This window comes from Callionymus lyra, chromosome 3, assembly GCF_982586985.1.
Source record: "Callionymus lyra chromosome 3, fCalLyr1.hap1.1, whole genome shotgun sequence".
NCBI classification, from domain to species: Eukaryota; Metazoa; Chordata; class Actinopteri; order Syngnathiformes; family Callionymidae; genus Callionymus; species Callionymus lyra.
The window spans coordinates 9,104,251-9,242,392 of NC_141820.1; the positions used below are offsets into that span (position 1 = coordinate 9,104,251).

Sequence of the window (138,142 nt, forward strand, 5' to 3'; positions counted from 1 at the left end):
GCCCACACTCACGAGAGACAAAACAATCTTTGGATCGTGCCAGCGAGTCTCTGCTCAAGGACAGACATCTGCGTAAATCAACTGCTGAACAGATTGTGTGTCCTTCTTTACCACCATCAAATATCGAGACTGGGGAGGGGTCCGTTTATCGGAACAAAAAGTATTTTGATTACGCATTTATTATGTAAGGATGAATGGGCCACCGGCCACTCCAAATTGCTTAAAGGGCCAGATATGGCCTGCGGGCCTCTAAGTAAACGTTTCTACACATCCTCATGTCGACTAAGGGTTGGGATTATTTTCAGAGTAATCTTTACCTTTTTAGAGTTTTGGACAAAAATGTTTACTCATTTTAATGTAGCGTCTGGAGCTCAGTGGTCTTCGTCTTCGTCTACTTCCAAAAAGACTTAAAAACATCCAAATACCTCCATACTGCTCGTCTGTAACGTCCATCTTGAATTAAACCCTCGATTAAAATATTTCCAAAAAAATAAGTCTATATTATAAGATTGTTTGTAGAGAAAGATACTAGTTTCTCACCTTTAGCTCCAATTGTCGTGGAACGTTTCTCATCCTTATGATGGATAATAACGGGGGAAATTAGTTTTAAGGGCACAGTATCGCAACAACCATCTGATAGTTACTAGGTCGCTCAGGAGCTCGTTGTGAATGAAACAATACACCAGTGACAGAATATAGAACGTTTTTAAATATGTATTAAATTGCAAATAGAGCTCAACACATAAAATAAATTGAAAATACATTTTAAGAGCACAAGATTTACTTTGAAATCCTGGGATCTTCCGCTAAAATAGCGTAAAATATTGAACTGAAACTTTTTTTGCAACAATTTCTCATGTTATTTCTTGAATACAATAATGAAGTTACGGACGAGCAGTATGGAGGTATTTTGATGTTTTAAGTGTCTTTTTGGACTAAGGAGTGGAGGCTCTTCTTACGACTCTTCCTAAACCACTGATGCCTTGCTGCCTTTTTATTCCATAGCTCAGATCATGACACACTTAAATACAAACAGTTTGTTCTTTTTCTTGCTGGACGCAGCCATGCATGGGAGATAAGCTTTTTATGAGCTGCAGTAATCATGTTTATTGTTAAAGAATTTATGTTGCTTATAGTTTTATCACAATAAACATGTAGTCATGCTTACTGCGACTCACAATGAGCTGAAAGGGATGGGCCGGGTTAGAGTTTCCCGAGAAATGACAGTTTGTGCATTAAGACAGTGACCTTCAGCAAGATTAGGGAGCTGAACACAGCATGCAAGAGATGACAATGAGCAACAGATGAACAGACTGTTTGTACTCAAGTGTGTCGTCATCTGAAGTATGGAATAAAAAGTCAGCGCGGAGAAAGGTTCATCAGTGGTTTGGGACGAGCCGTACCAAGCGCCTCTCCACTCCTTGTTGGTGGTAAAAACTGGATTCTGACTCTGTTTTGTTATTCTAATGCTTGTCTCTGTTCTCGTTCCGATTGTCCGGGAGAAATTCCCTGACATTTATATGTTTATTGTGATAAGACTATGAAAGCAACATAAATTCTTTAACAGAAGACAACTGATCTTTAGTTGCTACATTAAAATGAACAAACATTTTTGGCTATAATCTACCTTAAATTGAGTTATCCTGATCCAGGATTAGATATATAAGTAAGTAAGTAAGTAAGTAATTTGTATTTATATAGCGCTTTCCCAGACCAGGGTCACAAAGCACTTAAACAATCAAAACAATACTCACTAAAATATATACTTTTAAGGTCAAGATAAAACTGAGAACACAACAGGAGTTCCAGAAAATCAAGCAAAAGCCTGAACAAATAAAAATATTTTGAGATAACTTAAAGAAAAATATAGGTTGACACTTCCTTGTCCGTCATGTTGTTTCTTTACCTTGTTTTTCTTTCTCCACAGGTGCAAACACACACATCGTGAAAATATCTCCCTCTGCTTCTAATGACGGGTAATAGATGATGACGCAGAGATAAATGTCGAACTCCCATCTGGATATCTGTTGGTAGACGAGCATATCATTATAGGCTTGGCAGAACCGCTGGCAAGGTAACTGCTAGTTACTCCGGTGGTCAGGACCGGTATTATCTGTGTGTGTGTGTGTGTGTGTGTGTGAGTGGAGAGTCGGAGGGCGTGTCAGCACTTTGGATGTACAGGTGGCCCGTGTCCGTGATTACAGAGCTGCACTGATCCCCCGACATTAGAAACACTTTCTCTTCTTGCAGAACACGCAAGTGGGGTTTAGTGTTCGTGACATTCTCTGCACGGACGCTCATGATGTCAAACTTTAAAAGCATCATTAAAGTGGATTTTTCTCAAGCTTCGAATGATCATCATTCGATCGTTTTTTTCGTTCCATCCTCGTGACCTACTTCACCATCTTTCCGCCCCACGTGTCTCATCGATGCCTCTCCTCTGCTAAATGTCACGACGGGGCCGAGCGACGACCACTAATGGCGGCCCATATATTCCCATGAGCAAGACTTTTCCTTCCCACAGCTGACACTTGGACCGGTCATGTTTATTGAACCAGACTGGAATGATGAGTGGTTAGTGAGTTAGTGTTTGCTCATGCTCTGATGATTAATGAGATTTTTATGAGATTACTGAATTTTTTTATTTTCCTGGTTGCATCGGCTGAATCGGTTTTCACAAGAAGAAACCAGATATTTGTCGTTAGTCAGTCAATCCAGGAAGTCTCCACCTCCCGAGCAAAGTACACACATGCAGAGCAAAGTACACGCATATGCAGAGAAAAGTAAACGCATTTACAGAGCAAAGTACACGCATATACAGAGAAAAGTACTTGCATATACAGAGCAAAGTACACACATATACAGAGCAAAGTACACACATATACAGAGCAAAATACACTTATATACAGAGCAAAGTACACGCATATACAGAGCAAAGTACACGCATATACAGAGCAAAGCACACGCATATACAGAGCAAAGTACACACTTATACAGAGCAAAGTACACGCATATACAGAGCAAAGCACACACATATACAGAACAAAGTACACACATATAAAAAGCAAAGTACACATATACCGAGCAAAGTACACAAATATACAGAGCAAAGTACACGCATATACAGAGCAAAGCACACGCATATACAGAGCAAAGTACACACTTATACAGAGCAAAGTACACGCATATACAGAGCAAAGCACACACATATACAGAACAAAGTACACACATATAAAAAGCAAAGTACACATATACCGAGCAAAGTACACAAATATACAGAGCAAAGTACACACATATACAGAGCAAAGTACACACATATACCGAGAAAAGTACACAAATATATAGAGCAAGGTACACACATATACAGAGCAAAGTACACACATATACAGAGCAAAGTACACCCATATACAGAGCAAAGTACACAAATATACAGAGCAAAGTACACGCATATACAGAGCAAAGTACATGCATATACAGAGCAAAGTTCACACATATACAGAACAAAGTACACACATATACAGAGCAAAGTACACAAATATACAGAGCAAAGTAAGTAAGTAAGTAAGTAAGTAATATTTATTTATATAGCGCTTTTCGAGACCAGGGTCACAAAGCGCTTAGACAATCAAAACAATACTCAAAAAAGTACATACTTTAAAGATCAAGATAACACTGAGAACAACACAGTACATGCATATACAGAGCAAAGTACACATATACATGTTTAAAATAAAAAAAATCCAATGTTTTAAATATTTTATTGACCCTTTAACATGCTTGCATCGACTTAAAATTTGAAAACACTTTGTTGTTGATGAAATCTTGTTGAACATAACCACACCCACTCTGATGTGATTGGTCAAGCATGGAGGTTTGTCACCGCATGTCATCAAACCAGAAAATCACCACCTTCTAGGGACTTGTTGTATAAACCAAGTGGGGCGTGGTTACAGCTGGCTGGAGGAGGAGTGAAGAAATTATTACGTCATAATGGGCTCTCGTAACCTCTCGTTCGCCCAGATTTCAGCTTTATAAAGTAATAAGTTCAAAACATGGTCATGATGAGGAACTTACTGCGTCTTGGAGAGGAAGACTTCAACATTTGAAACATGTGAGTCAGCTCTACGTCGGATGAGTAGTTGATCTCAGGTGAGAAAATGGAGAATGTCATTCAGAACGTTTAAAAATAGACAATAAGAGAATAACTGATGGGATTAATGGGGTTCATTCCTTCCAGGTGGTGGGGTGACGACACGGCGCTGATTAAAGAGCAACAGTGGGTCCATTGAAAGTCTTTATTTATTCATTCAAATGTTCAACATGTGTGGATTAGTGTGTGGTAACAAACAAGTCTTGTCAGCTGCAGTGAGGTCATGCTGCTTTATATACTATAATTTACCGCGGCCACAGACGCGCTAACTAGCCGAGGTGCCGCGAGAGGAATGCGTATTGTTCGGGAAACAAACTCCGAGAAGGATCTTTTCCAACATCGGTCCACTCCCTGTGCTTCAGACCTACGAGCAGATTTAGCTCTCGAGAAAAAAAATTATAACGTGAATTCCTCGCAGTCAGTAATTTTAGACGCAGGGCGTTTCTGGAAAACGCTCAGCGACTCAACCAGCAGCCGTCGTTCGCCTGCTACGAGCGAAACGCAGCAGGACGAGCATCGAGATTCTTCGGAAACCCTTTAATAGGCCGTTAAAAAGTGTTATGAAGGACGTAAATCCCGTGAGGTGAAATCCCAGACAAGCAGTAGCGATCTTTAGCACCTCTTTAACTCTCAAAACACCTGTCAAACGGACTTTACGAGCATTAGGTCAGTTCCTCTCGAAGGATGTACACAGAAGGTGGATATTCTTGTTACAGAACACGAGCATCTTGAACTACTACAATAAGTACATCAGATTTTGGGCAAACATGAGGTGAACCTCGTGTATTCTGCCTGATGAACGTTACTGTGAACGCGTCCATTCTGGTGACAGCGAAGGTTCAACTTCGTCCAATAGGACGCCAGATTTCTCCAGATCCTTACAGGTAAAAAACTGTCTAAACATCACTCTATAAAGGTCTAAATGTAAAGAGGAAATACACTCAATATAGGAAGGTTTTTACACATCAGGAACATCTGCAGGACCGTGAACGCATCACTGCTACTGTGGACTGAAAATACGATGTAAACCCATTTTCATTAGGGTTTAAATTTGACGTCCGGATCATGAACAATTGAGATTTAACAATCATTTTATTTCAATTTTATTTATCTCAATGTATTAACAACACTTACAATTCTAGTATTGTTTTTACAATACTTGAAATAAATCCGACTCTGATTTGATGAAGAAAAGTTCATGTAAGTAACTGCTGTCTGTGGTTAAATATGGGCTGTGTAAATAAACTTTGAAAAATACTAGCTTGTGGAAAAATATAGAATCAAAGAACTGCGAAATATTTTTGGAGCGATGAACTTTTTAACATTTTTTGAGATATGAACTATGAACTAGTTCATTTAAAAATTTCTGAAATTAACTCTGAATTGGTTCACGTAGAAAGTGAAATTATCCAACACTGCGTCTTACATCAATGAATCGACACTCATCGCCACCCGTAGTTCCCTCTTTCTCTGCTGCTTTGAGGGAGGAAGAGTCAGTAATGGTCGCCAACGTCTCCGTGGATCTTTACTCACGACCTGTTGATCATCAGTGCAAGTCATTGCTGGAGGAATGTGTTCCAAGGGCCAGAAGACTCAAGGACTGTTTGGTCCTTCTAGGATAGATAAGGACTTTAAATAGGACATGTGTAAGAACTATTTGTTTTCTTGTTAGGACCCAAAATATATTGGTAATAATGTATTATTTAATTTCTTTATTTTCCATGTTTATGATTCAAATGTTTATTTAATTCAAATGTTATTCAAAGTTGAATTGACATCATCAAGCATTTATGTTTTATTGAACCTGGACGTTCCATCCGTTCCTACTTGGAACAAAGAACAGAGTTTGGACAAATAAAGTTGCCAGAAAAGTCTGGTCTTTGAAAGAAAGCAACATTTTAAAGGTAGTAAATAGAGAAAGTTGTTTGTGTTTTGACGTCCGTGTTTTCTTCTCTGTTTCCAGGTTCACTGTTCTTTATATTCTTTTATTTTGGTTAATCCCCAGTTACTGAACTCTGTTTTTTTCCTCTGTTTTGGACTCTTATTGTTGTATTTATTGGACTTTCTTTTATATAATGACATTTTTTTCTTTCCTTCTCACTTTGTCATCTGCTGGTTTCTAGAACACTGCACTTTGGTTCTGCCTTAATCCCATCGTGAAACTACTAACAACTCAAGTGTAATTGCTTTTTTTCGTTTGGTCTCGTAAAAAACACAATGCACTGTTTTCACTGTTGAATTGATAATCAAGTCAAGACTCGTATCCTATTGTATCATAATAATGTATTTTTTATGTAAACATACTTTTCTAATATTTGTTTTCGGTTGCGTTTACTGATATTTGTAGATACATAATAAAATGAAGTGTTTAATCTTGCTTGTCTGGCTGCCACTTGTATTTCTTTCACACATAGTGATAAAATAAATATGTATTAAAACTAAATAATTGTTCTCATTTCATGTAAATATCCCAAGATAGAAAGCAAGTGAATGTTTTTTGTGTATTATTTTATTTTATTTTCCTTTTTCTAGGCAGGTAAATGACAACCAGCTGCAATAAAATCTAAAACTGGTTCCACTGCAGCTTCTACATGAGCTCCCTTGTTCCAGTCCGTGGTGTCAGATCGTAGATCGAAACCATTAACTTTTTTTATATTGATGACTCTAACAATCAATCTACTTTAATCATTATAAAGCTGAAAACAGAAATATAGGGTAAATAAAAAAGACACATATATTTTTGAACATTTCTGCTCTTACTTTATAGTTTGATTTTTTTGTTGTTGCTGTTCTTTTGAAATTACTACGATAACTTTGCACAAATGTAATTGTAAGTTAAGTTAAGTGTCTGTAAGGATGAGTGTGTGAGGTTTATAAAGTCACAGGCAAGACAAAATGTAGAAGTATGAGTTTTATGAGTATATTGTGTTATAATTCTTTCTGATCTTTGTGTTTGTCTTTTACCAAACAAGTTCCTTTATTTCAACATTAATTCTTATGTTTTCTTGTCCATCATCTCTCTTCTCTGTTTATTCATTTTACATCTTTTGTAATATTAAAAAGAACTTCCACCTCATAACAGAATATTTTTTTAATCTATGTGTTTTTTTTTAAAGTGTGTGTTTGAAGCAAAGAGCAGTTTCCATGCTCAGAAGAACGAAACTTTCACAGCCAGTAAAAATATAAAAACCACAGACTTGAAAAGTAAAAACACATTCTTGGTTACACACCTGTTTAATCTACGTCATGAATGAAAGTATTTTGTACGGACAGAGTCAGAACGTTCAACCTTCACCAAACGGAAAAAAAAAAAACTCGCCCCAACCCGAAACAAACGGTCTGTTGAGCGGGAGGTCAAAGGTCAGGTCTCCTCTGGCTCAAAGCGATACAAACGAAACAGTCAGCGAGGAGACGGTCGTCGCAGGTCGGAAAGTATTTGAGCAGGAAGATTATTTTTGGGTGGACGTTCCGGGGCGCGAACGGCTGCGCTCATTATGACCAGACTTAAAACAAACCATCTCGTCTTCGTTCAAACGTGTATTTATTGTCGTAGAAACGACTTCCTTCCTTCGCCGCGGCCGCAACTGTCCGCGGCGGCTCCAGGCTCCGCCCCCTCGACCACGGCTGCAGCTCCGCTCTCACGAACCATGTCACGGGTTCTGGCCCGAAAATACTTGAGTTATGACCTGATCTCACTTCTAATCCTGCCTACTTCCTCCGGGTGATATTTAATCTTCATCTTCTTCTAACATCTGGATCCAACTGACTGGCAGGTTCTTCACAACCTTCCCAGTCCTGAACCTGGACTTTAAATCTTTCCCAGAAGTGGAAACGTTGGACTGAGCTGCTGCACTTCCATGATATTCCCTTAAATCATGAGGATAATTCTACTTTATGAGGACTTGCTGCGAACAAAAGAGGGAATTTTCTGTTAAACTCTTCATGAAGGTCTTGTGTAATATACTTTAGACGGCCTTAATATCATATATAAAGCTTTAGAGACGAAGTTATGAACGTTTATTATCACATTTAAAAGATGTCAAACAAGTCTTATTAAGTTTTATAATTGGGTGGAAGTTCAAAGCTTTAAGTCAAGAGTCTTGTAATAACATTGTAATTACAAATAATATAATATTACTTCATGGGAAGATGTTCAATTCTACCAAATGCATTGAATTTAATATACATGTTTAAAATCGTCACACTTTAACACACTTTGACTGACTTCAGTTAAGTCCAGCACGCACAAGACCCCCTGCAGTTTGCCTACCGGCCCGTTATTGGTGTAGAAGATGCCATGCTTCATTTCCTGCATCGGACCTTCTCCCACCTGGATGTGGCTCAGTGAGGATCCTCTTCCTGGACTTTTTCTAACCTTTAACACCATCCAGTCCACTCTGCTTGCGGGACAAGCTGGTCTCCTGGATCTCGGTCTACCTCACTGATAGACCACAGTACGTCAGGCTGAAGGACATCACGTCTGACACTGTGGTGTGCAGTACAGGAGCACCTCAGGGGACAGTACTGGCCCCTCTCCTCTTCACCATCTACACTTCAGACTTCTGCTACAACTCAGAGCTGAGCTGAGAAGTTGCTGACGACACTGCCATTGTTGGATGCATCAGGGACAACAGTGAAGACCAAGGTCTTTGGGAGGTCTAGGACAAACTCCATCCATGCCATCCATCCATCCATCCATCCATCCATCCATCCATCCATCCATCCATCCATCCATCCATCCATCCATCCATCCATCCATCCATCCATCCATCCATCCATCCGTCCATCCATCCGTCTGTCCATCCATCCGTCTATCGATCCATCCACCCATCCATCCATCCATCCATCCGTTCATCCGTCCATCCATACGTCCATACATCCATCCATACATCCATCCGTCCATACATCCATCCATACATCCACCCCTTCATATTCGATTCATCCATCCATCCATCCATCCATCCATCCATCCATCCATCCATCCATCCATCCATCCATCCATCCATCCATCCATCCATCCATCCATCCATCCATCCATCCATCCATCCATCCATCCATCCGTCCATCCATCCGTCCATACATCCGTCCATCCATCCATCCATCCATCCATCCATCCGTCCATACATCCATCCATACATCCATACATCTTATACTTCATGTTTTCCGCACATAAATCTATATATATATTTTTATTATTATTATTATTTTATTTTAAGACCAGAAACATTGTCTTTACATTTCTGTACCTAATCACAGATCACACAGTAGCGTCCACTGGTTTGTGTTTTGGAACTTCTACACGTGTCAGTTTATCACACCTCGCAAAATAACCTTCTTTCATCCTCTATCTTCCTTTAATCTCTTGTTCAAGTCGGTTCACGTGAACGCCACGCTCCCACGATCATCAGTGACTCCTTTGACGTCTATGTTCAAATATAAATGATTATGTTTCAAACAAACACCTGGATGTATCAATTTCTTAGACGGTGCGTTCAAGTGCGCTGGGCTGGAAGGATTTGTCACGACGGGTTTGAACTGAAATCCATCACACAACCTTCACATTTTCACTCTGGGTTTTATTTGAAAGGGGAGCGAGACCCGTGGCTCGGTCCCGAGCGGAGTAGAGGTGGCGGGAGCCTCAGGTTTAATGGTCCGCAGAAGAGCCGTCGTCAGGCTAATATGGAAAACATGTGCTCGAAGCCGACTTCAGATTAATAAAGCGAGACTCGGAGGGACGACGTTGCGTAAGCGTGAGGCAAAGTAGCAGAAGTTAGGTCAGCTTTGCCTGTGTGACCTTACATTTCAAATTTTGAATATATGAGCGCTTGTGCTTGTGTTGGCAGCTCTCCTGTCGCCACCCGGGAGAAGTAATAAATCACCTTTTTTTTTCCCTTTTAACTTCCCTTTTTCATCCAGCGAGAGGTATGTACGAGCTCAGCACGTGACACTGGACGACCCGACCATGTTTAAATCCTTAAATCACATTTAAAATTATGATCATCAAAGAGTTGTCATACAAGGAGAGCCTGAGAAAGGAACTTATTCAACCTCAGGATCCATTAAAACCGAAGGGTTAATGTTCAGGAATATATATCATTTTATAGGGAAATTACTGTCAACATCTTTGTGACCCTGGTCTAGAAAGGCGCTATATAAATAGAGATTATTATTATTATTATTATTATTATTTGTTTGTAGTCATAAGTGGCTCAAGAGTTACATTTTTACTTTAACACTACTATAAAACCCAAAGTGCAGCCGCTTGGCTTGGAAACCACCTGTGGACACTCATTTTGTTATGTACACGATGCGATCATTGTGGCACCACAGGAGGGAACATGCTGAGAGGTAGTGGGGGATGGGGTGGCTGTTGATTTAAGGCCAAAATTATTCCAATCTTTTGAGAAACCATTTAACACGTTGAATTAAAGAAGGCTCTTGTATTTTCGTTCACTCTATCATGAGGTGAGTGACTTTATTGATTCTCATTGTTTTTTGTTTAACCCTAAAGGCTAAATCACTTGAGATTATAAATCGTGTACTCGTGTAGAGAATATCAGGCCGAAAATGCGGCCACTTAGCTTAGCTGTCTTTCGCAACCCTCTCTTCCTGAGGAAGTGTATAAATAACAAAAAAATTGTAGCAACATCTAGCAACCCTGTCGGTACACCATCTGGGCTTGTCTCTTTTTGTCACCAAAAATACTGATTTTACATTTCAGGAAGTTTGCACTTTTGGCTTACGGATGCAGAAACTTTAGAGCGTACTGGTGTATTTCATAGCAAATGCCAAAAGACTTTATATTACCTTGGAGTATCATGCAGTTTGTAGATGCTCATATGTTGCTACAACATTGCCGCGCCGTCGGCATAGGTTTCCAAAAGGTTTCGGAGACGTCCCCGCAACATCTTCCTGTGTTTATATACCTTTAAAAGTGAAGAGGTTTCCGCGGTCAAGGACAAAGTAGGTCTCGGCAAACGTCTCCGCACCAGAATTGAAACGTTGCCCAGACCTAGGGATTGGAAACGTCGTCAACTAGTCTCTGAAAAAAATCAAAACATGTTTGAATTCTCTCGACTTGTATCAAGTCGACGCAAGGTTGTGGACTCGCCTGCAGGCCGGTGAGATCGGAAGATTAAATACTCAGCTTTTGTCCGAAAGGAGCGGCCATAGAAACATCGCAAATCGCAACAAGCGATTACGCCAATGTGTGCATGCGTCTACTGATTGTACAAACCTGCTAGTCGAACAACATTTGCAACAGTATAGTTGTTTTTTTTTACTTTCATAGTTTTAAATCCAAAATGAAAAGGCGACAAGGAAGTTGATATGAATCTCTCTGCCAAAGTCTGCACAACTGTATCAGACCCTGACGGCAGGATAACCTAATTCTAGCAATTAGCATGACGCCAGGCGCACAACGTTTGCAACAGTAAAGTCAGAAAACACACCATGATGCAGATGAAATCCCTGATATCAACTTTGTTTCTGGCGCGATGAGGCACCTGCCAAATATAGTGTATTATCACTTTTATTCTTGTGGTATCAGTTATTTAAATATCCAATGAATACAACTATAGTTTGGCTCTTATACTAGAATACAAATACAGAATACTGCCATTGCAGTAAATCGTTTTGTGTGTGACTTATTGTTGTAGTTTAAATGAAAAAACAAACTGCTACTTTCACACGTCGTGAGTCTGAACGCTAACGTTAGCATCTCATGAGACATGTTTGTTCCCACATTTGCTTTAGTACAAAAAATGGACCGACAACATGTAACCATTCATTCTGATGTATAATCACTTTTAATGTAAATAAAAAACGATTTCTGACCTGTTGAAACTTTTGAAACTCCAATTTCTTAATGCATCATCCAGTCCTTCTCTTTGTGTAGGTGTTTGATGAACGTAGTTACACAACTATGTACGTATATCAGTGACATAACGATATTGAATGGTTGAATTTCGCATTTAAAATGTTCATTGTGTTTTTAATTTTAATTCGTAGCATTTTAAATTCAATATAAAACTGTTGGTATAATCCGTCTCGATGTAGTGACGCACAAGTTCTTTTACGTTGTCACGTGATCGCCTGCGTGTCGCGTGATTGGCTGAAAGTTGCATCAAGTACCTCGATACTCTTTCGGAATTGTCCGGAATTGTCACTATTATTAAACCAGCAATTTTTGTATTGAATTTAAAAGAGTAAAAACTACAAAGATTGAATTTAAACTTTTCTTTTGTTCATTATTGAAATTACAAAAACAAACCCAAAAAAAAACATAAAATATTCATTATTTTTCCAAATTCAAAATCTAAAAAACTTCAATTATTGAATTGAAATATTATTTGAAAACAACTTCAACCTTTTAAATATAGACCTTTAGAAATGAATTATAAAAAATAAATCCAATGCTTAAAAAATAAAAAAAAAGTTTTGCTAAAGAAATACACAACAGAAGTTGTCTATTTATAAGTTGGTTCACAAACCAAGTTCCATTTACTTCTATCTATTTACTGGCACTGGTCGTTTGCATGATTCAACAGCTGGAAATAGAACATTTTGAAATGTGTAAACGTGTAAATGTGTCGCGATGATTGATGGCCCGTGTGCGGAAACCATGGGTGGCAGCGTTTCTGGGAACTAATAATGACACGGGTGTCATCAGAGGGAACTACACAACTTCTGCTCAGCGACGACAACGTTCCGTACAAACCGACGATGATTCTACAGATGAATAGTTTGACCGTAGATTCGTTTATGAACCTGTCGTTCTCTCGTTATGTTTTCTGGCTTGTTTTTTTTTTTTCATAAAGTCAACACGTCTGATGTTATCTCAACCACAAAGACACCCTCTTCCTGGTTTCATGACAGGAAGTGACCTCGTATAGAGAGAGACACAGCGCCACAGACGCCACATTTCAACTCGAGACCAGGTCCAGACGACAGGTGAAACTTTGAGCCGCCATTGATGTCTCCACAGCGTCAGTGCACGCCTCGAGTCCTGCAGGTACGTGTGCACCTTCACCGCTCTTGCAGCCGTGTCTTCTCCTTTTTTTTTGGGGGGGGGGGGGTCATTTCGGGGCGACAGCGATGTCTTAAGTGTCATGAGTCAGTGGAAAGTTTTTCGGGCCACAGCTTCCCTATTTTTTCGCTGGTCAGCCGTAGAGGAAGTTGAAGCTTGTGCACATTTTCACATGATAAGTCGGTGGAGTTTTGTTCTCGATCGTTGCTCGTCCTTGACTCCAGGCTGCAGTCGGGTCCATCAGGAGGATGGGGAACCTCATGCGAGGGGTCAGCACCAAAGCCGGCGAGGGAACGCTCCAGAGGTCGTCCGTAGGTAAGAAAACACTCGTCATTTTTTTTTAATGCAATAATTCAACTGGATTTTAAACGAGGATCAGACGAGTGATGACATGAAATGTTGTAGCGTCAACTTCTGCAACAACAAAAACAGGATCATTGTTAAATATTGAGAAGAAAATAGAAGAAGAATATTCTACGTTTCAGAAGAACTACAGAGAAAATGAGTCAGAAAATGATTCCGCGGTAAGATAATGATCGGACGAATAGAAAAAACTTGATTAACCCTTGTGTTGTCTCTGGGTCAAGGTGACCCTTAGGCCCGAAAACAAATGAGTTTGCGGTATCACTTGTGTTGTCCGTGGGTCAAGATGACCCTTAGGCCCGAAAACAAATGAGTTTGCGGTATCACTTGTGTTGTCCCTGGGTCAAGATGACCCTTAGGTCCGAAAACAAATGAGTTTGCGGTATCACTTGTGTTGTCCCTGGGTCAAGATGACCCTTAGGCCCGAAATCAAATGAGTTTGCGGTATCACTTGTGTTGTCCGTGGGTCAAGATGACCCGTAGGCCCGAAAAACATTGTGTTTGTGGTATCCATTGTGTTGTCTCTGGGTCAAGGGGACCCCGAAGGCCTGAAAACAAATGAGTTTGTAGTATCCCTTGTGTTGTCTCAGGGTCAAGGTGACTAGAAGACTTGAAAACAAATGAGTTTGTGGTATCCCTTGGTTTGTCTCAGGGTCAAGATTGACCCCAAGGCCAGGGAACAAATGTGTTTATTGGTAAATGTGTTTCATTTTAATTACTGGCGTGTTTTTCGGGCAAGATATGGACATTAATCTACTTTGAGTTTAAACAAAACATCGGACGAAAAAGAAAAATTTAAATATGGGAATTTTCCACGTACAAATTTTGTGTTAATCTAAGGAACCGAAATGTGACGATGCCTACAGCTGCAGGTTCTTCTATAGAGAGCGTTCACAGGCCTTTATTTGGTTCTGGAGACGAACGTTTAGAATTAAACCTTAAAGCAACTTATTTTCTTTTGATGCCATGTTTCAATGTCGGTGTTGAGTGTTGCGATGAACACGAGACAGCAGCGCGACAAGAAGACACAACAAGTGATAACAACACACTCGTTATTCTATAGACGACGACGGAACAAAGAGGAGATTTTGAGGAACACATGCAACGACTTTAAACCCGTGTATGGAAGTAGATCAGTGGCACAATGAATTTTACATTTTAATATATTTAAATATTTGCGGCTTTTTTTTAGCATTTTATTAATTTTGCGTTTGACCTGCTTTTTAATTTTAATTTATAAAATAAATGGTATTAAAAATTCAAATTTATTTAATTTCAAAACAATTGAAGATAAAACATTTAAAATGGAAAAGATCATTTTTATTTTCACAGTAAAATATAATTGCAAAGTTTGATATTCGAATTTGAATAATTGATGGGAAAGAAAATTCTAAATATATAATATTTTTTTAATAGTTACCCTTAATAATATAATATGAAAATATTGGTATACGAGTGCCACTTGACAATTCATGTATCAGGTATTTGTGTTATTTCCTTTGATGTATGTTCTTTATGTCTGCACTTTGTCATCCTTTGCCCTTTGTTCTTTTTATTTGCACTTTGTTCTTGTTCTTGTTTTTATGAATGAATGGATTCATAAAGTTTAATCTGATGTATTTGTATTTGTTGTTGCAGATTTGGACGGCGACGTGATGGTGGTTCTTCGGGACCACCCGTCGCCTGAGGTCAGCACACCCATCTACAGGGTGGGAGAGAAGCTCACCCTCATCAACGAGTGAGACCCTGTTTTTAAATGAATGTTTTCCAAAGTCTGGGGGAAACAAAAAAGTAAGAACAACTTTCTTGTTTTGATTCGTCTAAAAGGAAGTCGTGCTGGTTCAGGGTCAGCTCGACCCGCACGGGAAAAGAGAACTTCATCCCCAAAAGTCACGTGGCCAAAGTTTACCATGGGTACGTTTGATCTCTTCCATTGCAATATCACATGAAAACACAATTAATTAGAATTATTTAACATGTTTAATGATCTCAATATTTTTCCATATTCATGAAATGTATTTACTTCTAGTGAAATGTTCTTCTTATTTAACATTTTATTCATATCCAATCTGACATTTTTGCTTTTTTCCAAGATATTTTATTTTATCTGTACAAAATGTACATGTTCATCTCACTTATATTTATTTTTTTCATTACATTTACATTTTTCCTTTTTTATTACATTTTAAAATTTTAGAAAATCTACTTTTTCAAGTTTCATGTTTAAGTTTTTTCAGCAACAAACTTCTTTTTTTTGTCACTTTTGACACATTTGATGTGTAGATATGCATTTGTGTTATTCATACGATCTCAAAAGATAATCATTGTGTTGCATTTCCTATTTTATAACTTTATTATTTATGACATTTTTTAACATCCATCAGAATATAAGATTCACATACAAATGTGAAAATGAAAAGCTTAAAAAAAACGCAAAAATAAATAAATTAAATAAATTAAAACAGAACCAGACACACACTAAAAAAAAACTAAAAAAAACAATGTATTATATTGTTTATATTCATGACATTTTCTAACAAACGTGGACATCAAAATATGATATTTACATACGAATGTGAAGATGAAAAATTTGATACACAAACAAAACCCCAAATAAATAAATAAAATTAATTAAAACAAAACCAGACACACACTAAAAAAAAACTAAAAACTAAAAAAAACAATGTATTATATTTTTTATATTCATGACATTTTTTAACAAACGTGGACATCAAAATATGATATTTACATACGAATGTGAAGATGAAAAATTTGATACACAAAAAAAACCCCAAATAAATAAATACAATTAATTAAAACAGAACCAGACACACACTAAAAAATGTAAAAATTAAAAACAACTTCATGTGTGTTATGTTGTTTATATTCATGACATTTTCCCCAGTATTTCTCTAAATAACAATATATTTACATGAAGCCACTTCTAATAATTGTATCATAAAAGTATCAAAGTACATTTTACACGAGGGCCCATATTTATATTATTTTATTATATTATTAGTTTGTCTGAATAAAACCAAAATCATAAGGCTAACGATTAACGTCTTGGATTTAAAAACGACACGTGATTCTACTTCATGATGCGAGGCCCTCCACATCCGTAGAACCTTGGTTACGTTAGGTAACCCGGGGTCTCTCTTCGGTTTCTCCAGGTGGTTGTACGAGGGCGTGGAGAGGAGAAAAGCCGAAGAGCTGCTGATGCTTCCCGGGAACAGAGTCGGGTCCTTCCTGGTGCGAGAAGGCCTGATGGAGCGAGGTGAGAATGTCGTGCACGTGTTCATAACATGCATGAAACATCAGATTAACCATGAAAGGGATTGAGCTACAAACTATTTTTAAATATATTTTATATGTCAATAAATAGAAGTATATGAGACAAACATAAACATGTGTTTATAGGAATTTTACTGATGAGAATAAGCACAATTATTGCTCAATACTTCAGCAAAAACTTGCTGGAGGTGACGTGAGTTCAAAATGTTGTTCTCGAATCATCAGATTAACAACTTTCCACACCGATAACCAAGAGTTTGCACGGATACCTCGATCCCTCAGTGGCTGATAACACAGAAAAAAAACACAAAATGTTGAGGTTTTCTTTCTTGTGTGTGTCAGGCGTGTACGTTCTGTCCGTGAGGCACAGGACGGTCAAGCACTATCGCATCTATCGACTGGACAACAACTGGTACTACATCTCTCCTCGCCTCACCTTCCAGTGTCTGGAAGATCTGATCGGCCACTACTCTGGTGAGTCGAACACAAAACCCACAACCACATCAGGGCCGGCTAAAAATAGACACAAAAGGAAGCAGACACACACACGATGGTGTCGAGAGATACGACGTATCACACGATAGCCACGGCTTCTGCAGAAACATGTTTCGTGAGTAGAGGAGGTTGTTGGTTTGAGTCTCACCACGAGCAGCAGTTTTTAGTTTCCACTGCAATGTCACGTTAAACTGCAATTTTTATCTAAAATATTATATTTTTAACTACTTCCTTTTATATATTTACAATGTTTATGTCTTTTAACTGAAGTTTAAATTATTATTCATATTAATTCTGACATTTTTTAAAGATGTTTTTATCTGTGGTAATATTTCCTCAGTTGTTGTTCCTCCTATTTACGATATATTATCATGTTTAAGATTTACACTATTTTTGTACATTTCTGTGTGTACATTTTATACATTTTTGGGGGTTTTATGTTAGAATAACGTTGTTTTTTGCCATTTATTTTTGTTTTTTAAATTGAAAAACATTCAATGTGTAAATATTTATATAATTTTTAAAAAAGTATAATTATTTATACAAGTTATACGTAAAACCTTATGAAGTATACCAGTACGATCAGAATATTATTTAGTTGAAAGTAACATTTTTTAATCTTCAAACTTTACATTTTTGTGTTGAAATCTATTTTTTTTTTTACATAGTTTAATCAAATAATTTTTGGAATAGTTGAATTTCTTTAGTTTAGTAGATATATTGTATTAATGTAATAGGTATTTTAAACTCTATTTACATTTTAGAAATATCCTTTAATTTAGAAAATGTTTGATTTTTTTATGTATACAATACATTTTTTTTTACCTTATAATATAAAAAGTATTGAATTTGTTTGACCAAGTTTTTTTAGTCCATTTGAAACTTTAATTCAACCATTCGATGTTCTGCTGACACACATCTACGTCCACATTTCACCTCAAATTTCATTTTACTGCACAACCAGGTACTTTTCTGAAACACTTAATGGCACAAGGGTTTCGTGGCCCGGGGGCCAAATCCGGCCCACCAAGTCATTTTATGTGGCCCACAGGATGGTTGTCAAAATCAAAGTAGACCAATGTTTATGTTGATATAGCGTTTCTATTAAGATAAGATCAGGTACGAATTATTAGTGTCAAAAATAGTGCAGAGATGTCCAGGTATGAGTCATACTTTCAGTTACAGAACGGTTAGATGTTATCATTTTCGGATAGAGTATATATGTGTAGTATTGTCGAGTTCTTGACTCTGGTGTTGTAGTATTTACAGACCACATGACTCTTGATGAAGTCTTAATTGCTTTCGTTTGTTTTCAAACCAAAATATGTCCAAACATCAGCTTTTTAAAAGCTGCTGGAGTCGACTGTATCCTCTCGTCCTCAGTCATCACCGAATCCTGCGAGATTTAATTTTTTTCCTTTACAGAAAAATTAACAAACGCATTAAAATAGTTGGATGTTAATCGTATTTTATTTGACACACACCTTATGGAAATGAAAGCAAAACTTATTTTAAAACAAAAGATGATTTTTAAGAAATATACATAGATTTATTAATCTATATATACTTTAGGTTAGGTAGAACTTTATTGAAATTGTTTTTTTTCCAATTAGACACAGCAATACAGTAATTATGCATAAAAATAAAAATAAGAACAAGAAATAAAAATAAAAATAAAAATAAAAATAAAAATAAAAATAAAAATAAAAATAAAAATAAAAATAAAAATAAAAATAAAAATAAAAATAAAAAATAAATAAAATAGGAAGATTTTCTCTCGCAAGATCTCATTGTTTAGCCGCGGAGGGCGTAACGACTGCTGCCATCTAGCGGCCATAAGTTTAACTGCAACACATAAATGAACTAACCGCCGTACTTACAAGTATTTGCAAGTCAGTTGTAATAAAAAAATATATACACTTTAGTGAGAAATAAACCATGAAACCAATATGATAAAAGTGATACAGATACAGTTGTTACAGATACAGTTCTATTGATAATCGAATAATAAATAAATATTTCTATCTCATTGTTTTTTCTCAGACTCCGCCGACGGCCTGTGCTGCGTCCTGACGTCACCTTGTCTCTCCGCCGAGTCTCCAGACCTCGGACCCGAAACTTCTCCCGTCGTCATGAGACGCCGCTTCGACTGGCAGAAGATCGACAGGTACAGGAGTTCGATTCCCGCGTACGAAGGTCGCGTCGCTAACGTCGCTAACGGTGTTTCTGTGACCCCGAGCAGAGGTCAGCTGCTCAGGAACGACAACTGTGACGTGGTGAGCTACGGCGTCAGGAACAGCATCGCGTCCTACATGTCTCTGTCCGGCGCCGAAGAACGGTCCAGAGAGAGCCGGAGGAAGAGGAGCAAGAGTGTGTACGGGGTTCCTCAGAAGGACCTCTGCGACGTGGACTTCGAGGACTTTTGAATCCTGAAACCTGTTCGCGCTCAAGACGCCGACTTTTTCCACTGCCGCCTTTTGAATGTGACTTCTGGCTGTATTTATCGAGCTATCGTGCACTTCCTGTTTCACGCCTCACTTCCTGTTATCAACCGCCACAATGACCAGCAGCTTAAGAGTGTGGTCTTCGAGTGACAGAAGTGGAGGGTTGTGTTACCAAGGCAACGCCATGCGATAAAGATCGACCAGATCACAGTCGAACATTAAGTGCGGAAACAACCAGTTGCATCAGACTCTGGTACGAACCGTTGAAGAGCAGCTGTTGTGAGAACCTTCTTCTTGGACTCCTTGTTTTCTTACAACATATTGGACTCCCTGTTATCTTACAAGCTATTGGACTCCTTGTTATCTTACAAGATACTGGACTCCTTGTTAACTTACAAGATATTGGACTCCTTGTTAACTTACAAGATACTGGACTCCTTGTTTTCTTACAAGATACTGGACTCCTTGTTATCTTACAAGATATTGGACTCCTTGTTAACTTACAAGATACTGGACTCCTTGTTTTCTTACAAGATACTGGACACCTCGTTATCTTACAAGATATTGTACTCCTTGTTTTCTTACAAGATATTTAACTCCTTGTTATCTTACAAGACATTGGACTCCTTGTTATCTTACAAGATATTGGGACCCCTTGTTATCTTACAAGCTCCTGGACTAGTTATTTTACAAGATAATAGAGTCCTTGTTATCTTACAAGACATTGGACTCCTTGTTATCTTACAAGATATTGGACTCCTTGTTATCTTACAAGATATTGGGACCCCTTGTTATCTTACAAGATACTGGACTAGTTATTTTACAAGATAATAGACTCCTTGTTATCTTACAAGATATTGGGACCCCTTGTTATCTTACAAGATATTGGACTAGTTATTTTACAAGATAATAGACTTCTTCTTATCTTACAAGACATTGGACTCCTTGTTATCTTACAAGATATTGGACTCCTTGTTATATTACACGATACTGGACTCCTTGTTATCTTACAAGATATTGGACTCTTGTGTATGTGATTGTGGACTCTTGCTCCTCAAGAGTTTCTGCAGTGCAATACATGGAGGTGTCTCCTGATGAAGGTCTTGATGGAGTTCATCAAAGTCAACGTGAGAACTTTGTGTTCAATCATTTGTGAATGTAAGAATAAATCAATTCATGTAATTAAGTTTGAAAATATGTCTCTCTGCCCTTCAACCCATCCATCCATCTATACTTCCATCCATCCATTTATTAATACTTCTTACGATCAATTAAGCTATACTATTATCCATCCGTCATCCTTTTATCTATACTTCCATCCATCCATTTATCTATGCTTCCTCCCATCCATCATCTATATTACTATCCATCCATCCATCCATCCATCCATCCATCCATCCATCCATCCATCCATCCATCCATCCATCCATCCATCCATCCATCCATCCATCCATCCATCCATCCATCCATCCATCCATCCATCCATCCATCCATCCATCCATCCATCCATCCATCCATCCATCCATCCATCCATCCATCCATCCATCCATCCATCCATCCATCCATCCATCCATCCATCCATCCTTCCATCCTTCCATCCATCTATACTTCCATCCATCCACACATTTATCTATACTTCCATCCATCTATCCATCTATCTATACTTCCATCCATCCACACATTTATCTATACTTCCAACCATCTATCCATCTTTCTATACTTCCATCCATCCACACATTTATCTATACTTCCATCCATCCACACATTTATCTATACTTCCATCCATCCACACATTTATCTATACTTCCAACCATCTATCCATCTATCTATACTTCCATCCATCCATCCATCCATCCATCCATCCATCCATCCATCCATCCATCCATCCATCCATCCATCCATCCATCCATCCATCCATCCATCCATCCATCCATCCATCCATCCATCCATCCATCCATCCATCCATCCATCCATCCATCCATCCATCCATCCATCTATCTATACTTCCATCCATCCACACATTTATCTATACTTCCATCCATCTATCCATCTTTCTATACTTCCATCCATCCACACATTTATCTATACTTCCATCCATCTATCCATCGATCTATACTTCCATCCATCCATCCATCCATCCATCCATCCATCCATCCATCCATCCATCCATCCATCCATCCATCCATCCATCCATCCATCCATCCATCCATCCATCCATCCATCCATCCATCCATCCATCCATCCATCCATCCATCCATCCATCCATCCATCCATCCATCCATCCATCCATCCATCCATCCATCTATCTATACTTCCATCCATCCACACATTTATCTATACTTCCATCCATCTATCATCTTTCTATACTTCCATCCATCCACACATTTATCTATACTTCCATCCATCTATCCATCTTTCTATACTTCCATCCATCTATCCATCTATCTATACTTCCATCCATCCACACATTTATCTATACTTCCATCCATCCACACATTTATCTATACTTCCATCCATCTACCCATCTGTCTATACTTACATCCATCCACACATTTATCTATACTTCCATCCATCTATCCATCTATCTATACTTCCATCCATCCATCCATCCATCCATCTATCTATACTTCGATCCATCCACACATTTATCTATACTTCCATCCATCCATCCATCCATCCATCCATCCATCCATCCATCCATCCATCCATCCATCCATCCATCCATCCATCCATACATCCATACATCTTATACTTCATGTTTTCCGCACATAAATCTATATATATATTTTTATTATTATTATTATTTTATTTTAAGACCAGAAACATTGTCTTTACATTTCTGTACCTAATCACAGATCACATCTGTCTGGCTATGATCCATCCTTGATTTTCTGGAACTCCTGTTTTATCTTGATCTTTAAAGTATATACTTTATTGAATATTTTTTTGATTGTTTCAGCTCTTTGTGACCCTGGTCTGGAAAAGCGCTCTATAAATAAAAAATACTTACTTACTTACTTACTTATATTACATTATCCATCAGTACATGAATATAAAATTCATCCATCCAACCATCCATCCCTTCAATCGATATATCTATACATCATCCAACTCTTTTTTTTTAGTTATTTAGAATCCATCTTGTGAAATGTTCAAGGACGTGTCAGCGATCATCCGTTGATAAGACACGTGTTTTCAGGAAGTTGATTCAAACGCTTGAGTTGTTACGACGTAAGAATCTGTTAGAAGTGTTTCCATCGGCTGCATGTGACTCACGCGCCTGCTCAGCACTTTTGCATCGTTTAAAGAGCAACATCAAATACAGCCACGTTTTAAGGTCTCGTTAAATACCTGGAAGTTCCTGATTGGACGACTTGTGGAGAGTTTTTTCGCGGAAGAGTCAGCGATGCAGAAACACACATGTGGTGGAGCAGCTTCACGCCGGGCCTGCTGCTGACTCAGCACAGTTCCTCCGTCAGGTTCCTCTGGCGAGAAGGTGAGCTCGTGAAGGAAGCTTTGTGTTTGTTCGGCTCATCACGACAACGTCAACATGAGCTCATCTGTCAGATTCATGCCTGTCAATCAAATTTGTCTTTGACCCGGATTTCAAATGTTGGTGTTTTTAACCTGAGATACTGTTGGATCAAGACTTGATGTTGGTCACCTGACCTTGTTTTCTGTTCATCTCTTGAACAACTTCCTCAGTGTCATCCATCCATCCATCCATCCATCCATCCATCCATCCATCCATCCATCCATCCATCCATCCATCCATCCATCCATCCATCCATCCATCCATCCATCCATCCATCCATCCATCCATCCATCCATCCATCCATCCATCCATCCATCCATCCATCCGTCCATCCGTCCATCCGTCCATCCGTCCGTCCGTCCATCCATCCCTCCGTCCAAGCGTCCATCCGTCCATCCGTCCGTCCGTCCGTCCGTCCATCCATCCATCCATCCATCCATCCATCCATCCATCCATCCATCAGTCCGTCCGTCCGTCCGTCCGTCAGTCCGTCCGTCCGTCCATCCATCCATCCATCCATCCATCCATCCATCCATCCATCCATCCATCCATCCATCCATCCATCCATCCATCCATCCATCTACCATCAATCCAACTGTCCATCCATCCATCCATCCATCCATCCATCCATCCATCCATCCATCCATCCATCCATCCATCCATCCATCCATCCATCCATCCATCCATCCATCCATCCATCCATCCATCCATCCATCCATCCATCCATCTATCCATCTACCATCAATCCAACTGTCCATCCATCCATCTAGCCATCCATCCATCCATCCATCCATCCATCCATCCATCCATCCATCCATCCATCCATCCATCCATCCATCCATCCATCCATCCATCCATCCATCCATCTATCCATCTACCATCAATCCAACTGTCCATCCATCCATCTAGCCATCCATCCATCCATCCATCCATCCATCCATCCATCCATCCATCCATCCATCCATCCATCCATCCATCCATCCATCCATCCATCCATCCATCCATCCATCCATCCATCCATCCATCCATCCATCCATCCATCCATCCATCCATCCATCCATCCATCCATCCATCCATCCATCCATCCATCCATCCATCCATCCATCCATCCATCCATCTGCCCATACCTTCATCTGCCAGTCCGCCCGTCCCTCGATCCATCCATCCATCCCTCATCCCTCTGTTTGCCCGTCCATCCATACATCTGTCTATTCATTCATCCATCTTGCTATCATATATACATTTATTCATTTATCCATCTAACTATCTATACATCCATCCATACATCCATTCAATCATCCTTTCATCCATCCAGCAATCCAACCAACCATTTATCCATGCATTGCTTGATCCATCCATCCATCCATCCATCCATGTATCAATCAACCATCTATCCAATCATCCATCCTTCCTTCCATCAATCCAACCAAACATCCATCTTTATATCCATTAATCCTTTCAAACAAAGTTGAACAGCTTTTTCTTGAACTAGAAGAAAAGAGACTTTTCTCTGAGCGCGAACATGGATCGAAAAGAGGGAAGGAGCGACGTGAAGGAAACTGAGAAGATCCTCCTCTGGTTTTCTTTCTGTATTCGTTTGTTGTAAAGCTCACTCCATCCTTCCAGCTGTCCAAACCTCTGACTTCACCACTTCAGGCCTGGACACACACAAGGAGGCTGAAATAAAACACCGCACAGTGTTTGCTTTGCTTCATAACAGCCTAGAAGTCCCTCGTTGGAAGTGATGTTTCCCATCCTTCTTTTTTAACATAAACTAGTAACGTAGCACCATAAGTGTTTCAACTCCTTCTCATAAGCTAGGGGGCGCATTCGAGTAGATGCTTCTAAAATCACTTATTTTATTTTGCTTTTAGTTTAACATTCAATGATAATTGGCTTTTATTTTACCATAATATTTTTATTCTGCTTTTATTTTAACATTTCATTATACTTGGCTTTTAATTTAACATTTAATGATACTTGGCTTTTATTATATAATAATATTTTTATTCTGCTTTTATTTTAACATTGAATTATACTTGGCTTTTAATTTAACATTTAATGATACTTGGCTTTTATTATATAATAATATTTTTATTCTGCTTTTATTTTAACACTGTATTATACTTGGCTTTTACTTTAACATTTAATGATACTTGGCTTTTATTTTAACATTGAATTATACTTGGCTTTTAATTTAACATTTAATGATACTTGGCTTTTATTATACCATAATATTTTTATTCTGCCTTTATTTTAACATGGAATTATACTTGGCTTTTAATTTAACATTTAATGATACTTTGCTTTTATTTTAACATTGAATTATACTTGGCTTTTAATTTAACATTTAATGATACTTGGCTTTTATTTTACCATAATATTTTTATGGTACTTTTATTTAAACTCTTATTTTTTTTTTTTTTTAACATTACATTTTCATTTGCTTTATTTTAACATTTAATTAAATTTTGCTTTTATTTTAACATTTAATTTATTGATCAAAAGTTGCAGCTCTTAATTAAAGCAGTTTTTTTTGGTCCGTCACTCTCAAAAAAATGTACCGACAAAGTCCCAAGAATTAATATTTGATCACGACTTCATCCTTGATGGGTTGTCATGGCAACAGTGGAGGAAACAATCTTTCTGCACCAGATGATCCACATATCTATTTACATATCTGTCAAAATCCCCTTTTCCACATGTGTGTGTAATAAAAACAAATCACTGATACACCACAGTTATTATCTCCTTTGATCACATGTGGGTTTTTAAAAATATTTTTGTCACAAATCTCTCGTGCCAAGAGGAATCAAAATCAAAGCAGCGCCTCGTCGTCATGGCTGGAATAACAAAACACAAGGGGCGCATGTGAAGGAAGTTGAGGGACAAGAATAAAAGATTGCTCATTAACCATTTTATTTTGTGTTTAATTTTAATATTTAATAAACAAACAAAAACACCATCACATGTCTTTTTGTTCGTTTTAGGACTTCTTTATCTTTACTCCATCTTTTTATCTGTCCTTTTTGTGGTTATTTTCTTTTCCTCAAAAATGATTTAGACCTAAATCAAACAAAACAAAACATGGCCTTTATTATAATTTATTATTTATTTTATATTATATTATATATCGCAACTTATTTAGCTGCATTATAAAATATACATATTATTATATATAATACATGTTGTATTATACAGTATTTTATATAGAATTGTATTATTTTTTAAGGTTTATTTGTATCGGCTTAATGCTGTTTAATTTAATTCATTATATTTTTAAGGAGGAAATACTAGAGTACCTGGAGAAAACCAATGCAAGCAAAGATATATGTGGAATAAAATCCACATATAAAGGAACAGAGCAAACTCCAAAGCAAGTTGCCTTAATAAGCTGGATTTCAACCCACAACTCCAGAAATAGCTATTGAGTTGCAAAAAGTTTAGTTTGAGAGCAGACATGTCAGAATTGAAGATGATTTATGTTCACATTTCTGACAGACAGATGCCCTCGCGGCGTCTGGAGAGCTGCCAGAAACAAAATTTAAAAAAAGATCTGACGTGATTTATTACCTCACTTGACCTTTCACACTTGATCAATCAGATGAGTGTCAGTGAAACCTGACACTCATATTATACGGAAAAAAACTATATTTTTAGATTATTTAAAATAGCATATGGAGAAGATTCACAGAAATCTGGTGGTGCTTTTTTAATCAAAATGTTGTTTTTAATTTGCTTTGTTTTGTTTGAGTTCTCCAGCTCTGAGGCGCCTCTGGCCTGAGAGAGCAGCATCTGTGGAAGAAGCAGCTGACGTGGAACTGTGGCTGCTCTCTTGACAGCTGCAGACACGACACAGTGAGAGGACGTCAGGAGAAACTTCAACACCAGAACCCGCCAAGAATTTTTCTGCACTGGAATGAATTCCGCAGCATCCACCAGAGAACATTTTATAATTGTGAGGGATTTTGTGTCATATTTTGATGAATCCTGTCAAACCACGAGGGCAGAAGTCATGGAAACATTCATTAAAAACGCATAAGTAGAACTTTCCAGCTCCTGGTAATTGATGAGTACGTTCAGGGGAAAATCGCTTTGTCTTCTCTTGTGCCATCCAGAACTTTCCCTTTTTTTTTTGTAATGTGAGTATGATGATGTCATTCTAGATTTTGTCTTGTGGAAGCAACAAACAAGAATCATATTTGATTTATTTAGAAAAACATGCATGGAATGTGATTGTGTGAAATCCAGAGAGACAAACATTCTGTTATCCATATTTCCATCTACTCTTCACAATCCTTTCTGGTCATAAAATAATAATAATAATAATAATAATACAAATGTCTTAATGGTCCATAACCTATAGTTTGTGCTTATTTGCGATTATAAGGGAATAATACCAGAAATACATTTTACATTATTTGAAAAAAAAAGATTTTATTTAGATGAAAATCTTTCAAAACACGATTAAACGTGTGCAGATACTTAACAAGTTACACATATGATGTATAAAAGTACTCGATTTGCTTGTTTATTAGAGGGAAAATAAGTATTAACGTCAATTCTTGCATCAAACTGTACAGAATGATTGTAGTCTGACCTCTAGAGGTTAAACACAGGATTGCCTCTGGAATCTAAGAATCTAAATGTAGTAATATAAATAAAATTGATGTATTTATTTACTATGAACAACACGACATTTAAAGTGTAAAATACATATATTAATTTAATAATAACTTAAAAATAAATCAAACATTCATACTAATCAAAGTAGAACATTAATACATAAAATATATTAGTTATTATTGAAGCTATTATAAATGAAAAGAATGTGTGTTTTTATATCGATGTACTCAGAATTTATATTTTAATTAAATGTATTTTTAGGTCGACTAGCGGAACGACAGAAACCGGAACTTAGACATATTTTCCGTTGCACCGACTGCGTAACAGAAATTACCTTCCGTCAGGCTGCATGGTTCATTCCAGTCAGTTTTTTTTGTAAACAAACGTATTTCTAAAGAAATAAACGTTGGAGATGATTTGATGGACGACGTGGAGAAACGAGATTCGGAACCGCCTTCAGTCATTGACAGATATTACACGAGATGGTACCGAGCCGGTAAATAGAAGTAGCTCGTTTGGTTAGCTTAGCATTAGAGCGGAACCACTTTCTGCGGTGAAGATGTGGATCTATGGGTCAATGTGTCACATTTATTCAGCGTTTAATCTTGTTTATTTTTCTGTTCTTTAGATTTAAAGGGGAATGCGTGTGAAGACTACTGCGTCCTGCAGCATTCAAACAGGTAACACCGAGCATGAATATTTGCTTCTTCACCTGTTGATGATTTACATGATTCTTAAGAAGATATTCGATATATATCGAATATTTGGAATATATGACGCAGAATTATCTTTTCATCTTCCCTTTAAAAACCTTTCTTTAAACCTTAATATTACTCACAGTGGGAGGTGTGTTTTGTGAGAATATATCAATACAGTGGTATATATAAAATATTTATCACAATAACGTATCAATAGTCAACGGCACTGTTTATTATTTTGTCTGTTTTTTTAATTTACAATCAACAAGCAAATTTTCGCTGCGTTTTTTATTTAATTAAATTTTTGTGTTACAATTGAACTTTCATCACCAAGTCCTCCGCTGTTAGTGGGACAATTAAATCTTGTGAGATCCCGGCAAGACTGAGGACAAGAGGATACAGTGGACTCCAGCAGTTTTTTCAAGTTGATGTTTGGACATATTTTAATTGGAAAACGAATGAAAGCAGTTATGACTTCGTCAAGAGTCATGTGGTCTGTAAATTATGGGTATGACTGAGGACGAGAGGATACAGTGACTCCAGCAGCTTTTAAAGCTGATGTTTGGACATATTTTGGTTTGGAAACTAATGAAAGCAGTTACGACTTCGTCAAGAGTCATGTGGTCTGTAAATTCTGCAACACCAGAGTCAAGTAATCGACAATACTACACATATATACTTGTAACTACAGTATCACAATATATGGTATCGTTGAAACTGTTGACGTCCATTATCTCCTTTTGTCATCTTGAACCCTGACATCTTTATATGTCACTATATCAACATGAATCCACCTTGATTTTGAGTTTGAAACACAAAAACACGAAACACCACCTGATGGCGCTTGTGTTTGTTTCTCCTCCTAGAATATGCGTCCTGACTCTCGCAGAGACTCATCCTGTCCTTCAGAACGGACGATCCATCAAGTCCATCAACTACCAGATCAGCAACGGCTGCAGTCGCCTCAATAACAAAGTGTCGGGGAAATCCAAACGGGTGAGTTATTGTTTTTAAACTTTATTTCTACTAGTTCTACTGTTCTGTAAATGAAGGTTTTACTGCCAAATCAAAACTCCCTCAGAGCCACAAACTCTGATGGATAAACTAAAGCAAACACTAGTGAGGTGTTGATTCATGAAACGGCTGATGAGGTTTCACGAGACAGTAGCTGTGTCTCAAATCACATACTTGCGTACTTAAACTTAGTATTTTTAGTGCATAAGTGCGTCTCAATTCTTAGTATGTGAAATGTAGTGCTCCATACACACTAAATTGTCACTAAAACGCCCACAAAACTGAGTATGGATCGATGGACACTTTCTACCCTAAACAGCTCCATCTTAGTGACGTTGACGTTGTAAACGGAAGTTATGTCATATATATATATATACATATATATATATGTGTAACAGGTGCGTTTTCAGCAGCAGTAGGAGGATGACGCGTCTTCTGTGCCGATACCGGCGTAAATATCTTGCGAATATTTTGTTTCTCATATTTCTTGATCCAACAAAAACGTGCTGCCAGCAGGTGTCGCTAGTGTTCCTACTGCTGGTTGAAATCATCGTTAAATAGTAGTAGAAGAAGAAGCTTTCGCGTCATTTCCTGTTAGTGCGTAGCAGCAGAGTTTGATCTGTGGAGAATTAGTTACTAGTTAGTATGTACACTATCCTGATGAATACTAACCAGTGCACTAAGAGAAGGATGTGATTTGAGACACAGCAAGTGTAGAAAGACCATTGGTGTAAAAATGGTGCCTTTTCATTGAATTAGTAGATCAGAGAATTTTTTTTATATCAAAACACCTAATTGAAGAGAGAAAAAAATATATACATTTACACTTTGAATTAGTATTTGGCTAAAATAAGTGTAAACCTTTGCTCTGTTGATATATTACAGTTTTTTTTTCCAATTACTTGAGCACGATTTCCGATGAAGTGCCCGGTTTTTCAAAACACTACACACAATTGGCAGAGCACCTCACATCCTTTGCAAAAATGAAACACTCTTGTAAAAACTATACACTACTTTATAAAAATGATTTTGTTAGCATATTAAAAAAAACATGTTTTAACCTAAAACAAGTTTAGCAATTCTACTGCTCAGTTCTTTGAATAATGTAAGTAAAGTACACAGAGAAATTGCAAATGTACTAAAAAAAATCACCAAATTACACATTTGTTTTTGGGCCTTTGGGTCACCTTGACCCTTAGACCATACAAGGGATACCACAAACACGTATGTTTTCAGGCCTCCGGGTCACCTTGACCCTGAGGCCATACAAGGGATACCACAAACGCTTGTTTTTGGGCCTTCGGGTCACCTTGATCCTGAGGCCATACAAGGGATACCACAAACACGTATGTTTTCAGGCCTCCGGGTCACCTTGACCCTGAGATAACACACCTGGAGCTATGAGTTGCAGACTTCTTCTTCTTCTTCTTCTTCTTCTTCTTCTTCTTCTTCTTCTTCTTCTTCGTCTAAATAGTTTTGTTTTCAGGGCGGACAGTTTCTCACAGACTTCGCTCCGGTGTGCAGAATAACGTGCACGGATGACTCGGAGTACACCGTCTACAGGTGAGAGAAGCTAATGGATATTTTTTTTAATCATTTTCTCATCTTTGTTTGATCAATTGAATGAGTTAATAAAGTTGTGATGTGCAGCTTTAGTTAATATTATCTTTAGGGCTGTGAGAAAATATCTATACACTGATATATTTCTTCCACACGATACTTCACCTTTAAAGCTTCCACTTATGAGGAGATTAATTGTTGTATGAAGTTCTACTCAAATATGTCGCGTCATTCTACTAACACCCAAAAACCTGCACTTCAAATATAACCAACAACATGATAAAATAACATCAAGTCACATTCTATACTTTATTATAGTTCTTTAATGGTTTATATTTCAGTGTATGTTCAAGTGTTTATAACAGTACAAAAATGTGTTTGTTTTATTCACCCCTATATTGTTAATTTGTGTTGCAATTAAACTCCTGGCCGCTAGATGGCAGCAGTCATTAAGTCCTCCACAGCTAAAGGAACTATGAAATCCCAGCTTTGACTGAGGACGAGAGGATACAGTCAACTCCAGCGGCTTTTAAACCAGATATTTGGACATATTTTGGTTTGAAAAAGAATGAAAGCAGTTACGAGTTCAAGTGTCATGTGGTCTGTAAATTCTGGGTATGACTGAGGACAAGAGGATACAGTCGACCCCAGCGGCTTTTAACGCTCATGTTTGGACATATTTTGGTTTGAAAACGAATGAAAGCAGTTACGACTTCGTCAAGAGTCATGTGGTCTGTAAATTCTGGGTATGACTGAGGACAAGAGGATACAGATATTATAGTTATGTTTTTAATGATTAAATCGCTCATTAAAACCCTTAAAACAAAGTTGAGTAACTAGTTTCCGTTCCAGCTGCATCAGAGGTCGTCTCCTGGAGGTCAACGAGAACATCATGGAGCGTCCGGCTCTCTTGCTGGAGAAGGTTCGACCCTTGACCTCGTTTGATGGACGCATGGGTTCTGACTCTCTCTCTCTCTCTCTCTCTCTCCGGTCTCGCCAGCCGTCCACCGAAGGATACATCGCCGTCATCCTGCCCAAGTTCGAGGAGAGCAAGAGCATCACGGAGAACCTGCTGAGCAGAGAGGACTTCGAGAAGGTCGTGGCCAAGAGAAGCCAGAGCGAAGAACCTCCGGCGTCCTGACCAAACCTCCCCAGAGACTTTTACCACAATCCAAGTGTAAATATGATGAGTTGACTTTATTTTAGGAAGTTTTTTCCGTAGGCGAGCGGTTTAAGAAAAAATAGTTTATTTTTGTCACTTTCGTTCAATCATCCCAGAATAAATGGTCCAAAACTATAGCTATGATTTCTTCACGTGACATACAATCACCAGAACTCTCACTTCCTCCCGTCGTCGCTTCACGTACCGTCGCTCGTACTTTACTAGACCCTGGAAACATGTTACAGTTGAAAGGATACGATGCTATCGTTCTGGAAACATGTTACAGTTCAAAGGATACGATGCTATCGTTCTGGAAACATGTTACAGTTCAAAAGATACGATGCTATCGTTCTGGAAACATGTTACAGTTCAAAAGATACGATGCTATCGTTCTGGAAACATGTTACAGTTCAAAGGATACGATGCTATCGTTCTGGAAACATGTTACAGTTCAAAGGATACGATGCTATCGTTCTGGAAACATGTTACAGTTCAAAGGATACGATGCTATCGTTCTGGAAACATGTTACAGTTCAAAAGATACGATGCTGTCGTTCTGGAAACATGTTACAGTTTAAAAGATACGATGCTATCGTTCTGGAAACATGTTACAGTTCAAAGGATACGATGCTGTCGTTCTGGAAACATGTTACAGTTTAAAAGATACGATGCTATCGTTCTGGAAACATGTTACAGTTCAAAAGATACGATGCTGTCGTTCTGGAAACATGTTACAGTTCAAAAGATACGATGCTGTCGTTCATCAGTGATTCTTCATCCACACAACCATCTCCTCATCCTAGTGTTTGAATACAGGGTCACAGAGAACTGCTTTAATGTCGGCTTTATATTCATAGACCCAACTTTCAGATAAAAATAAGTCGTATATAGTTTTTGTTTGACTCATTTCCACTAGTTTACAGGATTATCTTTTGAGTAAACTTAACAAAAACGAGCATCTTTTTTTTTTTTTACCATTGATTCCAGAAAGTTTGGCTTTTGTTTTAAGGAATAGAAGTGTGGATGGAGATCTGATGCAATGTAGTACTGATGTGTTGATGAGGCCTCTTCAACTGTTTCATGAAGTCTCGTCAACTGTTTCATGATACATCGACTGTTTCATGATACATCGACTGTTTCATGATACCTCATCAACTGTGTCATGAGGTCTCATCGACTGTTTCATGATAACTAGCAACCGTTTCATGACGTCTTGTCAACTGTATCATGATACCTCATCGACTGTTTCATGAGGTCTCATCAACTGTTTCATGATACTTCGACTGTTTCATGAGGTCTCATCAACTGTTCCATGAGGTTTCATCAACTGTTTCATGAGGTTTCATCAACTGTTTCATGAGGTCTCATCAACTGTTTCATGATACCTCATCAACTGTATCATGATATATACCTCGACTGTTTCATGATACCTCATCAACTGTTTCATGATACCTAGCAACTGTTTCATGACGTCTTGTCAACTGTATCATGATACCTCATCGACTGTTTCAGGAGGCCTCAACTGTTTCATGATACATCATTTGGCCTCATCAACTGTTTCACAAGGCCTCATTGACACATCGGTACAATCTAGTTCATACTGATAGCAGACTAAGGGTCACAGCGCCCCCTCGAGGTGGATATAATTTGGCATTCTCTGGACAACATGACAAGAGAGGAACATGCCGACAGCGACCATAGAAGCAGACGACAACATGTGGAGAAGATCACGGACACGAAGCAGCGAGAATACAGTGTTGACTAGAGCCGGTGACGACCATGCACGGTGAGATCTTATTGTGTGTCGCTACATTGTGTCACACGCACACACGGCAACACAATCGGAAACACAGAGCTGACGGCGCGCGTATGGCTGTGGTGCGACTTCATAGCGAGGTGCTGCCCCCTGCTGGCGGGGATGCGGTTTGTCCGGCGGAGTCCCGTGACATCAAGAAGCGATGATGTCACCGCTGGACTAGTTGCTCTCCAGGATGTTCAGAGTCGTCACGTGCTGCTCCAGAGACTTGACCCCGAACTCGTCGCCATTTTTGTTGTTGTCTTTGACCGGCGTGGACGAGTCCTGCTGCTCCTTCCAGTCCTGCGGCGAGCCCAGACTGCTCCTCCCCGACTGGTACTGAACACACAACATATATTTCAAGATGAACATGATAATATTTGAACATAAACTTATTTATTTTCTACCTTTTATTAACGTCATTCCTATACTTTATTTCACATCGTGTGCGAAATGCTGCCCTCTTGTGTTCAGTTGAGTTACTAACAACATCCTTGTTCAATCAGTTCTCAAAGTTCCTCTTGTTCAGTTGACATTTTAGGACTAAAAAATACATTTTGGTCAAGATTTTTCTCATGATGACGTTTTTATGGAAGTACATCAGTGCCATCGGAATATTAATTTATATAATTAACCACATTTAGATTTTCTTATTGAAATATTTTTGTTTTAAGTTTTATTTATTTTTTTGAATCATTGAAAACAATTTCTATATTAAAAGGTTGAAATTTATTTTTGTGAAAAATCTAATTTAAATTTAAATATTTTCAAAATGAATGACTTTGTTTAACATTTCAATTCCAATGATTCAAAATATTTTTTAATTCATAGCCTTTTAAAATGTAATATGACATTTAATATTGAATTTAAAAGACCCTGAATTAAAAAGTATTGAAATAAGAAAATGTATTCTTAAGGTATTTTAATTGTAATAAAACCATTTATTTTGAAAAGTATTTAATATATATATTAAAAAAAAAATCAATCTTACAATGTAGATACAAATGTATGAAATTATTATTATTTTTTAAACAATATCAATTAAAAAAAAAATCAATCATTTCAATTAATGTTCAATTAAAATTGTATTAAAAAAACATTTACAATTTCCTGAAATAAATGAAATTGGATTTTAATTAAAATAAATAAATAGAGTTTGTAAATTCAACAACATAAGGATTAACAACGGCTGTTACAGACAAATAAATCCATCTCACGATATCCCAGTGTTCACGAGTAACCATGGCAACACAAGTGGACATGTTGGTGTCAAATAAACGTCGAAATAACGATAAGTGACCTTGTTCATCCATTTATGTTCCATTTTCAAATGAGCTTCATTCTTGAACTTTAATTATGGAGCAAACACTGACCTTTGCGTTGAGCTTGTTGCAGACGGGAAGCAGCGAGAGAACGGTCGTGAGGATGGCTCTGGTCTTCTGGATCGACGAGTCCACCTGAATACAGAAGATAAAACTGGCGTCAGTCTGCGTCCGCAACATTTGGAGGTAAAAATAAAATTAAATATACAAGATAAAAACACTGGCAGGTGTTTAAAAATGTATATACAGTTTTATTTTGAAGGTAAAAGGAATCAAATTCAGTTAATTCATTTATTTGTATTTTTTTTAAATTTAATTATTAAATAAAATTGTATTATGAATGAAAATTAAAAAACTAAATAAAAATGTATATTATAAGTAAGTAAGTAAGTAATTTTTATTTGTATACGGTTTTTCCAGACCAGGGTCACAAAGCACTTAAACAATCAAAACAATATTCAATAAAGTATATACTTTAAAGATCAAGATAAAACTGATAACACAACAGGAGTTCCAGAAAATCAAGGAAAAGCCTGAACAAATAAAAACGTCTTAAGTGTGATTTATTATCATTAAATATTATATTATTATTTAATTAAATTATAAATTTAAATTAAATAATTGAATAAAATTGTATTATACATTTAATTTAAAAAAACTAAATCAAAATGTATATTATAAGTGAATTATTATTATCAAATATTATATTATTAAATTAAATTAAATTATAAATGAAAATTAAATAATTAAATAAAATTCTATTATAAATGGAAATTAAATAAATAAAATTCTATTATAAATGGAAATTAAATAAATAAATGTAATTAAATTATAAATGAGATAATAAAAATATGAATTATTAAATGGGTTGTTTGGTCCAGAGAACAATCTTATATATTTATATATTTTATAAACTAGTTCATGAGGTTGTGTTTTTTAAATGTAAGAAATCATGTCAAGTTTATTTTTTTTTCACAGTTAAGACTTTATGATTTAGAAGAATCCGTTTGTAATCCTTGGTGTAATGGTTGCAGTACCTGTACCTTCTGAAAGGTGGCAGTCTTGCCCTGAACAGGACTTTTGGCTCCTGCCTGCAGTTGTTGGCACAAAGTCATCAGTTTGTCCACTTCCGTCATCACGACTGTCTTCTCCTCGTCCACCAGCTGGAGCAGAGACACACGAGGACTCAGAGACAACAGTTCATCTTCAGAAATAAACTTCACCATCAAACATCATGTTTTCTGCTCGAGATTCTTCATCTAAATCATTACGAATCACCTGCAGTTACACACTCGCACCTGCAGGGGCAGCGCAGACAAATGTCATCAATTAATCATGTCTAATTTCATTAGAGAGTCTGGTGTCGGAGGAAAAGGGCGAGTGTTGGTTTTATCTGACGAGAAGACGGTCGAGGAGGTTTCATTTCCTGTTCCTCGCCGGCTGATTTATCAGGTGTGAGTGCGGCGACAAGTGAGTAATGGTGAGTTCACAGAAATACACAGTTTTTTTTTATTTTCTCGGAGCAAAGTATCAAATAGTTTGCATTCTGACTTTTCCTGTAAGTTGTTTGAGGTCAGCAGTGGTCAGTACCTGTATGTTGATGAACATAATAATAATACTAATGTTGTCTATTTATTAATGACATTAAAGACAACAAATCTATAAGTTCATTGAATCTAACATGTAAACTTTTCCATCTAATTGCATTAAAATATTTATATTATTTAAACTAACCTTATACTATTTATGAAAAAAGTTTACATGTTAATTTATTTTGCAATTATATTGTTGTTTTTTATCCATTACTATTCAGAAAGTTCTGTTTAAATTAAAATGGAATTATAAAACTATATAATTGTTAATCCAATCTATATATACTGTATATAAAGGATAAACTGTAAGGATTCAATCTCTTATACTTTGCGGAAATACTGAAACCAAACAAGAATAATAGAGTTTTTAATACTATATTAAAGCAGCAGTAAGTACTGTTAAAAATATTGTTTCTGGCTCCCCCGGAGTCAGGAAAGTGTTACTGCAAGATCCTTTATTCCAAGCAATGCAACCAAAACTGCGTGAACATTTGTTTACAAAAAGAGATACATAGATAAAGAGATAGATATAGATAAAGAGAGAGAAAGATGGATGGATGGATGTACTTCATATCTTCAATTCCTAGAGTATGTTCTACTACATCAGCCCTGATGGTAAAAATATCAATACAGAATAAAATGTTTATAAAATATAAATATGACATATTTCTGCTTTACCAGGAGAAAATATACTCTAAAATATTTTTTTTAATTAAATGGATTAGTTGTTAAAATCTGGATTATCCAAATATTTTTTAAATGTTTTTCATATTCTTTTAAAGTTGCAAATAAAATGCAGGTAAAACACAAATGATTTAGAAAACTTTCAGTAAGAATTTTACTTTAGACTGTATTTCGATTTTTTTGGTGAATACAGGCGCATGAGTTTTTAAAAAAAAAAATTGATTTCCCTTTAATAAAACAAGAACTATTTTGAATTCTACTCACAGGCAAGTTTTGCACGAGTAAAAACTTCAACGACTGATGATACAGAGTTTTTCTTCCATGTCTCTAAAGGAACGATGATAAATTCATCCTTCAAAAACTCCTGCTGCATTAATAGCAAAAAGGAAAAAAAACTTTTTTTCTATTTACCTGCGTTGAGAAAGTTTGGACGGACGAGCACAGCTGGAGTCCTTCCTCCGACAGAACCTGCAGGCGAGAAGGGAAAACCTAAATTAATGATCCATCGGAAAAAAAAAAATCCAAAAACTGTTTTCCCTGCATCATCATCTCACCGACGCACGGCCACAGAATAAATCACATTTTTCTACCCGACAAAACTGCAGGTTCAATATATACAGTGTTTTTTTACACGAAGGAAGGGGGAAGACATTAGCGGACGGACGTACCTCGGCCTGATGGAACAGGTCCAGCGTGGTCTTCAGAAGCCCCTCCCCCCTGTGGAGTCGATACAGACGTGAGGAAAAGATGGATGGACGCCCGACAAACATCCATAACGTCCACCGACTGTCTGACCGGCAACGATTTTATTGTGTCGGACGATGACTGAGAGATTAATGAATCCAACGCTGCAGCAGAGATTCAAGGTCGTATGAGAATATTCTTTGATTTGTTCTTGTTGTGGTTTTTAAAAATGTCTTCTAATACATTTAAATGTATGGAGGGTCATCAGTGCCACCATGGGATTGAATGAATCTAACATATCAATGTTGAAACTGTTCATTTTTATTTCTTTCAGCATTAAAATGTGCTTTGTTTGTTTTTTTGATTATTTTTACACAAAAAGTTTGATGTACTGACTTAGGATTGTTTTTAGTGACACATCGAGTTTTAAATTCAGACAAGATTAGTTTTCAAACACTAATACGTCCAAACATAGCTTTTAAAGCCGCTGGAGTCGCTGTATCCTCTCGTCCTCAGTCATACCCAGAATTTACAGACCACATGACTCTTGACAAAGTCGTAACTGCTTTCATTTGTTTTCGAACCAAAATATGTCCAAACATCAGCTTTTAAAAGCTGATGGAGTCGCTGTATCCTCTCGTCCTCAGTCATACCAAGAATTTACCACATGACTCTTGCCGAAGTCGTAACTGCTTTCATTCGTTTTCAAACCAAAATATGTCCAAAACAAAGGAAAGTAGTTACGACTTCGTCAAGAGTCATGTGGTCGGTAAATTCTGGGTATGACTGAGGACAAGAGGATACAGTGACGACCAGCAGCTTTTTAAGTTGATGTTTGGACATATTTTGGTTTGAAAAACTATGAAAGCAGTTACGACTTCATCAAAAGTCATGTGGTCTGTCAATTCTGCAACACTACACAATACTACACATATATCCTTGTACTATATCGGATCCTTTATTGCACAGTATAAATTTTTCTTTGGCTTTCAAATCATACTTAATTTTTATTATTGATCTTTTTTGGTTTATTTATATTCAATTAAGTGTCTGTAAAATAAAGTAATTGTTTCGGTTTTTAACTTAGACTTAACATTAAAATATACAGTGTGTTTGTTCATTAGATGGCAGCAGTCTCAATGATGACTGAGGACGAGAGGATACAGTGACTCCAGCAGCTTTTAAAGCTGATGTTTGGACATATTTTGGTTTGAAAACAAATTAAAGCGACTTCGTCAAGAGTCATGTGGTCTGTAAATACTACAACACCAGAGTCAAGTACTCGACAATACTACACAAATATCCTTGTTACTACAGTATCACTATATTGGACCCTTTATTGCACAGTATACTTTTGTACCTGGTGAACAGGTACATATTGTAGGCCATGCTGGCCAGACTCTGGCTCTGCCGGACGATCTCCACCTCCTGGTCCTCCCACTTCTCCACCTCGGCGTCCACGTCCGACGACAGCAGCCGGAGCTCCAGACCCAGCTTGGCCATGCTGGTCTGCTCCTGAACACACACCAGAACCACATGAGCGGATGAAACGTTTTTCCTTCAAAGAAGATGTTCCGGTTTGTTAAGAGGAGTTTCAGAATCAGCATAATCCGGCGCCTGTTGCTGGAGCCGCTCCTGGAAAAGCGCCGACATCAGCACACACTGGCTGATTAGCATACGAGCGACATCCATTCTCTCCGACACGGAGTTTGTTGGAGATGAATAAACTGCTGTCACGAGATGTGATGAATGGTCGGAGTGGACGGCGTACGATATATACCTCGGCATCCAACTTGACAGCTTTGCCGCTCTTCATGTTCGCCGAGTGTTTCTGTGGAGCAGAGAAGCGTCAGCAGACGCTGGTGTGAGACTGTGGAGCAGTGGCAGCAGAATATTGACTGGTTTTAAATGATGAATATTTTAACAATTATTTTTCTTAGGCATTTAATTGTTTTAAAATAATTGTATTTAATGATTTCTATTTTGAAAGGTTGAATTTCTTTTTATTTTCATTGTTGTCTGGTGGAACTTTTATACCATTTATATTTGTTAATTGAATTTAAAAGGCAACTTGTTTAAAAATGATTGAATTAATTGTATATATTTTTTAAATATTGGAATTAAAATATCAAACGCTACGTGTAAAATATTCCAAAATTAAAAATGTAGTTGTTAAAAAAACAAACTTGATCTTTCTATGTAGAAATGATTGAAAACAATTATTTTAAAAAATGCTTAAAAGAAAAATTAAAACTCAAAATCTGATGGCACTAAATCGTTTTTATGGAATACAATCATTTTTTAAACATTGACTTGTTTAACTTGTTTTTATTTTATATTGTCTCGTGGAACTTTTATACCAATATTTTGAAATTGGATTTAAAAAGGCTAAGAATTAAAATATTTAATTATCTTTTTTTAAATATTGAAAGTAAAGTATCAATAGCTACGTGTATTCAAAAAAAAAAAAAAGTATTAAAAATAAATTCAACTTTTCAATATAGAAATCAATGAAAACCTTCTTTAACCCTTGTGTTGTCTCTGGGTCAAGATGACCCCAAAGGCCCGAAAACAAATGTGTTTGTGGTATCCCTTGGTTTCTCTGGGTCAACTACCTCCACCACTGCATATGCATTTATGGAAGCCAGGAAGGTCATGACCTTGACCCAGAGACAATAGAAGGGATACCACAAACATATTTTCTTGTGGGCCTTCGGGTGACCTTGACCCAGAGACAACACAAGGGTTAAAAGAAGTTTAAATATTTGAAATGTTAGATCAATATTCTGATGCCACTGATGTACTTGTTGAGTGTTATTGTCTGACGATGCGTCGACACTCACCCCGGGTCTGGGCAGAGACAGGTAAGGTCGTTTGTCGCCTGGAAAAAAAAGAGGTTTCATCATTAATTCAAGGTAAAAAAAAAAAAAGAAACTCAATAACTTAAAAAAAAAAGGCTCTTGGTCTAGACCAGGGGTGTGACCAGGGGGCCGGACTGAATCAGGGGCCGAAATCTTTGAACAGTTACGAGTCACTAGACGAACCAATTATATATTTAACAAACTGTCTGTGAAAGAAAAGAAAGAAAGAACAATAAATATACATTTCTTTACAATACTGTATCCATATTAAGTATTTTTTTTAGGTTGATTTCACCCTTTTTATCAAAGTTCTTTTAGATTTTATATTTTAATAAAATGTGTTTAAATAAAAGTATTCTTTTTTATTTAATTAACATGCAAATATGTACAGCATTTTAGTGTTTCAATTAAACATCCGGCCTCTAGATGGCAGCAGTCAATAAGTCCTCTGCAGTTAAAGGAACCATGAAATCCCACAATATCCTGGTGATGACTGAGGACGAGAGGATACAGTGGACTCCTGCAGCTTTTAAAGCTGAGGTTTAGAAATATTATGGTTTCAAAACGGGATCTTCTACTAAAAACTAAAATACAGACTTATAATTAAAATACTTAAGTTTCTCTCTGATTTCAATCCAAGATGGACGTTACAGACGAGGAGTGTATGGAGGTATTTGGGTGTTTTTTAAGGCTGAGGACGAGAGGATACAGTGGAAACTTTAGCAGCTTTTAAAGCTGATATTTGGACATATTTTGGTTTGAAAACAGGATCTTCCACTAAAAACAATCCTAAAAAAAACAGACTTACGAAGATGAAGACGAAGACAAGTGAGATCCAGTTGCTACATTAAAATGAACAAACACTTTTGTCTATAACTCCAAAGCTCCTAAAGTCAAGCTCATAGCAGCAACAAAGTTGTGTCTGTTGAGTCTCCAGGGCCATGTTTAGATGAAGTTCTCTCCCTCCTGCTCCTTTAAAAGCCTCTATTCAAAGAAGACCTTCACAAAGACTCTCTCTGTGTCTTAAATATGTTCCACTGAAGGATCGATGCGAGCACACACTCGTCGGCCAGATCCACAGAACACACACACACACACACACACACACACACACACACACACACACACACACACACACACACCTTGCTTGCCTTCAAAGACGTCATTGATTTCTCGGAGCAGCAGAGCCATGTCGCACAGCTGCGACTCCCAGGCCTCGCAGAAGACCTCGAGGTTCTCCTTCGCGATCTTGCTGGACGGATGCAGAGCCAGAGTCTGAGCTGCAGAGATGATCTGAGGAGCAGAGAGAGGACGAGGATTTAAATGGTTCATCATTCAAAAACATATATAGAGTAATACTATAAGAATCATGAGGTAATACTATAAGTCCTCCCGGAGAAATAGTATGAGAATCATGAGGTTATCCTATAAACCCTTGCAGAGTAATACTATAAGAATCATGAGGTAATACTATAAGTCCTCCAGGAGAAATAGTATGAGAATCATGAGGTTATCCTATAAACCCTTGCAGAGTAATACTATAAGAATCATGAGGTAATACTATAAGTCCTCCCGGAGAAATACTATGAGAATCATGAGGTTATCCTATAAACCCTTGCAGAGTAATACTATAAGAATCATGAGGTAATAATAAAACCCCCCACAGAGTAATAGTACGAGAATCATGAGGTAATACTTTAAACCCTAGCGGAGTAATACTATGAGAATAATGAGGTAATACTTTAAACCCTAGCGGAGTAATACTATGAGAATAATGAGGTAATACTTTAAACCCTCGCGGAGTAATACTATGAGAATAATGAGGTAATACTTTAAACCCCCACAGAGTAATAGTATGAGAATCATGAGGTAATACTTTAAACCCTAGTGGAGTAATACTATGAGAATAATGAGGTAATACTTTAAACCCTCGCGGAGTAATACTATGAGAATCATGAGGTAATAATAAAAAACCCCACAGAGTAATAGTACGAGAATCATGAGGTAATACTTTAAACCCTAGCGAAGTAATAACATGAGAATCATGAGGTAATACTATAAACCCTCGCGAAGTAATAATATGAGAATCATGAGGTAATACTATAAACCCTTGCAGAATAATACAATGAGAATCATGAGGTAATACTAAAAAAACCCACAGAGTAATACTATGAGAATCATGAGGTAATACTTTAAACCCTCGCGGAGTAATACTATGAGAATCATGAGGTAATACTTTAAACCCTTGCAGAGTAATACTATGAGAATCATGAGGTAATACTATAAACCCTGGCAGAGTAATACTGCCAGAATCCTTTAGTAATGCTATACACCCTTGGGGAGTAATACTATGAACCCTGGCGGAGTAATACTATGAGAATCATGAGGTAGTACTGCAAACCCTCGTGGAGTAATAGTATGAGAACTATGAGGTAATACTATAAACCCTCGTGGAGTAATACTATGAGAATCATGAGGTAATACTATAAACCCTCATGGAGTAATACTATGAACCCTCGCGGAGTAATACTATGAGAATCATAAGGTAATACTATAAACCTTTGTGGAGAAATACTATGAGAACATTTTGGTAATACTATAAACCCTCATGGAGTAATACTATGAACCCTCGTGGAGTAATACTATGAAAATCATGTGGTAATACTATAAACCTTTGTGGAGAAATACTATGAGAATCTTTTGGTAATATTATAAACCCTCATGGAGTAATACTATGGACCCTCGCGGAGTAATACTATGAGAATCTTTTGTTAATATTATAAACCCTCATAGACTAATTTTATGAGAATCATGAGGTAATACTGTAAACTAATATTATGAACTTTGATTAATGTCCACATATACGACACTTTTTCTAAGAGACATCCAGAGAAGACTCTCCTCACTCATGACTCAGATCTCACAGCAGGAGATTGTCATCATCACTCATGGGAGAGCAAGAAAGCAGGAGTACTACATCCACTACTACATCCACTACTACATCCATATTCTTCCGTTTCCTGCTCAGATATTCACTTAAACATCGGCCGAGGGCGAACACTCAATTACTGTAGACGGACAGAGACGGATATCATCACCGCGACCTGGAATTGCCAAGAAATTGATCGTCTGACCTTTGCCCTTTGGAAAGTGGTCATTACTGCCGAGTCAGGTGGGGTCGGAACATTATCGCCGGAGGACAGGAAGGTTCTACATGGCAGGATAATTACTATCATGGACGCCGTCCAAGAAGCCGATGGGATTAATTGAAGGAAGGGCGGCACCGAGGATCACGAGGACGATCTTGATCGAAGGGAATCGTACCGCGATGAGACGTGAAGTACTGGTTTTCAAACTGACCTGTGGTCCGATCACGTGGAACGTCTCCTCGGCGTGGATACATGTGATCTCCAGCGGCTCCGACCCCGACACGTGGCACAGAAGACGACAGTTCTGAGGAAGGAAAACACATTTCAGAACCTGAAAAACCTGAATAACTGGTGAAAACGTTTCGCTGTAGCTGTATAACACCAACTAGATTTTTGGATCATGAAGATTTCTATGGAAATATATGCAAATTTGATTCAAATTGTAATGTTTTTTGTTCTGAAAATGGGCGGGACCATGTGAGATGTGAACATGGGAAGTTTCCAGCGCCCTCTCATTGACTTCCGCAGTAAATACAAGAGAAAATAAAGGGACATCATAGTGAGCTATTTTTTACTTTTGTATAAGTTAAATTTCACTCATTTTCTTCTCACTCTCATGTCGACTAAGTGTTGGGATTATTTTCAGAATAATCTTTTCCTTTTTAAAATGTTTGTTCATTTTTATGTAGCGACTGGAGCTCAGTTGTCTTCGTCTTCATCCAAAAAGACACTTTAAAACATTCAAATATCTCCATATACTGCTCGACTGTACATCCCTCTTGGATTGAAAATATTAAAAACAAAAACTTGAATACGTCCGTATTTTAGGCTTGTTTTTATTGGAAGATCCTGTTTTGAAACCAAAATAAGTCCAAACATCAGCTTTAAAAGCTGTTGGAGTCGACTGTATCCTCTCATCCTCAGTCATCACCAGGATCTCATGGGATTTTATTGTTCCTTTAACTGCAGAGGGGCTTATGAATAACAAAAATGCTGTTAATATTTGCATGTCAATTAAATAAAAAATAATAATTTTATTTAAACACATTTTATTAAAATATAAACTCTAAAAGAACTGTGGTAAAAAGGGTGAATGCAACCTAAAAATTTCCATTTAATATCGATACATTATTGAAAATTTGGATTAATAGATCAACTTTATTGATCCCTCTGGAGAAATGTTTATGGTTTGGTAAATATACAATTTGTTCGGCCCTTGTAACGTGAGGAGATGTTCCGAAGATACTTTAACAAGTCTATATTTTAACCTTGTTTTAGTGGAAGTTTAAAAAAGAACTATTAAACTTGGTTAAATTTTCCAAGAACAATTCTTCTCATGTCGAGGCTTCAATACAGGAGGGACGTTACAGACGAGTGGTATGGAGGTATTTGAATGTTATTACGGCTGAGGACGAGAGGATACAGTGACTCCAGCGGCTTTTAAAGCTGATGTTTGGACTCATTTAGGCTTCAAAACGGGATCTTCCAGTAAAAACAATCCTAAAATACAGACGTATTCAAGTTTTTTTCTGTTTTCAATACAAGATGGATGTTAAAGATGAGCAGTTTGGAGGTATTTGAATGTTTTTAAGTCTCTTTTTGGACGAAGACAACGGAGCTCCAGTCGCACCATTAAAATGAACAAACATTTTTACCAAGATAAAAAAATCCCTACTCTTAGTCGTGAGGGTGAGTAGAAAATTAGCTTACATTTCTTTCTGTCTTTAAAGATGATGAAACAAATCCTGATAATGATCATCATGTTCGACTACAAAATTAGTTTTGCGACGCTCATAATCTATTGTTATGGAATACTAAGTACACACTCAGGAGGCGAGAACACATTTAGATCTGTTTTAATACAACAGAGAGAAGTTTAGTCATCGTTAGTGCTGCTGCAAAATATGTTTGTTTGTTTCTGCTCCAACTCTTAGTAAGACTTTCTATCTTTCTTTTAGATTCAACTTCTACATTTTCTTCTATATCACATGCCTTACATCTCCTTTGTGCAGCGTACTAGGTTTTAGTGAACTTTTATACGTATATAAGTGTGTCTGATGGTTATTTTAGTTGCTTTTAATCGATGTATTTGCTAATGACGCAACAGAATACAGCTGTATTTTCATTTAAATTCATATTTACAGTACTTTATACGTCATGTTTGGTTCAGGGAATGTGTAAAAAAACAGCGGATGAATATTATTTAGGGAGACCTGCAGAGCTCCACCATACTTTCCATTCAAAAAGCATTTCATTCGTATATACATTCGTAGATACACATTTCCAATTTCATTTCCACTCGCCTCCACCAGTTGTTCTTTTTGCTCAGTGACGGTACGTGAATATTCAGCCACAGCCTCCAGGTTTCCTTCGGCTCCAGCCGTCTTCAGCGCCCGCAGAGGCGACTGCTCTCCGTGGACCTTCAGTAAATCAGATGTTCGTCCGACTGCCACCTTGTGTAGCTGCACAATTTAGAAAAGGATTTAAAAAAAAACACTCAATAAATAACATTAAGTGAAAAAAAACAATAAGTGTAGTGTATCTGCATCACACCTGATTAATCGGAATGATTGCAAGTTTTTAATTATATTACGTGACATTTGGGTCCTTGGGAATTATATTAATCAAAAAGTTTTCAGTCAACTTTTCTTACTCTTGACTAAAGAGTGCACCTGTATAAAATAAAACAAAATTAAAAAAAATAATGTTTAAAAATGAGCTAGAAGCCGTAGTATACAATAAACATGTAAATGGCAACAGCCATCAAGTCCTCCACAGTTAAAGGAACTAGGAATCCTGGCGATGACTGAGGATGAGAGGATACAGTCGACTCCAGCAGCTTTTAAAGCTGATGTTTGGACATATTTTGGTTTGGAAACAAATGAAAGTAGTTACAACTTCGCCAAGAGTCATGTGGTCTGTAAAATCTTGGTATGACTGAGGACGAGAGGATACAGTGACTCCAGCAGCTTTTAAAGCTGATGTTTGGACATATTTTGGTTTGGAAACAAATGAAAGCAGTTACAACTTCGCCAAGAGTCATGTGGTCGGTAAAATCTTGGTATGACTGAGGACGAGAGGATACAGTCGACTCCAGGAGCTTTTAAAGCTGATATTTGGACATATTATGGTTTAAAAACAAATGAAAGCAGCTACGACTTCGTCAAGAGTCATGTGGTCTGTAAATTCTGGGCATGACTGAGGACAAGAGGATACAGTGACTCCAGCAGCTTTTAAAGCTGATGTTTGGACATATTTTGGTTTGAAAACAAATGAAAGCAGTTACGACTTTGTCAAGAGTCATGTGGTCTGTAAATTCTGCAACACCAGAGTCAAGTACTCGACAAAAATACAAAAATAAACTTGTTACTACGATATATTGTATTGTTGCCCTTATGTCGTAATACACAATATTAGACTCTAGGATAGTTAAGCATCTGCTGACCTCGCGGCGAAGGTCGTCCACACTTTGGCATGTCTTCAGGATGGACAACTCCATCTCCTCTGTGGCCTCTTTGGCTTGACTTGACTGCTGCTCCACAGACACAAACAAAAGTTATTAGAAAAGGCAGCACTTGCTGGAAACATCATACTCTTAATATCCGTACATTTGGAAAAGAAAAGTGGATTATGACAAGAAAGTACCAATATATGACGTAAAAATGACACATAAATTATAGTATTTCATTGATGTTGGTCTTGTTTTTTACCACCAATTCTTTTCATGTAGTTTGGATTGAGTTCCTGGCAATTCATTCATTAGTGTCTTGCGTTTCCAATTTTTGCTGAGTTTATCTTGTTATAAATCTTCCTTTTCCTTTTGGCAGTTTGGTCGTGAGTCTGGCTCGTCACTGCCTGTTTCCTTCTGGACTCTCTGGACCGAGATTTGGATTTATTTTATTCGAACTTGTCCTCCTTCTTCTCATGGACGCTTTTTTGCAAAACACCCTTTATTTTCATAAAACAAATAAATTACTTGTTTATTGACTTTTTGTATTTTATTATATAATGCTCTTCAGTCACCTCGTACTCACGCCCCTAAAAATGTTGTTCCGAACAAAGTGCTTACATTTATTTGCAACATTCGTTTCTTATATATAGTTATCAGATGTAAAGAACCAATAGATATTACTTTTATGACCCTTGAACTTTGGACTGAAATATTGTCCCATAGTATTTCATTTTATTATATTTATGCACCGCAAAATATTGCAATATTACTATTACACAAGCTCAACGTGGTCAATAATTTTAATTAATTAATTAATTTTAGTTTGAATTACATTAAAAAAAATGTAGTATTACATTAGTAACAAAGTATTAGCAACAGATAAATGATCAAAGTATGTCATTTAAAAACTATTAAAATGATTGATTATATTAATCTGTCCGGATCAGAAACAATTTATTTGTTTTAATTTTAATTTAATTATTTTATTTAGCATCTGGTATGAACTAGTCACTGTTTTCATTTAATATTTCTTGTACTTAATTCATTTTATTACATGCATTTGTATTTATTTCATTTATTCTATTCTGTCGAAACTAAAAAAATATTACTGCAATGTTTTAAAAAACACAGGCAATAAACATATTTTGATTCTGAAAACTGTAGCATAACATTTTGGATGCTATAGTTTTTATTTGATTCTGTAAAATGCGATGGTTTCTAATCACAATGACTCTCGTGTCATGACTGTGATTCTTCTTCTAGTGCTCTTGACACTGAAGACCATCTTCTCCATCTGCTGGAATCTGAACCTTCCTCACTCTTTAACGAAACCTTTTCCGTCTCGTGGCAAACGTACCGCCTCGGTCCAGGCGTGCACCAGCTGCTGGGAGTCCTGGTGAGCCCGCTGGCACAGACCCAGGATGGCCTGGCGCTGCTCGTGGCTGGTGTACGCCGAGTCGGTGAAGTCCTCTGTTCGCTCCACCAGCGCCTCCAGCTGGCCGCCCACGCTCTGCGGCGACTGGGAGTGAAGGTTCTCCCTCAGGGACTCGACGCTCGACTGGGGGGGGAAAGGAGACGAACAAGTGTCCCTTTGAGACTCGTTTCACATTTACATGAACCACATTATACATTATCTATTCAATCACGGGTACAATCTCACCCTGCAAGGTACTTATTAAATGTAGAGGCGAAATCATGTACTACCGCTGCTGACTCAATACCGATAAAGTGGTTAAGCGCGATCGTCTCACAGCAAAATGGTTGCCGGTTCGCTTCCAGCACAGGAGGGAGGCAGCTTATTTATTATTAATTGCTGTATTGCTGTGGCTAATTGGAAAAAACAAACAATTTTTCAATCAATAAAGTTCTACCTAACCTGACCTAACTTGTGACCTTTCTGTGTGTAGTTTGTATGTTCCCCCCGTGTTGTGTGGGTTTACTCCGGGCACTCTAGTTTCCTCCCACAGTCCAAAAAACATACAGAGGTTTATCGGGAAATTGACTGTAAGTAAGACATACTGGCGTCCTGTCCAGGGTGTCCCCTGTCTCTCACCCAATGAAACTGGAATAGGCTGTGACCCCCATAAGGAAATGAGCGGTAAAGATAATTCATTATTAATTAACTTATTTTATTTCTTATCACTGCTTTAATAGGATATGAATGTAGTGGTATTTCATTTTACCAGCTCTCTGACGGAGTAAATGCCCCCCCCCCCCAACCTTGAGGATAATAACTCGTTCATTTGTGTTTGTTGGAAACCTTTGGAGTAAGATAGTTAACGGCTTCTGAAACGGGGACGGGAAGATATAAACAGCTCTGCGCTTCATAAAGGATTCAGAGACGACATGTAAACTCTGTTCTTCTCTCTCCTTGCAAGTAAAAATGTTTGACTTTAAACCAGATCAAGTTAAAAGTAAAAAAGCGTCAAGTCAGATTCCAAACCTGACATTTTATGTCATGTGATCTACTCAAACTACTACTGGTAGATCGTGATGGATGTACTGAGCATCCCTGTATAGAACATAAAGTTGTATTTTTTTAAGAAGAAGAAAACAAAAACATCAAACCTTTTTTCTATGATCAATTTTATCTTGTAGATTTTCATTTCAACCCATCATTTCAAATTCATGCAGACTTTTTACATCCATTTTATTTGAGAGCTAAGATGTCTTGTGTTTTCCAAGTTTAGTTTCTGATAAATATCTCATTCTCCACAACTTCTTTACATTCTAGGAAAGTAACTGTAAGTACTCGATGCTTTACCTTGAAGTCCCTGATGCCGTTGTAGATGCTGGCGGAGAGGATCTTGTTCTCGCCGGAGCTCCGAGCATCCGTCACGATCTCGATGACCTGCTCCAGGGCACAGCGCATTCGGTGGAACACGGCGTCTTTGTTGATCCGCGCCGACTCGCAGTCGGGATGCCTCAGGCAAGTCTGGGGAAAAGAGAGAATCTTATGTGAAAAGCAAAAAAAAAACCTTTAAGTGTGAAACCCTTCAACTGACGTCTTTAGTCTCAAATGATTCATTATATTCCGACGGGCTTGTGAATTCTTGTGATGCAAGACATCGGTGAGAGCTTTTTTATAATGAGCCGAGAGGAAACGACGGGTTTACCTTCGAGGCTGTGAGGAGCATCATGGTGCACTTCTCCAGAACCGCTCTCGCCGCCGCCATCCTGGCTTTCTTCTTCTCGTCCTTCAAGTCCTGGAAAGACAGCGTTTAGTAAACATTTAGCAGTCGACTCAGCAACTTTTAGAGTCCATGTTTAAACATATTTTTGGTTTGAAAACAAATGAAAGCAGTTACGACTTCGTCAAGAGTCATGTGGTCTGTAAATACTACAACACCAGAGTCAAGTACTCGACAATACTACCCATATATACTTGTTACTACAGTATCACTATATATTGTAGTTGACCTTGTATCATGATAGGCATTGTATCACCAGATTCTTGCCAATAAACATCGTCATATCTATACAACAACAAATTAACTGATATCCTGGCGACGACTGAGGACGAGAGGATACAGTGGACTCCAGCAGCTTTTAAAGCTAAATGCTAAAAAATATTTTTGTTTGAAAACAAATGAAAGCAACTTTGTCAAGAGTCATGTGGTCTTTAAATTCTGCAACACTAAAGTCAAGTACTCGACAATACTTCAAATATATCCTTGTTACTACAGTATCAGTATATATAGTATCGTTGACCTCGTATCATAAAACGTATTGTATCACCAGATTCTTGCAAATAAACATCGTCGTATCTATACAACAACAAATTAACTGAGATCCTGGCGACGACTGAGGACGAGAGGATACAGTGACTCCAGTAGCTTTTAAAGCAAAATGCAAAAACTATTTTGGTTTGAAGACAAATGAAAGAAGTTACGACTTCGTCAAGAGTCATGTGGTCTGTAAATTCTACAACACCAGAGTCCTCGACAATACTACACATATATACTTGTTACTACAGTATCATAATACGTATATATATGTATCCTATCGCCAGACTCTTGCCAACACACAGCCATATAAATATAAATCAAAAGCGTTAAGATGATATAAATTGATTGATATGGTAAAAACTGTTAAACTGTGTAACTGCCACAATCTCGTCCTGATTAATTTACTTCCTCTCTTTGTAGAGTTTACTGACCATCTTGAAGACGCCCTGCTTTCAGCAATTTTGCAATCTTCACGGCCCTATTTTACGCTGGATTTTATGCAGACTACATGTCAGCTCGTTTGTCAGCTTGACACCACCTGACACCTCCTTGTACCTCCCCTGCTTGACTGCAGTTTGTTCCTGGACTTTTGTGATTTACATCAGTGTTTTAGTCATTATGTCTTGGGTTAATTTTTGATTGACTTTGTTCTTTTTGTGTTTTTCCCTCAGTGGACCAATGCTTCTTGCCGACACTCCATCTGGAATTCCCATTTTGTGTTTGTTGGATTTAAAAAAGAGACCCTGGGTTTTATATATTTCATTGTGATGTCTTTGGACATTTCATCGTCTTGTGGAAGTTTTTGCAGAACTGTTTCTATGTTGAGCATTTTGTATTAAAATCGTATCTTTTGTAAACTTCTCTGCACTGCATTGTTATTTTCTTCCGCTCCGGGGTGTCCTTGTTCAGTTATTCATGACAGTAAGTCTTTGTTTATTTCACTTTTTTTAAACAGTTTTCAATTTACCAAGCTGAAATAGGGTTTCAAACAAAAGTACCCAGAACTATAAGAAACAATGGAGCACACGTGTGAAACACAATCTCACAAATATTTTAGCAGTACTGGTTTCCAGTTGTTAACCATGTTCATCCAAGTCTAATTTGATTCTCATGGAGGATCGATGCGTCTTATTGATCTCTGTGGTTCTCCTCCTTTACCTCTCCTTTTTAAACCTATGAGCAACATTTACAACATCCGTAACCTCTGTTCCTTATCTTATCTTAAACACCGACAACCATTTGAGGATTAATCTACTTTAATTTTCAAGACAATAAAATATCATATCCTTCTAATAACTTCAATATACTTCCATAATATTAATACTAATTATATTAATAATAATACTATTCTTGTTCTTATTTTATTTAGATTTATTTTTTATGAAAAATTGCTGTATTTTCTGTGGCTATTGGAAAGAAACCAATTTCCCGAAGGAGAATTCCTGAGGGATCAATAAAGTTTTACCTTACCTTAAACTTCCATATACTTCCTTATACTTCCATATACTTCTATAAACCTCCATAAACCTGCTTATACTTCCATATACTTCTATAAACTTCCACATACTTTCATAAACTTCCATATACTTCCACATACTTCAATAAACTTCCATATATTTCAATAAACCTCCAAAAACTTCCATATACTTCCACATACTTCCATATACTTACACATATTTCAATAAACTTCCATATATTTCTATAAACCTCCATAAACTTCCATATACTTCCATATGCTTCTATAAACCTCCATAAACTTATATAGGCCTCAATAAACTTCCATAAACTTCCATATACTTCCACATACTTCCATAAACTTCCATATACTTCCATAAACTTCCATATACTTCCATAAACTTCCATATCGTTCCATATACTTCCATATACTTCCATAAACTTCCATATACTTCCATATACTTCTATAAACCTCCATATACTTCCATAAACTTCCATATACTTCCATATACTACTATAAACCTACATAAACTTCCATAAACTTCCATATACTTCCATAAACTTCCACCTTCTTCCATAAACTTCCATATACTTCCATATACTTCTATAAACCTCCATATACTTCCATAAACTTCCATATACTACTATAAACCTACATAAACTTCCATAAACCTCCATATACTTCCATATACTTCCATATATTTCCATAAACACAGTCTTACGTTGAGGTTGTTGTGGAGGAAAATAATCTCCATCAACTTCTCTCCTGGTGCCATAAATTACAGCAGTGATTATCTGACACTGTTATCTCGCGGCGGAAGCTTCGTTCCTGCAGATAACGACGGACCAGCCCCGGCGAGTGCGTGAGGAACATGCAGAGGACGACGTGACGGAACAAAAAGGCCGTGATTGTGCGACACGGACGTGCAGAAACACAAGTGTAGATTAATTGGTGGAGAAATGCTGTGGATCCTTCTGTGGAGATCTCACAGCTGCTGCACTTCAGCTGCGTCTGCAGGCGACGAGCTTCAACCGCGGAGGCAGAATGTGGGCATCAAAGTGGGATTAGACGACTTTGACGGAACAAACTTAAAAGCTGCAAGTTTGGTCGATCTTTTTTCAAAGCTTTTTTCAAAAGTTTGATTATTTTTGCCATATTTTTAAGTCTTAAAATGTTCCATAAACAAATCTGCTGCATCCCTCTCTCTGTCTGCTGGAAAAATAAGAGTTAAAAACACCATGTTTTTTGAAAATGCAGCTGGAATTATTGATCTTGTTCTTATGCATATTTAGAGCGGAGAGAGTTCAACGACCCCACGGCGCCACCTGCCTGCTCATTCATGTTTGTCGGGAGATTATATCTGCATGAATACACAGAGTTAGCAAAGTGTGGCGGAAATGGAGCTTCGAAATGAACGGATGTATCCCTGGATATAATATTTTACCAACGCGTCCTTTTAATGTTTGTGTGCGTCGCAGTGACATGAAACTAATTACATTTCATTTTATATTTATTACCATAACAAGTCCGTGTTATCAAGCTCTTGGTCGGCAGCTACATAATCAATTTAACTTGATGATGAGTTAGGTCTCGTCATAACTCAGTTTGTAGCACAGCTACGCTGATGAAATGATTCAAATGTAACTAGTTTGTCTCCTGAGTTCCACGACGTTGAATTTTAATACACAAAGTATTGAGTTAATTCCTCCATCAGTAAAGACATCTTAGAATTCATAGTGTTGTTGATCATGTGTAGCAACACTAGAGGTAAACTGTGAGCTGTGGAGATGAAAAAGAACAACCTGAAAGTCAAAGTGGAATAATGTTCATGTTGACATAGTGAACTCAAAAGATGCGTAAATTGAAGATAGACTTTGCTCTGTATATGTGTGTACTTTGCTCTGTATATGTGCTTACTTTGCTCTGTATATGTGTGTACTTTGCTCTGTATATGTGCTTACTTTGCTCTGTATATGTGCTTACTTTGCTCTGTATATGTGTGTACTTTGCTCTGTATATGTGTGTATTTTCTTCTGTATATGTGTGTACTTTGCTCTGTATATGTGCTTACTTTGCTCTGTATATGTGCTTACTTTGCTCCGTATATGTGTGTACTTTGCTCTGTATATGTGCTTACTTTGCTCTGTATATGTGCTTACTTTGCTCCGTATATGTGTGTACTTTGCTCTGTATATGTGTGTATTTTGCTCTGTATATGTGTGTACTTTGCTCTGTATATGTGCTTACTTTGCTCCGTATATGTGTGTACTTTGCTCTGTATATGTGTGTATTTTGCTCTGTATATGTGTGTACTTTGCTCCGTATATGTGCTTACTTTGCTCTGTTTATGTAAGGTAAGGTAAAACTTTATATGTGCTTACTTTGCTCTGTATATGTGTGTACTTTGCTCTGTATATGTGAGCACTTTGCTCCGTATATGTGTGTACTTTGCTCTGTATACGAGTGTACTTTTCTCTGTATATGTGTGTATTTTCCTCTGTATATGTGTGTCCTTTGCTCCGTAAAGTAATGTGCTTACTTTGCTCTGTATATGTGTGTACTTTGCTCTGTATATGTGTGTATTTTCTTCTGTATATGTGTGTCCTTTGCTCTGTATATGTGCTTTCTTTGCTCTGTATATGTGTGTACTTTGCTCTGTATATGTGTGTACTTTGCTCTGTATATGTGTGTACTTTGCTCTGTATATGTGAGCACTTTGCTCTGTATATGTGTGTATTTTACTCTGTATATGTTTGTCCTTTGCTCCGTATATGTGTGTACTTTGCTCTGTATACGAGTGTACTTTTTTCTGTATATGTGTGTATTTTCCTCTGTATATGTGTGTACTTTGCTCTGTATATGCCTGTACTTTGCTCTGCATATGTGTGTACTTTGCTCTGTATATGCGTGTACTTTGCTCTGCATATGTGTGTACTTTGCTCTGTATATGCGTGTACTTTGCTCTGTATATGTGTGTACTTTGCTCTGTATATGCGTGTTCTTTTCTCTGTATAAGTGTGTTCTTTGCTCTGTATATGTGTGTTCTTTGCTCTGTATATGTGTGTACTTTGCTCTGTAAATGTGTGTACTTTGCTCTGCATGTGTGTGTACTTTGCTCTGTATATGTGTTCTTTGCTCTGTATACTTGTGTTCTTTGTTCTGTATATGTGTGTACTTTACTCTGTATATGTGTGTACATTGCTCTGTATACTTGTGTTCTTTGCTCTGTATATGAGTGTACTTTGCTCTGTATACTTGTGTTCTTTGTTCTGTATATGTGTGTACTTTGCTCTGTATACTTGTGTTCTTTGTTCTGTATATGTGTGTACTTTACTCTGTATATGTGTGTACATTGCTCTGTATACTTGTGTTCTTTGCTCTGTATATGAGTGTACTTTGCTCTGTATAAGTGTACTTTGCTCTCTATATGTGTGTACTTTGCTCTGTATATCATAAGTTAGACGAGTGTGTTTTAAAGGTAGTGATTTACTAGTGTAACTAGTGTGTAACTAGTGATACATCGAGAGTTCGACTCTGTTCTACTCACATTCTGTCTGTCTCCAGTGAGGTGGGCGAACTCCACCATCTCGTTGCCAAACTGGCTGAAAATCTGAACAAACTCTTGGAAGGTGCTGACTCTCTCCAGATGGTCGAGGGTAACCAGGACCTGCGAGGGAAGGAGAAGATCAGACACGGATGTCAAGACACCAGCATCACAGCTTGAGCTCTTCTAAGGTCTCACACTTCTTGACTGAGAGCTGCAGGAGTTTCATCAGATTCAGATTCCCAATAGTGCAGAATTTTAGCCAATTAAAATGAAAAGCAACCCAAAGTTTTGTTTTGAACCTTCTTGTATCAGCCACTTGTACATGATGGCTAAAATAAAAAAAGAAATGTTTCGGTTAAGTTGTTCAGCCTGATTGAAATAATCAATCCAGACTTCCAAGCAACCATAATCTCAGTGATCCAAAGAACAAATCTTCAACTACTCTGGTAAATTCTGGTTAATCCTTTTGACCGATTTATTGCTATTGTCCTTCTAAAAAGAAGATGGAACATAAGTGCCTCCGAAGACAACAGAAAACACGTACATCTAAAGACAAAGTGATGTCGTAAGTGCGACTACTTAAGCACAAGTCTCCGAGGAGATCCTAATCATTCTACGTCAGTGGGTTTGTGGAGCAAAAGTGATAAATCCAAGCTCAGAGATAATCTGTGGTGAAAAAAAACAACAATGTTCCCATTCTAGAGTATTCTAAGTACATATAACACATGATTGAGCTGAAAGTCTGTGCTTTGATTGAATTTATGTTCTGTATATGTTCAACAATACGTTACTATTTTTACACAAGTAAAAAAAAAAGTAAATTAAAGAAAATGAGAGGGATAATTAAAATGCTTATTTTTTCAGTTTGTAGCAAAAATATCGGCCAATATTTCTCCACAAATATCAGAATCAGACACAGCTTTATTCACAAGTATATATTGAAAATATACATGAACAAAAATTGTCTGTTAGTGACTCCATAAGGAATTTGAATTTTATATACATACATATAAACTAAAAAAGTAAATTATAATTATATAATTATAAAACCTACATACACCTTTAAAAATAATATAATATTTGTATAATATTGCTTTTACAACACTGGCAATACAAGTTTCTGATACTGATAATGTAGTAAAGTTAATGAATAAAATAAGCAGATATCCTTATGAGTACATACACATATATTTATACACATAATAGATATGCATCCCTGCAAATATACACCATAGATAATTAGAATACAACGATCAACACTATTATTCTTAAAGGGCAATTCATGCGTTTAAATATTTATACTTACAATCAATTCCTCAACTTGGCTGGTTTATCTATACATTAGGGGTGTAAGTAAATATCGATATGACAAAATATATTGCGATGTTCTTCATGGATATTTTCCATTTGTGTTACCATCGTTCTTTTGTGGTTTACGGTTCAATAAAGTGTGTGTAAAATAAAATAATTATATATGTTTTTTTTTTTAAATTAACCTGCAAACATTCATGGCGCTAGATGACATTACGTCCTCCGCAGCTAAAAGAACATTAAAATCTGAGGACAAAAATTTAAGCAACAAATGTGTAAATATATACACTAAACCTGTCTATAAGCCGCAATAATATAAATTATTGATTAATATTATTGATATTTATCAATTAATTTAGAAAATATATATATATATTTTTTTTATTTTATTTATTTATAATCAACATGCAAATGGAAGCACTCATCACGTCCTCCGCAATTAAAGGAACTAGAAATCCCGTGAGATCTCGGCTATGACTGAGGACTAGAGGATACAGTGACTCCTGCAGCTTTTAAAGCTGATGTTTGGACATAATTTGGTTTGAAAACAAATGAAAGCAGTTACGACTTCGTCAAGAGTCATGTGGTCTGTAAATTCTGCAACACCAGAGTCAAGTACTCGACAATACTTCAAATATACACTTGATACTACACTATCATGTTATATGGTATTGTTGACCCTGTATCGTGATACATATCAAATCATATTCTTGACAATACACACTCCTTGAAACGTGTTAAACTTGTTACATTCGCAAAGATCCCACGAGATCCTAGTGATGACTGAGGACGAGAGGATACAGTGAGTCCAGCAGCCTTTAAAGCTGATGTTTGGACATATTTTAGTTTGAAAATCAAATGAAAGCAATTACTTTGTGAAGAGTCATGTGGTCTGTAAATTCTACAACACCTGATTCAAGTACTGGACAATACTACACATATATACTTGTTACTACAGCTCCTGTATCGTGATAAATTAATATACCGATATTAACGTTCCACAAAGTTACTCAAATATTACACCAAATACAAAAAATAATGGGAATAGGATAGTGTTCACGATAATGTTCTCCTGCTCATACTCATCATATCAGATCCTAAAATAAGGCCCAGATTAGACTGTGTTCTTCTTAAGAGTGGTCCTCAGCAAAGACACAGGCCGAGCTCTAATGAACAGACTGCACGAAGAAGGAAGAGCTGTAATTGTGTTTGCCAGTAATGGAGCAGAGAGGGCTGTTGACCGTCTGTCTGGACAAGGATGACCTGTCATGATTAGACCCCCTGCTTCCACTCTTGGCTCCGACAGCACCTTCGTCTTCATCACTCCTGCTGGACTCAGAGCTAAGCCAGGTACACCTGAGAACCGATAATCACCCAATGTTCAGCTCGTGGATGTTCTGAATTTGGTTAAGTGCTCTTCCAATGGAGATGTGATGGAAGCAGTGAGCCGGGTCTCTCCACCGACTGAACATCTTTGAGAAAATAGCATGAGAGAAAGATATGCTTAAAATAAATTACTCAACTCAGAACTGGACCGTTATTTCTAGATACTGAACATGTTATGTGAGGTTGACTTGACTGTCAGCGAATATGTCCCAGTGATTCTGATTGTCTCTCAGACACTTTTTGAATTCCACTGAATTAAGAAAATAACTACACAGTGGAAAGATGACAAATTAGTGGACGGATGGAGGGATGGATAAATAGATCAATGGATAAATGGATAGATGGATTGGTCGATAGATGATAGATTTATACTGTAGATAGATTATTGGATGGATGGGTGGATAAGTAGATAGATGGATAGATGTACAGATGGATGAATGGATGGATGGATTGATAGATGATACATGGATAAATGGATACATGGATACATGGATGGATGGATACATGGATACATGGATGGATGGATGGATGGATGGATGGATGGATGGATGGATGGATGGATGGATGGATGGATGAATGGATGGATGGATGGATAGATGATACATGGATACATGGATGGATGGATGGATGGATTGATAAATGGATGGATGGATGGATGGATGGATGGATAGATGTACAGATGGATGAATGGATGGATGGATTGATAGATGATACATGGATAAATGGATACATGGATACATGGATGGATGGATACATGGATACATGGATGGATGGATGGATGGATGGATGGATGGATGGATGGATGGATGGATGGATGGATGGATGGATGGATGGATGGATGGATGGATGGATGAATGGATGGATGAATGGATGGATGAATGGATAGATGATACATGGATACATGGATGGATGGATGGATGGATTGATAAATGGATGGATGGATGGATGGATGGATGGATGGATGGATGGATACATGGATACATGGATACATGGATGGATGGATGGATGGATGGATGGATGGATGGATGGATGGATGGATGGATGGATGGATGGATGGATGGATGGATGGATGGATGGATGGATGGATGGATGGATGGATGGATGGATGGATGGATGAATGGATGGATGGATAGATGATACATGGATACATGGATGGATGGATGGATGGATTGATAAATGGATGGATGGATGGATGGATGGATGGATAGATGTACAGATGGATGAATGGATGGATGGATTGATAGATGATACATGGATACATGGATGGATGGATGGATGGATGGATGGATACATGGATACATGGATGGATGGATGGATGGATGGATGGATGGATGGATGGATGGATGGATGGATGGATGGATGGATGGATGGATGGATGGATGGATGGATGGATGGATGGATGGATGGATGGATGGATGGATGGATGGATGAATGGATGGATGGATGGATGGATGGATGGATGGATAGATGATACATGGATACATGGATGGATGGATGGATGGATTGATAAATGGATGGATGGATGGATGGATGGATGGATGGATGGATGGATGGATGGATGGATGGATGGATGGATGGATGGATGGATGGATACATTAAATCGATAGATTGATAGATATTTGGATGGATGAATAGATGGTTGTATATTTTGATATATGGATGGACAGAAATATGGATAAACAAATGGATTGATAGATATTTGGATGGATGGATAAATGGATAGGTGGATGGATGGATAAATTGATGGATGGATAGATTGATACATGGATAGATGGTTGGATATATTGATATATGGATGGATGGATAGATGAATAAATTGATGTATAGATTGATATATATTTTGATGTATGGCTAGATGGTTGGATGATGATGGATATATAAATGGATGGATAAATTGATAGATTATGGATGGTAAGAATGGATAGATAGATAGATGATAGCTGCATGGATTGATGGATGGATGGGTGGATGGGTGGATGGATGAAAGATGGTTTTATATTTTGATATATGGATATATGGATGGATGGATGGATGGATGGATGGATGGATGGATGGATGGATGGATGGATGGATGGATGGATGGATGGATGGATGGATGGATAGAACTTCTCTCTACTAAGTAACTTCTTGACTCATAATACACGGAACAATATGATGATGAGTCGTCAGTTTGGCTTGTTTAGACCAAAGCAGAATTTTGTCAGAATCCATCAACAGTGTCTTTTCCAGTCTTTTTTAATGATCCATTAAAATGTTCTTAATTAACCATTTGTTTGACGGACGCATGTCATTCGTTAAGGGCAAACGAGAAACTCATTTACACAGAAATGTGATTTTCAGTCGTGAGTTTGCAGAATTCCTTTATCTTAGTTTCACACACTTTGGTAATGAGTTTCGGAGCAAAGGATGTCATTTAACATCATCAAAATAATGATGATTAAATGTTCCGGTCATTATAATCTCCCTCACCTTGTTCCTGGACGCGATGATCTGCTTGATGACGATGCGGTCGGCCAGGACCAGGACTCTGGTGACGGAGGACAGCAGCAGTCGGGCGGCCTTGACCATCCCCGTCCTGTCGCTGAAGACCGTGACGCGTCCGTCAGACTGTGAAGACAAGGCTGATCCCACATCAGTCAGCTGAGCGATGGCTTCACCTGCCGGAGAGAAATGAGATTTATATGACGTGGACGACCACATCAGGAGGTTCAGATGATCATTTTATGATGTCGTTCCACTTTAGATGGTGTTGAAATCCAGTGGAGATTTTTCAACGGTGTGTTTTTTAATCCGTCTATTAAATGCTGAGTGCTGGATATTGATCGAGAATTTTTTGATACCAGAACTGATACAGATAGTAGGGCTGTTTAATGGTAAGAATCTGGCGATACTAACGTATCACAAGAGAGATGATACGATATATTTTGATATATTGCAAAACTGTAAAAAAGACATTTTATGGCTTTTACAACAAAAAAATTGTCAACTACTTTCTCTAATCAAATGTGAAAGTGTTTGTAGGAAAGTACTTCTCAGAATATGAACATCAAATATAAACTTATATTAACAATGAAGTACATTAACGAACCACCTGGATCAACATGTAATCTCCAGTATCTGTCATTTGTGTTTAATTTAACTTTAAACTTTGTTTTAAAGACAAAATGAGTCCAAACATCAGCTTTAAAAGCTGCTAGACTCTGGTGTTTCCTTTCTTTTTACCTCATTGCTGACAATTCACCGGTTTTTGTTCTTACTTTGACACGGAGGAAATGACCGATGTTGCCAACTAGTGGCCGGAGGTTTAATTGCAGCACACAAAATGAATAAATGCTGTTAATATATGAATGTTAATTGTACAATAAAACATTTAATGATTGTCTTCAATTCTGGTACCTAAACTTCCACATTTTTTCCATACCAGTTTAGTTCTTTTTTAAGCTTTGTCAATTTCCATTCCAAGCCATTTTCTTGCAGAAAAAAAGAAATAAAACATTTCCAAAAATCACATGTTCACTGCCTTTGTCACTTATCAGTTTTTCTTTAGAAAAAGCCACTCATTATCATTAATGGGTACCGAAAGTTTTCACCAAAAGACTAAGCATATTTCGATGCTCGCGACTACTACCGAATAATTTCAGTCGATGCCCGAAGTTCGATACCTACCTCACAACCAAATAAAGAACAAAGAATCTCCTAATAAACCTGACAAGAAAAAAGTTCCTTCCTAATTTGATGCTGCAGAACATTTAGCGGCTACCGCATCTTGGTTGAATTTTGAGGAACGACCAGAGTTTTCTTGCACTTTTGACTCAAGTACTCTTTATAAATATAGATTCATATTATCCAGTATTAGTTTGTTCAATGAATGGGTTATTTAAATTGAAGAATATTTATATTATCCATGCAACTATGGTAAAGGGACAACAAAATATTTTAAACTAAATTGCACAGCCTTGGTATTTTTCTTATAAAAATATATTTCACGTTACTTTATCTTGGACAACTCTGAGTACTTCAGCTTGTATGAGATTAGTAACATAGAGTTGATCGGTAAGGGTTTGATAGAGGAGGATGAAGAGAGATAACAATTATATATTAATCCTCAAACAAAAAAAACAAGCACAATCAGATTTTAACAAACTGTTACGAACAATTTGTTAAAATCCACGTTTTTTTCCGCCCAAGACTTAAACAGCTAAAGGATTTTGGCTTCATGTTCGATTGACTTAAAATGTCTTTCAAGTGAATTCAATGTATTATTTCATTTACAATCCATTCTCTCAGAGTAAGAGTCTGCAAGAGTTTGTTGACAGAAGTCGTCTCGGTGACAAAACGCACAGATCACATGATCCGAGAGTCACGACAAACTGGCGACACCAACACAGTCTTCATCCAGACACTGTTGGAGTTTTGGGGTTTTCTCCCCCTTCTGTGGGCCGGTCCCCCCTCAGGGAGGAGCCATGACAGCACATCACCGGGAGCAGGACGGAACACGGTTCTAAATCCAGCGCCGAGGTACGACAGCAATGTCAGCGGGGAACGAGCGCAAAATGTCACGCTTTCTTGGTGATGTCAGATATTTCGGGGGTGAAGTCTTAAGCCTGGAGACAAAGCTATGGAAAGAAAGGATCATTTTCTTCTCTCTTTCATCAAGGAACTAAATGTACATCTCAAGCTACCAAGATGGGAAAGACAATGGGTCTGAATGAGGTCACAGGTCTGACTGTTCTAGGCTGGTCCTATAAAAGAGGCGGCAGTTACACAACGATTCCACCTGACAGGCAATACTTTGGCTCTAGCTTCAGACGCACAATTGACCACCTCGCAGTGACTCACAAAGACTCTTTTGACACTAGCAGACTAGAAGGCCGGCACAGGATGTGTTAGGGGTGTAAGGAAACATTGATTTAACAATATATCGCAAAATTAGACCAACAAGGCAACAGAATCACTCACTATTTAAAGCATGTTGATAAAAAGAAAGACTGATAAAGGTGAAAAACACGATGGGATGCAGTGGACTTGTACTATTGGAAATATTGGACTCGTACTATTGAAGATATTGGACTCAAACCATTGAAGATATTGGACTCAAACTATTGAAGATATTGGACTCGAAATATTGAAGATATTGGACTCAAACTATTGAAGATATTGGACTCAAACTATTGAAGATATTGGACTCAAACTATTGAAGATATTGGACTCGAACTATTGAAGATATTGGACTCAAACTATTGAAGATATTGGACTCAAACTATTGGAAATATTGGACTCAAACTATTGAAGATATTGGACTCAAACTATTGAAGATATTGGACTCGACCTATTGAAAATATTGGACTCAAACTATTGAAGATATTGGACTCAAACTATTGAAGATATTGGACTCAAACTATTGAAGATATTGGACTCAAACTATTGAAGATATTGGACTCGAACTATTGAAGATATTGGACTCAAACTATTGAAGATATTGGACTCGAAATATTGAAGATATTGGACTCGAAATATTGAAGATATTGGACTCGAACTATTGAAGATATTGGACTCAAACTATTGAAGATATTGGACTCAAACTATTGAAGATATTGGACTCAAACTATTGAAGATATTGGACTCGAACTATTGAAGATATTGGACTCAAACTATTGAAGATATTGGACTCGAAATATTGAAGATATTGGACTCGAAATATTGAAAATATTGGACTCGAACTATTGAAGATAGTGGACTCGAACTATTGAAGATATTGGACTCGAACTATTGAAGATAGTGGACTCAAACTATTGAAGATATTGGACTCAAACTATTGAAGATATTGGACTCAAACTATTGAAGATATTGGACTCGAACTATTGAAGATAGTGGACTCAAACTATTGAAGATAGTGGACTCAAACTATTGAAGATATTGGACTCGAACTATTGATGATATTAGACTTTTATCATAGGTCGTCTACTGGTCACTCGCACCTGCCTTTGGGTTCCACCTTCTATATAACCTGACTTTTTGTCCTCTGTCATCGCTGAATAAATCCACAAAAGAAAAGTGTTTTGTTCCAAAAAAAAAGAAAAGTCAAACTTCACTTCGCCAGAGAAGTAAAGTGCTCGGAATGCATTTCCATAAATGGTACCCTGGAAAGTGGCTTGCAACTGTGTTATTTGAATATCATTTCTGCACATCCCATTTGGCACCACTTGAAAATGATAAACATAAAATAAAATGTTCATTTTTTAAACTTTCAGGACAAACTTGGAAAGTGGAAAGAAGTTTTTTCTCTGGAAGGCTTCTTAATGTCTTAAGCATTCGTAATCTTAATCGTACAAGAGGGGAAATCGGGGGCAGGAAGCTCACAAACGACGTGGATGACACTGAGCGAGCGAGACACAGATCTGAGACAGATTGCATTCACTGACCTGTCTGCTTGGATCTCTTAGCAGCTTCGATGATGGCTAGCATCTAATTAAACGGGTGCTTTCAGTCAGCTTTTATTTGGTTTATTCTGGCACACGAGGCAGAAGCCGGCCTGATTAGACTCTCCCTGCAGCTAGGTATTAGACAAATGTCAATGCTTCTCTAACTAGCTCTTCTCTCTCCTGCAGATTTTTTAAGGTTCATCTTTCCTGTCCCTCAAAAATCTTTTTTTTTTTTTTCTACCACAAACTGCTAACAAAAGCTCTTTTGGCCTCCAGCAGCTCCGTCTTATCTGTTCGGGAGAAGTTGAAGGTTTTCCGCGAGACTTTCTTAGCGAGAGATTGAATTAGTCAAAAGCTGGCATCACGAATTCAGACGTTTTCACATTTATACTTTATTCGGCCCCTTCACACACACTTCCTCTCCCCTCACACACACAATTAGTTATCCGTCTTCTCTCTGCTCCGCTGATCTGGAGACATCTTTGCAAATCAACACTGTGTAAGGATTAAACGCTTTGCTGCACAAGCTGGTTCCCCCAAAAATAAGCCCATTATCACCACGTCGTGGCTACACTTGTGATCCACGCTGGAGCTGTTTCTGCAGCGATCTCGTTCAAAACACAACGATTCTTCCTTGGAACAGGAAGATGATCGGAAAAACATAAAGTGTTGCAGATTGTGCGTTTCGTAACAACCTACAACAACTTTCTCTGAATAAGAATCATGCGTTACTCCTCAAGAACAAAGTCAAGCTGGCCTGCTCATATTCAAACGTCTCTATTGTCCGGTAAATTCAATTTCCTGCACTCACGAATGGTCCTGACCTTATAGACGGAGACTCTGATTTAAGTCGGAGAGTTAACAAGACTCGACGTTCCATCCGACGTTTGTCTTCGTTCGTCACGATCATGTCGCAAAGATAATCGAGTTTAGGAATAAACACTTAAAGCGTTCGCGACACATTTGGTACATTAAGAAACACGGGTATTCTGGAAAAATTGGAGCGGACTGATGAACCGCTACCTTTGACGTGGTGATACATTTGTCGCTAAGCTAGCAAAAAGGAGCGCGAAAGAGTCGTTAGCATAGACTTTTTCGTTGACTTAAAACAAACTGTTGTATACGTATGTACAGAAAATTATCCAAATTAATCAAATGATTCACACAAATAGAAGTGGAATAGTTTTCCGCGACATATTCCTCTCTGTCATGTCAGAAACGAGTTATAAAAGTAAAATGTAATCGGACAATGTCCAAAAAAAGTGTATTAGCAGACGTTGAACTATACTTTACACAGACTAAACATCATAATTTCAGAAAAAAAATGTTTTATTTGTCAAGTGACACCAGGATAAATAGTGACAGTTGTCCCATTAAAAAAAAGAAACTTTTTGTCGGCCTCTGTAAGAGCTATCTTGCAATGATGCCATCTCTTGCAAAAGTGCAGCGAAGCTTCTATGGAAATATATCATCAGAATATTGAATGGTAGAATTTAACATTTACATTTTCCAACTTGTGTTTTGTTTTTTAAGCATAGAATTATATTTAATAATTAAATTCAATGATTGGAATGAAGTAAAGTTGAATTTGTTTTTTTAAACAATCGAAATCAAACTTGTATGTTTTTGAAATGTGTACTTTTTAATCATGTTCTAATTCTAACATTTCAAAGTTCAATATGTTTTAATTTATAACCATTTAAATTCAATCTAAAAATATTGGCACTATTATACCAACATTTAAAATATTTAGATTTAATTTAATTATTTAAAACCAAAGACTCATTTATTTCATAGTGGTAAAGTTCAGGGTTTCCCTCGGGTCAGTGAAGGCAACATGAGACTGAGCAACTGATCGATAATCGAGATAGAAGGAAGTGTTTTTTTTGGTTTCCAGGGGAAAGGTTAAGGAGAGAGAGTTGTTGTTGTTGTTGTGCAAGACAAGAACAGCGTGTCTGTGTTTTGGTGCTGAATGTTGCCTACAGCAGTTTGTGAATCAGTTACCAAACAAAGTTTAAAAACAACTACGGACCTTCACCTAATAGCCTCGCTACAAGGAGATCATACTTAAAGGGCAACTTATGTCAAACTCCAAATTTCCTTACATGTAGTAAATATATTTTTTAAATGTATTTTTTTGTCCAAAATGCAGTAAGTTCCTCATCATTGCCACGTTTTGAAATTATCACTTTATAAAGTTGCTCTGAAATCTGGACGAACGAGAGGTTACGAGAGTCCATTGTGAGGTAATAATGGCTTCACTCCTCCTGCAGCCAGCTGTAACCACGCCCCGCTTTGTTTGTACAACGAGTCCCTTGAAGGTGGAGACTTACAGGATTGATGACAGGCGGTGACAAACCTCCATGTTTCATCAATCACAGCAGAGTGGGTGATTTAATCTCCAGAAAAACGTTGTTTTCAGTGAGCGTGGCTTAAGATATTTCAATGAAAAGAGAGTTTTGTACAAACAGACACTGATGATATTAAAAGTGTAATTAATTGTTATATGAAAGAAGAGAGTATCTGATCAATATCAAACACTTCAGACTGTGTGGATCTGAAGAGACATGTATACAAAGTGAACTGCACTTTAGATTAAGGCTTAAGCTGCACATTTTTCCTTCAAACTCAGCCCCCGGTTCTTAAACCCGAGCGGTGCGTGGACTGTTAAACGGAGGATATAACACCCACATTATATGCAGAAAGCTTTCTCACATAAACGCAATAATCATTCAAAAGCGAGCCTCGGTGCGACGACCATTCCTCAAGTCTGGCTGCTGATGGTGTCGCCACTTTTCAAATGTATTAAACAGTCAGAAGGGGATTATTAATTTCCCAGCGCCCTGCTCTAGAGTGGCACTTTACCGAACCCGTCTAATCTCGGATAAATAACAATTACATCTCAGTCACTTTACGGATTCATCGAGTGGAAGACGGCGTGAAATCAACTCATCGGGATTGAACCAAATCAAGCTGAAATTGAATCATTCTTCAGCAGGTATTTCATTTCCTCCCTCGGGAGACAGAACAAAGAAGAGGGTAATGAGGGGTTCTGACCTGCCCGGCGGGCCTCGAAGCAGGCGTGACCCATCTCATCCTTCAGCTCGTGGTTCTCGGTGGCGATGGCCTCTCCGACCGCGACGAAGCGTCCCACCGCCACGCTCACGGCCTGACCCACCCGGTGGATGGCGGCGAGGGTGCGCTCCGACTTCTTGGGCTTGTCCTTGTGGTTGATGAGAGTCGTGATCTGCGTAGGAAGGAAGTCAAGGTTGAGTTGAAGGCAGATAAAAGTTACAGGTTCGAAGACAGTTAGAAGAAATTCAGGGTTTGACGGGAACTTTTATAGTCACTTTGTCAATGAACTCTGGTTTCCTCTCATAGTCCAGAGGTTTACAGAGGTAGAGGCTATAGATCGGGGGGCCACATGTGGCCCTTTGACTGTATTCATGCGGCCCTCAAGAGGTCAGAGTAGAACTATAGACATTCTTTCCCACAGCTTACAATGTAATATTGCGTTTATTATTGTATTAACACACCTTAAATCGTAGATCAAAGAACGAAGCAAGACACACCCGGTAAAGCATGTTTGAATGATTAGATTACAAGAAAACAAATTAGGATGTCTCTCGATGGGGGATCGGGACACAGGGAACTTGAAAGGAACATTTGGCCGGAAAGGACGAGCCCCTGGACGGGAAAAGTTGCCTTAAATATAGCGATGTTTCTACAGATCGGGGCCTTTTCTCCCAGGACTATTGACCTGTACAGTCGCCGGAACAAAGTGTGTCCGGTCGCGATCGTAAAGCTTGTATTTTGTTTGACTTGGAGCAGCGAATAAACGTTTTTACTTTTATGAAAATTTCTTGCCCATTAAAATGATTGAGATCATATTTAGAGGAATCAATTATTTTCCCATCAGTTTTCTTTAACATAAAAGGTTCATAAAAGTGTTTTTACGTAGCCAGGTTTATTGTAAGCTGATATTTCTTTCTTCACTATTCTTACTTGCTTTGTTTTTAAAAGTTTTTCTGACATATTTTAGCTCTTCGCTTCTGTCCTTTGGATTGACGGCCCCTCACAACAGTCACAGTGTATAATGTGGCCCCAGAGGAAATTTAATTGCCCACCATCGATGGTCCAAACCTTGAGTATGTACGAGTGGTTGTGTGTCTGCGATATATTGGACAATTGTACAAATAAGCGAATTCAACTTTAACTTGTGAAACTTTAATTTGGTGATCAAAGCTAAAATGTATAAAAAAAAAACTAATATAAAAACATATATTAAACTATATTTAAAAAGAAACAGTATAAAACTGTATACAACTCGCAAAGTCTAATGCAATGGACAATTTAACATGTTTGCTGAATATTTTTAAATCAGATTTGGTGACAGTTATATCATGTATTTAATCAGTGGAAAAAGGTCAATTGTTTTTCAATTCAAAAAAAAAAAAGGTTAAAAAACTATCACTTTTTTAATCCAGCCATGAAAACGTTCAAGCCGGCAAAAACCAAGGCATATGATATAATTTGATATTTATTAACAAAAAAACTAACCAAAAAACTTTTTCTTATTTAATTGAATAACAAATGAACACTTTTAAAAATATTGTAGTCTATTTAGTACTGCATAGTCTTTGCTTAATCGGGCTATTTCATTAAACATTATCAATTAATGATACAACAATACAATATAATCCATCAAAATCATCACACCAGCTGCACTCAAAAGGCACAAAAGTGGAAATTAGTGATAAAGTGTATTAATTATCAAGTAAAGTAAGTAGGGCAGTAGCGTTACACTTATCAAGTACTTATCAATACAATATATTTTGTTAACCCTGTTTAATTTCAGCCGAAACTGAATTTTAGTTATATATCGCAATCCTCTCTTTTGGTTGAATTAATAGAACTGAATACCCAAAAAAATGTCCAAACATCAGCTTTAAAATCAGCTTGAGTCGACTGTATCCTCTCGTCCTCAGTCAACGAGATCTTTCGTCATCTACCTGCTGGAATTTAATTAACTTAAACACAAAAATGAACAAAATGCTGAGAATAATTGCATGTTAACTGTAAATAAAATAATAGAATTCTTTTTTTTAAACATTACATTAAAATACAAAACCATAGGACTATAGTTACAAATATATAATGATTTGAAAGCTTCCAAAAAATAAATGAATTAAAATACATTTTGACACGTTATATACATCAAAAATAAAAATGTACTTCTTGTGACTCTTCATGGCAGCTGGACTCGTCTCATCCAGTAGATGTTTTATAAATGAATGGCACTAATCACGTGTTATTTATCGACGGCTTCCTCGTCAGCTGTTGATTGTGGGCATTAAGAATGCGTGGAGAGGTGTTTGCTGAAGGGAAATAGCTGGTGGTGGTTTTAATTGGTCCACAGCTCCGGGTGGTCCAAGCGGGGAATCTCGATACAAGAATGTCATTATGGGATCAGATGGATGTTTGATTGAGAGTGGAACACAGTCGGACTCTTTTCACAGAACCGACTCAGCTCGACCGTTAACGTAACTTCAGCAGATCATCTCTAGTACTCTCGCTCCGGCAGCGTTTACAATATACAATCAGAATACTTGCACTTCCATCGTTTAACGCCACGATTCGTTGACATATTTTTTCAATCTTTCACATTTAAATTAAAAATAAAGGTACAAAAGGAAAGCTTGATCAACATGTGCCTTATTTAATATTTAAAAATGAACTAAAATCACTTTTTTTTTATTGAAGGAACTACAAAACTGACCACTGTTATAATAATAATAATACAAATATATATTAATTATTATTAATTATAATAATAATAATAGTACATTTATATAAAAGTAAATTCTAGAGTAATCATAATAGGAATCAATGCAACACATTTAGCACTTGACAAATGTAGTGGTAAATTACTTAAATAAAAAAAGTACCCACGAGAGAAAACATATTAAATAAAATATTTTTTTTCCAAAGCAGTTGACTTAGATGAACCTTTAAATAGAATTTATTATTATTATTTATTTTATACAACTTACTTTTAAATAACATAAATGTACTTAAGACGTTTCTATTTGTTCAGGCTTTTCCTTGATTTTCTGGAACTCCTGTTGTGTTCTCAGTATTATCTTGACCTTTAAAGTATATACTTTATTGAATATTGTTTTGATTGTTTAAGCGCTTTGTGACCCTGGTCTGGAAACGTGCTATATAAGTAAAAATTACTTACTTACTTACTTACTTGTAAATGGAACAGTGTAAATGTAGTAACAGTGTAATTATAAAAAGTGTTTCAGTAAAAAAAAATCTTCTAATATTTAAGTTTCAATATATTTTATCAACTTTTTACACTCCTTATTGTGAAATAACCTTTACATTTTCTTTTAAAATAACCTTTTTTAATACAGGCATTTATTAGGAAACTGTCACAAAACAACGTCGCCAGATCTGAAATAACACGCTCGCATCAATGTTTGGACTAGAAATATCCGCTTTACATAGTTTTCCTATTTGGGAATGATTTTTGTGTTTTCACAGGGACGTGAGGGCATTGAGTGATGGCGGCTCGCATGGTTCTGGCAGGTCTTTATAAATAAAACATGCTCAGAATCAGGCAACAACACGTCTGTTTTCATCGCCTGGCAATGGTGGACTTCGCTGGAATATATTGAAAACAAAAAAATCAATCAGATCATAATGACAACAATGTTTAAACTTGTTTGGATCATTTCAAGAATGGAAGTTGTTGCCAGATTTCCTGGTCCCTTCTTTTATATTTTTATTCTCGCCCAGTTTGACCTTTGACATGAATGTCTTGTCCTTAAATCAACTTTTACGACGTTTAAATGGAAGAAACAATCGAAGGAATGTCAGCAAAAGAGTTCTACAGAAGCTACTATAATCTACTATGAAACATTCAATCTGAATATTGAGAGAAGAAGTTTATATTAGGTAGTCAACGTCTACGCATGTAAACGGTTACACAGATGTTGTATCATGAATGTTTAGAAAAATCAATAATATTCTACACGTGACCAATGAGGCGTGTGTGTTTTGGTCATGTGACGTGGGACGTAGATTGTGGTTTCAACAAAGTTTCCTGACTTTGACAGCGACGACTCACAAACTTTTATGTTTGTGTCTTTTTTTGGTAGAAGATATGTAGATAATACTACGAGAATCACGGATCAATACTACGAGAAAAGCACATTGTCTTAGTATTACTTCCAGAGGTTCTGTAGTATTAATCACAAAGTGAGACTACGGAGCCTTGTGTAGTAATACTACGAACCCTCGCAAAGTAATACTTGAGAAAAGCAAAGTAATACTACGGAACCTCAAGAAGTAATTCAACGATAATCATGTAGTGATACTATTGAGCTTCGTGGAGTAATAAGTAGTAAGTAAGTAATATTTATTTGAACATTCCCTTCACATACAAGTATTGCAGATTAATACTACGAGAATCATGAAGTAATAGTATAAGAAACATTGATTAATGCAACGAGCCTTGCGGAGTAATACTACAAGAATCGCGGAGAAGATACGACAAGTACTAGATCATTAAAACATTCATTTTTATCGTACTTATACATACTACGGAGCCTCAAGGAGTAATACTACGAGAATAGGGGATAAATACTAAGAACCCTTGTAGAGTAATACTACAAGAAAAGGGTATTGATACTATAGAACCTTAGGAAGTAATACTAAAAGAATCATGTAGTGATACTACGGAGCCTTGTGGAGTAATACTACGAACCCTCGTAGAGTAATACTTGAGAAAAGCAAAGTGATACTACGGAACCTCAAGAAGTAATTCAACGATAATCATGTAGTGATACTATTGAGCTTCGTGGAGTAAGTAGTAGTAAGTCATATTTATTTGAACATTCCCTTCACATACAAGTATTGCAGATTAATACTACGAGAATCATGAAGTAATAGTATAAGAAACATTGATTAAGGCAACGAGCCTTGCAGAGTAATACTACAAGAATCGCGGAGAAGATACGACAAGTACTAGATCATTAAAACATTCATGTTTATCGTACTTATACATACTACGGAGCCTCAAGGAGTAATACTACGAGAATAGGGGATAAATACCAAGAACCCTTGTGGAGTAATACTACAAGAAAAGGGTATTGATACTATAGAACCTTAGGAAGTAATACTAAAAGAATCATGTAGTGATACTACGGAGCCTTGTGGAGTAATACTACGAACCCTCGTAGAGTAATACCCAAGAAAAGTGAGGTGATCCTACAGAAGCTCTGGGAGTAATGCTACGAGAATCACGTAGTGATACTATGGAGCCTCGTCGAGTAATAAGTAAGTAAGTGAGCCTTATTTGAACTGCGCATTTTACCTACAAGTATCACCGATTTATACTACTAGCCTTGCAGAGTAATACTGAAGTGATTTGAGAAATTGTAATCTGAGAAATTGTGGAGTAATACCACGGTGACTAATGGAGTAATACTATAAGGATTACCAAGAATATGACACCGATTTTTGAAATCACATAAAATCAGTTTGGGGTCAGTTAGTAAAACCAGAATTATTAATTTAAAGGGCACACTGATGATTTTTGAGGGAGTTAAAGGATTTTAAGTGAGCTGTATAGTCTGGAAATCCAGTAAATGAAGTTGAATATAAAGTGGGTCTTCAAGAATATACATGTTTTTGTCAACTGCTGGTATTAGGTCGAAGGTATTTGAATTGAGACAGAAGCCCCTGCAGTAGAAAGATGATAACGGGATCATAAATCTCCTTCATGTACCCGGTTACGCAACAGTTGGAAGGTTACATGTGTGGAAGTCTATATATTTAAAAATAAGTTCCATACGCATCAACATTTGACAAAGTTATAAAAGCAGTCATAAAAACTGATATACATTAAGAAGGAAATATAATACAATATATTCCTTTATGCAGTTTAGTTAAGACAAAGGGCCTGAAGGTTTAATCGCCTTTTTATTCTGCACTCGTTTGCTATTTTATTAACTTTTTAAGTGGCTTGTAAACTCTCGACAAAACCCTAATGCAATATAAAAATATACTTCCTGCAGCTGCCTAGTTATGTTCCTTTTGAACTGCATTAAATATATATATATTTCATATGATTGACATGTTCATATCAAGAAGAAAGTGATATTTTAGATGTATTCCTTTAAATCTCTGGGTAGTCTCTGGTGAGATGATGCAGCTTATGGAGGTTTTCTTTACAGGCACAATCAAAGAGTCTATTGCGTGTTAATGTACTTTTATATGCAGCAAATTGCAGGCTGTCTTGACAGATTAAACAGTCACTTAAACAGCATGATTACAGTCGCCACACCAGAGCCTCCTCACGCTGCTCTTTTGTTTCATCCTCCCCTCGCACTGGCTTGAAATCCACCAACACAGAATTCAAAGAGTTGACAGAACATTAACTGAAAGGAATGGAAGGTGGGCAACAAACGGGTTGGGTAAATATAGTATATAGAAACTGCATGTTTACTTCAAACTATTGTGTTTATTATCAAGATCGCCGCTTTTTTTTGTTACGATGAGAATGTAAAACATGTTGTTTTTTTCTAGTCAAAATAGAGCACAAGTGAATGTTTCATTTGAAGTATTCCTTTAGTAGCCTTTTCTTAAGCAGTATCTTCTGGATTTGGATCAACAAATACTGCTAATGAACTTGTTTTAAAACATAACTATGCTATAGTGGGTCAACAGTTAGCAAAATAAAACCAAACTTCCAGCTCTACATTTTACCTACTGAGGCTTTACCACGATAACAGAGTAATGATCATTAAACGTATAAAAATATGTATTTGTACATCACCTTCCACCTACAAGAATCGCATATTAATACTACCAGGATTGCGTAGAAACATGGATTAATGGAAAAATTATTATTGATGATAATCATTAGATTTGTGTTAGATACGTATACACAATACACAATACGATATATCGTGATACTGCAGTAACAAGGATATATTTGTAGTATTGTCGAGTACTTGACTCTGGTGTTGCAGAATTTACAGACCACATGACTCTTGACGAAGTCGTAACTGCTTTCATTTGTTTACAAACCAAACATCAGCTTTAAAAGCTGCTGGAGTCACTGTATCCTCTCGTCCTCAGGATCTCACAGGATTTTAGGATTTAGTAGAGGACGTTATGAATGCTGCCATCTAGAGGCCTGAAGTTGAAATTGAAACACAATAATGAACAAATCCTTTATATCTATTATTGAAATGTAAACTGTATTATCTAAAGCCATATTTATATTTTCTAAAACCCCTAATTATGATGTTTTATTTTGGTTTTATTTTGAAACCTGTTTTTCCCGTGTTCTTTCCTCCCCTAATCAAGCCAGCAAGACACCTGAATTGCACAAGTGCGTCCCAATGAACAGTGTGCGAAAATGTTCGTGTGCAATGAGCACTCAATTGGTGCACTCAAATGGCCATAAAATTGAGTGTGGATCGATGCACACTTTCCACCCTTAACGTCCTCCATCTTAGTGACGTAGATGAAGCTGAACTGAAGCTACGTCACTGACGACACGTCTTCGGAGCAGATACCGGCGGAAATGTCTCGAGAAAACACTATTTTTACCACAAAATAACACAACAACAATCATAACACAATGAAACACAACTTAATAACTTGTTTCAATTGGTGAAAAGTGCTGTCAAGTGTCAGTGATAGTGTTTCAACTTCTGGTTACAATCAGCGTTAAATAGTAGTAGAAGAAGAAGCTGTCGAGTCATTTCCTGTAAGTGTGTGGCAGCAGAGTTTGATTTGAGACAGAACTATCTGTTGAAGATGTGCGCACAGGCCATGTATCTAAATGTGTACTATAAACCAGTGCACTTGTAATCAAGTGTGTGATTTGGGACACAGCACTACGTACAAGATCAACTTCACTCAAATGCTGGTGAAGTGTTTCCTTCCTGGATCTGTTCTCTCATGTTCTTTTTTTTCTGTTGCTTGAGCTTTACATTTGTTTCCCTTGAGGTACTTTTGCCAAGCGCTTACAGTTCTGCATGTAATCCTTGCGTGGCTTTTCAGTTCTCTCCCATACAGCTTGGTGTATATATTGTCGTCATTGTCACTTTTTTTGTGCGTTTTATACTTCCTCCCTTTCAATACTTTGAGTTCTTCTCCTCGTTCAGCGACTCCTTCATCCGTCTCTTCTTCTGCCGTGACTGAACTCAATCATTTTTTTGTCTCACTGTGTGAGTCTCTACACACACACACACACACACACTTGTGTAACGCAGCGACACGACTATTTGTAAACACAAAAAAGTTAAATCAAGCTCATTTGAGTTCTAGCACCAAAATAAAGTCAGACTTTGTTTGCGTGAACTCCTTCTTTAAGTCTGTCATTATCTCCATAGCTAACATTTATCTTCGTTCTCAGGGTCTATCCTCTGTTCTTCTCATGTTAAATATGTCATTACAGCAGTTACTACACTCTACTCACCACACGGAGCTAAAAAAACACTTCATGGAATACATAACCATCAAGTGTAGACGATAGATCTCAGCATTGATCCACAAACGAAGATAAATTGGAGCATTTGATGTTGTCAACCTCACTCGATTGTGTCGGAGCCTCAAAAGCACGAGTCGTGAAACACATCAGGAACACAATGATTGACCGCCTAGGGTCTTGTTTTTCTCTCCCTTTGTAAACAACTAATCAACCCGTGTTATGAGGAAATTAGGATTTCAATTACACAACAATAAACCGACTGTGCGCTCTGAGCGACGACGATCCCGGAGCCCACACATTGGGGTCGCAGGAAATCTAGAACCGGAGGACAAAGTGTTGACTATCAATCAGACGATAACAAAAGCTGGAAGCGTTTGTGCCGGACTCCCACGACCACCCACCCCAGGTCGCTGCCTTACAGTTCCTTTATCGCATAATTGTGCGTTTGTCTTGAGGTCGTTTACAATATAATGCCTCAGAAAAAACAATTCAATTCAAGCATGAGTGAGTCATACTTGTTTAGAGAGGTGTGGTATCGATATGGTGATATATTGCAATATTCTTTAGACTATACTTTATAAATATTCATTGTAGCAACACTGTAGTGTATTTTCCTCTTTGTTAACCTTACGCCCAATAGATGGCATTCATTCACTACGTCCTCTGCCGGTAAAGGAACAATAAAATCCTGCGAGATCCCGGGGATGACTGAGGACGAGAGGATACAGTGGACTCCAAGGACTTGTTCATTATTGTGTTTCAATTAAACTTCAGGCTTCTAGATGGCGGCAGTCATAATGTCCTCTGCCGCTAAAGCAACAATAAAATCCTGCGAGATCCCAGGGATGACTGAGGACGAGAGGATACAGTGGACTCCAAGAATGTGTTCATTATTGTGTTTCAGTAAAACTTCAGGCCTCTAGATGGCAGCACTCTTAACGTCCTCTGTTGCCAGAGGAACAATGAAATCCTGCGAGATCCTGAGGACGAGAGGATACAGTGACTCCAGCAACTTTTAAAGCTGACGTTTGGACATATTTTGGTTTGAAAACAAATGAAAGCAGTTACGACTTCGTCAAGAGTCATATGGTCTCTTAAATTCTGCAACACCAGAGTCAAGTACTTGACAATACTACACATATATCCTTGTTACTACAGTATTGCAATATATCGTATCGTTGCCACGGTATCGTGATATAATCGTTTGGCCAGATTCTTGCCAATACACACTTCTATTTGTATACAAAATGCATCCACTCCTCAATGACTTTTTAATATTGCCAAGGTTTTTTTAAGATGACCTCAAGTTCTACCACAAAAAAAAGCTGTTTATGTCTGAGCGTTGAAATAATTGGATCCCATACGTGAGAAGCGATGGGAAAAATATTGTTTTGTTTCCTCTCTGATGGGAGATTTCTCCATTTCTTAGTCGAGAGCTTTTCTCTCTTAACGCTCTGAACAATTTAACGACTTTGAAAATATCGTGTGGGGGAAAAACAAAAAAACTCTGATGTCAAAACACAGCTTTTTGATTTGAACCAGAATCTGTGATACTCTCTAATAAAAGCACCGGAACATTGACGGCAGTGTTTTCAGAGCCAAGTTCTTGATTTAGATCTATTGTGCCAACATGTTCCCAGACCGAAGTGTTGTGACCTTCCAAGTGTCTATTTGAGACGTGCATTTCTAAAGAACTCACATTTTTGTACGCTTACCACAAAATATCAACAAACTTAAGGTTATTATTTTCATAACTTTCATGAACCCGTAAAAAAGTCACACAAAAGCAGCTCCCTATTTTGACAATCACATAAAATCATAGAGGATATTAAAGGGTATAGTTCAGTTTTGACATAAAGTCACTCATTTTATACGTTTTCGGTCCATTTCGATGTTAATATTTGGAGTTTAAGTTACAGAAATGATTTAAAAAACACAGGATGTGATGTCAAGTCCCAAGTGCCTACTCAACTAAACATTCTACTGAACATATCAGATGCAAGAGCATTTTATAAATAGAAAAGTACTATTTTGCTGCACTGAGTTTGAAAACTGGTGACCAGAGAATACAACAATGGCTTTATAAGGCTTTTAGTTTAAGGTGGTGTTTTCTTTGTTTGTATTTTGTATTCAACTGGGATGTAACAACACATATGGGAAACAATCTGGTCATTTGTCAAGGTTTTTGATACAGAAAACTAAATTAAACGAGGCAGATCGTTTGGAATCCTTTTTTTTTTATATATATAAATGGACTTCCATGGTTACTGTTATGGTAGTTAGGATCGGTTAATAATTCCACGATGGCTCAAGCTATCAAAACCAAAGAGGAAAAAGAGTCTTAAGAGCGGTGAACAAACTAGGAACTGTAAGCTAAATGGAGACCGCCGATTGTTCTGGGCGACAGCCAGACTGGAAAGGCGATCTAAGGAAACGAAAAGACAGAGTGAAGACGCTGACGGAGAGAGACAGGTGTAGGAAGAAGTCAAGGAACGAGTGTCGCATCTTTGTTTCCTGCACTGCCCTTCTTTCCTGATTTAAAGTCTCCTGGTGAATCCAACAGCACCTTGAGTCTCCAGACACCTTTTGTCTGTGTGTACGATGATGATAAAGCTGGTCCCAGGAGTCGACCGGCAGCAGGAAACTACTCAGGAAGAAATCCGGCAAAGCTTGAGAAGTTTAAACTGCTTCCTTTGGGGTTTGGTTTAGAAACGTGGATGGAACTTGAATGACTAGGAAGCTGACAAAGAAACAGAAGGATTCTTGCCTTCCATCTTCCCGATTACATTCATTTACACAGGAATTCCATTTTTAATTATGCACAATATTGTCAGCTCCAGCAGTCTTATCTGATTAGAATGTGCTCGTTGAAATTCATACTTACGCTCTTTGGATGTTTGATAAACATGAGGGACAAAATGTCTTGGGAAATGTTATTCACCGTCAGTTCCATTATTGGAAATATTAGTTGGTGTCTGGACAAGTACAGGGTGACATGAAGGGATAGCAGTAAAGGGAAGATTCACGTATGAAATCTTTTCAGGCGTATAAGTCCATCCATCGTTCTTATCTGTCCTTTGTACGATAAAATGTAGGCATTGATGGCACATATTTAATCAAGAATTATCTTCCCATTTCGTTGCTTATTTCATATAGAAATAAAACATTTCTATATGAAATAAGCAACGAAATGTTTTGTCTTGTTATATTGTAATTATAAGTAATGTAGTAGATTTCTTCTGTTATACAGTATTTTACTGTCAGTCTATGAACCACCTCCTTGTTTTTCTCCACCTTCTAGTCTCATTCATGCATGGACCTCAATACAAAATATGGTATTAGTTGTTTAATTCTCAACATTTTAACATCATATTTCATTATGTACAGTCCGCGCTGCACCACGGTTTACGCAGTATTCGTGGAAGACAGTAGAAAATTTGACTGATGTAAGATATATTATATTTTCTGTAAGAAGATTTTCTGGGATTCCTGCGTTTGTCTTATCTTTTCTTGACCTTTTAAAGCATGTATTTTAACAGTGCATTTTGTTTTAATTGTTAAAGCGCTTTGTGAGCCTGGTCTAGAAAGGCGCTCTAAAAACAACCTTTACTTAACTTACTTTACGGTAGAGGTTTGTGTATTACCGTCCTACCGTCAATATGGCTGCAGCAATTCCATAACAAGAATGTCAATTTTCTCCGGATGTATTTTTCCAGGGCGTCCAATCCAGCATTCATGTTCTCCAAAACTTCTAAACTTTAGTAGCATTTCACCTTGTACATGTTGGATAAAAGGATTTACTTCCAAGGTTTGCAAAGTAGACATCTGTGATTCAGGAAGAGTTAAAGGGAAAACAAGTCAGACAGTTAGGCATTGAATCTGGAGTATTCACAGAGCTAAACACATCGACTTGAATGTACATGTAATAAGCATGTTCTGTGTAATTGAAGTAGTGTTATTTATAACACAATTTGTCATTTTTTTCTTCAAAGTGTGGATAATTAAACGTTTTCTAACTTTTCCACTCTTATGGATTACAGAGACTTTTCACTGTTTTTGCCATTTGTTTATTGAAAACCAATTACTTGAAGTACTGTATACAATATCCCCTTCATTTGTGTATAATTGAGTAATTTTGTACCTCCGAGTTACTAACCTTCCAACCGTTCTTACTTCTTGTCTTCTGCACAATAAAATGCTGTAAATATTACATTATATCTATGTTTTTTTGTAAATCAACTAAGCTTGTCTGACTTGAAACTCATTCAAAACTACCTATTTTAAACTTAAATATATAGCGTTTCCTTTAAGGGATTCAATTTATAGCGTGATATAATTTAAAGGACACAGCGACTATTTATACAACAAATGTTTCCTGTATAAAAATGTTTTTCTCCTTATTTTAAAGTACAGCTGGTGAAGAAAACAAGAAAGAAGACAAACTGACTTTTGTCAGTTTGTGACTCAAAACACAACGAACAAATATTTTAGAGATGAAGGTAACATGTGAAAGTAAAATTAGTAGTGGAGAGTAATATGAGGAGTTGGGGCTGTGGAGGATCTAGATAGGTTAACTGGGAGAATGCAAATTGCAATGGCAACCTCAAGAAAAATGTCTAAAGAGGAAATACGATTCGTGCACTTATTGATTTTTTCTTCTCACAAAGATAACATTTTTAATTTTGGTCATCGGCCATTTATTGCATCGCCAAAAACAAGTTTTAAAGTGGTAGTTCAAACAAAATGTAAACTTTTAAAATCACCCTCTTATCAAGTTGTCTTCGTCTTCATCTTCATCCAAAAAACCTTTTAAAAACATCCAAATACCTCCATACTGCTCGTCTGTAACGTCCCTCTTGTAATGAAACCTCAACATTAGGAATTGATCCATTCATTTTAAAGCTGTTTTTAGCAGAAGCTGCTAAAAAATAGACTTTTTCTAGAAACAACCCTAATGTCGAGACTTCACTACAAGATGGACCTTACAGACGAGCAGTATGGAGGTATTTGGATGTTTTTTAAAGTTTTTTTGGTCGAAGAGGAAGACAACTGAGCTCCAGTCGCTACATTAAAATTAACAAACATTTTGGTATGACTCTAAAAAGGAACAAATTATTTTGAAAAAAATCCCAACCCTTAGTCGTCATGAGGGTGAATAGAAAACGAGTAACATTTTAATTTTTTGAGTGAACTACCCCTTTAACTGCTCGTCTGAACTTGTGTGGGTCGAGTCTAGTCATAATGGTTCCTGGGGGCCTCTCCGGCGAGGTGTTCTGACCCATGACATAAACTCAAATCACACAAACGATGGCTTTTACTTCAAATAAAGGTATTTTAACTGTCACATGACTTCTCATAAAGTAAATTACATTGATAAAATAGTTAGAAAACTAAAACATAAAAGACTCCAGAAGCAAAATTTACAGGCATCTCCTGCAGACAAGTGCGTTTTCAGCACATGGTGTATTTTATGCATATTCTGCTGGTGAGTGCAAGTTTACTTTTGCTGCAATACAAGTACAAAGCAGAAACTTCAATTTAGCATAAAAGCTGAGCTGAACCACCTCCATACGTAGCCTTGACTAGTCATGCATTCTTCAGGAATTACACACACTGCCAAGGCAATTTTTCACACAGTCCAAGCCTCACACACACACATTTTGACACACTGTTTTTTTTAAAGCGACACCAGAAAATAATTTAAAAAAAGTCTTAAAAATACATTAAGGCTCAATGAATGACAGAAGGATACAATGTACAACATGTCATTTTACATTTAATCTATATTTTACAATAAAGCATGGAAGACTAATCGTTTTTGTTTGTTTCATAAAATGAGCTGAACTTGTGGTTATAAAAAAATTGCTGTATGTATTGGCTATTGGAAAAAAACAATTTCCTGAAGGAGACCTCTTGAGGGATCAATTAAGTTTTACCTTACCTTACCTTACCTGAGATGTTATGCAATAACTATGTCTTATTATTTTCTATAAGTAAAGACATTTTATGAGGGGTCAGTGACCAGTCCACTAGCATGAAAATCACACATAACAAAAACAAAAGAATAAATATTTAAAATAATTTATCAATATTTAATTATCATAATTATGATATATTTCCTTTAATTGATCTCCAAGAAGGATCATTTTCTTCATGTGTATTTCTTTCGACATAATATAAGCAGATTTACAAATGTATTGACGGTCAAAGAAATATATTGTTATCTAAGATCCAACCTTGATTGGACCAGCCCTGTAATAGTTAGAAAATGAACCAATGGGTCGCCTTCTTTGTCATTAGCTCCGCCCATTCAGTCATTGCTATTGGATCGGCCAGATGTCGACGAAAACGGCTGATTTTGCATTTTGAATCTCGCTTAATTTAGTGGATTAAATCAATAACATTTACTCTAAAACATTCATTTTTCAATAACATTTACTCTAAAACATTCATTCTTTTTTTTTTATTGTTATTTTATCTTGACTTTTTTTGCTATGTATATTTATTTTTATTTTTTTGTTACGCCGATATTTGTGGAGGGACGGCAAAGAAAGAATTTCATTGCATAGGGAAACGTGTTTCTCGATGTATATGACAATAAACACTTTGAATCTTCATTTCTCTCCACATACAGTTGTCTTTCGAACTTTTAAAAATAAGTAAGTCAACAGTTTTGCTAAAGACAAATATTTAAACAGAATAAAAGCTGAACCACATCATCCCTACATGCTCGGCACTTACACTTAGACACAAAACTTTGTCTCTACCAAGCAAATCGAAGTCGTACAAGGGAAAATACAGATGTTCTGATCCCACATTCCGTCGCATCGATGAAGACGGAGCCGTGGCTTGACAGCAGAAGAGGAAGCCCCTTCATGATAATTGAACACAGATGGTCTCACACCATACGAGCTGCCGTTTGTGTTTCGGTATCAAAGCATGAAATGACTCGGAGAATAGTCGCTGATTGCCGGAGGAGGACGAAGGATGATGATGATGATGATGATGAGGAAGAGGAAGCACAGACCGATCTATGATGTAGGTGCAGTGGAATCACAGTTGGCCCGCGAGACAATGCAATATATAAGAGTTTGTGGGGGAAACGAGTGATAAAAAATAAAGTGAATCCAGTCAATTTACTACTTGAGTAGATCAGTTTGTAGCAACTGAGTTACAATTAAAGTTATCTTTATGCACTTTTTCTTTCTTTTTACAAGACATGGACTTGCACTGTTGCAAGTTCATTGAATTTATATTATTATTAGTTAAATGGTTTATTAATGTCATTTTTTTTTACGTTTTCTTTTAGCCTGTAGTAGAAAATTAGTGTTTTGTTTTAATTAAAGTGTACTTATGAAATTAATTCCATGGTGTTTTTGTCATTTAAAAATCGATTGATCGGAAAAGTTTAAACATTTTCTAAATCTAAAAATTTGTAAGATATTTCTAAACAAACCCCCAATACCCCTTGAATAAGTCGTGCTGTCAGCTTGAGATTAAAAATGTATATAAAATAATAATAGGGGAAACAAGGGTTGTAACATAAATGAATATATTTCAATTAAACTATCTGAACATGCAGTTACATTTAATGCATTAACTATATGTTATAAGTTGTCTTTGGAAATAACCAAAAACACATTTAAATAGGATTTGTTAAGCAGCAAAATCCCCAAAAAACATCACTAAAATTGATCCATTATCAATATTTTATTATCATTATGCGTTTACTTCAATGGGTCTCCAAGTGATTTCTTTTCATGTAGCAACTTGTGTTAGACTTTTAGAAATGACTCTTTCCAACAGGTAGTGTTTACACAGATGTGCAACTTTAACTTCCACTAAAAATATGTTTTCTGTCTAGACGTCTGCACACGTCATCAGTTCATTAAGTCACATTATTCTGGTGGAATATGATATTTCGGTCCGTCGCACTTTGACTTTGGTATTTTATTCTGTTAATATAAGCACATTTACAACTTTAGTGACACAACACAGTCTTGGGAAATCAATCATAAATCGAACCAATGGGCTGCTTCCTTTGTCATAAGCTCCACCCTTCCAGTCAACACTATTGATTTCATTGGTTCAGGAGCGAGTCTACAGAATAAAATATTTAAAACAAATACATTTACATTTTGTGAGTTTCTAGTTAATTTTGTTGCACCTTTGTTAATTGAGAATTGTTACAAAAACTATTTATAACATAAGAATTGAAGCATGGGAGATACAGAAATCATGCATTATCTATTCTCGTTGTATTTTCTATCATTTAAAAGTAATAATAAATCGAATAAATGAACAATTGAAGCCACATTTCACTATACAACCTGACAAATGATATAATGTAACTAAAATTCAAGTGTATTAGGAGGTGCACAGGTTGTTTATGAATGAGATTTCAGCATGAATGAAAGAGTGACTAGTTGAAACTATTAAAGAAAGTGGTGTTAAATTTCATTTTTATCCTGGAAGGGGGGGATCGGCTCACACTAACTAAGTCGACACGGATTGTATTTCAGTTACATTCTAGTCGGCTACTTTGTGAGAAGTTACTTCATTATCTTAATTTTAAAGATAAATCAGATCTGGTTTAGAAGATGATGCCATGAGTGAAGGAAATCATTTGTGGGTTATTTAGTTCACTTAAAATGACCAAAAACAAATAAAGTTTGCATTTAAATGTCGACTCGACGATGAAGTAGTAAACAAAAAGAAGATAAAAAGTTATTTCACGTTCGAAAGACTCACATTTGCGCCTTCATTTGAAAGTCTGAAGGAATAAATCAACAACAACTCCAGAGCTTGTGATTTTGACAGAGTGGAGGAGGAGACTCTCGGCCTAGTGTTTGCCAGCAGAGAGACAGACACGCTGGCACCGTCTGATAGAGGTGAAGTGAAATTAGGGCATGTGGCAGACGCACACAGAAACACACACACACACACAGAAACACACACACACACACACAAACACACACACACAGACAGAGAGCAGCAGGTTTGTAAAAGCTCGACGCAAACAGACTCCAACTTTCAAATGAGTTCTGATGTTTATCACGAAGTCGAGGCCAGGATTTCAACCTTTAAGCCTCGACTGGGAGATCAGACGTGACATTTGTAGACATGCAGAAGAGGAAGAAGAGCAAAAGGTCATCGGAATAATGACTGAGCAACACAACCAGAAGACAAAACAAGAAAGAAATGTGTTGGTTAATTCGCCAGAGTGATTTCTTTGAGGTTATTATTCTTGAGACGTTGCAGGCTCGGTTGCTATAGCGACGCTCAGTATATGGAAGTAATACTAACTTATGATCTAGTCAAACACTAGTGATCCAGTCACTCGTGTCTTTCAACCTCCTTTGTTAAAGCAACATATTGTAAGAACTTTTCATCTCGTCTCAGTTGTTAAGTTTACAAGTGTAAACCTGTCCGTCTTCACCGTATGCTAACGAGCTAAATTGTTAGCGAAAGGTCATTTATAAGCTGTTATGCTTGTGTGTACAAGGAGGTGGATTTATTATTTATTTGGTGATATCGCGACGCGCCGGCGGCTCCTCTCTGATGTCGCTCAGTTCCGCGGGAAACCGATGCAAGTCCTGCGAGACTGAGCGTTATAAGTGATATTTTTCTACCATCATGTCGGCACTGAAGCGCGGGAATAAACGAAAGGGAAATATCTCATTGTTTTCCTTCTCTTAACCCCCAGACCTCCACTACAGTACTTTCACCTGCACGGCTACATTTTTAGGTGAAAGAAAAAAAAATCGCATTAATATCGATATCGCAATTCAAGACACCAATACCAAATATCGCACTTATTTCCAATATCGTGCAGCCCTAGTTAAAACTCATATTATAGTCACAATATCACGCCTGGATTTCTTTTTGCCCACGGTACTACATTTTTAAATATAAAATAACTTAAATTACTTACTACTTAATAACTAAATACTGCACCTACTTTACTTATGGTACCAACAAAACAGTGAACTACCATGATGCATTTCTACAAACTGTTCTATTTAGTGACGGTTGATTGGTTGCTACAATACTGTATTTAGGTTCTTTCCTATGTTGCCATGACAATAGCGACGAGCATCTGCAAGTGCTTGGCTGGGCGGCAAAGCATTATTGAAGCCATTACTATGATGGTTGTTGAGAGGAACGGCAACTCATACGCAATGTTGTTAAATAAAGGTTGTAAATTTAAACCTTGTCCCTCCTTATTATTAATTATTTGATGTTACTAAAACAATGTAGGGTTTTTTCAGAGTGTGTAAACTTTATCTCACGATAAGATCTGATACAACATATTACGATGCATAATTTCCTGATCGATTTCAGACCACACTGAATTTTAGTCTCATGTGATTGTTCTTCTGATTTAAGTTATAGAACTATGTCCACACATCAGTGTCAAAAGAAGCTGAAGTCGACTGTATCCTCTCATACTCAGTCATCACCGAGATCACAGGGGATTATTATTGTTTCTTTAGCTGCAAAGAACGAACTGACTGCTGCCATCTAATGGCCAGACGTTTGATTGCAAGCCCCAAAAAACAACATGTAAAAAATTGTGACAAATCAACTATATGGTGGTATCGATACTTTTTCACACCCCTAGTTTACATGTGACTACCAAACTGAAGTATTTTCATACGAGTACTAACCCCCCAAAAAAAGAAATTAATAGAAATCGATACAGTGCCGTTGAATAAATTGTATTGTTGGAAAAAAAAGACAACAACCCGAGTAAAAAGGGCTCAAACATGTATTTGAATTGTAAAAAAATCAAATTTTATTGCAAACGTGATGTACTGAACACTCCCTGAAGTAGTGACCAAGGGACCACTGTACTTCAAAATTCAGTTGCAATCAGAAGGTTTTTTATTTCCTTGTATCAAACAAGTAAAGCCTGTACATTCATTACCTCACCTCAAGTATACATATATATAACTAGCAATAAGTATCAGAGCCTTCACTGTGGAGCTCAAGACACCTTGTTCCAGTTCTGCCAGGACGGCCTCGCCTGCGTAGTGCGATACTGGAGCGACGGACACATACACAGCTCGTATTCAGCCGAGGACAATACCTCTTTTCATTCCTTGGTACGCACGTAATTCTCTGGGAAGAAGGTGGGAGGGCAGGAAGAAGGAATGAGTCAGGAGGGAAGAGGGCGAGGAGGGGAGATGTGGCCTAAACACAAAGTGACTGCCAGGTCGAACCACCTCAGGCCGTCTCAAATGTTCACCGGCTTCTTTCTCCGGCGTACCTTCCCAGAGGTCCGGGAACAGAACACCGGGGTCACCGTCAGAACGTCTCCTGCGCCATTTTATCCGACAGGTTTAAACTGTGCTTTTTCAAAAACCTTATTTAATCGCCAATAAATACAAAGTAGCTTTCATGTCATGAGAGAAGATTAACTAAATAATTACAGATTTAAAATTGGGTTATGATTCTTTTGAATAGAATTTTACAGGGTAATACACACTAGAAAAATCATTTTTTCCAAACTTAAACTAGTGTAAAAATGCATAATCCAATATGTTTTGCTGCTTAAAAAATGTGTTGAATTATCCAAGTAAATAATTACACATATAAATCACAAGAAAAAAACATCATACGATGATGATGTTGTTGTTTAAAATGTATGAAGCAGTCAAACAATCCCACATACGTACGTTTCCAAACAAATATGGTTTCAATAGATAGGTTTTGCACTTGGATTCAGAATAATTATCCAAAGGATTTTGATTTTCAAGCAGCCTTGAAACAATGAATTAATTTATCTTATTTAATTACTTTTAATTGCATATTTATATTTAATTTATAGTTATTGTTCTTATTTTATTTTATTTATATCATTTTATTCTTTTATTCTGTAAAAGAAAGCTCCTTTAAAAAAAACTATTAATAACCAGACAATATTATAAAACTTTTTATTTATCGGTACACATTATCTTTATTTGTTACTTGTGTATTTTGTGTTTTTTTATCTTGTTTTATACATCTATTTAACCCTTCTTTTATATTTTTTACTTTTAATTTGCACCGTCTGGATGATGCACTTTAAATTTCCTTGCACTATGGGCAATGACAAAAGAGAGATTCAGATACTAAAGTCACCACAAATAAATGTACTGTGTTATGAATCAAATAAAATGAGGCAAAGTTCAAATATGTTTTACAAATAAAGTTGATCCTGAAAGAAACTGGCAGCCAGTGAAGAGTTTGGATCGGAGAAATGTGAGTTCTTCTACTAGAGCAACTCAGAATTCTCGCTGCAGAGTTTTGTATTAACTGCAGGGGAGACACATCCTTCTTGTTTAGACATAATTGAGAATATCGTAAAGGCAACTAAACAACGTACAAAATAACAAACAATCATGGAAGAGCTGCTTTAAAGCCACTGAAAACTCTTCTCAAGTTCGAAGCTGTTTATAAAAATCATGATCAGATAAGAAAAAGATTCAAAGGATTTGCTGTTTAAGCTCAAGAAGCTGCTGCACAACTGAGCGCCTCAGTCTGTTGGGAGGGTGAAAAAAGACATAACACCTGCTTATGTAAACACATTGATCTACAGAAAGGCCGTTCACATATCGAAGGTTAATTAAATAAACATTCTCACTAACGGTGGAACAAACTCCTGAGCAGAGTTCAAATTAAAAGTTGTTTTCATCTGCACCACCGTTTCTGCTGCAGCATATCTTATAGAAAAGGTCAAAAGTACATTTTTTCATTCTTAAAGATACAACCAATTTATTCTGAAATGACATCTTGCTCTTCTTTCTGTGGTCTTTTTGTCTCAATTCTTGGTCCACTGAATTAACTTTGCAAAGTTATTTCCAAGAACGATAAGACCAGCTGTCAGGGCTGAATAAATGCAAATGTTGTTTTTTTTTATCTAAAAAATGTATTTTGAAAAATGGGTATGGAAGCTATCTGATCATTTACCCTGTGGGCAAAATGAATTTATTTTTAAGGAGATATAAAAAACTGCATAATTGAATCTGAACCGCTCTGACCCGTGACGGTTGGATTTTGAAAAAAGTGCAGTTGGCGCTCGAGAGCGCAGTCGGTAAATTACAAACAGATTTCCAGGCACAAACCGCGACGCTAATGAAATCAGAATTCAATTTTTCACTCGAGATATTTACGACGGATTGTTTTTCGTACTTCGCCCGGCAGTTGAGTGCGGAGTTACAACTTGGCATTTATCCTAGGTTCATCGCCCGCCGCTCACATCGGCTCTTAAACCTCCGGAGCAATTTTCCAAACGGTGTTAAAAACAATCCCGGATCCAGATTACACTTTTCATTGTTTGGTCAGAAGTGTTTCTTGTGAGCCTGGCAGCGATCTGGCTCGTCCCCCCTTCTTTATGTGCCTTCGCACTCACCGGAGCTTCCACTCGGGATGTAAATTGAAAAAGAAAAAAAAAGAAAAAGGAACAAGCTCGGGCAGTACCTGGTACTCCATCACAGCGTGTCCAGAATAATGGGGAAGCTATTAAGTTGTAAGTGGTGCCCACTGGGTGTTCAGTCAAGAGGGTCACTGCGACCTGAACCGCCACGAGTCCAACCTGTCAGGTGTGACGGAAGGTTCCATTCAAAACAGATGTATTACATACAGTGTAACCATTGGGGAATAAGTACATCTTTCTATACAAGATTGCAAAAACCTCATCAAGAGATTGTATTAAAAAATCCAATTACATTTTTAATGGTATTCTATTCACAGGTGACAGCGGAAAATCGACAATATCTTCAGTTTGAGTTGAATAATAACATCCGTTCAACAAGATGTGCGTCAGTAAGTTATGGCGTAATTTGGGGTTTTGTAATCGGAGCATCAGACGGTAGAAGTCGTCACTCGACGATACTATAAAAGCCAGAGAGGAGTAAAACATTAATAAGAATAAAGAGAACAGTTGTAAAAATATATTTTGACGCCAAAACACAAACTTTAAATGTAATCTCGCTTTACTTCATTATTGTTATATCAGTTTAATCCAATAAATGATTTGATGATTGAATTAATCAAGTGACTTATGTTACCAGGCCACTTATGTTGATGTATATAAATAATAAAACATAATAACAATACATTAATAACAATAATAATAGGACTTCCAGCTTGTCTTCAGTCGCACGTCAAGTCTGCTCTCTTAAGTTTACGCTCAACTCCCTCAAAACACGCCCGAAAACTCGATTCAAATCAACATTACAGCAACAAAGAGGGAAACATCTCTACAGGTTACCATAAAGGTGAAAAGATGCTGAAAAACCACAAGACAAAAGTTCCCCAAAGGCTAATGACTTAGCTAGCCAAGCTAAGAGCTCCGGTGATGGTGCAACCTGTCGGAGGAGCCCCCGATATAGGCGACCCGAACGGAGACCTTATCAGGGCGATGAAGGATCTTAGGGCTGACTTGATCAGGACAACGAAGGCCAACGGTAGGATTTCATTCAAATGGATCAAGAAATGAACGGTAGACTTGATACCATGAAGACGTAACCTAAGAACCGGACCGATCGATTCGGCGAAGCAACAGATGGAAAGTTGGGCGAGTGCAGCGAACAAAGTCATCTTTAAAATGCCTAGAAAATCATCGATTTATGCAGAAAAAGATCGCGGATTTGGAGTCGCTCTCCAGGCGTAATAACAATAATAATAAACAAAAATAACAACGTAATAAATTAAAAATAATTATAATTAATAAAGCGTTGTGAATAATATGTCAATAACAATAAACATGTATAACAAGACAATAACTAGTGGTACTATTTTGTTTTAAATGCATAAAATACTAAAGTATAAAAAAGGGGAATACAAGACTAATTAAAAAAGATTATATTTGAGTATTGGCTGATGATATAATAAGAATAATAGCATTATTTATATTAATGAGATGATAGTTTGTCGTTATTACTCAGATATTAATATTTACCAGCATTAAAGCAGACAGCGTTTTCCTTTTTTTATATGAGAATTATACAAACATTTATTGAATACTTATTTTTGTTAACATGGTTCCTCACATGAAAATGAACGCACACGAATATGAATACAATTAATTCTACTGTTTTATTTATCAATTTATCGGTTTCCATAAATAAATATAAATAAATAAATAAATAATAAAAAATTAAAAATCCCATAAATAAATAAAAATATTGTTTAAAACTAAATAAAATGTCTAAAAATAGGTAAAAAATAGGTAAAAAATGAAAGACTCGGTATAAAACAAATCTATTTAAAAGTTTATTTCCAATTGTTTCTCTTTTATTGTTTTAAATCCGTCAATGGAGGAAGCACAGAAGAACCAGCGGTGACTGATACGATTGATAGAAGTGAAAGAAAACCTGGTTGACGGCTGCGATGTAGAGATAAGGAGGACAATGGTGGATAGAGGTAAAGGAAATACATTCCTCCCTCACACTAGTATATGTTATTCCTACCAGTTGATTTTTTTTTTTAAATGATGTAAAAACTTTCCTAAAACATTGTCCTGTTCCTTAAAGTTGAGCTGCTGGATTTCTTTTTTAATTATCTTTATTTATTCTCTCCACTCATGTGTCCTCTGGTTAATCCACCACACACAGTTGCATTTTTTTAAACGAAAAGACGGAATTTAAATTTTTGATTTTGTATTCTGGCAGGGTCCAGTTATTTCAACAGTGTTTGTTTAAAACCGTGTCGGGCTTGTTTTTTTTTCCGGCTGTGCAACTGCATTGATTTCACACAAATATCTTTTTTCTGCCGGAGGATATCATTCTTTTACAGTGAAAGTGGAAGAGATTTTGATGCAATTCACGGCGTTATAGTGCAAGAGAAATACTAAAGAATTCATTTGGAAGGTAGACCTCGGTCCAGCGTTGACAAGGAAGAACGGTTTGAGAAATTGAATTTTTCCTGGTCGTAGAGAAACAAAGAAGCAACCACGGATATATGTGACGAAACAAAGTGACCTTTTCCTGTGATGAAGAGACTCTACGTCTATGTCTCTTTAGAACTTTTTGATAAAAGGGTTTCTTACCTTTTTTTTTCAAGAACATAACTCACCAGATAAAGCTTCTAAAGCTCTTAGTGTTTCTAGTATGTCTGGACTTTTTCACACAATTTTCACATCTCAAACGCTGAGAAAAAACTGATGCAACAAGAAGTCAGCAAAACAAGAAGATGCCAACATAACGAAAAGAAAAAAAAATCTCTGCATTTTTTTGCTTGGCAAAGTTTAAAAAAAAAGGTGTTTTCTGGTTAAATAAATAAGAGGAAGTTCTTAAAATCTTCGTTCCAATGTCATAAAAGTGTTAATAACTAATACATTACTGTGTATTGGCAAGAATGTGGCGATACGATACGTATCACGGAACCTGTTGACGATACAATATATTGTGAAATATTGCGATACTGTTGTAACAATGATATATTGTTTCTTTGAACGTTTTCTGGAACGAATGAATAAGCAAATACTTATTATTATTATTATTATATTATTATATTATATTAACAATGAAGTGCATCAACAAACAACCTGGATCAACATGTAATATCCAGTATCTGTCAGTGTTTAACTTATTAACTTTATTAAAGACAAAATGAGTCCAAACATCAGCTTTAAAAGCTGCTGGACTCTGGTGTTTACTTTCTTTTCACTCATTGCTGCCATTTCACCGTTTTTGTTCTTACTTTGACACGGAGGAAATGACCAATGTTGCCTACTAGTGGCCGGAGGTTTAATTGCAGCACACAAATGAATAAACGCTGTGAATATTTAGAGTGTTAATTGTAAAATAAAACATTTATACACACACTGTTGAACTATAAAACATCAAATAACTTGTGAAGTAAAATGTTATTTTTGTTGGAAATATCTATACAATGCTATTGAATATCAATACTGTATCTCAACTCAATTTTATTCATAAAGCACTGTAAAAACCACAGCAGATGATATAAAGTGATGTACAAGAACAATAAAGTGACAATAAATGAGCAGATAAAGGTAAGGTAAGGTAAAACTGTATTGATCCCTCAGGAGGAACACTCCTGAAAAACACTAAATAAAAACACTAAGATAATACAATACCAAATAAAAAAAGTAAAACAGGTATCAGAAATTCAAATATTGCGATATATCGTAATATAGATATTTTCTAACACTAATAATTACAGCATGTGAATTTGTTTCCTGTTTTTTTTTTTTTTAAGTCTCTCACTCACCACTTTAAAGCAGTTTGGTAATCAAATGGACTACAGGGGTGTGAGAAAATACTGATACACAATCACATGGAGTATTGTTTTGATTGTCTAAGTGCTTTGTGACCCTGGTCTCGAAAAGCGCTATATAAATAAATATTACTTACTTACTTACTTACTTACATATTGCATTTTTGTGTGTCTTGCATAATCATTTCTGGCCAGAAGATGGCAGTCATTATGTTTCACTGCTGCTATGGTAACAATGCCAATCCTGCCAGATCCTGGCAACGACTGAGGACGAGAGGATACGGTCGACTCCAGCAGCTTTTTAAAGCTGATGTATTTTGGTTTCGTCGAAGGTCATGTGGTCTGTAATTTCTTCAACAATACTTTCAAGTATATCCTTCAGTATCACAGTATATCGTGTCGTTGACACTGTATACGTATCATATAACCACATTCTTTCTAATACACACTCCGAGGGGACACTAATAAAAATAAAACGACAGGGTTTTTATGATTGCTCATCATTTGATGGAGGTGTCACCTCACCAGTGTGTGTGTGAAATAAAAGCAATAATCTTTTCGTAGAATTGTGTTGCTCATAAAAGCATGTCACTACCGCACAATAATTTTCCGAGTATTAGATAAACCATCGTGAGTTTTTCCATCTGTATTTATTTTAATTACTGTTTTTAAAAGCCATACACTCAATAAAAGAGCGTTTACCGGTCCGTGTGCACCGGTTTATGGTGTAGATGACAAGATTGTGACACATGATACAATTGTTATTGCACCAACTGGGACCCATTAAGCAAAAAATCAAAATAACAAGTGGTCCAAATGTGTTGTATCTAAGGATGCAGTGTGCTACAATTACACACAAGTCTATGGCAAATCAGTCACGTCAAAAGTTATAATTATAAACATTGATCCATGTTTTTTCCAAAATTTTCCAAAAATGCAAATAGCAATATATATATCCAAAAAATATGGAGATCACGATATTTGCACGTGCAATATGCATATGGAAAACATGTGCGATAATTTATATATTTTTTATTGTATAAATCATGCATTTATTAAATGTGCACTTCGACCAATCAGTGTCACGTTCAGTAAAGTTGTCAATTTGTACTTCTATGTCTCGTTGTTGTTTACGTCTCCGTCCGTCTGTGAACTGTGCGGCGCAGCTTGTTAGACTGGGTTGCTATGGCGACGTGTCTTGCCGGGCGCCGATTCAGCTCAATATATACACAGATGTAAGACTAACTTATGAGCGACCGACTAACCAATATCGAATACCGCACATATTTCCAATATGGTGCAGCCCTAGGATAGTGTTGTGTTGCTTTATCTTATATTGATAATACAGAAATTATTACCCAATAAATACAAGTTTATTGCACGGTGGCGCAGTGGTTAGTACGATCGGACCAAAGCAGGAAGGTTGCCGGTTCGCTTCCTCACCTTTTCTGTGTGAAATTTGTATGTTCTCTTGTTGCCAGGGTTTACTCCGGGCACTTCGGTTTCCTCCCACAGTCGAAAAAACATACAGATGTTGATGGACAATTTGGGGGAAATTGTAAGTAGGTATGAGTGTGTGAGTGTGTGATTGGTTGTGTGTCTTTGTGTGCCCTGCGACAGACTGGCGTCCTGTCCAGGGTGTCCTCTCGCCTCTCGCCCGATGAAACTGGGATAGACTCCAGGCTCTTTTATCGTGACATCACTGAAGAAAAGTGAATTATATACCTAAAATAACAACATGGCACATGAAAGGAGACAATCTTCACACTCCCGCTACAAAGTAATTAAGATTAGTTTCAGCAACGATGTGAAGCTACTTCAAAAGAAAAACAGCAACACAAAAGATCATCTGAACACCTTCTCTTTGATACTTCGTAACCTTACAAAAATACAAAGTGTGGCCCAAAGCTAAGCTCCCACTTTTTGCTCTTTTGTTAATTTGCTTCTCAATCTTGTTTTTTCCCTGCTTGGCTTCTCCTCTACCAAACTTGTTATGAAAGAAAAGTTGAGTCTAGTTTAATCAACTCTTCGCTACAACCGTCTCAAAAAGAAAATGCTTCTGGAAGTCTCGGCTTTAATCAATGCTCGTACTTAGAAGACAAACCGAGGAGGAGAAGCAGGAAGTTTGTGTGTTTGCAGGACTTTTGAGAATCACATCATAAACGTGTGAATACTCTTTCATTTTTGACTCGTATTGCTTTTTCAATACTTGATGGCAGCAGTCATTATGTTCTCTGCAGCTGAAGGAACAATGAAATCCCAGCTCAAATCCAGGCAATGACTGAGGATGAGAGGATACAGTCGACTCCAGCTGCTTTTGAAGCTGATGTTTGAACATATATTGGCTTTCAGTTCTATTAATTAAAGCAAAAGAGAGACATTTGTCGCCTAAAATCATTCCCAAAAGTCTGCAAAAGGAAAAAACTATAGTATATAGTACAGTATATCTCGTATCGATCTGAATCGTCAGCTGAATATCTCATACAGATCTGTATTGTCAGCTGAATATCTCATACAGATCTGTATCGTCAGCTGAATATCTCGTATCAATCTTTATCGTCCGCTGAATATCTCTTATCAATCATTATCGTCCGCTGATTATCTCTTATCAATCATTATCGTCAGCTGAATATCTCGTACAGATCTGTATTGTCAGCTGAATATCTCGTATCGATCTGTATTGTCAGCTGAATATCTTGTACAGTTCTGTATCGTCAGCTGAATATCTCTTAGCAGTCTTTATCGTCAGCTGAATATCTCGTACAGATCTGTAGTGTCAGCTGAATATCTCATATCCATCTTTATTGTCAGATGAATATCTTGTACAGATCTGTATTGTCAGCTGAATATCTTGTACAGTTCTGTATCGTCAGCTGAATATCTCTTAGCAGTCTTTATCGTCAGCTGAATATCTCGTACAGATCTGTAGTGTCAGCTGAATATCTCATATCCATCTGTATTGTCAGCTGAATATCTCGTATCGATCTGTATTGTCAGCTGAATATCTTGTACAGTTCTGTATCGTCAGCTGAATATCTCGTATCGATCTGTATTGTCAGCTGAATATCTCATACAGATCTGTATCGTCAGCTGAATATCTCGTATCAATCTTTATCGTCCGCTGAATATCTCTTATCAATCATTATCGTCCGCTGAATATCTCTTATCAATCATTATCGTCAGCTGAATATCTCGTACAGATCTACATCGTCAGCTGAATATCTCGTATCGATCTGTATTGTCAGCTGAATATCTCATATATATGTGTATCCTCAGCTGAATATCTCGTATCGATCTGTATTGTCAGCTGAATATCTCATATATATCTTTATCCTCAGCTGAATATCTCGTATCCATCTGTATCATCAACTGAATATCTCGAGTTGATCTGTACTGTCAGCTGAATATCTCGTACAGATCTGTATCGTCAGCTGAATATCGCGTATCCATCTGTATCGTCAGCTGAATATCTCATATCCATCTATATCCTCAGCTTAATATCTCATACCGATCTGTATCGTCAGCTGAACCTCTTGTATCGATCTGTATCGTCAGCTGAATATAATGTATCATGAGCTGAATATCTTGAAATGATCTGTATTGTTAGCTAGATATATCGTATCGTGAGCTGGATATCTTGTATCGATCTGTATCGTTAGCTGAATATAATGTATTATGAGCTGAATATCTCGTAATGGTCTGTATTGTTAGCTGAATATGTTGTATCATTAGCTGAATATAAAATTGCTTTGTTTGCTGGAGTAAAGATTATGCTCAAACCGTCACTAAAGTGTGTGCGAAATCTTACTTGCTCTAAATCTCTAACTGCTCGCTCCATTTTTCAACATAAAAAAAGTGACATGGTTTAACAACTGATCGTAGCGGCCAGAGCAAAGGATCATAAATCAATGACTTCACATATGCTTGTGATTTTTAATGATCGGATAATAAATTCATAATCAATAATGCAGCTCCTCAAATCAATTCGCCTTCCGGCAGTATAGGATTGCTACGAGTGTACGAGTGACCAAGTAGAAACACAAATTCCACAAGAAGATATTGGCATTCATGACGGACGCCTGGATCGTGCATTGACTGATTAACCGTTTCCTCGGAAAACCGTTTGAATATCACGTGAAAAAAAATAATGTTTGTGCGAGGGCCACTTGTTCCAAACATCATATGAGTGTATGAGAGAATAAATTATATAACACGAGTGCAGGTATCATTTTTTCTCCATTAATCCAAGTCTGACAGAAGATAAATTGCTGTGCGAATAGAAATTGACAAATATAGTGATAAATTAAGGAGAGAGAAAAAAAAACAGATCCAGTAATGAGAGAAAAGGGACAGAGGGAGCGAGATCTAACAAACTCTAAATAAAAAAAAAGGTTGTTTAATACTTTATATAAACTGGTATATTTGAATTGATTAAACTAATACTTACATTAATTCAAAATAATATGCCGTGTATATTACTTTTGCAAATATTTAACTTATCCTCTTGAAATTGTTCATCACTTTCCTCTAAGTTAAAACAAAGTATTTTCTCCAAGAAACAAGCGACTTTTTGTCGTTCAGTGATAAATTGTTTCAAGTGCTCGCCAACGTACCCGAAAGAAGATTCCATCACTCATCGGGATGTGTAATTACAGCTAATGAGCAAATAATAATGTTGGTGAACAGTGTGTGAAAGTGACTTGGGAACAATCTCCTCCAAAGCTTCCAGCAAATTGAAAGAAAGTTGGACAAACAAAATCCCAGAAAAGTGGCACCGACTTCAACACACGACGACTTGAAACGGTCGACATTTACGTGTCTTTCAAACTTCAAGAGGTAAATTAGCATTCTCTTCAAGTTCACTCAGAGCTCCATTGAACTCACGCCGAGAACCGACAACAAACTTTAAACAACGAGGTTCCCGCCTCTGAAAAAATGAAACGGAAAGAGATGGTGGGATACGGCGTCAGGCGGGGAGCGAAGCTAAGTCAACAAATCCTGACGGCAAGACTAATTCACTCACTTCAAGAGAACAAAAGGCAGTTTGGAGAGTGATCTTGGCAGGTTGACATTTAAGAAGAAAGACACTTTTAAAGGGAACTGACAACTTTAATTAATGAGCCCGTCACGCTGAACATCAAAACACTTCATTCGGGGAAATGGAAGCTAAGTGTGATGAAAAGTGCTTAAAGCAAAGAGTCCGCCGGGAGGTAAGACCCCCGTGCTCCGTGGTAAGTTAAGTATGAACAAAGAATTTCCCTCTTTGGAACTTTGACCTTAATGGAGCTTCACTGTTAGATCAGCTTTCACGCTGAATAGTGATTAGATCAGTTTTTCTTCAAGGATTTATTATGTGTTATAAGATACAATCATTTTAATTGATTATTTTTTCACCGTGAAAAAAAAATAAAACTATTTATATCTGTGCGTGATGTGGAAGTAGTGGTGTGTCTCGGCAAGAATCTGTCAATACGATACGTATCATGATACAGGGAAAGTGATACCATACATTGTTTTATATAGTCATACTGTAGTAACAAGGATATATGTGTAGTATTGTGGAGTACTTGACTCTGGTGTTGCAGAATTTACAGACCACATGACTCTTGACGAAGTCGTAACTGCTTTCATATGTTTTCAAACCAAAATATGTCCAAACATCAGCTTTAAAAGCCGCTTGAGTCGACTGTATCCTCTTGTCCTCAGTCATACCCAGAATTTACAGACCACATGACTCTTAACAAAGTCGTAACTGCTTTCATTTGTTTTCAAACCAAAATATGTTGATGCAAATATTAATGCATTTTGTTCAAATGGTATTTTATTTATTACCTTTACATCAATCTTTTTTTCTTCAGTTCATTATGCTTGACGGCCCCTCATAACATTCCAAGTCTATATCGTGGCCCCTAAAGGAAAATACACTTTCCCAACCCTGTTGCAACAGATACATCAGAGGAGCTCATCTATTACGTTCACTGCTCAAAGGGGACTTAAAGAAAGAACATTTTCTTTATTAAAACCCAGCATTGGTGAAGTGGACGTTGCAGTGGGCTCGTGATATACGAGTTCCCCGGACAAAAGCGTACCTTTGGCCGTTTTCAGTGCATATATTTTTGATGCATCTTTTAAAAAGATAAATTATAAACATTGCTGTGTAATCGTTTAATCTAGTACAGATACCTCAACATCATGTTATCGTCACAGTACAGACTGGAATACAGTAGGATCTGGAATGCTACTAGTAGATTGGAATCCTACAACTGAACTGGGATCTGAATATAGGAATTCCAATCCGTCCGATGATTCTAGATTCTACTAGTGTATTCCAATCTCCAATCTGTACTAGTAGGATTCCAGATCCCACTAGTAGAGATTGGAATAATACCTTGAATTTGAAGTAGAATATGTCACAGTACAGATAGGAATCAAGTAGGATCTGGAATCCTACTAGTACTAGGAGGATTGCAGATTCTACTGAATTCCAATCTCTACTAGGAGAGATTGGAATCTCCTTAGGAGGACTGTAATCCGAATTTATCCAATTAGAATGGAAGATTGTCCTGGTAGAATTCCCATTTGTCCTAGAAAAAAATGTGGAATTCCGATATTCAGATCCCAACACAGTAGTAGGATTATAATCTCTCCTAGTAAAGATTGGAATGCACTAGTAAAATCTGGAATCCTCCTAGGACAGATTGGAATTCCTATATTCAGATCCCAGTTCAGTTGTAGGATTCCAATCTGTACTAGTAGAAATTAGAATAATACCTTGAAATTGAAGTAGAATATGTCGGAGTACAGATAGGTATCCAGTAGAATCTGGAATCCTCCTAGGACAGATTGGAATTCCTATATTCAGATCCCAGTTCAGTAGTAGGATTCCAATATGTACTAGTAGGATTCCAGATCCTACTGGATTCCAATCTGTACAGTGACAAATACATGATGTTGATGTAGGTATCTGTACTAGATTAAACGAGTACACAGCGATTTTTATAATTTATTTTTGTAAAAGATGCATCAAAAATATATCCAATGAAAATGGCCATAAGCACATTTATGTTCTTTTTTCCGTACTAGTAGGATCTGGAAGTACAGATTGAATTTCCAGATCCTACTGGATTCCAATCTGTACTGTGACATATTCTACTTCAAATTTAAGGGATTATTCATTCTTGGAACAAGATATTCATCTGCCCTCTCACAACTTTCTACAACCCGGACGCCTGGAGCACATTGAGGCGCCGAGGCACGAACGCACCCTTTTCACCCTGGACTTCACCTGTTTGAGCTGTTCCCCCGGGGAGGAAGGCTGCGATCAATCAACACCTGAACCTTCCCTTATGTCATCCTCCTCTTAATCCCAACGAAGGGTACCTCAGTAAAAAAAAAAGGAAAGACACGCTGGCTCTTAAATATCTTCTGTGTCATGAAGCTGGAGTTGAATCATTTGTATCATCAGACTCACACATGTCGGACGCACACTAGTCGTTGTGTTAACTCACCACAAACCTTTCATGTGCTCCTGCCGTTATGGAAATGTACCCTCATTAAGCTCTGAAAGACACACAAGCTATACAAGATTGTGGAGTTGGAAACATGATATGAGTGAAAGAATGTGCCCCCCCCCCCCCCACACACACCTCACACCCACCACCACCACCTAGCAACCCTCCCCTTGAATCTATAATGGCTTCTGTTGTGACAGACGTATTTATGGAATGGCTTCAGGATCATGCTTTCACAACATGACAGGATTCTTCCATAATGACACGACACTTTTAACCATTAGAGGCACACACAAGGACACAACAATGTTGTGGTTAAACATGTGCATATCGTGGCTTTTTATTGAAACTTTACAAGAGCTTTTTGCTTGTTAAGCAACGGAAAAAAAGGAAAACAGTGTTTGCCACTATTTTTGTGTGCATGTGTTTTTTCAAAGGTCTCGGTGGACCACAGCCGTCGCCCAAAGGCTCAGTCATGCGGAAACAACGGCGAGATAAAAACACTATCCCTTCACTGATAAGGCGGCTTACTTCCGGACAAATGATCAGGTACATTCATCCCTCTGGTGGGATTATCCTGTGTTAGCGCCGAGGCAATATACCAAACACTAAGCTTGCATGCTTTTTTATGAATACATTTCAGCTTTTTATGACAATTTTTTACATGCAAAACAGTGAATTGTACTTAGATTGAAGTGAATTGAGTAACATGTATTGAATGGAAAATGTCGGAGAGAAACACATGCATTACCACTTATTTTTATCATAGTTGTATTATGGTTTATAATTTAATTAAGTGTGTATATAATTAGCTTTTTTATTTGCAATGAACATTCACAGTCTTTTTTTTTTTCTTTCATTTTTTAGTTGCCGTCAAACTTCCAGCCGCTAGATGGCAGCAGTCATTATGTCCTCTGCTGCTAACGAACCAACGAAATCCAGCCAGATCCCTGGTGTTGACTGAGGGCAAGAGGATACATTAGACTCCAGCAGCTTCAAAAGCTAATGTTTGGACGTATTTTGGTTTAAAAAAAACAAACAAACAAGAAAGCAGTTACGACATCTTCAAGAGTCACGTGGTCTGTAGATGCAAGTACACGACAATACTACAAATACTTCTTGCTACAGTATATTTCCAATAGTCTTCCTTTTCATATTCAATATGTCTCTCATTATGACCATGTTTTGAACTTATTACTTTATAAAGTTGCTCTGAAACCTGGGCAAACGAGAGGTTACGAGAGTCCAATATGATGTAATAATGGCTTCACTCCTCCATCCAGCTGTTATCATGCCCTACTTAGTTTAAACAACGAGTCCCTTCGAGGTGGAGACTGAGGGCAAGAGGATACATTAGACTCCAGCAACTTTTAAAGCTCGTTTGGGCATATTTTGGTTTAAAAAAGCAGTTACGACTTCTTCAAGAGTCATGTGGTCTGTAGATGCAAGTACACGACAATACTACAAATACTTCTTGCTACAGTATAACAAAATATATTGATTGTTTGCACCTGTATCGCAATTCACATCGTATCACCAGATTCTTGCCAATATAGACCCTCTAAGCTACTGGACTCGACTCTACCCGGTTTGTCCAGCACGATACGTCGAAGAAGATACTTTTTTTTAGCACCTGCTTCACTCTGGTTCGAACCAAGTCGGCACTAAAAAAAGGGGACCGACTGCCCACCAGCTGAATCACTGGTGGGCAGAGTCAGCATCTCCCAAGACAAGAAACAAAGCCGCTATTTTCAAAAATCAATGCCGTAGAAGGTAAAGAATGACGATCAGAAAAGTTGTTATGTGGTCCGTGGATGAGTTCCAGACCTTTTTATGACTGGTAAGTACACCATTGCCTGGAATTTTTGTGGCACTATTCCCACCGCAAGTAGGTAATGATGTCAAGTCTAGTGGGGCTGAAACTGTGTGGTGGAAAAGCGCCATTATATTCATTGTAAAGATGCTGGTTGATCATCAGTAAAATACCTAATACACAGCTTTTCCCAATACTTAAATAAATAGTCCAACGGCTTCAGTGAAGAGCACATTTCCGATTGTTTCACCGAAATGTTTATAAAATCAAAAGGCTTCTCTCCAAGATTCGAGCACATAATGGATGTGGTGCCACAATTTTGAGAGATAAGATTATTAAAAAAAAAACTCAAAGCTGTCTCATCATCTTTTTACGTAACCGTGTCAGTACAATATTAAATCCAATCAGTTCACGGTACTCAAGCGGCACTTGTGTTTGTGAGAACATCTCCGACACTCTTGCTTGGCTTCCAAAAAAAAAAACGTCTCCGTGAGATGATTATCAGTCGGACAAAAGATGGAATGAGTGTCATCGTCTTTTGGCGACTCGGATTTCCGGTGACGGCGATAAAAAAAAAAAAAGGGCCGGAACAAACCGAGTGAGCTGGTAACGTGATGTTCCTCTCGTATGCCTCGGAACAAACGAAGCTACTCTCTGACTCTACTTCCACAAAAGAAAGAATTCTATGGATAAAAAAAAAAGATTGAGATGTTCCAGTTTTGAGCTCTACCTGAAGCTAGGTCTTCAGAAGGATGCATAATGAATGAGGGGAATCAGGGACGGTGGACCCTCCAGAGGGACTCGAATTAAAAGTCAGAAAAAACCCGGGACTCGGCGGAGAAGGATGGGCAGCGAGTCTACGCTGAGGCCGAGGACGGGGGATGAAAGAGCAAAAGAATACGGTGTGTGACGGGAAACCCAATTCAGGACATGGTGCCACAGCAACAGAGGAAATGTGGAAAGCATACAGACAAGGTGACGGAGCTTCTTTCATTCTGCTGCTGCGGATCCAACATCCCAACGTCGCTTCATCATAAAGTGAAGGATTGTGACGGATGAAATAATAATAATCCTGCTCAGAGTCGTTCAACAATCCAGACGGACGTGATTTATGAATCCAAGACCTTCAAGAAAGGTTGGTAGATGCTAGCTATGAAGTCTTGTTACCCGTATCTGACCCCCATGAACTCGAAGAGTCGATAAAACCTCTAGAAGTCCACGATAAGTCGTCGCAACTTCTTGATAAGTTTTAAACAAAGATATGATTCCATTAATTTGAGTTGCTAGGTTTCTAGAAACATCCAAGAGCTGCACTTGTTCAATTCCCCAAAATTGATTTCTGAAAAAATATAGTTTTTTTAATCTAAACATAGAGCAGTGTGGCCAAATTATCATATCACATTTTTTTATGTTATTTATTATGTACTTATTTTTATTAATTTTTTTTAATGCAAGAGTGTTATTATATATATATTTGAAATAAGAACATAACTGCAGTTTTTTTTTTTTTAATTGCCAATTTTAAAAAGTCTTTTGAAATCACATTTTAATAAGACAATGATTATGTTAACCTTTGTGTTACTTCGGGGTCAAGGTGACCCGAAGGCCCGAGCCACTGCATATGTATTTCTGGAAGCCAGGGAGGTTGCTCACCTTGTCCCAAAGACAACACAAGGGATACCAAAAAAAACATTTGTTTCGGAGCTTCGGGTCACCTTGACCCTGAGTTAACACAAGGATCGAGAGTCGAAAACTTTACTGTACATATTTAACACAATAAACATGCATGTAAACCAGAAACAAAAAAACAATAGGCTCTAATTTGAAAAAGTAAAATGAACTTGCTTTCTTCTAGACTCCTGTCTCTACGGAGTTTTGGGGTTATTAGCTTTCTATTTATTTTTTATACCCATGCAACGCCAGGTATTTAAAGGGCAACTAACGTGAAAACCCAACTCTCCTGACTGACTCACATGTTTACATTAGTCTTCCTTTTCATATGTATATGTAATATGTCTCTCATCACGACCATGTTTTGAACGTATTACTTTATAAAGTTGCTCTGAGAAATCCGGGCGAACGAGAGGTTACGAGAGTCCATTATGATGTAATAATGGCTTCACTCCTCCTCCAGCCAACTGTAATCACGCCCGCTTTGTTTATACAACAAGTCCCTTAGAGGTGGAGACTTCCGGGATTGATGACGCTGCGTGACAAACCTCGATGCTTGACCGATCACAGCAGAGTAGGCGAGGTTATGGTCAACACGATTTTATCTCGAGAAAAACCAAGCGTTTTTTCAGTGGGCGGGGCTTAAGATAATAATGTCAACATTTCAATGAAAGTTTTGTACAAACGGACACACACTGATGAGTCCAACATCTATTTAAGACACACTTAAATAATTGAACTATAGGTTAGTTACTTAAAGGTCAGCAATGAAAGAATCTAAAAATTAAAAAAAGTCCACATAAGGTAAGGTAAAACTTATTGATTAAATAAATTGTTTAAATATCATATTAACAATCAATTAATTAAAAATTAAATTTTTTATCAATTAACATATCATGAAAATTCCTGCATGTTTAACATGTTTTATTTATATATAAAAAAAACGTTATTGAACATTGTGTTTAAATGTATTTGTTCAGACAAGTTATTTTGATCATGTATCTCTACACCACTATTTATTTATTATTTTACTCTTGAACAAGTTTCATAAAAGACCCTCAGCCGCTCTAACTTGCCTTCAGCATTTCTCATATCGGGATCGTAGATTAAATCTCTAAAGGCCCTTTTTACACTGCAGTAAAAAAAAAAAGAAGAGAGAATTAACTTTAAACCCCCGATTCCTCTTCAACATATAGATACTACGTGGTTAAAGTAGTTCCTTCTTTTCAATCTGAAGAAGAATATTAACAGTGTGAAGAACAAACTCTCTGAACAATTCTGTCCAATTGTTTAAGAAGAGATTCAAACTTTTTTTGGATGTTCGTCCAGTTCCTTATGTCCTGACTTACGTCGTCGTGTCCGGCCTCTTTGCGAAGAGAAGTCATCATCATGGGAGGAGAAGTTCAAAGACGCTCAAAAGCAAAGCAATTAACACGTAGGAGCTAGATTTGACTTTCACGCTGTGTTGCAGTCGGCGATGCTTCAGCCGACAGGGAACCGCAGCGAAAACAAATATGCTGACTCAGGAAAGATCGAGATGCTTTCATTTTGGTCCAATCTTTTGTATCAGAATCATTTTTTTTAAAGTACTTTGATTTGGGGAAAAAAAACATAAAATAAGTTGTCAGGGTTTTTCCACATTTTTATGTGGACACTTCATATTAAAGTCAGTTAATACTTCTTCTGATTCAATGGGTTTTAACACTATTGATGAACCAATAAGTACCTGTTTTTAACTTCCACTCTTAGATCAGGCATAACTAACCTTTCATGCACCACAGACCAGTTTAATGTGGGCATTATATTCACGGGCCCACCTTCAAATAAAAACATTTCTACACTAGTTTACAGGGTTATTTATTGAGTAAACTTGATGGAAATAAGCGCCTTGACATGTCAAGAGTCACAGGCTTATGTAACTTCAGAGAAAACACCATCTTCTTTTCAAAATAAAACACCTTTAAGAGAGTATTTGTCCATAAAATGGGAATTATATAACTAAGTAAGTAAAGTAAGTTAAGGTTATTTGTAAAGCGACTTTAACAAGGAAAAACAATACACAGTTCAAATATATACTTTAAAAGGTCAAGACAACATTAAGACAAACACAGGAGTCTGTGAAATAAGTTAAAAGCACAAACAAGAATGTCTTAACCGTGTTCAGGAACCATCAGTAGATTCTGATCCACAGACCTCAGAGCCTGAGCTGGGGTGTAAGGCTGGATCAGATCAGTGATGGAAGGTCTGACCATGAATAGATCTGAAAGTAAGAACCAGGATTTTAAATTTGATCCTGAAAGAAACTGGCAGCCATTGAAGAGTTTTAAGGATCGAAGAAATGTGAGTTCTTCTACTAGAGCGGCTTAAAATTCTTACTGCACAGTTTTATATAAACTGCAGGCGATACAGACTCCAAAATAAACTGTTACAATAGTCTAAACGAGAAGACACAAACACATGGATTACAAAATCCAGATCGTGTTGTGACATAAACCGCATGGACCAGTACCAGTCCCCGGATCGGAGGTTGGGAACCACTTCCTCAGATAACCTCAGTATAAGTGCGGTTATAAATAAGTGTTTACACAAGTGTGTTGCTGCCGCAAAGACCTTCAGCTCCGCTGAACCAAAACAAAACATAAAGCTACATTTAGCAGGACATCCCTGGTGACAAGAAACATTTGTTTTACAAGTACGGTCTCACCTTTTCAAATCAATTCAATAAGTCTATATAGAAGCTTTCCAAAATAAGCAAATGATTGATACCAGGAGCCTAAAGAGTCAGATACGGATTTAGGTATAGCCAAAAACAGAAGCTGCTTTGGGGAACAAAACACAGATTTTTGAGTAATCCTAGAGATATTTTGGTTTGCACAGTCAGTGACTCAGTCATAATATATTTATATATCCATTTTAATACTTCTAGATTAAATGGAATTAAGGAGAAATGAGGGTTGAATGAGAATGGAAGAAAAGGATGTGAATAGAATAGAACAAGCATTGACATGGAAGTAATAACTCAGAATCAGAAACATATTTCCAGTGTTGTAAAGACTATATAGAATTTGTCGTGATGACAGTAAAGAATGAAATAATGAAATAGGATAAAACACAAATAGTAAATATAAAGCAAAATATTATGAGTTTAAAATGGTTTATAAATATTAAATAAATATATGTCCACACTTTTAATTGGTAATCTGCACTCTGTTAATAGTAAAACTGTTCTTTTTACTTTAAGATGTTGTTTTTTTCATGTGAAAATATTTTAAATAGAAGTGAATCATTTCAAAATGTTTCATTTAAATTTATTATACCCACAGACCTGTTGATTTCATTTCAAGAGTTTAAAAAATTGGTCCTGATACATTTATTGGTAAATCCCTGAATCTCTTGCCATAAAACATTAGAAAATGATAAATATGAGTAGAATAAACATTAGACTATTTGTCCAGATCATGACGATGCAAATATTAAAGAAGCGAATTATCATTGATGAAGAACGTCACGCCACAGGCTTTTTAATTGGATTCAAGCCGACCATAGAGAAAGAAATGATCCAAACATACCATAATTACACGAAGCCATTAAGTGCGAGCCGAAAAGAAATCGACATCAAAAAACATCAATCCAATATGTTATTGGAATGACTGTAGCTTTAATCATTGCCTGCATTCACTGTAGGATTGTTTCAATAATCTCCAGCAATGTCAAAAGATTTATTTCCATCCCGGCGTTGGATTAAATTTTCACCAAAATCTCCGCAAATCCTCCTCAAGCACATCCCATCGATTGCTAATTGGGTTTAAACATCGGATCTATAAGCAAAAGAAACCACTTTTTTAGCTTGATGTATTTTAGGAAGAAAGACATATTTGTTGCGTTAATTCTGGTCAGAACTTTTTTTTTAATCCACACAGATTTAAGGATATGCGTTAAAATAGTCTTAGATTTTCTTGAACTCCTGTTGTGTTCTTAGTTTTATCCTGACCTTTAAAGTATATACTTTATTGAATATTGTTTTGATTGTTTAAGCGCTTTTTGACCCTGGTCTGGAAAAGCGCTATACAAATAAAAAATACTTACTTACTTACTTAGATACTTGTTTGTTGGGTAATATTTGTTCATATTTGTGCAGACGTTATGCATATTGTCCTCTGGCCCTCGTTTTTGAGGATAATTTTGTGCATTTATATATTTTCCAGGTGAGGTAAATCTAGACTTAATTGCTAAATTACATAATGGAGCAAAATAAATGTAGATACAATCCCTATTTTGGTTCTACACGACAAGACACATCAGTGGTTTTCTTTCCAAGGATTTAATTCTTTTGTTTTATCACTTCATGGCAGATTATTTTTTGCGATTGCAGTGTTACACAACTTTTCTCATCTGAAATTGCGTTTGTTAAAATGAGGTCAACAGATCAACAACAGCAGCCGGAGCACTCGAGCAGAACAGCGATCCGTAAGTACTCCCTTGATAGCAATTGTGGGAAGTGTAAAGCGGAGTGTAGGACGGGGGGGGGGGGGCATGTGTAGATGCGTTCAAGCACTAGATGAATGACCGTCTGGTCGGAGTCAGAGGTAAGAAAATGTCACAAAAGTTTTAAAAAAAATTAAGTATTAGGACTAGTTAAACTAGTAGGCAGCCATTCGGGATTCACCAGTACAGCATCTTCCACAAAGATAGTTAAGCTAGTATTTGGCTACGATAATCAAAAGGTATTTCACTGAGCACCAAGTTTTTCTGTCAATCAAAAGTAACAAAAAAAACTCCCAAAAGCGAGGCGGCAGAAGTTATCTAGTTGGGCCTACAATGTGTTTTTCCTTTCGTCGTATGTTTTTTCTCCTAGTCCTAAAATAAGCACTCAAGGAATTCAACTAGTAATAGGATGCACTTCAAATGTGATCGTGCTAGTGTGTGTCTGGTGATAAACACACGTCCAGTTAAGCGCCTACTTGCCAATGGTATTGAGAATGTGTCCACATCCTGCTACCTAAACCATTATCTTCTACAGACCAAAGCATACTGATCAGTTGACCTCTGGCGGTAACTGCTAGATGAAGAAGACTTCTCGTTATTGCTCATGTTGATGTCACTACTACATTTTGGCTTTCAAATCCTATTATATTTTTCAATAGTTATGTAATATTTAATGTCTTGTGTATTTGTCTTTGATCTATGTTCTTTATCTTTAGACTTAGATTGTGTCATCTTGCAATTTCTTTTTATAGGAACTTTGTTCTTGTTTATATATTTTTATTTTTATGAATCTGTTGTCTGTATTCCTGTGGGCTAATTGGAAAAAACTATTTCCCCTAAGAAGACCTCCAGAGGGATCACTAAGTGCATCTATCAGTTTATATTTCATATTTATATTCACGGCGCAGCATTCGTTACATCCTCCAACACTATAGAAACAATGGAATCACGCAAAATCCGTGCGATGACTGAGGACGAGGGGATACAGTCGACTCAAGCAGTTTCAGCTCTAACTCAACCAAAAAAGAGAGAAACAATCACAATCATTTAAATTCAGTGTCCCCTAAATCCGCAGTGAAAATCGAATCGAATTCCTCAGTTGAATATATAGTATGGAATCGTATCGTGGGCGGTGGCGCAGTGGTTTATGAAGCTGGGATAGGCTTTAGCCCCCACATAAGGGAATAAGCGGAATGGAAAATGAAATAAATAAATCGTATTGGGAGATCAGTGTATCGCTACAGTCCTGTTCCAAAGAGACATTTAGTGTTTGTGATAAGAAAAACAGATTTTGACTAATTTCCTATTACTTATATCCCATGTAACAATCCATAGGATCTGTATATGCATCATATTTAATTCAATATAAACTTTGACTGAGTAAAGGCTGTTTGTTATTCAATAGAAAAGCATGATGAGGAGGATAACCTTCCCTGCAACATAAACACAACTAAAATACCCGGCAAATCCCCCTGAAAACCCTCTCGTTAAGCTTTTGTTTTGGTCATAAATACGCCATTTAAATCCAGTTTATGGAATACATGAGCAAGAGCAAAAGGTTTTTTGTTTTACCAATGTTCCAAAATAACTGCAAGATTTACGGAAAACTCGGGGATCTGGACTAACAAACTTTGACGGAAAGCTGACTTTCAAGGCCCAATTATAGTTGAAACTTGTAATTCCCGCGGCTTAGCTGCGTAAAGCAATGCCGGCGCAGACACAACTATGCAATCACAAGGCCAGCGTGTCACATGTGCTCAAACGTTCACCGATCTGATCAAAGTCTGTGTTTTACTTTCCCACAGATCCTCCTTGAAAAAACAACACTCGGGGTCTCCTCACATCTGCTGAAGGCCACTGTTGTATAATGACTGGCTTTCCTTGGAAACACACGTTAACTATAAACCACGGGGAGATGACTAAACTAGCGCCACCAACGGATACAAAATACAAAAGGGCACCTCAAGACAAACGTGTCCCAATTATGGCTCATTGTGCTTCATCCTAGAGGGCCACACGAAAACAAGCACCTTTTCGCCAGCAACCCTCATTATTTCCGACCCCCCTTAGTTTCATTAGCCTCACGGAGCAGGTTCCGATCCTGAAGCAGCAGCAAAGGTGAAGCATATTAGTGGATTCAAGCGGCACTGCTTATCTAAAACATACAACTTAAAGTCTGGTCTTGATACTTGGAAAAAATATATATATTTATCAACATTGACACACTTACATCACTGATCTGATCCAGCCTTACACCCCAGCTCGGTCTCTGAGGTCTGTGGATCAGAATCTACTTATGGTTCCACGCACACGGCTCAGGACCAGAGGAGAGAAATCTTTTCAGACTGTTGCTCCTAAGCTTTGGAACGATCTTCCTCTCTCTTTGCGCTTGATGATCTACTGACTCCTTTAAGAAACATCTTAAGACGTTTCTATTTGTTCAGGCTTTTCCTTGAATTTCTCGAACTCCTGTGTTGTTCTCAGTATTGTCTTGATCTTTGAAGTATGTACTGTTTTGAGTATTGTTTTGATTGTTAAAGCGCTTTGTGACCCTGGTCTCGAAAAGCGCTATATAAATAAATATTACTTATTTACTTACTTACTTACTTGTTACTAGAAGTGTGAGAAAATAACAATAGATTGCAATGACATTTTTTTACAAGGCTGTATCGATATTGAACAAAACTGTATCAGTTTAATTTTTTCAAACCTTTTTTCTGTTTTTAAACAATGTTTTATTTTTCATCATAGTCTAGTAAAACATTCATTTAAACCTCTGGTCGCTAGGTGGCTAGACTTCTCTTGGATTGTATCCTCTGGTCCCTGCGATGACTGGGGACGAGAGGATACATTCCAGTCCAGCCGCTTTTAGAGCAGATGTTTGGATATATTTTGGTTTCTAAACTAAATGAAACTTGTAACAACTTTGTCAAGAGTCATGTGGTCTGTAAATACTGCAAACACCAGACTGAAGTACTCGACAATACTACGAGTGTAACCTATTTCCTACAGAATTTCAATATATCGTATTGTGATACACATCGTAACGCCAGTTTATTGGGAAATACACACCCCTACTATTGATGTGAATGAATGCTTTATTCCCAACATGTGCAGGTTTATAAGAAGGTAAACTTAAAACAACAAACAAAACCAATGAGATTAGTCAAAACAATAATAACGATAGTCAAAAGAATAATAGTATGAACCCACATGTCCGAAAACGAGTAGGATGAAGCACAAGCTTGTTTAAACCTACCCCTTCGCCACTACTCAATTAATAACATCAACCCCAATTTTACATATTTACAAAATTGAAAATGAATAGAGTAAACAAATAATCAATTAATCAATAAAACCTGATTGTTAAAGTCCTTCTTTCTGCCTGTACCTCGTGAAAACCATGCGTTTACACCACTTTTTAAACTGGGTCTTGCTTGACCAACAATCAACGATGTTTGATTAGCTTTAAACTTGGGTTTAACCGTTTTTGCACTGCTGACCGGTTTAATGTTGGCATTACATACACGGACCGACCTTCAGATAAAAACAGTAGAAATAAAATGACAGGTTCATAAGAGCATGAAAAATCCAACTCAAGATAAAGCTGAATCAGCAAGAGCTCTAGACTGGTCTCTCTGTAAGAAGATGGTCCCAGTGGTCCCAAAAAACAAGTTTTTTTTAGTTTTATTAAATTGAAAAAAAATTAAATCAAGAGTCAAAGGCTAGTGTTACTTAAGTTAATTAAGAGGCTTTTTCAAAAGAAAACACCTAACGGGCTGTATTGATCCATAGACTAGAAACTATATTCATTAAGGTTTCTTTACTTGCGTCCAGTAACAAACGCCTCATGGACCGTCTCTGTCCCAGAACCTTTTAGGAGTCTGACCCAGTAATTGAATCCAATTCATTTACAACTAAAGAGGGTAATGCTGTCTGGAGAGGTTTTACTTTTCCAAAATAATGTTAAGATAATATAAGACTCCACCAGAACACAAAAATCAGACAATAATTAAGCTTTACATTAAGTCATTGGATGTTAATATTCTATCTAGAAATAAATTGCTGTGATTAAGGTTGTCACGATATTAAAATTTTCAATTCGATACCGATACTGAGGAAAATATTCAATACTCGATAGTGTTTGCTACAAATACAAATAAAAAATAAATACATTTTCTTAACACTAGACATTCAAATGTTTCATAATGTAACAATTATGGGAGCAACATGTTAAATATATATATAGTTTTTAAAACAGTTGTACAAAAAGAAACTGCAAAAATAGTAGTTTGGTAAAAGAAAAAGTAGTATCAATACTTTTTTTGAGTTTACCGAGATACTTATGACGACCCTAATATTACTATAAACTGATTTATACATGTTCATGTGTCAAAGGAATAACTATACGGTATTTACTATACGATCTGTCATTTAAATGTAAACATTTAGCATTAAAACCAGGTTTTTAATTTTGCTAAAAATGAAAACTATACATAAAAAAAAGGTTATTTATCAGGATTATTCGATACATTTTATTGAGAGTAATATATAAAAACATGCAGTGAATGTTTTCCACATCAGCTTTGGCATGTTTTCGTCCATTTATTTAAATAACTGTCATCCATTCATTGGAAAGTCAGAGTAATTGGAGTTTGTTACTCATTCAAATGTGAAATGGTTTAAAGGTTCACAGGAAAAGAGGCATGTGTTACGACTTCCATGTCTGTAGGTTAATGTTTAAGAACCCTTAACTTCTCAGAGGAGAAGAATACATTTATTTTTAAAAGGGTGGATTCAAGTGTCTATGTTGTGTGTTTGTGTTCCGAGCCTGGATTGTGTACCTGCTCTATAATTACACAGTGGTGGGAGCGCAGCTGATAAGGAGGACAAGGATATCAACGCTGAGATACGAGGTGTGTGGAGAAGAGGAGGAGGAAAGAGAAAAAGAAAACTTCATAAACGGGGGGGAAAACATCATATGCTACGAAGAACATCTCGTCGCCTCGTTTTCATTTCCTCTTTGATATGTATCCAAACACAGAAACACTCTTTATCACGTTATTAAATTATGAATATGAACGTATACATCATACAAAATTACCTACAATCACAACATTTTAGTCTGAAGCTGCATCTGAAAACATAGAAGAAAACAAAGTATTATGTATTATAATAACTATTGTATTATTTAAACATTTTTATATTTCTTTGTTGAACAGTTGTTGTTATTTTTTTAAGCAATTTTTATAGTTACATTTAAATACCCCTATATTGAAAGGTTGAATACGGTTGTTTTTTAAAATAATTTAATTAAAATAAATATTTGTTTTCAAATGAATGGATATTTATTTACACATAAAGTTTAATATTCTACTTTTTATTTTATTTTTTATTCGTAGCCTTTTAATTTAAATAACAAAGGATGGCACTAGAACAGCAACAATTTAAATATAATATAACATTTAACGAATAAACAATGTTTATTTAAAACTCGAATTACAATTTCAAACTCTGTGTAATAAAAAAATAAATAAATATATATATATAAATAATATATAAATAATCTAAATATTGAATGCAATTATTAGAAAATATTTATATATATATATATATATAAATATATATTAAAAAATTAAATCAAACTAAAACACAAACATTACGTTTTAATTCAATATTCTGATGACACACATATACTTCACTTAAAATCAACATCAGCATGTGTGGAAATCTCAGTGAAAAGAGGAAGAAATAGTTAATATATATAGATTAGTTAATATATAGATAAGATAATGACTATATTAGGGATGTAAAAAAAATATAAAGAGATTTTCAACAACACTTGAAAAGTATTTGATTAATTAGTGTTTGAAACAGGAGATAATTGTGATAAATTGAGCCTCAGAGAATTAAAAGTCTGACTCATACTAACTGTTAAGGATACTTTAGTAAATAAACTTTTTTTTTGACGGTTAAAAGAATTTTGACCACTCGTGTGGTTTGGAGGGGAAAAAACAAGGTGAAAGAAGACATGAAAGTTACTGTGGTGTCCAAAAAAATAAAGGTCCTTTATCACATCACGTTTTGACTTCCAGGTCATTTTCAGACAAAGACATATCGATCATCTGTTCCACAAGATCAGTTTCTTCAAGTCATCCTTTTCCTAGAGTTGCTGGAAATACATTCAGTAACTGGCTTCAGTTAAACTGTGACGCGCTGGTAAAATAAGAGCCGAGACACTCAGTAACTTCCATCAACGACGGCACAAAAACATGCAGATGCGCTTTAGTCAGAAATATTCTTCCAGTAAGATCCGTTGCTATGGGGACATGTCTCGCTGAGAATAAAGAAAGTTGGAGAACGTCCTTGACGCTCGCTTTCCACTGCCGGCTGTGAACTTAATGTAGTACAAGATGACAGAGTCTTAATGTAAAATCAGTGGGTTTTTTTTTCATTTGTTTTAAAATGAATGCCTTTTAAAGATAACATCAAAAAAAAATAACTAATGAACCTTAGAATAATTTTTTTTAATAATATCAAAATAACATGTTTTTTGGTCAAATGTTTTGTATTTTTTAACAATTTTGGATTAATTTCCCGATGTTCAATGTTTGGAAAGTTAGATAATGTCTATATACAGATGTGTCAGGGTTTTTTCACAATACTGCATCCATTTTAAATTCACTGTATTGATTTTTTTACTACATTTTATCGCATTTTCTTTTACTGTAAAATCATGTTTAGTTTATACAGTATTGATATTAAACAAAACTATATCCTTTTTTACTACATTTTAATCATTATTTTTTGGCTTAAAAGTGAAATACAGTTTATATTAGGGTTGTTAGAAAATATAAATACAAAAATATATATATTTTTTTCCTTTTAAGACAATTGTTCATTTTTCTGTGGCAATTAAACTTCCTTAATCTAAAGAAACAATGAAATCCAGCGAGATCGTGGCAAAGACTGAGGACGAGAGGATGCATATTTCAAAGCTGATGTTTGGATATTTTTTTTGGTTTCAAAATCAATGAAATCCGTTACTTTCGTCAAGAGTCATGTGGTCTGTAAATTCTGCAACACCAGAGCCAAGTACTCGATAATACTACAAATATATCCTTGTTACTAAGGCTGCACAATATATCGAAAAAATATCGATATCGTGATATTGGCTCGTGCGATACGCATATCGAAAACATGTGCGTATATTTATAATTTTTTATTGTTTAAATCAAGCATTTCTTTAATGAACACTTCATCCAATCACTTTCACATTCTGTTAAGTTGTCAATTTGTACTTCTATGTCTCGTTGTTGTTAAAATATTGCATTAATATCGATATTGCACTTCGAGACTCCAATATCGAATATCGCCAGATTCTTGCCAATACACACCTCTACTTAATGACCTATAAAATTAACTTACAATACTTATAAAACAACTGATCATAGCATTAGCTCTTTCTATCTCTCTATCTAGAACGTAAATCAAAATCCTTTATTACTTAAGAGTAATTTTAGTACCACTTTACCAAATCAGGTTTTTGAATTGTTGAAGCTGAGCTAGATGAAAATATAGGAAATAATGTAAGTAAGTAATTAAGTAATTTATATTTATAGAGCGCTTTCCAGACCAGGGTCACAAAGCCCTAAAACAATCAAAACAAAACTCAATAAAATATATACTTTAAAAATCAAGATAATACTGAGAACAACACAGGAGTCTCAGAAAATCAAGGAAAATCCTGCACAAATAAAAATGTCTTAAGATGTTTCTTGAAGGAGTCAGTAGATCATCAAACATAGAGATCGTTCCAAAGCTTAGGAGCAACAGTCTGCAAGGATTTCTCTCCTCTGGTCCTGAACCGTGTTCAGGAACCATCAGTAGATTCTGATCCACAGACCTCAGAGCCCGAGCTGGGGTGTAAGTCTGGATCAGATCACTGATGGAAGGTCTGACCATGAATAGATCTGAAAGTAAGAACCAGAATTTTAAAGTTGATCCTGAAAGAAACTGGCAGCCAGTGAAGAGTTTTAAGGATCGGAGAAATGTGAGTTCTTCTACTAGAGCGGCTCAGAATTCTCGCTTCAGAGTTCTGAATCAACTGCAGGCGAGACACATCCTTCTTGTTTAGACATGATGGGCAGCAACATGTCCGTCCACTGATTGAAATGATAGTTACTATTATAAGTCTATATACGAGCGCTTGGTTCACACCCACATGACCTCATTCATTTGAAAAGGAAAAAAAAAAAGGTGAACTTCTAAACCACAATGTCCCAGCTCAGAAAAAAAACCCATTAGAGGTTCCACTCTTTTAAAGTGTGTCTCAGCAGAATAACAGAGGTTTTTGTTTTTTTACAGGTCTGTGCTCCCTCGTGGCTCCCGCACAACAATGGTTCCCTGGCATGTAAGTGAATGGTTCCCATTCTTCTTTTTTCCCAAAGATGCGAGTTCTCTTCGCTCTCATTGTAATGCAGGGCACAGAGATAATGCAAAGTTTAACACACTTGCAATGACAAAAACACTTGTATTATCTACTCGTAACTAAGACTCGACTGTTTTCTTAAAATGCAAGATTTAATGTGTTGAAAGTTTATAGTGGTACTTACTCTACAGTAGAACAAAATTCAACTAGAGAATTGAGTCCCTCGTTTGGGAGAAGGATAAGACTTTAAACTTTAAATCCAGTTGTAGAAAGTGGAGTAAACAGGAATTCAAATATGGTGATAAACAGAAAACTTCTCAACCAAAATACAAGTCATTTTGCACTACATTGCTTTTACCCGTTTTGCTATGAAAACGAGTGTCAATGTTTTGCCTGGTGCCGTTAAAAAATGAAGACATTTTTAAAGACAATAATAATAAATATCTGTTGTATTAACCTTTGTTGTATTAAACTCAGCCGGGGACCAGTACTGGTAGAGAAAGGTAGTGAAACAAAAATGTTATGTGGATCATCGTAAAATGCCTTTATACGTACTTAACGTTTGGTTTTTGCAGGTCATCCCATTTTTGTTTTTGTTTTTAACTGTAAGCTGTGAAGAAAAGCCGAGTTTAAATCAGTCCATGGTGCAAAAAAAGGTCGGAGATCACTGACAACTGTTACAAAAGAAGATATATATAAATATATATATTAGGGGTATGAAAAATATCGATACAATGATATATCGCTATTTTGTTTTTTGATGATACTTTTTAAGATATTCAACAGCACAACCTTTGTTCTTTTTCTTTAATCTTTTGGCCATTAAATCATATTTAATATTTATCATCGTTCTTTTATGGTATATATTTTAATAATGTATATTTAAAAAAAAAAATATCATCTAATGTTTACGCATTTACTTAGTTTTGTGCTGAAATGAAACGTCCAGTTGCTAGATTTGAAAATTTTGATTAAATACTATGGGTGTAAGAAAATATTGATATAACGATATTTTGATTCAAAGTTATTTTGTGTTTTGTTTGATGTTTAGAATTAACACCAGAGTCAAGTACTGGACAATACTACAAATATATCCTTGTTACTACAGTATCACAATATATCATATTGTTGACCCTATATATCGTGAAATGTATATTATCGTCAGATTATTTTTTATATAATATCGATGTAAAGCTCTTTTTATTTGTCTTTTTATAAATAAAATCACTTCTCAAGTAGTAGTGTTTTCTGTGCAATGACAGTTAAAGAAAAATCCAAGTTAAGTGAATAGTTTTTTCTCACAGTTAGAGACTATTACAAACAGATTTGGATTTGTTTGGTCGCTTATCAATAACTGAGGACGAGAGGATACAGTGACTCCAGCATCTTTTAAAGCTGATGTTTGGACATATTTTTGTTTCAAAACGTATGAAAGCGACTTCGTCAAGAGTCATGTGGTCTGTAAATTCTGCAACACCAGAGTCAAGTACTCGACAATACTACACATATATCCTTGTTACTACAGTATCACGATATATCATATTGTTGCCCCTGTATCGTTATACGTATCGTATTGCCAGATTTTGTTTCACTTTTGTCTCATGATAATTGACTATTTCATTCGTCAAGAGTCATGTGGTCTGTAAATTCTGGGTATGACTGAGGATGAGAGGGTACAGTGACTCCAGCAGCTTTTAAAGCTGAAGTTTGGACATATTTTGGTTTGTAAACAAATGAAAGCAGTTACGACTTCATCAAGAGTCATGTGGTCTGTAAATACTACAACACCAGAGTCAAGTACTCCACAATTACACATATATACTTGTTACAATAGTATCACTATATATCGTATCGCCAGATTTTGTGTCACTTTTGTCTCATGATAATTGACTATTTGAAACATATTTTGAGTCAGTTGGTCGCATATTAATGGCTGAGGACGAGAGGATACAGTGACTGCAGCATCTTTTAAAGCTGATGTTTGTTCACATTTTGGTTTGAAAACAAATTAAAACAGTTACAACTTCGTCAAGAGTCATGTTGTCTGTAAATTCTGCAACACCAGAGTCATGTACTGGACAATACTACACATATATACTTCTTACTACAGTATCACTATATATCGTATCGTATTGCCAGATTTTGTCTCACTTTTGTCTCACGATAAGTGACTATTTGAAACAGATTTTGAGTCATTTGGTTGCATATCAATGACTGAGGACGAGAGGATACAGTGACTCCTGCAGCTTTTAAAGCTGATGTTTGAAACATATTTTGCTTTGAAAACAAATGAAAGCAGTTACGACTTCGTCAAGAGTCATGTAGCCTTTAAATTCTGGGTATGACTGAGGACAAGAGGATACAGTGACTCAAGCAGCTTTTAAAGCTGATATTTGTTCATATTTTGGTTTGAAAACAAATTAAAGTAGTTACAACTTCATCAAGAGTCATGTGGTCTGAAAATTCTGCAACACCAGAGTCAAGTACTGGACAATACTACACTACACATATATCCTTGTTACTACAGTATCACGATATATCGTATCATATCTCCAGATTTTGTGTCATTTTTGTCTCATAATAATTGACTATTTGAAACAGATTTTGAGTCATTCGGTCGCATATAAATGACTGAAGACGAGAGGATACTGGACAATACTACACATATAACCTTGTTACTACACTATCACAATATATCGTATTGTTTCCTACAAGTATCGCCAGAGTCTTGTAAATACACACTACATAATATTAAAATCTAGTTTATTTTATTGGTCTTTTGTATAGATGAAATAACTTCTCAAGAAGTTATGGACTCGTAGGATCAGCAGGGAAAGTATTCCTGGGAGTCTCTGGGAAACAGTCGAGGACGGAAACACGCACAACATGTAAACACGAGGAAAGTTCACGCGAAAGAAGTTTAAAAAAATAAAAAAAGTGCATGAGTTTCTGATCCAACTCGCTCACCTGAGACACCAGCGGGATCAGCGTCTGCTCCACCGAGCGAGTCTTGATCTCCAGCCCGGAATCGAAGTTGCTGTTGCCGCACGGAGATGAAGCCATTCCCGCCTCGCAGCAGCCGCCGCCTGCCCGCCTCGCTCGGAGCTTCGACACCGTCGAGGTTCCTCCAGCAGCGCCCGGTCCTCGCCGCGGCTGGAAGAAAAGTGCTGCGGCCGAGTTGGAACGCTCGCTCCTCGGTCACTGGTCGTGTGGTGGAGTCGGTCTGTGGTTCTGGTTCGATCCACTGTGGTCGCTTCAGAGTCCGCGGAGTTACTGAGGCGAGGAGAGACTGCAGCACACACACACACTCTCACACACACACACACATGCGCACACGGACACACACTTACGCGCACACACACACACACACCGTTTGACAAGCAGTCAACCAATGACTATAAAATGTGCTTCATAACTTAAAACAACCACACATAGATTTTTATGACAGCAGTTTAAAGTTTATTGTATTTAAAAGTACAGTTTAGGGAATATTTTTGCGTACGAGTATTTGTAGGCAAATATTGATAGCAATTAAAGAAAGGCATGAATTGTTCATAACCACAATATAATGAACATACTATTGTATAGATAAAGTATAACACGGCCCGCAGGCCACATGTGGCCCTTTGACTGTATTCATGCGGCCCTCAAGAGGTCAGAGAAGAACTTTAGACATTCTTTCCGACAGCTTACAATTTAATATTGCGTTTATTATTGTATTAACTCTTAATATATATATATATATATACTGTATATATATATTTAGTTTCTGATTTTTTAGTTTTTACTTTTATAAAAATTATTGACATCATATTTAGAGGAATCAATTATTTTACCATCATTTTTTTTTAATTTAAAAGGTTTATAAAATTGTTTTGACGTAGCCAGGTTTATTTTATGCTGATATTTCTTTCTTTACTATTCTTACTTGCTTTGTTTTTAAAAGTTTTTCTGTCATAGTTTAGCTCTTCGCTGCTCTCCTTTGGATTGACGGCCCCTCACAACAGTCACAGTGTATAATGTGGCCCCAGAGGAAATTTAATTGTCCCATCCCTGCAGTATAACATAGCATTATATATATATAACCTATTTAGATTGATTATGTTTTGTAACAACAATAAAACAAATCATGAAGTAAAAAAACAAACAAAGCTAAATAAGTTAATTCAATTAGAATTATGATACAAAACACTTTAATTTCAAATATATTACCCCAAAAACCAACAGGTAAAGAAAGAAAATGAATCAGAAATCAAACCAATAAAGTTCCAATATTTTTGTTCAATCGTTGGTATTTTATTTTATTATTATTATGTTTTGAGAAGAACCCTTTTCACAAGTGGGTTTTTTATATATATTTATTTAATTATTTTCTACGTTGCTACTTCAGGTTAAATTCATACATTTTATTCAATGTTTTGTATCTTCTCTCATGCTTTTTTTTATTTTCTTATTTCCGAATATTATTATTATTAATAATATATTTTTAAAATAAATGTATATATAGTTTCTCAAAATAACAAGGTTACATTGCTGTCTTCTATCTATTGTATTTCTACAGTATTTTTTGCCAAGCAATGACATTTTCAGTTTTTCACTGGTGTGTTTTTCTGTGCTATGACAATAGAATACAACTCTAAGTTGAGTAAATGGTTTTGTCTCGCAGTTATTGAATATAAGAAATGGATTTGGAGTCGTTCGTTCGAATAACTTTATCACTATAGAAGAAAAATATATCTATAAAATATGTAAAAAGGAATGAATTGTTCATAAATATTAAGTACATTTTAATTGTTTTGTTTCACTTTTGTCTCTGAGTGACTATTTCAAACTGATTTTGACTCATTTGTTCGCATATCTCTAACAACATTGAATAAATATGAATGAAAAAGGTAGAAATTTAGTCATAAAGTACAAAATTCAGTATTTATATCATGTGTTTTTTTCTTCTTCAGAAAATGGGGTGCTATTGAAGAAAGAAATATAAAAGAAATACATTTCAAACGTGCTTATTATAAACAAACCATTATACTATATTGTTATTTCTCACACTGAAAGACTTTGGGAAACTGACTTGAAGTAATTTGGTCGCAAATCTTGATAACTATTGAAGAAATAAACATGTAAAAAAAGGCATAAATTGTTCACAACTTAGATATAATGATCATGCTATATATATGTAAATTGTTTTGTTTCACATTTGTCTCATGGTGAGTGAGATCTTTAACAAGATATCTTTAACAACAATGAATAAATAAGCTTTAAAAATTAAAATATGTATCATAAAGTGCAAATATTTTCGTGAGAATCTTTATTTCTACATGATTTTTCAGAAAATAGGGCACTTTTGAAAAAGAAATAAAAGAATAAAATAAGCAAACCATTATAATCTATCAACTATTTGAAGAAAAAAAAATTGGTCACATATCATTAACACTATTCAAGAAGTATGAATCAAAAAGGTAAAAGTAGTGTCATGAAATACAAATATATTTTTCAGAATCAGTATTTATATCAGGGTTTGTTTTCAGATGATAAGACACTATAACAGCATTGGATAAATATGAACGTAAAAGGTGGAAATTCCTTGATAAAGTTCGAATATTTTTGCCAAAATCAGTTTTTTCAGATACATTATTGAATAAATATAAATATAAAAGGTAAAAATGTAGTCACAAAGTACACATACTTTGCAAAAACTAAGTTTTATATCATATATTTTAGACTATAAGGAACAATTAAAGCAAGGAAGATTTGAATTTATAAGGGGATACATTGATGAACATACCATTAAAATATGTTGTTTTGTCTCATGATAAATGAGTATTTGAAAGACCACTTGAATCATTTGATCAGATATCTTTAACAACACTGAATACATTTCCACTAAAAATGTCAAATTTATGTCATCAAGTAAAAATATTTTTGACAAAATCAGTATTTATACCAATTTCTTTAGAATATAAGTTGCTTTCGAAGAAAGAAATCTATATATTTTTTAAAAGGCATAAATTGTTCACAACTTATATACAATGAATATACCATTATAATTGTTTAGTCTCATTATGAGTGACTATGAATGAAACAGATTTGGAGTCATTTGGTCACATTTATTTAACATTATTGAGTAAATATCTATGCAAAAGAAAAAAAAGAAAAAGCCATAAAATACATTGTATTTGTCAAAATCAGTATTTATAGTGTATTTTTCAGACCATTAGGCGCTATTGAAGAAAGAAATGAGAATAAAAGAAGAGATTCATTGTTCACAACTTAAATACAATTATTATATAATGTTGTTTTCTCTCACTTTTAACTCATGACGAGTAACTTTTCTTCCATTCTGATCTTCAATAATTCTAAATACCTGAGTTAGATTTGCTCTCCCCTGCAAACACATGAGTGCAGCTGCAGTGAAGAGCGTCAACTCAAGCTCTGCAGAAGCTGCGAGAGTAGATGTGGCACAGAAGCACCGCAGCACAGTTATTACAGCTCCTGCTGCCTGCTTTAATATCCACTGTGGCCGAGACCTCTCTATGCTGGAGACAATAGCTGTGTATGCAAGTGTGTGTGAGAAAAACTCTCTGTCGGCTCAGACACCATTTATTCTAAACCCACAGCTATGAGTTTAAGAGCCGCTGTTTACCTACAGACACATGCATTAGTTCCACTTCGTGCGGTCATGGGAGGTAGAGGTCGGGTGAAAATTACACAGATTTCGAACTGAATCATGTGTGACGATATATTGCAATACTGTAATAGTAACAGTATCTGTCAGTGTTTAATTATTTTACTTTAAACTTTGTTTTAAAGACACAATTAGTCCAAACATCGGCTTTAAAAGCTGCTGGTGTTTCTTTCTTTTTCACTCATTGCTGCCATTTCACCCGGTTTTGTTGTTACTTTGGCACAGAGAGAAATGACAAATGTCGCCAACTAGTGGCCGGAGGTTTAATTGCACCACACAAATGAATAAACGCCATGAATTCAAGAGTGTTAATTGTAAAATATACCACAAAATAACTTTGAATTAAAATAAAATGTTAATTCGATGGTAGAAAAAAAAGAAAATACTTTTTTTATATATATACAGTATATTAATACAATGCTATTGAATATCGATATAGTATCAGGAATAGAAAATTGATCTATATCGTTATATTGATATTTTCTTACACCCATAGTAATTCATCAAAAGCAACTGGAAGGTTTTGTTGTTACTTTGACACGGAGGAAATGATGAATGTCTCCAACTAGTGGCCAGAGGTTTAACCGACGCTTACAAATGAATAAACGCTGTGAATATTGAAGTGTTAATTGTATAATAAAACATCGAATGATTGTCTTTAATACACATACTATTGAAATATAAACCATAAAACAACTTTAAAAGAAAGTAAAATGTGTTTTTTTAAATATTGATACAGTGCTATTGAATGTTGATACAGTATTGGGAATAAAAATATGGAAATATATATTTATATATATTGATATTTTCTTACACCCCTATTTCTAGCAGTTTGTCTCAATAGTGTCTTTAATTCTCCTACGAACAGTGAATACTGCGACTGAAAGTTTTTTTCATTCAAAGCAATTGCAATTTATTAGAATGCAATTTTTAAATCTGGTGACGATTAAAAAAGAAGAAAATAAACTTTCGATGACTCTCCAGTAGGGGGCAGCAGAAACCAAAGTGGACAGAGAAGTGTTTTTTTGTGTAGTCATTTTTATTTAGATTTTTGCACTTTAATTTGTGTTATATTATAGTATTTCCTTTATTTTCTATTCCTGATGTCTTGTGCAGTAATGTTTTAGTTAAGGTTTTTTTTTTACACACTGTAAGCAATTCTTGTTTAAATTACAGAAAATCATGGTTGAAATACTACCAATAAAGTGTTGTCAAAGTACTCAAAGAAAATCAACTAAGGTAAATGACTGGACACTTATTTCAGTATTTGTCTGAATAGAAAATTACTAATATTCAGCTATGTATTATTGTTTTACATGCAATTCACTGTAATTAAAATGTATTTAATTTACAGCACTTTATTGGCAACTTTTTGCCTGGTATTTTATGAATATTTTGTCAATATGGTTAGGGATAATTTAGGGTGCTACCGTTAGCTTAGCATCTGTAATATTAGCAAAGCAGTGAAGCACATGACAATCTGTAAAAAAAAACATGATTTTGATAAATGAAAAAAATGCGACATACAGTCAAACAAACATGAAAAAAAATGAACTAACCACATGTTACCAAGCAGTTACTACTTGAATCAGATTTTAATTTTATAGGTTATTAAGTTACTTGTAATTGATTCACCCGCGTCCAAAATTAATGTCATTATTGTCATACATTTTTCTTAACCAAATAAATAAACAATGTTTAACTCTAATATGTATCACTTGAAGTTATATCCTAGAGAAAACCAAACCCTCCCATAATTTCTTTGAATTTATATCTACCCATAATTCATTGCAATACACAGTTACACTTTGTAAAGTTCTAGAACAATAAGCTACTGTATTTTTCGTTGTGGAAATTACAGAAATGTGTTACACTAAAGTATTACCAAAAATAAACTTGTATTCTGCAACGCAATCACAATATTGTTAAAAAATAAGCGATAATGTAAACCAAGAGCAGCCATTTTATTAAATTCTTAAGATTCAAAATTGTCTTAATTGTCATTATTCAGCGTAAAATTACTGTTAGTATATTTTGTTTTTTATGAGTAATGTAAACATGAATCCACAGAAGGAATATTTGGGACATGGGAACAGGGTTGTGCAAGTCAGTTCCTTATCCACCGCGAGAACAATGGGTATTGAGCAACAAAACCGGGTCTTGTAAAAAAAAAGTGTCCAGGTCTGATGAAAAACACGGTTCAAAATATAGCTGTTTAATAATCAAATAAATACACAAAAGATGAACATGCTCCATCAGTCCATGATTTAGATATAGAAGTAGAAACAGTCGACAACTGACTGGGAAAGTGAATTATTAAATGAGAAAGATAATTGAAATAGAAAAGGACCCACACACACACACACACACCCACACACACACACTCTCTGCTTTCTGAAAGCGTGTGTGTGTGTGTGTGTGGTTGCCCTTAAATGACACCGCAGTAATTAACGCCATGTTATAGTTAATCTGCTCTCCAGCAGGAAGATAATACCACGCTCCGCTCAGGCTCCCTCCTTTGTTCCCCATGAACTTGAGTTCACCTCAACGGCGACTTCCAGATGAAGAGAATCGCGTGTTACGTAAACCGCCACTTTTGACAAATATCGGCCCGACACACCGTACGAGCACAGGCGAGCGAGTGTGTCAGGGACCCCTGCTGTGAAACGGGCGTGTTTTATTTAAAAAAAAAAAAGCACTGCCACAGTTGTGTCTTTGATTCGATGTTTGCTCTCGCCTCACTTATCTCCGCGAGTCACATCGGCCGTCAACCGCTTCCCTGAACTCACACCAGCAGGAAGTCATGGTTGTGTACTGTAAGTACACATTAAAGCAGAGTTATCACTCCTTACATAATGGTATTGCATGGCCCCGCAGCTGTGTCTGCCTGTGACTTCTTCACCCGTTTATTCCTCATCACTCATCAGGAAGTGCGACGGCGGCGACAGGAAGTGTTGAAAAGGGAAGGTTTCTCGCCTTTTTTGCAGGATGTAAAAGTGAGTGCGCTGTCGTGTGTCCCTGGTGGAGAAGCACGTTGAATTATGGGATTGAAAGGGGTATCATTAAAGGAAGAGGAATCAATTGAAAATAAAAAAAAAAGAAGAAAATCCAGAAGATGGAAAGTGTATCCAACACTTGTACACTTTCTACTTTGTTTCTTTACCATCCTGTTGCTAAGCAAAAATAGAAAACTGGTTTTGAACATGAAAGCCGTAAATGTTGTCAAATGTTAATTTAACAATTACTAAAACCTTCAAAGAACATTAATACTGAACATACAGTACTGAGGGAAGGGAAGGAGCAGAGATTATGTTATTCTATGTTTCTATCCTTCTATGTTTTTGTGTTACTTCCTTTGATCTATGCTCTTTCTATTTGCACTTTGTTATCTCTTTGCACTTTGTACCTTTTGTTTGCACTTTCATGTGCTTGCTTTTATGAAATTTGTGTACATTCTATCGTCTGCTGGGAACTGGAAACCTTATTTACTGGAGGAGATTCCCAGAGGGATTAATAAAGTCAATGTAATATAAACTAATCTGTTGGTACAAATATCTTCTATCTATCTCCTGAATTACAGCTTATAAAGTGGTTACCAATCTTCAATGCAAGTGTCTTCCATTGACACTAAAAATAATTCACATTAATCAAATTAATAAAGTTTTAAAACTACTAAGATGAATTCTAGAAGGAGAGAAGTTTTAAGCATCAAGTCATTTTGCTCTAGAGTATAAAACATGGGTCACCAACATCTGGCCTGCAGACACCAAATATATTTTTTTATGTTTTAATGTTTGATTTTGTGTATCCCTGCCACACAGTGCCTTAGAGTTGTCTCACGTGAAGTTCATACAAAACTCTGCAGCTAGAATTCTGACCCGCTCTAGTAGAAGAACTCACATTTCTCCGATCCTTAAATCTCTTCACTGGCTGCCAGTTTCTTTCAGGATCAACTTTAAAATTCTGGTTCTTACTTTCAGATCTATTCATGGTCAGACCTTCCATCAGTGATCTGATCCAGACTTACACCCCAGCTCGGGCTCTGAGGTCTGTGGATCAGAATCTGTTGATGGTTCCTGAACACGGTTTAGGACCTTCAAGAAACATCTTATTTGTGCAGGCTTTTCCTTGGTTTTTTCTCTGAGACTCCTGTGTTTGTCTTGGTGTTATCTTGACCTTTTAAGCTTATATTTTATTCAGTATTGTTTTGATTGTTCAAGCGCTTTGTTAACCTGGTCTGGAAAAGCGCTCTATAAATATTACTTACTTACTTAAAAAGGTTAGTGACACCTCACCTAAAAAATAAAATGTATTGATCACACTATATATTAGCAAATGTTGGATCAATTCAGGATCTGCTAAAAATGAAGGTTACTACCACATGAAAGACAGAGAACATTTTACTGTTGCAAATATGTCCTGAGCTGCCCCAAAAAAGCCCACAGTGGAACTAAAAGTTGCAATTCTAATTGTAAAATCTTACATTAAAAGAATGACATGAACAACATTTCGAGATTTAATGCTTGATGTGTATATTTTAAGGTAAGACTATTCTACCACTTACGGTCGACTTTTATTAGTTATCAATGGAAGAATTTAATGCAAAATCACGAAGGTAAGATTTGAAATGAAACATGCCAAATTAATGACTTCAAATATGGGATTTCCAGTAACTGCAATGGGTCGCAAAAAGTATTTCATCTTTAACTTAATACTGTATTAGCGCAGTTGTTTTTCCCTGCTATAAAAAAATCATATGCCTTTATTTCCCTTCTGTAGTAACTCAGAACCGTGACCCTTATACTAAAATAACTAAATCCATCGAAGAATACATTTAGTACAGATAGTTTTCAATTGCAAAAATCTGCACAATGGTACTCTCAAAAAACAGCAATGATCATTCCAGAGGAAGTACAGAGAATGTAATAAGGTTTTTGTACAGTACAGGTCAGGGAAGCCTTAAAAAATGATGCACCACCTGTTCTCAGGAAAGGATGCCAGGAACTTCTGCTCAGGAGTTGCCAAGAGCTTTTGTGAGTGGGATGCTATCAATGGTGCAACGACCGGGTGCTTGGGTCGAACGCAGCCATGCCACAGATCGGTTGTTGCCATCAAGAAAGCCGGAGAGTAGCTTTCATCAGAAGACACAGCGAAACCCAAGAGAACCACTAGAACATTTGTGGCTTGGGCGCCAAATATGTGGCCCACCGGATGGTTGTCTCAAATTCAATGTAGAGTAATGTTCAAATTGACAAATTTTAGTATTTAAGATAAGATAAGGGACAGTGTTTTTGATACCAACATTGAGAGCAACACTGAAGTTGAAGTAAATGAATTTGTTTGCTGAATAAAATAAAAAAAGAATGAATAATAATTAAGATTATCTGAGCCTCGAAGAATGAAAGTGCAATATGGAAATAAAGTCCGACATGCTGTTTGCTGAATGATTTTGTTTGGCCTTCGACTTGGACTGTTAAGAGGATTCGGGCCCTTCCTGCGATTGAGTTCGACACTCTGCGCTAGAGGTGGTGTGCCGAGGTAGACACAATAATGGGCTTCATGTCAGAGGGAAGGCATGAGATCTGAAACTGAAGCTGCTGAGAAAGGTACAAAGCAAGAGGGCAAATAAAGTTGGTTGAACACTGACTGGCATACAAGTTGGGGGGGTTGGGGGCATAGAGTGTTAACAAAGGTGACCCAGGAGCAGAAGAGAATGCACAAACAATAATCAAGTAAAGAATTTAATTTACAATTCAAACAGACCAGTTCACACAAAACCTTCTACTAACAAAAGTCCACAAGATGGTGACTACCGCACAGTCAGAGTCCAAATCTCAATAAATCTGGCCAGACGCACAAACCACTAAAACAAAATAAAAAAATGTAACAGAACTGATTATCTGAGGTCAAAAGAGTCCAGGAATACAGAAAAAATCAAATGTCAATCAACAAATGAGGGAGTGAGCAAAGTCATACCAGGCAGGACTGTAAAACGAGCTAACGCTGGTCTCTGGAAAGTCCAGCTTATAAGAAGGGTTGGAGGATTGTCCGATTTCCGGCAGGCGTACGTCACTGAAAACTGTCTGGAACTGTCTCTGACAACAGCCAACAACACAAGGGGATACGATGAACGAGACAGGAAATGGCCTCACACCTTTGTGAGGGAGGGTTGTTGAGAGATGAGTCCACAAAAGATGTATCATTCGCCCTCAATTTAAAATCTGTTGACTGCACTGTGGTCACCCTGAGTAACTAAGTTCAAAAGATTTCAGGAATACAGAAAATCAAATGTCAATCAACAAATGAGGGAGTGAGCAAAGTCAGTCATACCAGGCAGGACTGTAAAACGAGCTGACACTGGTCTCTGGAAAGTCCGGCTTATTGGAAGGGTTCGAGGATCGTCCGATTTCCAGCAGGCGTATGTGACTGAACATTGTCTGGAACCATCTCCGACAACAGCCAACAACACAAGGGGATATGATGAACGAGACAGGAAATGGCCTCACACCTTTGTCAATCTAAAATCCGTGGACTGCAATGTTGTCACAATGATTAAATAAGGTAAAAAATAAAAAACAGGAATACAGAAAAACCATGCCAGGCAGGACTGTAAAACGAGCCGACGCTGGTCTCTGGAAAGTCCGGCTTATAAGAAGGGTTTTGGAGGATTGTCCGAAATCCGGCAGGCGTACGTCATTAGGAGGACCCACTGAACCCTGTCTGGAAACTTCTCCGACAACAGCTAACAACACAACGGGGGAAACGATGAACGAGACCTTTGTTAGGAAGGGATGTTGAGAGATACAAGATCCCTATGACCCCGGATCATATCAATGATGAAGTGCCCACAAGAGATGGATCATTCAACCTCAATCTAAAATCTGTTGACTGCACTGTCGTCACCATGAGTAACTTAGGTCAAAAGAGTTCAGGAATACAGAAAAAATCCAATGTCAATAAAAAAAAAGGGAGTGAGCAAATTCAGTTATACCAGGCAGGACAGTAAAACGAGCCGACGCTGGTCTCTGGAAAGTCCGGCTTATAAGAAAGGTTTTGGAGGATTGTCCGATATCCGGCAGGCGTACGTCATTAGGAGGACCCACTGAACCCTGTCTGGAACTGTCTCCGAAAACAGCTAACAACACAACGGGAGAAAACGATGAACGAGACCTTTGTTAGGAAGGGATGTTGAGAGATACAAGATCCCTATGACCCCGGATCATATCAATGATGAAGTGCCCACAAGAGATGGATCATTCAGCTTCAATCTAGAATCTGTTTTCTACACTGTTGTCACCATGAGTAACAAAGGTAAAAGAGTCCAGGAATACAGAAAAAATCCAATGTCAATCAACAAATGAGGGAGTGAGCAAAGTCAGTCATACCAGGCAGGACTGTAAAACGAGCCGACGCTGGTCTCTGGAAAGTCCGGCTTACAAGAAGGGTTTTGGAGGATTGTCCGATATCCGGCAGGCGTACGTCATTAGGAGGACCCACTGAACCCTGTCTGGAACTGTCTCCGAAAACAGCTAACAACACAACAGGAGAAAACGATGAACGAGACCTTTGTTAGGAAGGGATGTTGAGAGATACAAGATCCGTGTGACCCCAGATTATATCAATGATGAAGGGCCCACAAGAGATGGATCATTCAACCTCAATCTTAAATCCGTGGACTGAACTATTGACACCATGATGTATTTTATTTGTAATTATTTGATTTACCCAGACGGCTGCCGCCGACAGAGCGTGAGTCGGGGGAAGAAGGTCAGATTGAAGAGCTCCGACTGGATCAATGTTTGACTGTTTACACGTCCTCCCTGTGATCACAGAAGCATCCGCGGAAGCTTCAAAGTTGCTGATAATGAGTCCGCTCTGTTGCTCTCAGGTGTTTGGACTGCACCGACGGTCTAAATATTACATGCTCGAGAGAAACGAAAACACCCTTTTTTACCCTTTTTTTTTTTTTACCGAAAACCGGAGGAGCGCGACTAACAAGGAGCGGGTCATCTGCTGCTTCTCTGCACTCGTGCCAACCATCCCTCTGGGACGAAGCTAATTTAATTGCACACGGACCGACTTCAGCGTCGTGCCAAATGTCCGATGTTTTTTTCTGTGTCACCGTTGCGTAACCGAAGACACCTTGACATGAGATTTCTACTCAATGAGTCAATAATCCACAGAATACACATATTTTTGTTTATTCTAACTCTGGTATTTCGTCACTGACGTGTACGTACGTTTACACCGCAACCGTGCAACAGTACCACCATCTGCAACGCTCCGACTGAGTGAGCCGCTCCGAAGATAAGATGGAATTACAAAATTCACACGGCAGGGAAAAAACAAACAAACACACAATTAAAGCAGAATGATTGGAATGCGGGTCACAGTGGTGAAAGTACTGAAGCTTAAAATTACACGGCAGGCAATCGGGGATCGGCTGCGTATGAGTTTCCAGCACAATATTTGACACTTCATTTTTATTCATGAAGATGAACAAGAGTAATGTAATATCTGAGACGTGCATCTTTGACTTTTAGAGCATTTTTTTTTTAAGGCTGTGAAGGGAAAATGTAATTAGTCTCAAACTCTAATTCATCTAATGTTTTATCATCATCTGTTTTGTCCCGGAAGTTTAATCTGTTTATGTCGAAATTTCATTTGTGAAATTGAGTAAACGCTTCGGTTATTATTGTTGTTGTTGTTGTGTATTACCGTTGGGACGGAATATTAACGTCCCCCAAACTTTCGTGACTTTATCAATTAACTCCACGATAAGTTCGGCTCCAGAAAAACTATAAATAATTCAATTTCTGCTAATCCATGTAAAGAGAAAATATCTTCCGGGTATATTGCTGAACGAAAAACAATGATAGAAAAAAAAAGAGCTGAGCCAAAAGAAAAAGGCTTCAATTTACCAAAAAGACCAACAACATAGTGGTTTAATTAGAAAATGGATGAACATGTATCTTTTTTAAAAATGTCACTCACTGCTATTATCATGAATGTTTCTATGTTTCAATCTCATCTTCTTCTTTACATCAGTTTGGGAATATTTATAACATTTTAATTTGTACTCAACTAATTTTTAAACTATAATCAAACAATTTTCATCTGTAATCAAACAATTTTCAAATATAATCAAACAATTTTCATCTGTAATCAAACAATTTTCAACTATAATCAAATAATTTTCAACTATAATCAAACAATTTTCAACTTTAATCAAACAATTTTCAACTATAATCAAACAATTTTCAACTATAATCAAACAATTTTCAACTATAATCAAATAATTTTCAACTATAATCAAATAATTTTCAACTATAATCAAACAATTTTCAACTGTAATCAAACAATTTTCAACTGTAATCAAACAATTTTCAACTATAATCTAACAATTTTCATCTGTAATCAAACAATTTTCAAATATAATCAAACAATTTTCAACTATAATCAAATAATTTTCAACTATAATCAAACAATTTTCAACTATAATCAAACCATTTTCAACTATAATCAAACAATTTTCAATTATAATAAAACAATTTTCAACTATAATCAAACAAATTTCAACTATAATCAAACAATTTTCAACTATAATCAAACAATTTTCAACTATAATCAAACAATTTCCAACTATAATCAAACAATTTTCAATTATAATCAAACAATTTTCAACTATAATCAAACAAATTTCAACTATAATCAAACAATTTTCAACTATAATCAAACAATTTTCATCTGTAATCAAACAATTTTCAACTATAATCAAACAATTTTCATCTGTAATCAAACAATTTTCATCTGTAATCAAACAATTTTCAACTATAATCAAACAATTGTCGACTGTAATCAAACAATTTTCAACTATAATCAAACAATTTTCCACTATAATCAAATAATTTTCAACTATAATCAAACAATTTTCAATTATAATCAAACAATTTTCAACTATAATCAAACAATTTTCAACTATAATCAAACAATTTTCAATTATAATCAAACAATTTTCAACTATAATCAAACAATTTTCAACTATAATCAAACAATTTTCAACTATAATCAAACAAATTTCAACTGTAATCAAACAATTTTCAACTATAATCAACAATTTTCAACTGTAATCAAACAATTTTCAACTATAATCAAACACTTTTCAAATATAATCAAAACATTTTCAACTATAATCCAACAATTTTCAACTATAATCAGACAATTTTCAAATATAATCAAACAATTTTCAACTATAATCCAACAATTTTCAACTATAATCAGACAATTTCCAACTATAATTCAACAATTTTCAACTATAATCAGACAATTTTCAACTATAATCAAACAATTTTCAACTATAATCAAACAATTTTCAACTATAATCAGACAATTTTCAACTATAATCAGACAATTTTCAAGTATAATCAAAAAATGTTCAACTATAATCAGACAATTTTCAACTGTAATCAAACAATTTTCATCTGTAATCAAAAAATTTTCAACTATAATCAAACAATTTTCAACTATAAGCATTAATTTTCAACTATAATCAAACAATTTTCAACTATAAGCATTAATTTTCAACTATAATCAAACCATTTTCAACTATAATCAAACAATTTTAAATTATAATCAAACAATTTTCAACTATAATCAAACAAATTTCAACTATAATCAAACAATTGTCAACTATAATCAAACAATTTTCAACTGTAATCAAACAATTTTCGACTATAATCAAACAATTGTGAACTATAATCAAACAATTTTCAACTATAATCAAACAATTTTCAACTGAAATCAAACAATTTTCAACTGAAATCAAACAATTTTCAACTATAATCAAACAATTTTCAACTATAATCAAACAATTTTAAACTATAATCCAACAATTTTCAACTATAGTCAAACAATTTTCAACTATAATCAAACAATTTTCAACTATAATCCAACAATTTTCAACTAAAATCAAACAATTTTCAACTAAAATCAAACAATTTTAAATTATAATCAAACAATTTTCAACTATAATCAAACAATTTTCAACTATAATCAAACAATTTTCAACTAAAATCAAACAATTTTCAATTATAATCAAACAATTTTCAACTATAATCAAACAATTTTCAACTAAAATCAAACAATTTTAAATTATAATCAAACAATTTTCAATTATAGTCAAACAATTTTCAACTATAATCAAACAAATTTCAACTGTAATCAAACAATTTTCAACTATAATCAAACAATTGTCAACTATAATCAAACAATTTTCAACTATAATCAAACAATTTTCAATTGTAATCAAACAATTTTCAACTATAATCAAACAATTTTCAATTGTAATCAAACAATTTTCAACTATAATCAAACAATTTTTAACTGTAATCAAACAATTTTCAACTATAATCAAACAATTTTCAACTATAATCCAACAATTTTCAACTATAATCAAACAATTTTCAACTATAATCAAACAATTTTCAACTATAATCAAACAATTTTCAACTATAATCAAACAATTTTCAACTATAATCAAACAATTTTCAATTATAATCAAACAATTTTCAACTATAATCAAACAAATTTCAACTGTAATCAAACAATTTTCAACTATAATCAAACAATTGTCAACTATAATCAAACAATTTTCAACTATAATCAAACAATTTTCAATTGTAATCAAACAATTTTCAACTGTAATCCAACAATTTTCAACTATAATCAGACAATTTTCAACTATAATCAAACAATTTTCAACTGAAATCAAACAATTTTCAACTAAAATCAAACAATTTTCAATTATAATCAAACAATTTTCAACTATAATCAAACAATTTTCAATTATAATCAAACAATTTTCAATTATAGTCAAACAATTTTCAACTATAATCAAACAATTTTCAATTGTAATCAAACAATTTTCAACTATAATCAAACAATTTTCAACTGTAATCAAACAATTTTCAACTATAATCAAACAATTTTCAACTATAATCCAACAATTTTCAACTATAATCAAACAATTTTCAACTATAATCAAACAATTTTCAACTATAATCCAACAATTTTCAACTATAATCAAACAATTTTCAACTATAATCAAACAATTTTCAACTGTAATCAACCAATTTTCCACTAGAATCAAACAATTTTCAACTATAATCAAACAATTTTAAACTATAATCCAACAATTTTCAACTATAATCAAACAATTTTCAACTATAATCAAACAATTTTCAATTATAATCAAACAATTTTCAACTATAATCAAACAAATTTCAACTGTAATCAAACAATTTTCAACTATAATCAAACAATTGTCAACTATAATCAAACAATTTTCAACTATAATCAAACAATTTTCAATTATAATCAAACAATTTTCAACTATAATCAAACAATTTTCAATTATAATCAAACAATTGTCAATTATAATCAAACAATTTTCAACTATAATCAAACAAATTTCAACTGTAATCAAACAATTTTCAACTGTAATCAAACAATTTTCAACTATAATCAAACAATTTTCAACTATAATCAAACAATTTTCAACTATAATCAAACAATTTCCAACTATAATCAAATAATTTTCAACTATAATCAAACAATTTTCAAGTATTATCAAACAATTTTCAACTATAATCAAACAATTTTCAATTGTAATCAAACAATTTTCAACTATAATCAAACAATTTTCAATTGTAATCAAACAATTTTCAACTATAATCAAACAATTTTCAATTGTAATCAAACAATTTTCAACTATAATCAAACAATTTTTAACTGTAATCAAACAATTTTCAACTATAATCAAACAATTTTCAACTATAATCCAACAATTTTCAACTATAATCAAACAATTTTCAACTATAATCAAACAATTTTCAACTATAATCAAACAATTTTCAACTATAATCAAACAATTTTCAACTATAATCAAACAATTTTCAATTATAATCAAACAATTTTCAACTATAATCAAACAAATTTCAACTGTAATCAAACAATTTTCAACTATAATCAAACAATTGTC

The 138,142-nt window shown here is 36.2% G+C and overlaps 3 protein-coding genes across 7 annotated transcripts; 2 read left to right on the plus strand and 1 right to left on the minus strand.

The window, feature by feature from the left end:
- Window positions 1–12,909: 12,909 nt before the first annotated feature.
- sla1a (Src like adaptor 1a) lies at window positions 12,910–20,956 on the plus strand. The gene is made up of 8 exons (XM_087785677.1): window positions 12,910–13,163; window positions 13,403–13,493; window positions 15,180–15,279; window positions 15,369–15,455; window positions 16,715–16,818; window positions 17,178–17,309; window positions 19,374–19,497; window positions 19,573–20,956. The coding sequence occupies exons 1-8, from the start codon at window positions 13,125–13,127 to the stop codon at window positions 19,754–19,756; spliced, it is 861 nt and encodes a 286-aa protein (XP_087641803.1). The 5' UTR covers window positions 12,910–13,124; the 3' UTR covers window positions 19,757–20,956.
- Window positions 20,957–28,280: 7,324 nt separating this feature from the next.
- On the plus strand, window positions 28,281–32,504 carry abitram (actin binding transcription modulator). Its single transcript, XM_087786375.1, has 6 exons — window positions 28,281–28,431; window positions 28,564–28,615; window positions 29,500–29,629; window positions 31,134–31,210; window positions 32,060–32,129; window positions 32,208–32,504. The coding sequence occupies exons 1-6, from the start codon at window positions 28,356–28,358 to the stop codon at window positions 32,346–32,348; spliced, it is 546 nt and encodes a 181-aa protein (XP_087642501.1). The 5' UTR covers window positions 28,281–28,355; the 3' UTR covers window positions 32,349–32,504.
- ctnnal1 (catenin (cadherin-associated protein), alpha-like 1) lies at window positions 32,438–121,655 on the minus strand. Of its 5 annotated transcripts, none has more exons than XR_015710733.1 (20): window positions 121,383–121,655; window positions 68,815–69,004; window positions 61,805–61,992; window positions 56,639–56,758; window positions 51,024–51,113; window positions 50,672–50,842; window positions 49,265–49,465; window positions 47,902–47,988; window positions 46,760–46,918; window positions 44,668–44,760; window positions 42,450–42,600; window positions 41,290–41,327; window positions 40,227–40,277; window positions 39,807–39,961; window positions 38,431–38,479; window positions 38,174–38,230; window positions 36,524–36,649; window positions 35,538–35,621; window positions 33,800–34,503; window positions 32,438–33,732 (listed from the first exon to the last, which is right to left on the minus strand). XR_015710733.1 is itself a non-coding variant. In XM_087786374.1 (19 exons), exons 1-19 carry the CDS (start codon window positions 121,476–121,478, stop codon window positions 34,345–34,347), a joined length of 2,256 nt encoding a protein of 751 aa, XP_087642500.1. In that variant the 5' UTR covers window positions 121,479–121,655; the 3' UTR covers window positions 32,438–34,344. The 5 variants fall into 5 exon arrangements, 3 of the variants coding, with proteins under 3 accessions (XP_087642500.1, XP_087642499.1, XP_087642498.1); XR_015710734.1 differs by having other exon boundaries at window positions 32,438–33,456; window positions 33,604–34,503; XM_087786374.1 differs by having other exon boundaries at window positions 32,438–34,503; window positions 42,459–42,600.
- Window positions 121,656–138,142: the final 16,487 nt, after the last annotated feature.

Coding starts and splice junctions, on each gene's coding strand:
- abitram (XM_087786375.1), top strand. CDS start 28,356: ATGGACGACGTGGAGAAACGAGATTCGGAACCGCCTTCAGTCATTGAC. Junction 28,432..28,563: donor CACGAGATGGTACCGAGCCG/GTAAATAGAAGT, acceptor TCTGTTCTTTAG/ATTTAAAGGGGAATGCGTGT. Junction 31,211..32,059: donor TCGGAGTACACCGTCTACAG/GTGAGAGAAGCT, acceptor TTTCCGTTCCAG/CTGCATCAGAGGTCGTCTCC.
- sla1a (XM_087785677.1), top strand. CDS start 13,125: ATGTCTCCACAGCGTCAGTGCACGCCTCGAGTCCTGCAG. Junction 13,164..13,402: donor GCACGCCTCGAGTCCTGCAG/GTACGTGTGCAC, acceptor CCTTGACTCCAG/GCTGCAGTCGGGTCCATCAG. Junction 13,494..15,179: donor GCTCCAGAGGTCGTCCGTAG/GTAAGAAAACAC, acceptor TTGTTGTTGCAG/ATTTGGACGGCGACGTGATG.
- ctnnal1 (XM_087786372.1), bottom strand. CDS start 121,478: ATGGCTTCATCTCCGTGCGGCAACAGCAACTTCGATTCCGGGCTGGAG. Junction 50,843..51,023: donor TGCTCCTCACAGCCTCGAAG/GTAAACCCGTCG, acceptor TCTTTTCCCCAG/ACTTGCCTGAGGCATCCCGA. Junction 36,650..38,173: donor TCCAAACTTTCTCAACGCAG/GTAAATAGAAAA, acceptor TCTCTGCTCCAG/CTGGTGGACGAGGAGAAGAC.